The sequence below is a fragment of the Anabas testudineus genome, chromosome 8 (assembly GCF_900324465.2).
Source record: "Anabas testudineus chromosome 8, fAnaTes1.2, whole genome shotgun sequence".
NCBI lineage: Eukaryota > Metazoa > Chordata > Actinopteri > Anabantiformes > Anabantidae > Anabas > Anabas testudineus.
The window spans coordinates 8444929-8588647 of record NC_046617.1 but is presented as its reverse complement, the minus strand read 5'-3'; the positions used below and the strand labels follow the sequence as shown (position 1 = coordinate 8588647).

Below are 143719 nucleotides of genomic sequence, written 5' to 3'. Positions count from 1 at the left end.
ACCGAGTGCCTGCTGGCAACTGGGTCCTCATCGAAGGTTGTGACCAACCAATCGTCAAGACCGCCACAATCACAGAGCCCAGGGGCAACGAAGAGGTAAGACAACAAAGAGGAATACCTTGAAAATCTTAATAAGGTATAAGTAGTGTTTACATTTTGTTTATTTTTCCCTTCCAGGCTCAGATTTTCAGGCCATTGAAGTTCAACACAGCATCAGTCATTAAGATTGCAGTGGAGCCCGTCAACCCGTCAGAGCTGCCTAAAATGTTGGATGGACTGAGAAAGGTCAACAAGAGCTATCCCTCTCTAACCACAAAGGTATGTTGTGAACACTGTGGTGCAGTTTTTGTTTTTCAAAATGGTTCCAAGTCCTAGTTGTCAATTTAATAATATAATTATATTGTAGATAACATCCATAGTAAATTGCAATTGACCATATTTGTCTGGGTTTTGATGTTTTTGTATTTCAGGTGGAAGAGTCTGGAGAACATGTGATCTTAGGCACAGGGGAGCTCTATCTGGACTGTGTCATGCATGACCTGCGCAAGATGTACTCAGAGATTGACATTAAAGTAATTTTTTCAAACCTTTAGTTACATTATGTTACTCAGCGCTGTGTATTTGTAATTTTTTTTGGGGGGGGACTGTTACAGTAACATGTGTTTTAATGCTGCTTCTCTTTACTGGCAGGTTGCTGACCCAGTTGTGACCTTCTGTGAAACAGTTGTGGAGACATCATCTCTTAAGTGCTTTGCTGAAACGCCAAACAAAAAGTGTGTATTAAGCTGAATGTTTTTTATTCACGCACACAACATGAGTGCAGTCTAGAGAAAGTTGACTTTGTTAGATTATTACCATGATGTTAGATGGAACATACATTTACATACTGTTTGTGTCAGAATCAGTCTTTCCTTCAAAATGTGTCTCCCCCACCCAGAGTGAGTGATTGACAGCTGTGTGATGTGATTGACAGGAATAAGATTACCATGATCGCTGAGCCCTTGGAGAAGGGACTGGCTGAGGACATAGAAAACGAGGTGGTGCAGATCACATGGAACAGGTATGATGTAGAAGATTACACCATCACATCCACCAACATCTTGAAGTTTAGGTGACATCTTTTTTTACTCAAGTGATGTAGTGTTTCTTTCTGACCGATTAGCCGCTCTCATCTGTTCCAGTTCAGTTAGCAGGGATAAATGAATTGACGTGTAAGAATGATAATTGGTTCTTAAATTAAATGTTGAAGAATATTGAAATGCCATTTAAAACGTTATTAGGCTGGTGGATAATAATCCCTTTAAACCAAAGTGTGCTACCCAGTTTTCTACAACGTGTATAGACTGAGGTACGCACTCTGATGTTCCTACCATCACTTTTCAAATCAAATTTTCTGTGAACTTGAAAATGAAGGTGGCAGCCATGTGCTTCATTTTCATTTAGTGTTTTAAATTACTCTGCAAGTTCTTTTCTTTTTTATTACGTGTTCATTCCATTTACTTTACAAACTGTTAGAACTACAGAACAACCAATAAGTTGTAAAGTCAGGTTGGATAACCCACATTGACCTACTGAGACAGACACAAAACAAATACAACACATTGAAGCTGTATCTATCACTGATGTGTATGAGGGGAAATTGTGACAAATACAGAATAGTTCTGTATTTGAATATACTAGCAAAATAAGGGACAACCTTCAATGCATCACTAATGTATGTGCTCATTAGAAACCCTCTTTGGTTTATTGATCAGTTCACTCACAGTAATTGAATCATGCACTAAAAGCAGACATGAATCTTCTGATCACCGTGACATGAAGAGCACCTGTGTGTGTGCTTTCGTGTGTGTGTGTGTGTGTGTGCTTTCGTGTGTGTGTGTGTGTGCTTTCGTGTGTGTGTGTGTGTGCTTTCGTGTGTGTGTGTGTGTGTGTGTGTGTGTGTGTGTGTGTGTGTGTGTGTGTGTGTGTGTGTGTGTGTGTGTGTGTGTGTGTGTGTGTGCTTTCGTGTGTGCGTGTTCTGCTTGAGAGTAACTTCCTGTCAGTACTTTGCTCATCGGCAAAGCCATCTGGACCCAGCGGTGCCAGTATGTACTAGCAATGCCAGACGAGTGACATACTTCACACACCATTAAACTAAACCTTCGCTCTACTCCTCCTGTTCCATTAACCCCTCTGCCCCACATCAACCAATCTCCTTAATGTTCCAGCTGACACAATGTGCAGACCTCCTTTCAACCAGGGGCTGTTTTGTTTCCTTGTGGCAGGAAGAAGCTGGGAGAGTTTTTTCAGACAAAATATGACTGGGATCTGCTGGCTGCCAGGTCTATCTGGGCCTTCGGACCAGACACAACAGGACCAAACATTCTTGTAGATGATACCCTGCCTTCTGAGGTGAGTTTGTACTGCTAAATAATCTGTCAATTCTATTTTTTTTTATATTTATTTGGTTAAGGAGATTAGCTAATTTGACACCTACACCTGCAGCTGTATTAAAATTATTGTCAACACCCAAAAGTGACATGGGTTAGGCCAACCCTCCAAAATGCATCCCATAAGATAATGTTTTATTTTTTTGTAGAGAGCTCCAGTTTGTTATAGCTAATTCACAGTGTGTTTGTTTTTCCTCCGTAGGTGGACAAGGCGCTGCTCGGCTCAGTCAAAGACAGCATTGTTCAGGGCTTCCAGTGGGGCACCAGGGAAGGACCTCTGTGTGACGAACGTAAGTTTTACAAACAATTCACATTTGACATTGTGCACAAGGAGCATGTGTTTTTCCTCATCAGTGTTAAGTTGCCATTAACTCACTCTTTCTGCTGCCTCCAGCCATCAGGAATGTCAAGTTTAAAATCCTGGACGCCGTCATCGCTCAGGAGCCTCTCCACAGAGGAGGAGGCCAGGTCATTCCTACAGCCAGGAGAGTGGTGTACTCTGCTTTCCTCATGGTGAGAATCATAATAATTTCTCCTACACCTCTTATGTTTTCTCATCTTCCTTTAGGTCCATCAGACTTCCCTTTCATTGTAATTCCATTACAGTAATTAGAGTTTGAGATTTTGCTGACGTTGCATGTTAATAGCAGCGTGATAACATTCTTTCTTAATGATTTTTGCTCCTTTCATCATTTCGTTGGGCTTTTTCCACTGCTGTTATTATAAATCCATGGGTCAGCTTTACATAGGATGAACATACTGTCTCTACAGACTAGCTTTAATGTATGGTTTGCCTGTGTTCCAGGCCACGCCAAGGTTGATGGAGCCTTACTACTTTGTGGAGGTTCAAGCTCCAGCTGATTGTGTGTCTGCTGTCTACACTGTGCTGGCTCGAAGGAGGTTTGTCCACTTTCTTTATGTTGGTGATGAAGTGTCATCTCAAGAAGAAACATTAATACTGGAAAATATTTTGATTATTGGCCAATTGGTTTAAGTAATTTTAGCAAAAATGCCCAAATTTACTTGTTTGCCCTACATAAAACAGACAGCACTTAGTTATTTAAAAAATATTAAAATAGCGCACATAGCAATACTTGTTTTCTTTTTGTTTTGTTTAATTTAGTTTTTTTGTTTGTTTGTTTACTTGTTTGGTTTTTTATTTGGTCCTCTGTTATCTACCAGGGGTCACGTCACCCAGGATGCACCTATTCCAGGGTCACCACTCTACACCATTAAGGCTTTCATCCCAGCCATTGACTCCTTCGGCTTTGAGACAGACCTTCGCACACATACACAGGGACAGGCCTTTGCCCTCTCTGTGTTCCACCACTGGCAGGTAACATTGCTATATGCAAATCAACCTGCTCTGCATCTTATGTTGGTGTCAATAAATTCAGATTAAAGTCAAGTTTTAAATGCACTGGAGACACAAATGTCCTGAGTGGCTTGGTAGTTGTCCAGAGGTTTACGTCATTGTCATTCGTCCTGAATATTATTTGTAAAAATGAAGAAAATAAAGGAGATAAATGTATTCAGAAACTCAATAACTTAACTTAAAAGTTATTTTTAAAGTTAAATCTAACATATCTGTCAGGAAATATGAAACAAACCCCTGTTTCTGATTCGTGTGTCAGATTCCTGGCTGATTTATTGAAACAGAATTTATCAGTTTGTTGCCAATATTCACTTTTAGCATCACCGACAAGCAGTTTGACAAATGTATTATAATACTTACACAAATCCAGATTGATTAGCCATGTGGTCATTTGTTTACAAAACCAGGCCTGTTCAGATGGCACATGATTTTTAGGATTTGAAATCTTCCTGTCGCCCATACACACTCTCAAATGCACACACACTGTCACATACAAAACTGTGGCAGCTTGTGCAGCAGCGTGACCAGCTTTGTACACATATCTGACACTACTGCTAAACTGCTGTGTGATGTGGATGTGTTGAGTCATTAGGTTTTAAATATAATGCAGCCATCTCTGCCTGTCGTGTCTGACATGTTTGTGTGCACACTCTGCAGAGCTGTGTTGGTGAAAAGTAACTCCATTTAGGTGGTAATTTGTGTAGTCATTTTAGCAATAAGCAGTATATTTAAATGTATGATTAATTAATATTAATGCAAAGCAGTTACTAAGCCAGATTTCACTTGGGATTATATCTCCTGTTTTTTTTTCTTACGTCTTTATCACCTGAACCTTGCTGATCAGTTGTGACTTGTCATTATGTGGCCCTCTCCTGGAGTCCAGTACCAATAAGGGATGTCACAAGAACTGAAAACCGTTGGTGCTGGAATGAATAGAGAGAGTTCATGTTGAAATACTATTAGTACCAGCTGACAACTTGACATCGCTAGTGCCTGTCACATTCATCTCACCTCACATTGCTTTCTAAAGGTTGTCTACAGACTCTATACCTCATCTAGCCCACACTCTGATTCTACTCTACTCTGTTCTTAGGCAGAAGTAATTCCTGTTAGCACATATAGATTCAACTGCCATAGATGATAAGAAAAACACAGGAACCAGAACGATGTTGTTTGCCCCATTATACTCTGTAAGCTGTACTGTGCCTCGCTCATTAGTTTGATTATGTGCTTCCAGTATTGGAATACAGACAGACAGTGTTGAGTTACTGTGGTTTGAAACTCTCATCCATCTGTTGATTGGGCTTCAGCCACTCTATTGATTATTTTTTCCCTTTTTAATCTTTCCAAGGCTTTTTTAAGTCCACTTCATCCTAGTTGTTTCATATTCAGCATTCCTATTAAGGTTTCCCTCTTTTCTAGCACATCTTTTAAGGCAGTGATTCATATATCCAAAACAATGAGATGACTTTGTGAAGGTCATACTGTGATCTCCTTAACATAATGAATTTAGTGAGTCATTTTACAAGCCTGCAAACACTTACTGTCTTCTAACTCAACCTGCCAGCATTGCACTGATGCTGGTCATAAACTGAAGTAGTGACAGTAGTCATGTTTCTTTTCCTTTCATGTTGATGGACGCTCTCCTGACTCAGTAACAGTGGAACAAACGTGCAGCTAAATCAAAAATGTAGTGAAAGGTTGGAGCCAATTTTAGAAGTGTCCACTCAGCTCGTTAAAGCTCAAAATATGACGTGTGTTATGTGTTGTCAGATTCTTTCTCCGATTGGTGGATACAGAGGGAGTGATTTCCACAGCTGCCATAGTTTGACTGTCTTTTATATTTTTTTCTTCAGATTGTTCCTGGTGACCCCTTGGATAAGAGTATCGTGATCAGGCCTCTTGAGCCTCAGCCTGCCCCCCATCTGGCCAGAGAGTTTATGATCAAGACGCGAAGGCGAAAGGTGAGACTCATTTCTACACGTTTGTGACTATTTCTGTTAATTGATTTTGTTTGTTTTTAATGTTTAATGTGATTCGGTGTTTTGCAGGGTCTAAGCGAAGATGTGAGTATCAGCAAGTTCTTCGACGATCCTATGTTGTTGGAGCTGGCCAAACAGGACGTGGTTCTCAACTACCCCATGTGAGACTGAAACATCTCAAACAACAGAAGCAACCAACAACAAAACCTTCACTAGTCAGTTAACAGCAAATCCTGCTTGGGGAACAACCAACATACAGTGGATGCATTCATGCATTCAGGTTATGCAGTGGTAAATCAAAGAGTAATTGCAGTTGTATTAGCTTGTCTTTGCTTTCCTAAAGGAAATAACATAACTGTGACAAGGAGAGATCACTGGGATTAGTCATTGGGTTGATACACATGCACACAATTTAGGGGTCAGGGGTTTTGTTTTTGCTTTTATAGAGAATCTGTAATTTGTCTAAAATGGCAGATGTTTGTTGCAACTCACCATGGTCTTGTATTTTTATTTTTTATATGTACAAATTATCATTGTTTTTGTAGAAAAAGCCAATTTGGAAGCTCTAAAAAATAAACCTGTCATTTATTTGAAGTGTATCTGAATAAAAGAGGAGTAATTCTTAAGACAAATGTTGTATTCTGTTATTTTACACTAACCTGACAAAGGATATACCTGTTGAAATCTTAGTGTGTGGTTGAGGTATAGACATAATATACCTGTGTAAATGTTGGCTGGGCTGCTTGACTGTACTGGACTTCGCAGGTGGGAGTCTTGTTGATGGTTTGAGTGACTGGTGTGACCATGTGTGGACAGTGACTGACAGGTTGAGGGATAATTGTAGGCAGAGAGGAGAGGAAGCAAAGGTTGGAGTCGCATTGCTGAGTAAAAGAAAGAAGAAGGCATGATGCAGCATATCAAAGAAGACAGATGTCACTCAAGCAAAAAGTACTGATGTCGACACATTGAGTTTGTTTGAGATTAAATGTTTGCTTTCTCTTCATCTGTTGAATAGAAGTCTTTTGGATAGTTTGAATAGCAATGAGAGATCTGTTTAAAGTGCTTATGCAGTTGCTACAGGGGAGAAAGATTTGGATCAGCTTAGCTAAAACTGTAATCACATTCATTTAAAAGGAAAATAATCACACGTTAATAGGTCAAACCCTCACATTTGCTGTATTTGAACTAGTTGCTGTGTTAAAAATGGTTAAAAGCAAGAAAATGTTGCTTCAAATGTAACATGTGAAATGTGAAAATGCCTTATTTGACTAAGCTTTCTGACAAATACAGACTCTTAATATAATAATAATGGTATTATCCTCGTTAGGACACCGTATGTCCTGCATGTTTCTGTCCTTTTTGTATTATTGAAATCCTCAGACTGTAAGTGAATAACATGTAGATGTCACAAATTTTGATGCTTTTATTTTCAGTTCAGTTCAGTTTATAGGATTGTTTAGAGATTGTGTTTAGTGATAATGTTAAAGCATGATCTGCTACCAACAGTGCTTTTTAGAAACATTCTCAATGTTCCAGGAGAATATTAAGGAGAACAGAAGGTCAAATTCATTTTTCATGTTGAACTTTATTGTCTTAAAAAACTGTCCTTTTTGCAACAATTACTTCCTGACAAATCTGTGGCATTCAGCTTTTAAGTATACCTCCCTGCACTAGCTTGATGGATCCAAACACTTCAACCTTAGTAGGGTTAGTTCTTCATATGAGTCCAGCTGGTCTGAGTCTCCTATGCACAATGTCTGTGCAGACTGATTTATCACTTGTTTTATTCAACAATGCAGCCAATACAGAAGCAGTGAGGTATCTGTTTCTTAAGGAGGACATTCACAAGTACTTGTCCTCTTGGACAGATGTACACTGGCCTTTAACTGCATCTTTTGTCCTGATTGCCTCCTGCTGCAGAATGTGTCTGGAGACTATAATGTACACATGGAAATCTTTAATTTGTTGACTATATCTTCTAGAGAATAACCTTCATTTCTCTTAGTCCAAACTCCCAACCCTGAATCTTCTACCTCAGAAAAGACCATAAATTAAGTGGATTCTCACTTTAAAGAGCAGCGTTTAACTGAACTTCATCATAGATTCATGTGTAACTCTTGTCACACCTTCAGAAGACACTCTTGTCTGAACAGCTCAGTCCTTCATCACTCACCACTGACAGTCCCCCCAACAGTCCTGGAGGTGGTGGAGATGGGGAAGGTAAGACTACAGACAGGAAAAGTCAAAAATGGCTTGAACAGCTTTGACATTTGGACTTAATGTCAATCCTGTCCACCCAGACAAGCTTTTTTTTTTTCCTTTAAGCAGACATGGGTAGATGGATATGGGGGGGATACTGTGCCCTTTTCAAATGTTTGGGGGCTGTAAGAAATTAAGAGATTCAGCAAATTATGTCAGCATGTACACACAAGAAGAAAGGGCTAATTGGAGTAAAGACACTCCTCATATGAAGGTATCGACATGAGTTTGTATCCTCTCACCTCTGATTTGATGGCATCTGCTCCAACAGAATGTGTTCAACTCTGCACATGTGTTGAGAAACATGCACTCAGATGACATGGTCCCATCACTCCTCCCTTGTGCTGGCGCGAGCTGGGATCGTGCCTGGCCCCGGGTGCTGAGACGGATGGCAGCAGTTCTTGCCGGTCTGAACAAGGCCCTGGAGCACTTGTTACAATCTGTGGTCCCTGTGCTAAATATAGACAGGAGCGAAATACTGCGTTGGTTTAGGGCCAGCTAGGGGCACCCTCCTGCAAGTCAGAACATTTCCTATTTCCTCGCCTCTCACCTCCATCTGCTCTTAACCACCTCATCAGTCATCTTTTATTGCATTGAATCTGTCCTCTGCTCTTACCTTTCTTTCATCTTGTCCTGTCTCATTGCACCTATACACCTCTCTGGCTCCGTCATGTGTCTGTGACTCAATCACACTTGTCTGTTCCTGCTAACATCACGAGCAGATCTTTTCCTCCAGAACATCCAGGCCAAAGGAGCCAGCTACAGGCATGGAGATTCAGGCAATCTTATATTAGCAGTCTGATTATAGCAAAGTATTGACCAGTTATACAAACCATTAATAGAGATATGAGCTAAATGAAAGTGTCAAGTTTGAACATTGTCATGACTACAACAGGAACAGAGATACACAAACCATTACCAACACAACTAGACGTGCAAAATGAAATGCAGAAGAAATGCAATCACTGACACAAATGGCCAAAAGGAGACATAAAATAGTCACCAAATGATGCTAAATGATCACTAAAAGTAGGGAATGTACCACAAAGAATACTTAATTGCCAAAAGCACAACAAGATGCAAAACAGACAGAAAGAATACCTGTGTTGTTTGTAGTCATTTAGTCATGTTATTATTACAAATACCATGTACTAAGCAGCAGTTTTAATAAAAACATAATGTAGCAAAAAAAAAAAGAAAAATGTACATTCTGTTATTATCAATATGTTGTAAATATATGCTCACTTTTACCAATTATTTCATACTTCAATATGAATGTTCATTCTTTACCTTCACAGAATATTTGATGAAAGTAGTCAAAGTACAAAGGTATACATTAAAACTTGAGACTGTATCTCACAGTCCTTCATTCATGTATTGATATTTGACGTGGAATGCCATGTGATTTCACATGATCACTTGACAACATTTGGGAAAACCAAACAAAATGGGAGGTAAGTCATGAACCCCATGTATGCTGAGGGTAGGTAACTAGTTCAGCAAGGCTCTATCCTGGGCCCTTATTTTAATTCCCTTTGTTTTTACCACTGCTGTGCTCATGACATACAGGTTTTCTTGTAATTCCTCTATCTGATGCACAGCACACATTTTTTGGCTGACACATCAGAGTGGATGTCAGGGAACCATCGAAAGAGTTCCCTGGACCAGATTGAGCTTCTGTTCTTATAGGGTAAAGGGTCCTCTCACAGAGACTTGTCCATTTCTACAACACTTTTGTGGTCATCATTAGTGCTCATCCAGGTGCTTGCCAATTCTAACAAACACCCTGCTAGTTCATCTGGAGGCCAAGACTGGCCCCAGGAAGAAGACAGAAGTGGCAAATGACATTAAGTGGTGCATTTGTGGCGCCATCACTGCCCAGCAGGTCAATGACAATTTCAGATCCGGCAAGGTCAGAGATGTGAGCAGAGACAGAAAAAGCTCATGACCACATGACTGTGTGACTCCTGCACCCTAGGGCACCTGAAGGACCCACAGTTCTGAATCATCCTCAAATCACAGAGAGGATCAGAGGATCCAGAGGTCACTCCATCCCAGAGTTTAGCTTACAGACTGATGGAGACTGCACATGCACGGGTGCCTGAGAGCACTACAGGGGAAGGGGATTGGAGGAATTTGTTGGCAAACAGTCACGCTGCAAATTCAACAACAGCTAGCTGTTTCAATGTGCCAAATTAGCGTTATGTGTTCCTTTGCTTGAGGGTTTCTGCAAAAGCAGATTAAGACCAGGCGTGAGCCCTCACACAGTGGGTTTATTGAACTGGAAGAATTGGGATCATATCCACTGATTTCTCAGAGGAAGGACTCACAAATATCATCTAGGTTGCTGTGTTTTTTAGTCATTTCCTTGTACTGTGGTTTTTGCCCTGTTGGTAGTAATTAATATGATCAATTAGGGGTAAAGCCTATGATGCAGTGAATGCACCATTTACCAAGCACCGTTACTAAAGATGTATGATCATGCTAAACTGAAACACAGACACAACAGGCTCCATTATGGATGCACATGAATACAACGCATGTTTGTGAACGTCCACGATGCAAAGGTTTGGATTAAAATGGGCTTTATTGGGTCTTTTCTTTTACACAGATGTTTATGGACTCGAGATGTGTGACCTGTCGGGGGCGCGCACTGTCAGAGAGGCGTACGCGCAACATCCAGCTCGCTTGCTCTCCTGCTAAGACGGGTCGCCAAGCTTTCCGAGAATCCAGCTGTCACTCAGCGAGGCTCCCATTCAAGCCAGTGTCCGACTGTCCGTGGTGCACAGCCGAAGACCCACTCCTGATGAAGACACATGAACGGGTGGACCTCCGGCGATCAACAATTCTACTCCTGCAAAGAAGAGCAAGACGAGGGACCCGGCAGACAATAACGGAGCCAAGTGGCACATGTGAGCGACTGATGCTGTAGAAATTACCACATTGTCGATCCGGTCACAGAGACATGAACAAACGAGCTCTCAAGATTTGATTCTCATCAGTCGACGCAACTGTCTTGTTTTGGCAGCGGAGTGGGTTCAGTCCGTGCCAAAATGACCAGACCATTGTCTAGCATCGCTGTAACGGATCGGGCCCGCAGGAATTTTGGCACCGGTTTTACGCAGCAGACCACATAGTTTCATCGACGCGCCCCGACCGAAGACAGTATATTGTGGCTGACATGGACAAAGAAAGCTTGCAAATCTCGCAGCGATCATACTATGAGGTGAAATAAAAACGCGTCCGTGAAACACGCTCCTGGTTTCCTCCCGAGAAGCGGAGCAAGAATAATCAACGGCGGGATTCAAGTTTGGACCTCACCAAGTCCAAAACGACCTCTCTCTCTCTCTCCCACAAAGGATCCTCTTATATCTTTAAGCATCTTCACAGACTCGCATAGCGGTAAGCACTGATCCAGTGATTGCCAATATGAAATCTTTAATCTTTAATCCTAGTGTAGTTCATGTGTAACTGAGGGGGAGCCTTGACACTGGATGTCGGGGGTCACTCACTCACCATTTAAGCATTACAGCGCACAAAAGAGCAGCATCTATTTGCTTCATTTGTGTTTTAAATTGCACTGGATTTCTATTTTTTCTTTTTTTTTGTGTGTGTGTATGTGACCAAGGCCAAGCTGTGAGCAACAAGAGATGAACTTCTCAGTGAAAACGTGCTTTTAGGAAGCAGCTCCAACCTGCGCGGTTCATTGACATGAGCTGCTAATTTGGTGTGCACATGTCTTTCCACCAGTGTCAAATCACATGCAGCTGTGGTCTTTAAATGCAAATGCAAGTTTCGATACTGAACCTCGGTGTCTCACAATCTTTTGTTCTCAAATCATTTCTGCAGGAACACGGTGTAAGTGGGCGGTGCATGGGATTCTCCTCAGGGTTTGGCTAAATCCTGCAGGAGACGTTAACATAACTGCATGCACTAACTTTATAATAACTATCTTGGTGAACTCTGGGCATTCATTAATAATTCATATATTTCACGACTCCTGTAAAGCTTTGCAGTCAATGCAGTGTGAGTTAGTGTGAGTAAACAGTAACACAGCAGTCAGGCTCACAAGGGCATAAGAGCAGAGTGATTTGAATTAGATGAACATTAAAAAAAAAAAAAAAATCTTAACAAAAGAACTGCCATATTGTTAAGATAATATTTCATGCAAGTCTGCATTTAAAATCTGTATGTGTGAAACAGCCTCAGGTTCATTTAGCTATAAAAATGCTGGTGGCTTTATTCATGGTGCTCTAGCTGTAAAAGTCCTTCACCTCTCTTACAAAAAATGTGCTAACTACACTATTTGACACTTTTATACACGTCCCCTTATTCAATCTTTATCTCCAAATGTCTGAAGTCATCATCTAATACAATACATCAAAAGAAAACCCACCACTCAGAGCAGTTAACCCGGGGAGCAGCTATATTATTCAGCATGATGAGAAGCCGTTTCTTTGTGCTGGGTGGCTTTGAAATATAGGATCATTTGTCAACACCACACCCGCTCAAATAAGATCCACCGTTTACTTCCATGTGCTTCAGAAAATCCTAGCTATAGGTAAAGTCACTGTGATGGATTTGGGATGTTGCCAGTTGAAAGAGCTTAAGCTTGCTTCCTGCCTAACGTATGGATGCTGTGCATTTCTTCTGAATTTATTCTTTGGTAAGCTGCCAGTAGAAGCATATCTACCGACATTTGCCCTTCATTCTTTCTTCTCGGTTTCTATCAACAATCCAGTAAGTGGGGTTTTGGCATTTCACACCATTGCATACTGAGGATTTAATGAACATTTTCTGTGAAGCTGTTTCTGTGAGGTAGTCCATCTCTGCTGATCAATACCCCTCCCACCTTGCTATCCCTGTATCTCTCCAAAACCATTATTTAATTCATTCTGCACTGGTGAAGGAATTTGCACCAAGATGGGAGGAGGGGAACTCAACACCTGTGCACCCCAGCATGAAAAGAGAGCGATGAGGAGCTGATTCTGTGTGGCACTATGGATATGCCCCATCATTTCAGCCATCCAGTGTGCTCCTGTCCGCTTTTCATTTAAAACCCATTGCATTTTCTGTGTTATTACACTGTTGGAAAGGAAAAACTCATGACTTGGCAGAAGTGAGTGATAAATTGTGCATGGATGTTTATTAAATCATCAGAAGACGCCCCAGAAAAGTGTGAGGAATGGCCTCTGCTGGCTGCTAAATTGATTTCTAACATATCCAATATTGTATAGCCGGTTCTTTAGGGATCTGAAAAGAGTCCATCTAAGAAAAGGCGAGCAGAGAACTGCAATACTGACAAAGCTCACTGTTAGACAGGCTGCAAATTAACGTGTTGTATTGTGGGTATTATAACTTGCATGTGTGCATTATCGTATTATTATTATTAATGTTCTGCCAACACATATGTACCAGTTTTTATTTGCACCTGGTGGGTTGTAGCTTCAATACTTTTATCAAGTTTTATGAATTCATGATGTGTGTTGGAGGCTGTGTAAAATCTAAGTAGATGTAGAAAAAAGTATAGTAGTTCCTCCGAATTGTATTGGTGTAGAAGTATGAAACTGAATCAAATGAAAGTCTTCAGCACATTACTATCAAACACTAATTTTCATTTATTATTTTCTAGACATATTTATACAGTAATCAGTGCGGCTTGTTGCCCCAGCTCACTACAGCACTTCAAGAGTCTTTTTCTTAAATGCTTTACTATTGAATAGTTAATGACTCATGATAAATGGAAAAATCAGTATTGCTCTCTATTGTGGAATCTTTATTTCTTTTCAGCTAGAATGAAAGTCTTGAGGGAAGTAATCAGTGATAGCATATTAAACCAAAGACACGGTAGATTTTCTTGCAACCATTTAGTAGCTTTTTATCAGTGTCGTGGTTTAACCTTCAGTTTAACAAGATGGAAAAGGAAATAAAAATGCCATTAGTTTTCATTGCCACAGTGACATAAAAATGCACAAATCTTCTCATAGTTAATGTTTCAACTAGGCTATAATGTTTGTTCCCAGAAAGATAACATCAACACGAAAGCCTCGCCACGCTCAGCCAGACGTACACTACATAAAACAATGAGTGCATCAGATAATGGTTTTGAATCCCTAAAAACCCTCATTGAGTATAAAAACTCCTTGAATAACCAAACATCAGTAGATTATTGTGCATACCAAATTCTCTATCTTTATGATGTTATGCTTTTTTATGTTAATCACTTGCAATTAATTCAGGCATTTACAATTATCATAATTGTGAACTGAAATGTCTGCGGGATGTGTTTAAGTCGATTACATGCTTTATAGGCAGCTATTTTGAATAATTGGAGTAATTTATTTCCTGTTTATCCCAATTTTTCCCTGTTGAATGTGTGATGTGGAGCCAGTACAGGAAGAGGTAAATTTGATGATTTTAGCTACTACATCAAAAATCCCTTGTAGGAGAAGCAGGTGCACAAACAGTCGACATGCTATGATGCTAACACGTTAAAGTGTTTATGAGTGATTTGTGTTTTGGGTGAGTTGGAGATAATAGGAGCTCCTTCACTGCTGCACCCTGGCTTTTTGCAACATGAAGTATCAAGGTGTTGTGTCTATATCTCATTTAGCAGACGTGAGCAAACAGCCGGAGTTAATCCTCAGAGTGTGGTTCACTGAGGGAAAACTGTGTCTTTATGCCTGCCAACTAGTCTGGATTCCCTCTGCTTGACACTGTGTACTCTCCTCTGCATTTTCTCGTTGCCAGTTCCTGTAAAATACATAAGCAAGAAGCAGAGTGAAGGTGCTTTGCTCCTTTTGCAACTACTGGGTGATTAGACACATTAGAGGTCATCGACTGTAAACGGTAAATACAACAGAGGGTGTTTTATCACTGTACAGTAGCTGTTATTTAAAGTAGGAGCCTTTGGCCGGCCTGATGAGGCCGTTTGAAGGTACAGTCTGAATGTAATTCATGGATGTGGATGATGTGGTGGAACTATTTCTGGAACGAGCAAATGGTAATTTTCTGGGAGAACAGTTTCATCTAGAAGATTGAATGAATCTAGTGAAATTTGTTCCGTAACATTGGTATGAAAATAATTGGTGAGTCTCCTGAGATTTGCCCGTATGTCTAGAGATAATTGTAAAGATTAAAACGATCATTAAATTAAGAAATCATAAGTGTCATAGCTTGAGATTTTGACCTTCATGTATTTTCCTGATCTTAGTGATTTTCTGTTGATTATACGCCAGATGACTGTGTATCTGTAGAGTACAGCTGAGCCTGCGTTGTGTCCAAAATGTCTGATATTTTAGGGAAGAATCCAAATATTAGACAACAATGAGCTGAGCAGGGTAGTGCGCTCTCTCCTGTGACTCCTCAGGAAAATGAGCAGCAGTCGGCCATGACCCCCACTCCTCTCCTGAGCAAACAAGCAGCATGTTTCAAGTCGTGTGGGTGCACGTGTCACTGTGACGGGACAGCAGATCTCTGAGTCTTTAATTGCAAAAAAATGGACAATGACTGTTTGTGTCTGACGAAGGAAATCCTGACCACCAGGCTTCATGTCATTCGAGTACCGTGACATGATAGTTGTGCAACAAATGTATTCACAGTGCAGATGCAATGCACTTATAGTTAAACATCAGTTTTGATTATTGAATGAGCATTTTAGAATATTTGTTGATGATGTTGATATAAGTAAAACAGTGGGAAAGTATACTAAAAATAAAAAACACTGTTAGTTCCCAGTTTAATTAGGGATCAAAATTAGTGCTATTAAGGAATGTAACAGACAGCCCAAAGAGATGTGTGGAAATTTCCTGTTTTGTCTGAGTAAGAGTAAAAAAGTGAGAGTATGAATGATTAGAACAGAGCAGAGAAAAACTGTAAAAACCCATTTTGAGAAGCACAGGGACATATACAGTAAGGAAACAAAGACACAGACAGACAGACAGACAGACAGAGAGAACCCCACTGAGTGTGGATGAAATAAAATGTCACTTCCACCTAGCCTGCGCCCATGAAGAGATATGGGCTCCTTCCCACCGGGAATGTCACTACAACATACTGGGATCAGCTCAGACATACATACTGTGTGTCTGGAAAAACACACACAGACGTACTGAGCCCTGCACGTACAGAGATGTTTACGTGCCAGTCAGTGATGAACATGCATATTCAAACTGATATGTCCGACTCACGAATCTGCGCATGCTGACACATTTACATATGAGCTGGGCTGTCGTGGCCCAGGCTGTGATTCGGGGTGACAGGTTATGCCACTTCCCTCGGGTCACTGCAGGGGGCGGGGCCACAACGTGACAGAGATGTCTTTCATTCACTGTCACTCTCCAATGACACAACCTTTGTTCGTGTCTGTTCAGTTTTAGTTGCGTTCCTGTGTTCAGCAGTGATGAGGTAACGTTTGAGCCTCTGCAGAGCTGATGTGCCCGTGTGCCTCATACCTGTTGTCTCTCCTTTATGTGTGGCTGCTCTGCTGCTTGCTCTGTTGTGGACCTACCTAACTTGGGTTAAAAGAAAATATTAGTCGGGCAATGCTGATCTTTTATCATAAATGAATCATGATGAAAAATATGATATGTCTTTTTATTGTCATTGTAGGTAGAACATTAAACTTAGCTTGGTAACGAACAAATATTAGAACTTTTTAAAATACACTGAAGCCTACAATGCTTTAAAATTACAACTGTACTGTACTGTACTGATTTCTAATTTGTCATTTTGTTTATAAAATGTTGGAAAATACTGCACTCGTAATTTCATAGAGGCTAAAATGGTGTCCTCAGATAGCTCATATTTCCGATCAAAAGTCTAGATCCAATTAACTGTGAAATATCATATGTGAAGAAAAGAATTCAATCCCTTTATTTTCACTGGAAAATTACTCAAAGTAATTCTAGGTTGTCAAAATATGTGCATATTGATTCATATTTCTGTTTGATTTACATAATTTGACTAATCTCTAAAGATAAATATTTTAATAGATCAGTGAGAAGGTTTGGGCTTTCATTTCTGTTTACAAGCTTCTTCTACTCCTTTATTAGCTGCAGTAGTCAAGTTGGTAGTGGTTGACACTAGCTCCTCACGTCGACAAGGTTCTGGATATGAGTGTACTGCAGTTTAAGTTGTTGAAATTTTCCACAGATCCACAGTTCTCAGCCATGTGTCCCTGCGTGTTCTTTTCATTAAACTCACAGAATCACCTTTATTATCAGAACCAACACGCACACGAGTGACCAGCAGAGCACCGCTGATACTGAGAACATATTAGGATCCATAAGGAGATCTGTGCCACAGCGCTGCACACGGTGGAAGGCATGCGCTGATCCATCCACAGGCGCTCACGCCTGATTGGCCCAGCTGGGGCAGCCACGGCCGGGCAGTGTCCCCCTCGCTTTCTGTCACTGGCGGAGCTAAACAGAGCAGCCAGGTTCACAGACCGCGGCCGACACCCTGTCACTGCCTTGCCTGGCACAATCAGCCACACACTCACACACACACACACACACACACACACACACTGATGCACAAAATCAGGCAGAAATGTGGGGAAAGCTGGACCACAGGAAAATAGAGAACAAAATATTTGAAGACACAGGCAGGATTGTGTCAAGTCCACATTGTAATTCTGGAAAGGAGACATTTCTGTTCCCCATGTAGTAATGATTCATCGTAACAATGACCAAACACACATATTACTCCCATCTCGTCAGTGCTGTCTCAGCTGTTACAGACCCGGGACCATCTACACCATCTTCCCCCTTTCTGCCATACTCCAAAAGGTCACAACCTCCATTACTGCTTTGCAGAGCTAATTATTTAACTCGTGATGAATGCACATGAGAGTGGACATTTATTTTCTTTAAAGAACATTCATCATATCCTGCACGATTTACTCTCAGCGCTGGAGCATTTTTCTTTTACGTCCACCTTCGCAAATGCCAACTGTGATTCATCGTAACATGTACAGGAAACCCCGGAAGCTTAATCTCCTTCTTGAATATGCAGTGTTTTGAAGCTTTATGCTTATTCTCATTTGAACCAGCGGGGTGACTCTTTAGGAGAGAGAATCGTTTTACCGAATTGAGCATCTACAAGGGGGGTTACATTGATAAAAGGCTAGACAGGGACACACTAGTGCAGAGTTATTTTTAGCTGCTGTTCCGTATACAACATGTTCCTTCAGACACTGAGATACTTCAGGGTCATGATCAGTCTACACAGACTCCCATGGGAAACCTCATACTTTAAACTGCATTTAACTGGAACTTTACAGTATAGTTAGTTACGATTACAGTTGCAGTATGTTTTTAAGATGTTAACTTGCCTTTTGTGAAATAATAATGAGCATTGTTCATTTTTGATGTTAGACAAAATAGGCTAGATTAATAATAGGATTGATTTAAAGCCTAATTATTTGTTGAGGGTTCTTTGCAGTCCTGATCAATACCTCCAAAATATATTTATTTAGATCAGTGTTCATCGTTTTTCTCCGTGATAATGTTTAACAACATATATAGAAAATCTACATGCTTTCTTCAGTTTTTATGTTTTTATAGATATGAAGATTTGTTGGTTTAATTAAATCATTAGCAGTAGGCTGAGGAATGTCCTGTACATAAAAATTGTCAGCTTTGTCTCAGACTTTTTTTTTTTTTGACACCAAAACACCAAAGCAACAAGACCTTTTGCTTTTTTTTTCCTGTTACATCACCAACACGTGACGTGTCTCCCAGGACAGTCCTATCCTGTCCTTTCCTCTCTGTCTCTTCTCCTGGAGTCATGTTTAAACAAAGTAACATTCATACATGAGTGGGTTTCCATGGCCACGAGGCCCCAGGATTATCGGAGCCATAGCCCACCATGGTGTGATGGGTAGGAAAAAGCCCAAAGGCGCCCACAGATGCTCTCGTGCTACTAGTGTAGCCTTGAGGATAGCCTTACAGGCTAACACTTTGTGACTCTACGTCTAAAACAAAAGGAAAAAAAAAAAGAAGATTCTCTCGACAGAAGTGCTTAAGGCCTGACTTTAAATAGTCCTGCGCTGTGTCTGTTTTTTCTTACTCTCTGTTTATTATTGGTTCGGGCCTCTGCTGCATGGGACATCATGCAGTTGGGAGTCGAGGGAGTTGAGGGAGCTCTCTCCTAAAGGCCTCTCCAGCCTTAAGACAGGCCGTTTACATAAAGATTAACTCCAACGAGGAGCGTGTTTGCTCTGAGAATGATAACGACTTTGCGATTGTGTGCACAGGCCGGGGGGAGAGAGAGCAGCAGCCTCCTCAGCCAGCGTAGCGCGCTTGTTTCTGGATTTCGTCACTGCCTCTGTCTCCAGCTTGCTGTGGGAGCACAGGAGAAGTCACAGCCCCTCAGCGCCAGCTCTGGTGGATTTTGGTGACACCTGCGGCTATTGTGGTAACTGAACGCAAAGTTTGGTACCAGCAGCAAATATTCCCTGAGCAGCTACCTGTAATAAATACAGTAGAAGGACAGTTTCAGCGTGTGTTTACAGTGCAGCCACAGCAGCAGCAGCAGCAGCAGCAGCAGCGCTCTGCTCATTGTGGAGCCTGGAGCTCCTTGTTGGTCTTTACTGCTCCATCACAGAAATGCTGAAGCATTAGCAGCAACTTAACTCTTCAGAATAGCCCTCATGGATTTCCAGCGGTTATTTAAGATGCGTTCATCTATTTTTTTTTTTTCTTTTTCTGGCTTTGCTTGTTCGCTCCTTGTTGCCTGGACAGCATCCAAACAATGTGAGCCTGGCTTCTTTCATTTCTGGAGTTTAGATCCAATATGAGTTTGAGCAAAATCCATTTTTTTGCACAACCAGAACCTGTCAGCATGATTGGAAGACTTAAGTTGCATTGGAACAAGTGTAACCGTGGGCAAGAACACATCTCTGCGAAAGGGACTTTTTGTTCTCCAGTCATTCAGTGTGTTTCCTTCTTGGCTCCTCGAGGCCCCTCACAGATTTTTAATCTTTTCTTTCTTTCCCTCTTCTGCATGCTTCAAGTGTTTTGTAGGAAATGCGATCGCTCAGTTCCGTTTACATTCACTCACCATCTGCTGAATTTGGCTGCAACTGTGAATCAATTCTTAATGTTGGCAGCTTGGCATTGATTTCGCCTTCTTTGTTTCTTTGCGCCTCAATTTTATCTTTTCATGGTCTGCGGCGTGTTTTAAACGCTAAACGCAAAACAAAGCACCAACCCAATGCTTGACCCAAAATAAAAGGCATCAGACTAAAACAATTGGACATCCTTCTGAATGAAAACATGGAGTACCAGCAGCAACGAGAAAGATCTATTAATCTATCAAACAGCAGGCGTTTGATAGATTAAAGGAAAGAACAGGTGTAACAATGTGTGACACCGTGACGATAACAATGCAAAGATCCACACTAAATTTAGCTTGATTGAACTTTTTTGATTCCTAACTGAGATATTAGAACAACTATGATTTAAAGAAAGCACAAACAATTCAATATCCACAGCTTATTCACATCTGGACTGAAGCTTTTATTATGAGATTAAAATGTTTGAACATCTTAGTTCATAAGTAATGACAGCTGGGTTTGGGGCCTTTTCCCATTTAGAATCAAAGGTTAGACTATCAGTAACCAACTATACTAACTATTAGTCTTTACCATGTTTAAATCAACTCATAAGAGCACTTCACATGTTGTCTTGAGGGACTGAGACTCAAAGCAGTTTGCAGACAACTGCTTTGCCAACTAAGCTACAACCCAACTAGTTTAGGGGTTTCTCTTTGGATCGTTTTAATGAATTCAGTCTGAACTCTGTATAAACTCTCAGCATTGCCATGTGATAAACCTTGGCCCTTCCTGCAGCTGGGATCTTCACTCAGACTGTTTTGGTCCTTAAGGCTAGTATAGTGGCAGTGGAGTGATAATGTCCACACAGCTGATTCAGATGAAAGTGGATGATGACTGATGAATACTTTGCTCTGACACTGATTTATTACCAAGATATCAAGGAAAAATTGTTTGGAAGATCCTTGCCCCATGTCATTCATGGCACAGCTACGGCCACTTATAAATATGAATGATGTTTGGTGGATTTGTCTGAAGAAACGGGGTCAGGGTCCGAGTCTGCCACATTACTGTGTTTTTATCATATGGTGTACCACAAGAGGAAGGACATGGTGAGGGAGCCTTGAGCAAGATGCTTAACCCCAACCACTTCCTAGCAGCGTGTGAATCATCCCTTCAAGGCAAAGAAACAGGAGCTCTTATAAAATGTGAAAATGTTGTACAGAGATCTCAGGGCAGCAAGAGCACAGTCAAATCTGCCCAGGCTTTATATTTATATTTTGACATCCGTATATTGACACAATCTGGATTTGACTATTGCATTTTATAATTTAAACTAATCTATTTGAATTCTATTAACTTTAAAATTCCTGTTTTTCTCAGCCAAAAACATTTGTACTTCTTTCCTTCCTATACTCTCTACATGCTGTATGGAAGTGTAAATACTTTGCTGGAAAATAAATACATTTACTTCAATACTGTATCTGAGTACCCTTTTGCAATATTTCTACTTTAGTTGAGTATTTTCATTTGCTGCTTTTTATACATCAGCAAATGTACATTTACTCCATTACATTTGACAACTGTAGTTACTCTTCTTCTTAGGCCACCACTGACACAGTATGGCCCTATGGACCTGATCAAGAGTAGTAGTTCTGAAATGTTGACTGACAGAATTTAGTTTTCTTGCAAGAATTAAAACAAAAGGGATTAAAAGTCCACAAATTGCAATGCACTTCAAAGAAGGAGGGAGTCAAGAGTGGGAAGGTGTAATTTGCAGACACCACATGTGGACGTAAAGATTGGTGTTCATGTAAAAGGGAAACGCAGTTGCACATTGTCAGTAGTTCGTGTGAACAGCTTAACCCAAATGAAACCTTAATTAGAATATGGAGTTTGGTGTGTGCATCATAACGGTGCATGTGTGTGTGTGTGGGTGTTTGCACAAGTTTGCATGGGTGTTAATGCACATGCGTTTATGCCAAGATGAGCACACAGACATCCCTCCTCTTTCCTCCGCGAAAGCTCAGCCAAAATCATCTTCTCAGCATTCAGTCACTGTGATGGCAAGGATGTCTCTACTTATCTGGAGTAAACAAATTCAACTGCGGCTGGCAGTGGCATTTGGCCTCCGTGTGCTCTCCTTCCTGCCAGCATGCGTGTAGCTGCTGCCTTTGGATACAGCGGCGCAGATCTCAGATCCTGAAGTCCACGCTTTCTCCTCTAAGATGGCTGGGTTAAGCAGCCTGCCGCCTCGGGGCGAAAGCCACATTTCATTACACAATGCTTAATTAATTTCTGCAGGAACTCGTGCATGTTTCTAAGTGATTGACTCATTGTCACGCCCTAAATAGATGTCCAGGACTAACAATGCTCTATGTGCCGATGTCACGTTTGCTACAGGGATGGAAGTTAAGCTATTAACTTGTTTAAAGTGAAATGTCAGGTGTTAAGAAAGAGGCAGGTTTAATGGCACAGCTGTTAATCAGTTCTCATTAGCGTTTGCATTGTTTGACGTCCCCAGAGACGTGTCTTTGATTCACATTCGATTGATACCTGACTTAATGTGTGCTTGTCTACTTTGTGGTGAGCGTTGATAGAGTCGACCCTGACAAAACAGAGGGGGGATGAGCGCAGTTGGCAGGATTCAGGTCTGCTTTTGCCCAAGACAATGAACTGGACAGTGATGCTGGGCTTCTACACAACAGCAGCCCTAATACTCTTATGTCCCCCTTCATCTCATTCCCACTCTCCCGCTTTACCTCTCTTAGCCCATTTGTCTTTTTGCCATGCATCCCCAGTGTCTCTCCTCTCAGGTCCGTCTAGCTGAGCTCATACAGCCAGTATTCATGGTCAGTCATAAATCTCCACTCTAATCAGCTCCTGTACTCATCAGCTGGCAGGGAGGTACCCCCGAGCGCAAGAAGTCAATCTCATCAATAAGTGAGGAACAATTTTGTGTGAGAGAGTGTAGTAATTGACCCTTGTGCTGAAGTCTCTAAACTCCTTTGTTCTCTGGAGGATTTTTCTTGCCTTCCGCTGCTTTTTAGCAGCTTGTTTCACATCGCTGCTGTGATTTCCCCTCAAAGCACATAAAATCTTGTCTGGATAAGAGCAAGATGGTGTGTGTGCAGTAGTCCACATCGACACAAATACAAAGTGTGTGAATTTTAACTCATTTATATGTGGGGGGAAAAGTTAACTAATTAACCATTATTTCTTTTTGTTTTTTTTATGCTGAGCTAAGCTTTGTTAAACATTTCCTTTAACTTGTGGGAGAGTATTAAGGAAAGAAGAGGCCACTTGACTTATACACATCAGAAAAAGAATAGAAAACACTTGGAACCACCATCTAGCTTTGTTTTATTTATACATGACAATAACTTTGAGCTGTACGTTATTCACGTGTCTTCTTCTATCTCTTCTCTGTTTGCTTCCCAATGGCTGCCATGGACACTGAAAACAGAGCGATGTTCATAAACATCCCTCCCTTTGTAAAGCTCCTCATCCTGGACTGTGATGCACAAGATAAAAATGTCAGTGGACACTTTCAGGGGACAGTGAGTTGAACTTGATCTGCTGTTCAATGCTTCAGTTTACAGCACAGAACTAAACACATGTTAGTGTAACTACAGCTTTATAGGTGGCACCCTGACAACGACTCGACAGAATATTATTTGTTAATCTTTCCTTTTTAATGCTTAAAATATTTACCTGAATATCAAAGAAAGTCTGAAATTCTAATAAAAGAGACAACACATCACCGAGGCCCTTTAAATAGTAAATATAATCACTGATTTTATTGCATCTCTGATACTTTTACAGTTACAGTTAAATATCCCAACATTAATAATGACAGAAAAAAGAGAAGTGAAAATGAACCGCTCATCTCTAAGTAACATTTGCAGTGTAAATTAGTTACACTTAGAAAGAGGGTTGATCCTTCAGCTAACTGATGAATTAAATAGCTTTTACAGACCTAAACAAACTGCATTTCAAGCCCACAAATGGTTACAAAATCACATTTAAGCCTTACTTCAAACTGCCACCCCGAATAACAAAACAAGCAATTTGAAGATAGGATGATGCACTTTATTTCAACTGGGGCATGCATTTCTCCATATTTTGTTGACCAAACTATTAATTTAAATACTGAAAAAATCTATAATCAAATTAAACATAAGCTGTAGCGCTGATCAAAGTCAAATCAATATCTATATAAGACACCCAGAGTTGTGGTTGGGCTGTAAAAGCAGAGACCGGCCTGGAGGCATCGTACTGTATATACTGTACATGACCTCTACAGGGAATGAACCACATTCTTCATCTCCGCTGTCAGCCTGTATATGTGATGTGTAAAAGCAAGTGCCGCTGCTCTTTGATGGATAATGTCGATGAAGAGGAAGTTGACGTTCAGGAAAAGGGGAATGGGGACGGAGAAGCTGGGAGGTTAGCAGCAGGGTGAGGGTGGGCTGGATTTGTGGGGGCGGGTAGCGAGGACCCATGGGGAGGAAGTTGGGGGATGGTGCAGAACAGGGGGATACTAGTGAGCTGAGCCCCCCCGCCTCCTTTCAGATATTATAATACCACTATACTGTGAGCTGCTTCATTATCTGCCCTCAGTGCCAGACTATGAATGGAGATGATGCATGAGAGCTCTGTCTCTGCACAGCGCTCGGTGCCATGGGCTGAAACAGGGCCGTCCATTCATGCACTCTCTCCCATTTTCTCTCATTAGATAGTGTGCATCATGGATGTTTAAATTTTTTTTGTGTGTTTATGTGGTATACATGCTTATCTGCATGTTTCTATAGAGGATGAGAACTGATTGCTTTGCAGGATGCATCAGGAGTTGGCCAGCATCTGTACCCATGGTGTTTTCTCTTTGTGTGCTAGACTAGACGTCATATGTGGGCTACTCTCTCCAGATTCAGCCACAAATTTCCCTTTTGCCCTCAGGCCACTTGTGAAATCGACACTTGCTTTGTTGACTGTGTTACACTTGAGTCGGCCTTGTTTAAAAAAAAAAAAAAAAAGACGGCCCTTATTTTGTGGATGTGAATTTTGTTTTCACCACATACGAATGTTGAATTTCACCATGCTATGTTTGAATGACACCATCAGCGCTATCCTCCGAGACATCTTTATCACCATTCTGCTCTTTGTATCTATTAGTCTTTCAGACAGCAGAATGGCCCCTACAGTGTAGACTGAGGCTGAAAGCTGCAGCTGCTGCACACACTAAGCAGAGGCAAGGGACAGCACTCTCCCTGCTCCTCTGCGCACACACATGCACATATACAGGGAGAGAGAGAGAGAGATGGCGAGAGGCTGCTCCTCCCTGTTTGTCTGATGTTTTGCTTTGCTTTAATAGCAAGACTGATGCCATTTAAATCTTTCGCTTCAATTCACTCAATGCAAATCCAGCTGCATAAGTGGGTTACCGAAGTCCTTTACTGACACATAGGCGAATGCAGTAGATTTTCAACTACATACATTAACAAAAATGAAAGATCTGCCAGAAATGCATCTATGTGAAGACTGCTATATTTTCCAGTTTTTTGTACACAGCTAAAGTGATTTAAACTCCAAATTTTGAGTCATTGTGATACTTGCAATTATACTTCATATTATTTTAAATAGACAGGGTTGTGTGTAACCTATCAGATATTTCTTTTATTGTGTTATTATACATTTTAATGAGTAGCTTAATACTTAAATACAATTTAGATGCTTCCTTTCTATTCTTTCAATGAATGATTAGGTAAAAAGATGCTTTGTGAATTACAGTTAAAACTAATACTGTGGCTAGAATATGAAAAAGATTCCTAAATAAGCAAATAATATAATATTCTGTTTTTAATAACGCTCTCATATTGACCATTCCCTATTATGAGTATGAGTAATTCAGTATTTTTATGTTGTCTTTAAATCCATTTAATAAAACTAAGCTAATTATCAGTGTTATCATTTTTACCCACCATAAATATGTATGTTAATATGTATATGATAGTATTTAAAATACTTATTTATCAACAGGTTTCGTGTTATCAGTCTATAAAAATACACACAAACTTGTACACACACACTCACACACACACACACACACACACACACACACTGACTCATTGGCAAAAGCGTTCCAAATCAAACTTGTACTGTTTAACCTCCGATCCCCATTTTATTGCATAAACAGCTAATTCATGATCATTTTGGACCCAGCTGTGGTATTTATTCATATCTGGAATGTTATTTAGAGAAACATTCCTCTCCCTCACTCGTCTCGCCGCTGCCCAGCTTTTCAGCCTCTATGGTATTAAGGACATGCTGCCATAAATGCAGTCCTTCCTAATTCCATACGTGCTTTACGGTCCACCTGATGACGACTCATCAAGGTTAAAGCGCTGTATGATTTGCTGGATATTATTAGCATGGTAATAGGGTTTTGGAAGACACGAAATGAGAGGGAGCGGCACACGCTGTGCATCCAGGTGCGTGATATTTAGCAGCAGCAGTCGCCTCAGGAACAGATCTGTCAGACAAGTGAACACACACTGTAATAAAAGACCGTCCACTTCCCTGGAGAATGTGAATAATATGAATAAGAATAACACACATGTACAGTAGTTCATCAGCACACGCACACACACACACACACGTTCAGAGGTTTACACAAACATGCAAACACACACATTCCCTTTGCCCTCCAAACCTGTCACCAAAGGCAAAAGTGCTCTGCACATGCTCATGTAGCCGTGCACACAGACAGACACACACACACACACACGTTGGATTTACTCCATCCCTGCCTGAAGACACAACAAGAAACATCTAATTCTGAGTCACTCTCAGCCTGACTCACACACATGAACATGAACATGCACATGCACACACACTCAAACACACAAATATATACACAGTCACGACCGCAGAGCAGTTTTCTTTTCCCTGGAGCACTTCACCAAAAGCCTTTAACTTGGTTACTGGGACACATCTTATCTCCAATTCACCATATATTGTATACTCCTACTAAGTGAATACACAGCTACTTGATTTGTGTGTGTCTTCTATTTATGATAACGTACACATGCTCACGGAGATGCCTGTGTCCATTCACCTCCGGTTAATCCGTCTCCTCCGTGTTAATTACAGATGAGAATCTAAAGGCCAGTGAGTTGAAGTGTGACTCAGTCCTGCTCCAGTGCATGTGATTATGAGACTTGAGTTTTTCAATAATGTATTACAAACTATTTTTGTTGTTTCATTTAATTTATGCACAAACTACTTGCAAATTATATTTTCTCATTATCAGAACATTATTTTCATTAGGGCACCACACGCTTCTCGATGTGTTATAAAATGATCTGCCACTGAGGTGTGCCTTATTAGTGAAACTTGACACCAAATGTTATGTTTGATTCAACCATTTCATTATGATGCTACCTAATATTAAGCTATTTGGTTTGCAAGATGCTTTTTATTATATTGCCTGATGGCTTAACTTTTGGTTTTGTGCAGTCATAAAACAGCCTACAATCACTCACTCATCAAAATGTTTACCAGAAAGTAAATATTTTATCCAAAATGTTTTATCAAAAAAGTCACACCTATGATTTCACATCATGTGTATAATCAACAGAGGGACTAGAGTTAAAAAAACATAAACCTTATCTGCAGCGAGCCACTGAGCTTTAAGGGGGAGCAGTCGTTTGCAGATTACCGCACATGGTGTAAGACACGGGGCTTCTGTAATCTTCTTGTGCAAAGTCTCGAAAACAAATTCAAACTACTGTTAAATACATAGTTATACTATTTAAGTGTTGCTAAGGCTGAATGAAACAAGATCAGAAGAATCAGGGAAGAGTTTAACAATAAAAGATTAAAGGTGTGAGCTGATTTGTTTAATGCATTTTGCTGTCTAGAGATCCTGGTCTAATTCTCATCATGTAAAATCAAAACACGTTGCACTACTCTTCTCCATCCATTCATTATCCAAACTGCTTTTACTGTTAAGGGTCGTGAGGGAGCTGGAGCCAATTTCTGTCATTGGGCAAGAGGTCGCGAGTTTATTACAGTGATAATACATAAAGACAGACAACCATTCGCACCTATGGGCAATTTAGAGTCACCAATTAACCCTAACTGCATGGCTTTGGACTGTGGGAGGCAGCCAGAGTACCCGGGGGAACCCCAGCCAGGCACAAAGAGAACATGCAAACTCCAAACAGAAATACACCAGAGCTGACCAGTGGATTCAAATGCAGGTCATTATAGATGTGAGGTGACAGTGCTAATCAGTACACTAGCATGGCACCTGCTATTCTTCTTTACGATTAAAAGAGCTATTTAGAAATCCATCATTAATGTAAAGTTTAAATGTAGATTTCATTTAAAAAATACTGTATTCCCACATTTGCTTGGTAGACATTATAATCATGCACGGATCTGTATATTGTGTTCACATATAATTTGTATAGATTATCTTGTATTTTGTATTTATGTTGATTGAAAATTATAATGTGTTTGTAACAAAATTTAAAAAAAAAAGTGATTTGAGTACATGGTAGCTAAGCAGGGAACAATCCCCCTGATGAAGGCTGACAACATGTGGTGAATAAAGTTTGGTAAGGTGGAGCAGAGTAGTGCAACATGTTTACTGTTGTACATTTCCAGAACAAAGAGGAATTTAAAGACACTCGTAATCGTTTCATTAATGGTTTGACAGTAGGAGGATTTACATAAACTGCATGCATTGGTTAATTTGTTTGTTCATTGCTGTGCAACCCTGCGTGCAGTTTGCATTATTAAAGCTCTGCTATCTTTATACTCTTTCTATCAATGCTTAAATCTTATGCCAGCTCTACACATGAATGTATTCATATACTGTGAAATCAGAATGGTGACACACTCACACAATACACACAATACAAAGCGGGAAACAGAGGTCGTAACACTTGACCTGACGTGATTGAGAAACACTGGCATACAACACAGGAGATTATGTAACATGTCAACCACAGGTGTCAAACTAGTGAGCTCTGAAAGTTTGCAGGTTTCCGTTCCAGCCAGACAACACACACCACTGCGAGTAATTGTTCCTCCTCTTCAGCTGCAGCACTGACGACTGGCTGTGGTTACATGAATCATTTCCCATAAGCTTTTAGAATAAAACATGAGCATTAATGAAATGACTTGAACGTATTGTTTAACCTGTGATGAGCACTTTGTAACATTATTGATCCACTGAAGTGGTTTCATGTTAAGGCACGACTATCATCATCCTCCTTTACAGCTAGGGGGCACTCAGAGTTGAACTAGGAACCACTTGATCTGCAGTCAAATGCTCTATGTTTGTATGTGGGTGCTGTCGACTGTATATTTCTTATTTAATTCCCCACTTTTTTTTTTTTAGTTAAGCTTGAAATTTCTAATTCACTAAAATTATGAATATTCTAAAATGTTGAACTCTCAAACTCGTCATTGATATGATCACAGATCTGAAGGCTGTGAATTCTTACAGCACTGTCTCTGAGCTAGGAATAATTGAAGTGGTATGTTTAAAAATGACATAAAGTGCCTTTAGGATCACATGGCTTAAAGTGTAAAACGCTTAGAGGAGCGTTTGTGCTTCAGATCACATTATCACAAATATAGTAGCATTTTTCTAGGAGCAGAAAAACACATCCTTTATTTGTGTTACATGTTTGCCAGGGGGACTTCCAGATTTGAACTGGGGACCTCCTGATTTCCTGTTAAATGCTCTAACACTGCGCTATAGCCACAATACTGTAAGTCTTACTGTACGGTGAATGAAACACGTGTAAATCTGGTCCTAGGTTATCAAATGATAACCACAGTTGCACAGCTGGTGGAGATAAAGGAATGTTACAAGCTCTCAGCTTTAACCCTCTAACTATAAACACAGACCGTTATATATTGGTCAGTATATGAACCTGTTGACCTGTGATGCTTTCCCACTAAGTCTGCTGTCTCGGTGTATTCAGCTCATGCTTTACAATATAAGCTTCTCAGCCAGCTTGAAAAGGAAAGTTTCTGGTTCTCTAATCTATTTCTCCATCTATAGGACATATGTGAAATTTTGACTTTATACCTAAAACAAACATAATGACATCAATTATCAATTCCTAGTGACTTTTAATTCATTTTTGACATGCAGTAATAATTTGAATTTGTTAGTTTTTGTTTTCTCTTCATGTTCTGAGTTTATCAGTAACAGCCTCTATAGAAATCACAAAGCCACCCAGTGTAGCATTACAATTTCATGGCTGTTCCCTCTTTAAATATTTGTACCACACACATAGTTTACAGCAACAGCTTCCCCTTTAGGTCTCTGTGTATAAAATATGCAGACGGAGTAAAGAGGTTTTAAATACTGATAGGAGCTTAAATGCCTCATTAGATGGTGTTTTTTCTGTCATGATGTTGAAACAGGATTTTGAGCAGGCACATCACACTAATAGCCACCCATCAGTCTACAACTCTGAAACAGGGCAGATTTCTGTAATGGCCTGAGTGAAACCATATTGTAAAAAAATACTGACAAGAATGCAACTGACAAGTCTGTCACTCAAGCCTCCTTTGATGTTTCCACGGAGGATACACTGACATGAGCCAAATTAGCTTGGCTTACGCAGACAGGCTGAAGGATTATGGAAGTTAAGAAACCCCAATCTCCTCTCTTCATCTATGAACAGTCTGTTTTATGACATATTTGATATTTATACATTTTGAAGGATCCTTCAAAGTACTCACAAAATGAAGTTGTTGTAGGCGTAAGATACACAAGACTCCTGTATTGACAAGTTGGTTAAAAGCAGTTGAAACAGTGAAACTCTTATACTGTGAGCCGTATGGGAAATAAGGAAGCGCTGAGTGAGCAGTGTGATGCTATGAATTTGAACAATTATTAAGGTAGCACCCAGATTTCTCTACACTTTGCGCTGGTTAACTTTGTGTAACTTCATCAACTGTTGCAGCATAAGTGATGGAGCTATTATGATCATTGTTAACATCAGCACCGGCACCATCTTCACGTGTAGTGCAGTTGTCTATAAATATTGGTATAGCATGAAGATGACATATTATTCAAAGTTATAACCAGGCAGGTCTTATCAATTTTTCACTTGAATGGCAAAAACTACGACAGCTGTAAATTAAAGCGGGAAAAGAAGATGCTGCAGATTTTGAGAGACGTGATGTGAATTTAAAGAGGATTTACACTCTGTGATTTCACCGCACATGATCTGTGAAATTTGTTGATAGCGAGGCGTCCGCTCCGAAGAGGGAGATAAGTAAAGACGCTGAAAAAAAAAACGTGCGGCAATAATTTGAGCTGCTGCCGCTGCTGGTGTGGATTTCGACAATATCAAATGAACATCTTTTATTGCTCATGACATTGCATGATTATGAGTGTGTGAGAGGGCATGTGGGAGGAAAGTGGGCAATGGAGTGGGGGGGGGGGGGCATGCCGATGGTGAAAGTGATAAAAGTGATGAAAGTGATGGAGAGGATTATGACAAAGTGGCCATATTTCTGCAAACAGCAGCTACAGCATGAGAGGTTTCTGTAAAACATTCAGCGCCCTGGGTCTGCTGATCATTTTTGGAATAGTTTCACAGTGTCCTCTCACGACTTTTTAACCTATTTTCACATAAACTTGTGTTGTTGTTGTTGTTGTTTTTTGTGGCAGCTCATTGGCTTCTCTTAGAGCCCCAAATCCACTGGCATTCTTAACATGCAGCATGTTGAGCATCAATTATTTGTTATATTGTTGACATAGTAGACTCGTTTCCAGTGCCAGAAGTGAGATTTGAATTTTAAAAAGTTTGGTGATAATTTCTTTCACACAATCACAAAGATGTTCGAGACAGACCTTTCAAACTTTTAGCTTTACACACAGCTGATGAGGACTGAACGCCTGTTGTGCAGGTGATTCTTCTAATAAAACCAAATGCTGCGATTTCTTCTTATTGATTGGTCAATCTATCCATTTTATACCAATATGTCTACAATAAGCTAATATTTGTTGGTTTATCTGGCACAGTGATTACTTCTGAGTTAAAACACAGGTCATAAACTCTGTTGCAGCCAATGATAGTCTGATGTATTGGAAAAAATCTCATTTGCTTTTTTTTTACTTAAGTTTTGCTGGATGTTTAAAATCCCTAAAATCTTTCTCATTGTACAAAAAATCTGAGCTCGGTTACTTTAATTTAACATGAATCTTTGTTCGTTCTTTTCCTTTTATGAGATATTTATTTAATTGGGATGCCCCTATCTCAATAGAAACAAATGCATCCATCTAAAATCCACTATACCGAGGTTATAAAAAAACAAAGAGGAACATTTTTGCTACTCCTATGTTTTTCTGAACGTCCTGTCCTGTAACGCTTGTCACTGATGGCCAGAGGTCTTAGAAAGTCAGTGGCTTGAATATCATTTACCTTCAAAATCCCTGCACTTCCCCACCCCCTGGATCAGTGTCTGTCTGTCCCAGACCTCCCCTCCCCTCATCTCTTCAAGGGATATTAAAATCCCACCACCTCCTCTTCATCCTCATCACCACCACACACACAAAAAAAAAAACACACACACACCCATCCCCACCCACAACCATGACCCAGATTGAAAGGGGATGAGGGGGTAAGTGAGGACCATTGTGAGTACCACGGGGAGAGAGTCAAGATGCTCAGCCTCCCTCATCCCTCTCCCTTTCAGGATGGAAGCGCTCACACTTGGTTAAGCACACACACTGAGGCTCTTCATGAGAGGTCGGCAGCGGAGATGTGTCTTTTGTTTTGAGTTTTTTTTTGTTTTTGTTTTTGGGATGCCGTTGTTGATTTTAGGTCAGGGCTGTTTGATGTCAGCTCAGGGTAAGGGATATGTAAAGAAGGGAAGTGCGACGAGGAGACAGAGATGAGGGGCCGCAGGTTGAGAGACAAAGGACACAGTACCTGGCATCTTGGAAGGAAGGAATAGAGTGAGTATGCTGCTTCATCACTTTCCTTTGCTGCTTGTGCGTTGTCTGTATTATCTGAGTAAGGAAATAACTGATCAGATCCATCAGGGAGTCAAACTGAGACCTCTTGACCAAAGGACTAAATATATTTACCATATCTGGTCCTGAACTTGCTTGTATGTTCTCCTGGAGCTGCTAATGCAATATTAGATATTTTGCAGCAGTTTTTTTCTCCATACGAAGCCAAACAAAAGGCACAGATGCACACAGAGGGCCCTGCTCCTGCCTCAGAGATTCTTCCTGTAACATATGGAACCGGTTTACCATTGTGTTTCTTCCCTTCGGACACCGTTAATGAGGGTTTTTTTTCTTTAGTTTGCCTCACACACACAGACAGCAGTACTCCTTCAGAGCGCACCTTCCTCCTGCACAATGGAGAAGAATAATTCTTTTGTCCATCTCAGCAAAGTCTCTCAGAGGCCGGAGTTCAAGATGGCCAAGCAAAAAATGATAGTGGTTTATATTTTTATCTTTGTCTTATCTCTTCTTTCTGCGTTTAATTCCATTATGTCTTTCGCTACACCCTTTGGAATTTATAATTTATTTAGGCTTTGTGGGTGTATGCATTGATCAATCTACAAGTAATTTTTATGCCTGTGTTTGAGTCTGGATAAATACGCGCACTATACCGTCTATGAAATGCATGTGATGAACAGCTCTGATAAGCTTCTGTGTGTGACTCAACTTAATACAAAGTTACTCTTGGCATGTATGTATTTAATCACTTCAGGGACTCTTTAGAACAGCTCAGAAAAAAAAGGCACACAACTAGAAATTTATGATAAGAAATTCATTCTTAGCTATCCTGGGGTTTTGGTGATTTAAATATCTCTGAGTGCCTAGCAAAAGACCTTATCAGAGTAGGAGAAGGAAACCGCAATATAAAAAAAAAATCCTCTGTTCGGTTTAAGCTGAGCATTTGCCAGCGGTCGACTCTCTGCAGCCCTTTTAAAGTGGCTATCTCTACTCATATCGTGATTTGAAGCAAGAGCTGGTATCTATCTTTATGACATAAATTTGCTGGTGTCGTATAGGGTCTCTCATCATCCAAACAACCACGATTTAACCCATATTTGACAGTCCAGGGGGTTATCATGGACAGATGTCTGGCCAGCTACTGTGTCAGCAGATTAGTGATCTGTGCAGCCAGTGTGGGACAAGGTGGAGGCTCAGAGGGGCAGCAGTGAAGTCTGAGGATGCTGGTGGTAGATCAGAAATGAGTGGTGTGGCAGTGCCCCTCAAACAAGGACAGAAAACGAAGGTCTCACTGCTGACTAGCTTCTATTATGGCTTTTATGTGGTGTTATACATTTAGGTTATCCACATATATTGTGATTTTTCATGGCAAGAATTAAGAGAAAGACTCAGGGGTTTTGACACATAAGACAATTATTGTTCCAGAATTTCCATCACATCATAGTTAATTATTAGCTGCATTGTACAGTGTGGAACAAAGGTGTTTGATTTTTTATGTGATTTGAAGATTATGAGCTTTACATAGTAAGAAAATTACACCTCCACATATGCGGCAGCACTTTGTTGGCTTTTTTCTTTCATCAGAATCTTTTCCAGTTCAATCTTGTGGAACTATTGAAGCCAATTTCTCTATATGAACGCAGAGGATTTGAATTAACAGGTGAGATGTTTGTTTTTGGTGATGCTGACAACACTGAAGAAAAGTAGTAAATATGGCCATGATGAGACTAGTAACAAGAGACAACATATGATATCTTTCTATTTTTTATCAACCAGACACTATCATATATTAAAAATATGTAGGTAGGGAAATGTTGTATTGCTAAGCAACATATATTGCACATTGCTGTAAACCTAGATGTATCAGCCACATTTAGTAGTTTCATAACAACTCATGATTTTATGTGAAATTTAACAAGAACATATATAATAAGAAGACTCTGTTTATTGCGCAGTGTTTCTATCTTATGGGACGTTGAGGGCTTAATATACCACTGAGCATTTGTGTGAGTAGATGACTGGTGCTATTATAAAGCTGGAAACAATATTTTTCAATTGAGATACAGCGAGGAAAGCAGAAATACTACCAGCCATTAAAAGTTGCAAACCACAGGAATTAATTGCAACCACATAAAAGCTTAAAGTCGAAATGAGGAGTGTCTTGAAGGCAGCAGTCCAAGTGCAGAGCAGCAGGATCAAGAGCTGAATCAATTTTGGCTGAAGAAAGTGCTGATGGGTTCTTGGATGTACCCTAAGATCTTTTACAATCAGTTTACAAACAGTAAGAGAGATCTAACTGATAATTAGCATGATGATGAAGCAGACTGTTCCCCTAAAGCCTGTACTGACGGTCAAACTCTGAAGGGGAAAACCTACATCTCTGCTGGGAGCTGAGTGATGGATTGAGGCTGCTGCATCTGGACTGGTGTTTGTCTACGAATGTGTCCTGCGTAAGATTAACAGAGAAGCAGAGACAAAGGAAGCACTAAGTAGGAAATTAACCAGTAAGTTAATACTATCTGCATTTGCTGTGCTGCACAATTGGTATTTTGATAAGATGGGCAATTATTTTCACATAGTAGATCAATAGTTCTCATTTGACAATAGATCTATAAGTTAGTAAGCTTGGTCTAGAACACTGATTCCTTTGCATTACCCTGCACATTTGCATTTAAGCATGTGCAAAACTGTGGATTATAAGAAAGATAATAAATGCCACAAGCCTAAAGTTTATCCTGTTACGCAGAATATTTCCAGATAATTCACCAACTTAAATTTTATGTACAATACAATATTTACCTACTGGACTGGTAGTGGAGTTAGTATGTGTGTGTGTGAGTCAAGTGGAAGCATTAAAAACAGAAAACCCTGACCTGTTGCTGTGTGAAATACCCCTGATGATGCATACAGTCACAGCACCTCTCCCTGTTACACAATTACTGGGTCCACCTGCAGTTCTCCCGTGCACATGTCGTGCTTTGTCCTGTGGTAGTCTGATTCCCCCTGGCGTCCCTCTGAAGGCCAGACCCCTCCAGCTGGAGTACTGTGTCCACATGATGAGTCAGTGTGGTGAATAAGGAGCCGCTCACCTAACCCCCGTTCCTCATAGTCATGCTGTTGCATCCAGGGACACTGTGGCTCTACATTGCATGTTTTTGAAGCCGGTTGGTTGCATGTGTATTTTTCTGCCCATCTGTGAGTCTGTCTGCGCGCTATATCTGGAAGTGAATCTCTGTGGATCCTAATGAATAAAAGCCGAGAGAGGAGGAGGAAATCCTTCCAGTGTGAGGTTATAATGTGAACCCCCTTACCCCTTAAGAACTGATTTTGGTGACCTTTGACTTTGTACTGTTATGGTAGGGCTTTGTCATGAACTCAGAGAGAATATCAGAGAGATTGATGACCTGTAATGACTTTTAGCTGATTGCTAAGCTTCGTCAAGGGTGTATTTTCCTTTCGAAGCTCATAGAAAAAAAGGTTACACTTGAGCAGCTTCTGCCTTTGATTGTTCCCCCTTGTATTTTTATCTATGTTTTTAGATGTGACACAATTTCCACCAATTTGCTGTTCACTCTTTGTATCAGAGTATCAGACAGCAAGGCTGCCGACTGTGTCTGTGTGGTGCAGTTTGGGAGGCTGACTCACCTCGGTAACTTAATGCACAGAGTCAGCTTCTTACCCGTAACTGCCCCACTAGCTCCCAAAGACATAAATTGGATGAGAAAGCAAAATGCCAGGTTATATGTGGCTGTGGTAGCAGGAGTATTAAGCTCAGGCAGCTGTGTGCCTGGGCTGGAGCGTCTCTCCTGGTCAGGAGGGAATGTGACAGTTCCTGGTGCACAAAATGCTCAGGAAGTCAAAGAAGGAGGCACCTCTTTTAAAGATGCTATGAAGCTTTTCCACTTCTTCAAGTCTCAAGCTAAACAAGTGCATGAAATAGACCTAGACTCATTGAATAGCAGTGCAGGTGGTGTTTTTGAGTGAGACTCACCTTTCTAACCAATCATATTGTAGCGTTTCACTTGAGTGAAATTGTACAAGACTCTGCATAAGACATCTACAACATTTCCCTGTGAAGCCTTAAAAACAAAAAGCGTTGGAATTAAAAATTTGTTTAAAAAAAAAAAGAAAAACGTTGAGAAAAAACAAAAATAAAGAAAAGTAGAGACCTTGTACAAATGCTGGATCCAACAACTGGGACTGTTAAAGAACAGGCATGTAAACATATAAACATATTTGTTAAAATATTTGATAAATAATTTCCATAAATTATCAAAAGGTTGCAACTTTAAAAGACAAATACAGCAAACTGGAGGAGCAGCTACACAGAAGATGCTGTAAAAATAATTTATATGTTGCCCAAAACCATTTAACAGCAGAGTAGCCGCTGCATTATATTTCATCAAGCTGTTTAATTTTGCGAGCGAGTGAATCTGGATATTATTAGCTAAAGGACAACTCCACAGCGCAGTTAGAGTTATGTAAAAAAATAATATTAATGATGTAATGCAGGAAAAGTCTGACAGAGCTCGCCCATGGAAGGACACTGCTGTGACTGTGTGCGTGCTTGTGGCAGCCTCTCTGCTCTGGCCATGTGCTGCTTACTCATACATGTTTGTCATAGACGCTCACAGTTAGAATCCTCTCACAAGGATTTTTCTTATTTGTCTGACTGCAGGATCGTACACAGTTCGGACCGTTGTACGCACGCGCAGTGGCCCGAGTGTGTACACACTGAGCATTCCTGACATCCACCTCCTGTATCCCAGTCATGTCCTTACATGGTCAGAGTGATCGATACTCCACACATTTCATTGCAAGCCTTCTTCCAAACATTCCCAGCCTCTCTGCTCTCCGCTCTCACTGGAGACACAAAGCAGAGACCCGGGAGCTCCCGTTCATCTCCTCCAGCTGTATTCTCCCTCTCACTGCAGCTCCAGCTTGCTCATACTAAGCTTTCAACCTGCTTGGTAAGGATATCGTCCCTGGAAGCCCTTTAAACCCAAATCTAAGCCAGTATTCATGGTCGGATTTTCCCCTCTCTAGCTGACAATAAGCCATGCGCTATTGCGGCTTCATGAGGGGGAAAGTTCTGTGGAGGTGTCATACTCATCCCCCAAAGCCGCCCTGAGGGACAGCAGTGCTTGGGTTCAGCTCCACTGCTTGGTCTGCTGTCTGACTCCCCGCTCCAACGGTTTGTGCCCAGCCACCTGCTGATTCTGCTGGTTTGGATGGACTGCCTGGAGCCCAGACCTAACCTACATAGGCAACATGCCCTTCTTCCTAAACTGTGCTCAAATGCACACACACACATTCACAAGTATAGCACTGCACAATACCATTTACCTCCCAACCAGAACAAACCAGTCGAGTTAATACAATCCTGAAAACTGCACCTCGCACAGAAGAAGACTCACTAAGAGGATTTATTTCTTCAAAAAGAGATAGGCTGTTAAATAAAGTGTGTGTGTGTATTTGGTGATAGCAAATTCCCTATTTGGATTATTTCGTCTCCAACTCAGTGCCGCTTGATGGTATTTTTTTAATACTGATATCCTCTTTCCACCCATGTTTGGTCTTCTAATTCCCTAAAAAGCCCAAACTTGACAGCAACCTCACTGAGCTCTGAGCTCTGAATTCAGTGTGTATGTGTTTTAGCTGCAGGAAGCAACAGATCAAATGAAGGATTTATTGATTGCCTGAGCTCAAAGGGGAACACTTTTTTTAAATAATGCCAGTTATTTTGTCACCTTGTTTCACATCTCTCCACTAAAGATGCATATTATCAAATCAAGTCTTACTTAGCATATATTAAGAACTCATGCTGTCTTCCTTTCTTTCCCTTGTAATTTCCCTTTTCTCTCTTTTGACTTTCGCCAGAGTCTGTGAGCAGGTGAGAGAGGGACACTGTCTGCCCTACCGTCCAGCGACACAATGAGCTGGAGCTTCCTCACGCGGCTGCTGGAGGAGATCCACAACCACTCCACCTTCGTGGGGAAGCTGTGGCTCACCGTGCTCATCGTCTTCCGCATTGTTCTCACTGCCGTTGGGGGAGAGTCCATCTACTATGATGAACAGAGCAAGTTTGTCTGCAACTCGGGACAGCCAGGTTGTGAGAATGTCTGCTACGACGCTTTTGCCCCTTTATCTCATGTACGCTTCTGGGTCTTCCAGATCATCTTGGTGGCAATGCCTTCTTTAATGTACATGGGTTATGCTGTAAACAAGATTGCACGGTTAGATGAAACCAAAGGAGGAGGTGGATCTGCTGCTGTCAGAACAGGAGGAGGAGGTTACACACACAGGAAGCCCAGAAAAATCTGCTTTGGAGCACGACAGCACCGGGGCATTGAGGAGACCGAAGAGGACCAGGAGGATGATCCCATGATCTACGAGGTGCCAGAGATCGAACCCCCGAAAAGGCCACGAGATCCCCTGCAACCGACACCCAGACCCAAAGTTCGGCACGATGGGCGCAAACGCATTCGTGATGAAGGGCTGATGCGGGTCTATGTTCTGCAGCTGGTGACTCGCACAGTGCTAGAAGCAGGATTCCTTGCAGGCCAGTACTTGCTGTACGGGTTCCGTGTCACTCCAGTGTTTGTGTGCTCGGGGAAACCTTGTCCCCACAGTGTTGACTGTTTTGTGTCACGCCCTACTGAAAAGACGATCTTCCTGCGCATCATGTATGGTGTCACTGTCCTCTGCCTCACGCTCAATGTTTGGGAGATGCTCCATTTGGGGATTGGTTCCATCTGTGACATTCTTCGCCGTCGGCGTTGCCCTCCGCAGGAGGATGAGTACCAGTTGGGCTTGTTGGGCACCAATGGGGGTGTGGAGGGCTCAGTGGGGGGGGCAGGGCCAGAGCCAGGGTCGGAGGGAGGAGTGGGTGGAGATGAGGCTGCTGATTATGTGGGTTACCCTTTCTCATGGAACACCCCATCAGCTCCACCTGGCTACAACATTGTAGTCAAACCTGAGCAGATGCCCTACACGGACCTTAGCAATGCTAAGATGGCGTGCAAGCAGAATCGAGCAAACATCGCCCAAGAGGAGCAGCAGCAGTTTGGCAGCAATGAGGATAACTTTCCCACTGGAGGAGAGGCCCGTGTGGCTCTGAACAAAGACATGATCCAGCAAGCTCACGAGCAACTGGAGGCAGCCATCCAGGCCTACAGTCAACAGCACCGGGCAGAGGAGCAGCTTGGGGACAACCAGGACGACAAGCCCCAGAGTAACATCATCCAGGCCCAACCTCAACCACAGCCGCAGCCTCAGAAAGAGCGCAAACATAGATTCAAGCATGGTAAAGCTGGCAGCAGTGGAGGAGGCAGCAGTAGCAACAGTAGCAGCAGCAAATCAGGAGAGGGAAAACCATCTGTATGGATTTAACTCCACCTATTAAAAGCATGTATATATCACACAAAGGATGAGAAAACGGTTGCAAATGTTATTGGATATTTATACGCCGTTGTGCCTTAAAGAATCCTGCAAGCTGGAGAAGATGTGTGTTTCTGTAATAAGGTGTGTGAAAAACAAAACTAAACAAAAACAAACAAACGTGATGTTGCAGCTGACAATTGGTGTTGTCTGGGCTACCACTGGCTAACTTGAATTGTCACACCAACACAAACTGTATCAGAATACAGTCTGTCGTTTACATGTCTCTTTCTCCTCAAGTCCTAGAGCAGATTTTTGACCTCTGTTGTCTTCCCGTTCATCCTTTCTTAATGGATTTGAGCTTTGGAAAATTACTGAATGATAATGAGTTCTGTTGCAAATCAGATTGATCCCAGATTTGGCTTAGCTCATTTTCTGTCCGCTCGTCTGCAAAAACACCGACTCCAATAATACGTCACCATCCTAATTGTTGGGACATTAAAATACAAACACTTCACAATATAAAGGCGAAGGGATGCCATGTCATCAATATGCCCTGGCAAGCAAAAGAAATGACTTTATATATTTATTGTTACGATGTAAGGAAGGCCATTGCAATGTAAATGCGATAAGACTGAGACAGTGGCAGAGCCCAAAGTAGGGACTCTATAATTTCACTGAGAACATCACCTTCCTGAAGGCTGTGTCCTGTCTGTCATGTTCTGTGTTGGCGTCCTCTCCAGCGTCAATCACAGTGTTATGTAGCTGTGACTTTGCATTGGACCGTGTGTTTGTACGTTCCCTGTGTTTTGAAAACAGTCCTACACCAGCTGCTACTCAGGAACAAATGAGTAGGGCAGGTGACTTTTTATCTGGTCTACATCAGAGGTGTAGAAGAGAAATGTTCTTTTTCAAAAAGGTGCATTAGCAATCCAGTTTTTATACCTTACTGTTCAATTGTTCAGTTTCTCTCTGGCTGTTCACTGCTATCAAGGCTGCTCAGTACTCTACTGTTCCATCTGCCTTGTAGTTGACTGCCCCCTGGTGGTTCCTTCTAAAGGGGGCATCCTTTATTCTGGAGTAGATACTAGTTGCCAGTGCTAACTGCATCCAGCTGTAGTGTTCCTTTTCTATTGACCAGCCTTGTGTTAGTTACAGGTCTTCCCAGCACTACAAGTTTGGTGTTAGATGCACAAGGCTGCAACATCACCATCTTGTAATGGAAAACGTTTAAAGCCATTACTATAACATAGTGAGACCAAACACTGTTTGTGTGATGCAAGTGTCAGTGCCAAGATTTTACTGCTGGGCTGCTACAGAGCCTGGTTGGTTGTAGCTTTGGAATACTGTGGCCATGCTACTCCAATTGTGGAAATATGCCTACATGAGACCAACTCTTTTATAAAAGCTACTTGCTTTTTGTATTGAACACGTTTATTGCTTTTTGGAATGGGATTTAAAACTCTAAAACTGAGTCATCATTTTTTATGTTCAAGCTGGTGTTTTATAATGAAATTGTGACATTTTTTTTGTAAAATAAAGAAAAAGAAAACACATTTTTTAAACATGAACTAGTTGTATGCATATTTATGGTTGTCGTGTTTCAAATTGCCTTCCAGTTGTAAAAAATGTTAAATATGACATAGTATATTTTTATAATATGTCAGCTACAGTGACTTAATGACGTATAGAAAAAAAGCCAGACTTTTCCTTGTATGTTACAGTGTCAGTATTTAAAGTATGTGGAAACCCTTCAGGCTGTATTTTATTAAACAGTGTTACTCCTTTTCCAACATTGTTCTGTGAACTATACTGAACAGTTGTGTGTGGAGACAAACTGGCTGATGGAATAAGCTGGGTAACGGACAAAGTATTAAAGTATTTAAACCACAGAACAGTGAAGCAGCTAAACAAACCATCGACTATATGAAGTTGTGAGGCTATGCATTATGATATTGCTTCCATAACAGAAACACAGTCAAAGACTCCCTCTGACTCATTTGTTCAGCAACAGACAATAAGTTAATGATAATGATTTACTGAGCTTTGCTCAAACAGAACCAGGAAAATCAGCTCTCTTGGATAGAATTAAATTCTATTTTATTACATTAATTTTTTTTATAGAATTAAATTCTACCACAGTAAGCTAAGATTCACAACTAAACAAAGGAGAAAGAAAACAAACTGCACAAAAGAATGGATGATAGACAGAAGGTAATGCTGTTCAGAGCCAGCTGGAGCCACTAGAGGGCGACGTCTTGTCAAAGGAGTTTTTAGAGAGGGATCAAGGGGCCTTTTAAAGAGGTGCTGGTGAATATTCAAAAGCCTCATCGGCCTTGCATCTCCAAAAGTACTCAAAAGTAAAGAAATTGTGAAGCTATCCAGATCAAAAGAATGACCCTGTGCTACTGTTATGTGTTGGTTTCAACTTGTTCTCTTTTGATTGAAACAGAAAGAGACTAAGGAAGAATATGTATGTGCTCACTGGGCAGAAATTACTTTTATTACTACTAGGAGGTTTGTTCTCTTCTGCATATCGCTGCCCTTTGGGAAAAAAAAAAGTAATGAAAAAGTTTTCAGGAAACAGAGACACTGTTTCACTGATAAACACAGAACTGAAAGTCTGGGATTTCAACTTCTCCTTTTGCAATGTAGAAAACCTATAAAATAAAAAATATGTCATAAATATAGATAAATGCATTTGTGCGCCTACACATTTAAGGATGGAGAGACAATGAGACAATGTTTGTTTTCAGAAGAAAGACTGTAGCCAGCCTGTGTTGTTTCCTTACATGTTTCTTATAACCACCCATGTGGGATGTGACAATAAAACTAGTGGTATTACCAGTACAAAATCAGATTCATACATGCATTTGTGTGTTTTTAATACGCCTTTTGTAAAATGTATCTCTCTGAGTGCCATTCTGGTATCCCCTGGCCAACATTTTTATTTCATATTCTTCAATGACTATGTTTGATTTGCATGTGAAAAGACCTATTTTCCTACAAAAAATAAATCATAAATGCATATTAAACGAAGTGTCTGCATCTTTTGTTTTGGCTTGACAGCAGAACAAATAAAAAATCAGGAAGTAAAGGGCTTCCCACTCTTGAAACATTGAGTATTGTCCTGTTCTTAATGTCAGTATGATATGTGGGTTAGATTTTGATTGATGGAGAACGGGGGGCAGCTGTAGTCCTATCAGGAGAATTACAGTCACACAAGCTGATGCGGTGTCACTGGCAGGAACAAAAGAGGAAAACCAATGTGAAGTCACTTTAGCTTATGTCATTTTGGTAGTTCATTTGGTGACAGTTGAACTTCAGCTTGTGATGAGAGAGCATCTGAGACTTTGCATTACATTAATGTATTACAATTAATGTTTATTCAAAACAACACTACAGGGAGTGCAGAATTATTAGGCAAAGGAGTATTTTGACCACATCATCGTCTTTATGCATGTTGTCTTACTCCAAGCTGTATATGCTCGAAAGCCTACTACCAATTAAGCATATTAGGTGATGTGCATCTCTGTAATGAGAAGGGGTTGGTCTAATGACATCGACACCCTATATCAGGTGTGCATAATTATTAGGCAACTTCCTTTCCTTTGGCAAAATGGGTCAAAAGAAGGACTTGACAGGCTCCGAAAAGTCAAAAATAGTGAGATACCTTGCAGAGGGATGCAGCACTCTTAAGACTGCCAAGCTTCTGAAGCGTGATCATCGAACAATCAAGTGTTTCATTCAAAATAGTCAACAGGGTCGCAAGAAGTGTGTGGAAAAACCAAGGTGCAAAATAACTGCCCATGAACTGAGAAAAGTCAAGCGTGCAGCTGCCAAGATGCCACTTGCCACCAGTTTTGCCATATTTCAGAGCTGCAACATCACTGGAGTGCCCAAAAGCACAAGGTGTGCAATACTCAGAGACATGGCCAAGGTAAGAAAAGCTGAAAAACGACCACCACTGAACAAGACACACAAGCTGAAGGTTTTTTAAGGTTTTATGGACTGATGAAATGAGAGTGAGTCTTGATGGGCCAGATGGATGGGCCCGTGGCTGGATCGGTAAAGGGCAGAGAGCTTCCAGTCCGACGCAGACGCCAGCAAGGTGGAGGTGGAGTACTGGTTTGGGCTGGTATCATCAAAGATGAGCTTGTGGGGCCTTTTCGGGTTGAGGATGGAGTCAAGCTCAACTCCCAGTCCTACTGCCAGTTTCTGGAAGACACCTTCTTCAAGCAGTGGTACAGGAAGAAGTCTGCATCCTTCAAGAAAAACATGATTTTCATGCAGGACAATGCTCCATCACACGCGTCCAAGTACTCCACAGCATGGTTGGCTAAAAAAGGCTCTAAAAGAAGAAAAACTAATGACATAGCCTCCTTGTTCACCTAATCTGAACCCCATAGAGAACCTGTGGTCCATCATCAAATGTGAGATTTACAAAGAGGGAAAACAGTACACCTCTCTGAACAGTGTCTGGGAGGCTGTGGTTGCTGCTGCACGCAATGTTGATGGTGAACAGATCAAAACACTGACAGAATCCATGGATGGCAGGCTTTTGAGTGTCCTTGCAAAGAAAGGTGGCTATATTGGTCACTGATTTGTTTTTGTTTTGTTTTTGAATGTCAGAAATGTATATTTGTGAATGTTGAGATGTTATATTGGTTTCACTGGTGAAAATAAATAATTTAAAATGGGTATATATTTGTTTTTTGTTAAGTTGCCTAATAATTATGCACAATAATAGTCACCTGCGCACACAGATATCGTCCTAAAATAGCTCAAACTAAAAACTACTTCCAAAAATATTCAGCTTTGATATTAATTAGTTTTTTGGGTTCATTGAGAACATGGTTGTTGTTCAATAATAAAATTAATCCTCATAAATACAACTTGCCTAATAATTCTGCACTCCCTGTACATTTCAAACTTAAATTTCCATTTACAATAAATAAATAAATAACATCTACAAATTAGGCTGACTGATGCAAAAGATTTGTCAAGTAATTCAGTGTGTCTTGGGAATTGAAAATATGAAGATGAAAACACAGTCCAAAAGTAACAAAAGGGGATTTAATATTTATATATTTATTTAATTTTTATCTTAGCCCAGAGACCCATTGGTCTTAATTTTTGTAAAGAACATTTAACACTGGGGTTTGAGTTTTCCTAAAAACACCCTCAATGTTGCATGGATGTGTAACCAAACATATAAACACAACTCAAGGGCTAAAATCACAAGATGAATATGAGACAAAAGTTCAGAATTTCAGCATTTATTTATATATTACGCAAGACAGAACACAGCATCATCAGACCAACTAAACTTTAATTGAGCAATAGTATTGTAGCACGTGACCGACAGGCATAAAATAATAATACTTATAATAATACTTATTGCTGGATTTTGTCAACATAGCAACTAAAGCTGAGTCATTTTTTTCTGATGATACTTTCAAGTGGGAGTAAATTGAAAATCAATAGGATGAGGCCAGAGAATGTACCTTGAGGAACTCCTTGATAGACAATGTCAGTGAAGAAAATGATATTGATAATATTGTTCAAACAACAAATGGATCTAAATAAGTACACTTGGTTTTAGATTTGTTTTTGTGTCCGTAAAGACTGCATTTTTATTTTAAATTAAAAAATCAACATCAATATTAGAGAGCTAGCTATGGGAGAAAAGTAAACCACAGAAAAGAAGAACTTTATTTTAAAACTGTCTATTCCAATAATTCTGCTCACTTACTTTGCAAATTTTAGTTTGGGTGATGTGATGCTATGTTCAGTCTTTGAAAGTTAAAATTCTGAAGTTCTATTTAATTTTCATATTTCCATCTTAAACCTAAATGTCTTTGTTGAGCAGCAAAAACTAACTTATTGATCTTTCCATGCTTTAAAATACTTTCACCTAGTTTTCCATTTGTCATCATTAGTGCCTTTTCAACAAAACTGCCTGCAGAATAGAAAACAAAAATTTAAATGGAAAGCATGTTTGTGTGAATATGTGAGAAAAAAAAGAACTCCCTGGAGAGACTAGCCATTGGGAACAAGCAGAGTACTGCAGCCGGATGTAAAACAAGGTCACTCAAGTAGAATGCCACAAGCAATGTCTACGATGGAAACTTGAGGCAGTCAGATATTTTCCCTAAAAAGAAAAAGACTTTTCAGTCCATTAATAGACTAATTGACCGGATGCCCTAATAATATAAATTTGGGAATGGGAAAAGAATATTAGTACAACAAAGACCTGAGATTTTCTTGGTCAATTTATGCCCCAAGCCAGTGAAAGCATCATCTGCCTGGTCCACATGGGAACTATGGGATGCCCTGTAGCTGAACATGTAGGAGAAATGAAGTGGAAGTTGCAGTAACATGTAGACAACTGATGTCTCAGCTGTATTAAATATGGAACAAATATGGAAAAAATAGGTACAAACTGTGCCATAAACTGGTCTCACGTGCTGTTTGTAGGTACATGTTGGAGTCTAATGACAAACCATGGTCGGTTTGGACACTCCATGGCTCAAAGAGGTTAAACATTGCAAACTATCACATCTGGTTTGCCTTCTTCAACAATGAATCCTGCAACAGATACAGACACAAACAACATTTTCTATTTTTCAGTGACTTGTTTGTTCTTTTATTTTTCCTGCTCATCTCATGTCTTTCACAGACAAAAAACAAACAAACATAAACAACAACAACAACGTCACAAACATTCACACGATTCTCAAATTGGCTCAAAGAGAGTTCTCAAGTTTAATCTTCTCTAACTCGTGCATTATTTTACCACATGACAAAAACGCCAATGAGCGATTGTCATTGTGTAAAGATTGGCTAAGATCTACCAAAATCTTGAATCACAGAAGGATTAGCAAAAAGTTGTCACTGATAGTTTGCACCCAAAGAGCACAATTCACAATCTTTTTATCACTTTATGTTAGGGTCACTTAAATCTGCATTGATTTTACAATTCTATTAAGTTCACAATCTAGTTTTACTTCGTATTATTTTATGACAGTACCAATTCCTATGTATTCACTGTGGTGATAAAGAGAAACACGGGCACGTCATAGAAACCTTTGTGAACAGAAACGAAATGAGTGTGTTCACTGGTTGTTCTTATTCTTTCTGCGGTGTCTCTTTTTTAGTCCTTGGCTTCCCTGAAAAGCACAGCCCACAGAAGGTGTTAGTATCACACGCAGCAGTGTCAGTTTTAGAGAATAAATACAGAACACATCGTCCTCACCAGCACCAGCCTTTTCCAGTATATCATCTGTGTGATAGAAAAGTGTGACTACCGAACTCTCGAGAGTTCACATTTTCCAAACTGACACAATCTGTAACGAGCCTTTTAACGGCAGTGTCAAAAGGCTCCACTTTTAGTATGCTGTGTTTTCATTCAATGTTTTTCGTGCCAGACAATCTTCATGGAGGTATTTGATTTTCCTAAAAATACATTCATTTTCTGATCTAAAAGTTCCCATAACAAGTTATTAATAACTGTCTAGTATAAGGCACTAAAAGTAGACTGTAAATAAGGCCTCACAAAGGCTTCCCATTTAAATTTAAATAATTCCCTCCAAACTACTGCTAGAACATTTATGGTAATAAATAGTAGTTGTTGCAGACACACTATAAGACTGTTTTAGAGAATGTTGTGATTGATGCTTTTTGAGTTTAGTGCAAATGTCTTGGCTGCTGATAGTCCAAGCATCCAGCTCACACTAATTACGTGTCATCAGCCAAAATATCACTGTTTAGTCGTTTTAAAATACGTGACTTCATCCTGAGGCTACAGAGAAGGCACTTTGCTCCCATGTTGCCTGCTGTCCCTGGGTCTCAGAGTTACTTTTCACCTGGATGACACTCCCCCAGGTGAAGCCTGAGCACCCCCTGACTGTGCAGCCGCAACAAGAGTTCAAACTCAGCTGGCATGGCGTGGAATTTTGTTTTCGTTTTTCTGTCATCATAATAGTGGTTGGTCAAGACATGGAGGTCATGTGGATGATTACTGAATGGCCAGAATCCATACAGGTGCACATCGGTACAGAGTTCAAGTGCTAAGCTAGCCATGATTAGGCCACTGCTGAGCCTCACTGCTCTCAGGCCTTGGGAGCGCCAGAAGAGGGCCAGGCTCTGGAGGTACTCAGGATTGAAGAACACAGGCCGAGTTGGGCTTTTAAAGTCCTCAATGGTGTAGAAAGCCCGCAAAGACACAGGAGTGTTATGGCCGTAGGAGAAGGCGGGAAGGAGCAGCAGGGAGTTTCCGTATCTGCGCAGGCTCTCCACAAATGGACGCCGTCGCGCCATTAGAGCGCCATACCTGAAAATAAACCGCAGATGTAAAACAAGAAGACACGAGGAACATTTTAGGGTGACAGAGGAATTCAGCTACTTTCTGTTCTTACTTCTCTATGAGGATGCTTGGGTTTGCTGTCACAAGGTCAGTTTTGATGCCCACGTGTTTCTCATAGCCATTATCTAAAGGAGGTAGGTTGCATCTGAACAAGTGACAAAGAAGATACAGACATGTTTAGTGCAGTCATTTTTAATTCTATTGGTTAATACTGCTATCTGTTTGTAGTCCACTACACATGACGCCTTTCTTACCTGATAACGAACTGAGCTGAATCTATCATATTTCCACAGCTGCTGTTGGTCAGGATCCCTCCGTTCCCAATAACAGCACATGTGTCCAGTGTTTTATTTGAGAAAGGATCCTCCTGAAATCAGCAGCAATGGAAAATTCATGACATTATGTCTATGTCATAGTCCTTGGTATAACATACTGTGTGTGACAAAGAGCAATATTGTATGTTGTTAATTCTCGTCAACTCTAAAACTGCTGGAGTGAGTTACATCTGGCACGATCATATGGACAGACATTCATGTAAACTACAATTTTACTGGTTGGCCAACCACAAGGCAGTACTTCGTGAAAATGAATCATCATATACTGAATATCTGTGATGCCTGAGGGTGTGGAGTGGCGTGAGAATCATTTCCTTAAACTGTATGATCTTACTTCCACATAACTGTGGAGAAGTACCACATTTTTGGTGCAGTACACCTAACATGCACACTGAGCCAATAGAAAAAAGAGGTCAGCCTGACCTCAGACCTGAACAACAACAGGCCAGCAGCATGTCACACATTTGTAATTGACAGATCACATGCTGTTGCAGGAATTTGACTGTGTCTCCCTCTGATAACGATAAGGAGAGATAAGAGTTTCCCAAAAGGTGAAACCAATTCAATCTTTTATTTCTTCCGTGTCAAAATGCACTCAAATACAACATATATACTCTTGTGGTTCTCTGTGCATGCTGTGACCTTTGAAATTCTATTTCTTTCCGTTTTTAGCCATAGCAGATGGTTGTGGGTATGGTGCATTTGGCTCATTTTGGTTCACTGACATCAGTAATCAAAGTTCACTTCAATCAAATATCTCGGTAACCATTTGATTGATCTTTTTAAAATTCTCCTCAGACATTCGTGGTCCCCCAAAAATGATTGATAGTCATTTAGTGATCCTCTGACCCTTGTTCTAGCTCCATCATGAGGTGATTTGTGATACGGAGAGAGCTATGTTGACAGCTAGATCGTGCTGAATGACTTTTGGTGATTCTCTGACGTTTGTCCTTTTTATCAACCGTTTGATTTTTGCTGTCCAGACTGAATTATCAGGACTACAAGGGGATGGAGAGCTACAACATTTGTTTTTCCCTAGGATCAATCCTACTTACTTTGGTGATGAGTTACTTTTCACCTAGTGCCATCATCAGGTCAAACATCTAGTTTGTCCAGTATTTTTGTTAAAGATATACCCTGTTCTGAAGTCGTGTGTATCAAAGAGACCACATATGAGTGGAGACAACTGATGGCAGAACATGCAGGAGCAAAGATGTGAAAACATTAGAAGAAAACAACATAACACATACCTTTGCAAAGGTGCTGAAAATCTCCGGGCTAACTTGGAGGCTTTTCCTCTTGTCTCCGTCGTATAAAAGCCTCGACCCCAGAGGAGTGTTGGCCTGGGTAATGATGGCCTTGTCATAACCATGGCACCTGCTGTTCAGCTGAGATCTGTGGAACCAGAGGGACTTTTTAAATGACACATAAAATGACTTTTGGTCAGTTTTGATGTTGATATCTGAATTGTCATTTTGTTAATTTAATACATTTTATTAATACATGTAAAGTCCATAAATGGACCAACAGACCAGTGAAAGTTTCAGGTGAAGTCCCTCTGTTTTACGCAGCAACTCACGTGATCTGAAGTGTGTGTGAAGTGTGTGGTTTTTTTTTTTTTAGACACTATGACCAACATTTCGTGTAAGTTCCTGTGCTTTAATCATTTCCATTTCTACTTCTCCTTTAAAGCTTTTAGCGGTTCTTGTTTCTGTGGATGGTGAGAAGTGAACTAATCCTCTGGAAGAGTTGGATTCTTAAACCTTTGACGCCATGTGCAGTGCATTTATTTGACTGACAGGCTTCCGATGTTTGTGATAAATGTAAAACTGTAAATCAGGTGCGACTCGTCTTCTGACCTGAGCTGAGGAGAATTATTTTACCTTTGGGGAATCTGCACATGCTGTTGTATTGTTGTTATGATAGCTCCTCCCTTTAAGAGGTGGCCAGTGGCAAGGTAGGTGTGTTTATTTGGAGTTTTGTTTTTACCTGAATTCACGATAATTGTCCTCCTGCCTTTTCCAGGTGTGAGAGTATTGTTCTATGACTTTGTTGATGGTCTCCCTGTGATACACATAGCAAAACAGACAGTTAGGTCCATAATCCCTGCAGCCCATATTGACTTGAATTGATGTAAGCAACAACAAAGTTTCTTTAATAAGCTGTGACGGTGTTGTCTCTTACCTGCAGCCTTTACAAGTGTCAGAGGGCTGTGGGACAATTTTCTTTTCAAGAGGTGGTCTCTGAGGTCCCACATTACTACGGAGTAAACATGAGAAATAGAACTTAATATTAAAAAGCAGAAGCCAGGGATAAAAAAAACATCTCAATGTGGCTCTGCTACAGCTGTTGTTGGGCTGCGTTGTTTACACAGGGCAGAGGATGATGTCTGAAAATCGGCTGTTATGCGGTATTGTTTGCTTTCACGCAGGTTTATGTTACATAAACCAATCCTCAATATACAGAGTAAAGTTAGTTGGGTGTGGTGATGCCCAGGATTAATGCCATGAGGTTTCCACCCATCTACACCACCTATCACAATACATCTGACACACATAATGTCGTTCACTAAACAAAAATGTGTGTATTTCATTTGAATCCTTCTCTCACACAGCAATGAGCTGATGCTTTTGATTCACATTACATTATATCTGCTGTGTGTTGTTTCTAAGTAGGCTGAACTACCATGGCTTGCCCCACTGGCTCACACAGTAGTCCTGACCCCAGTTTGTGCACCAGTTTATATCATAAATGTGTTTGCATCACTCTTAAATACACCCCATGCTCAAAGCAAAGCGCATACACGCAGCTGTTTAACCAGTCATTATAAGTCAACTAATACGTGGTTATCCATAAATGCTATGTAAACTTCTATCACTCTTTGGTAACACCTATAAACCCAGCATCACTACACTCTGCATTCAGGGATCTAAAGTAGCACTTGAAGATTTACAAACACTTTTCTGCATAAAAATGGTCTGAAACATGCATTCACACAAATCCTCATTGTTCTGTGGCTGCAGTCTTGTGTTTACATGCACTTAACCTGGTTACAATTGTTTTTTCTCAAGTAAGCTGATTTCCTTATTGTCATGTAAACAACAAAGCTGTTTCCTTAATTGGGGAAAATAATAAGAGAAAACTGATTTCCCCTGGTAGAGTTCTCCTGGGAAACTGCAATTTCTCGGTCATGAATACAAGCAACTGGGTTGCTAATTAGCTTGAAGAATGGTATTGATCATTACCCGCCTCACAGTAGAGTGATGGAGTTCAAAGTTCAAAAATAATTTTGCAACCCTTTCTGGCATGGTGAGCATCAACAATTCCTGTAAGGGCTGCAGAGCCGTAACACACTTCTCCAAACCTGTGCTGTCAAAATCTGACTCAAACCTTCATTCACCCCCGTTGAAATGTCACGCTGTCTGCGTGTGGTAATGTCTGCGCTGTGTGTTTGTGGAACAGTTATGTATGTTCTTCTCTTCCTGTTTTTTTCAAGTGTCCAAAACCTCGAAAGAAATCTTTGACACAGTTCACGGCAACGTGTGTGTGAAACCGTCTACGTGCTCAAACCCTGATGTGGCGGATTAAATGTCAGTGTATATGCAAATACAAGCTGTTTTTTTACTGTGACTACTCTTGTTGAGTGTATACAGCAACTCAAATTTCACTTCCAATCACTCTTTTAATGTCTTCAGTTTTACTGACTTCAGAGGGTATCTGCAATAAGCTTGTATGTTTTACTCTTATGCTAATTACGACCCTGAACCACAGATGCCAGTGGTTGTTCGTGAGATTGTATTTGCATGTGGCCAAAGAAAAGCTATGTCAGCCAGTTGTTTCACACTAATTAGATCAAAAGCAGCCATGTCCCTTTTTTTGTTAAGATGACATAAGTGGAAGAGAGGTGAGAAACGGCTGATAAAATGTGCAGAAAAGAGTGAGGAAGAAGTCCAACATGTTCCTGTTCTCCCCAACATCGTCACTGCTGAAGAAACCTTTTCTACCACCCTGTCCTATCAAATCATCGTTTGCCTCCACTAACGTGTTTCCACCGGATATAATACAAAAGCTTCCCCAGATGAACCAAAGAGACTGTACATGTGTGTGTGTGTGTTGTATAAGCAGCTGAGAAAGGTAGTTAAACACTTACCTGTTGTCGATTATGTACCAGATGAGGGTGCTCAGCAGGGTCAGCAAGCAGAGGATAGTGAACATCACAGAGAGGGCTGACCTCAAGAGCTGTCCCCTCATCCCTCCCCCCTTCCTTCTAGCGTCACCCACTGGCCCCCTCACCTTTCCGTCTGTCCCTCTCAGTCCTGCTTCTCCTCACTCCACACTAACTTGGCTCTTTATCTGCTTTCTGTCAAACTCCCTCTCTTGTCATATTTCCTATTCCCTCTCCGCTCTCCCCCCCCTGGCTGCACCTCGCACGCTCACTCTTTCAAGAGTGTTAATCTTTTGCCTGTCTGCTTTTTCTTCTGTTTGCGTTTACCTCATTTCCCTCCTCCTCCTCCTCCTCCTCCTCCTCCTCCTCCTCCTTGCCTCCTCACCCTCTTCCTGTGTGTCTCTCTGATTTTGAATGTTTCTCTCTCCCCCTTTTGGATGAGTGAAAGCACACCTCCTCACTACCAGTCTTCCCTTTCTGCTTCTAGTCCAGACAAGTCTTGTGTCTTCTCTCCACCTCCACTTTGTCTTTGCTCTCTTCCTGTTTGTGTCCAGGTCAACTGAGACGAAGCCGATTTTTTGTTGCTCCACATCCTACTTCAACCTCGGTTATGTCTCTCTGGTCCAACCATTCTCTTTGCTCGGTCTCTCGCACTTTTCCCATCCGCTCACACAGAAAAACTCACGATTCTACTTTTCACTGTAGCCCCAACGCTAGAGCTCTTTCTGTTCTCCGCCCCCATCTGAGAGCCCCAGCCTTCCCTCTCTGCTTTCCCTCCCTGCCCTAGCCATCCCCCGCCCACACCCCTTAAGCCCCTCTCCCCTTTGCACAAAAAGGAGGCAGTAACATGAGTGTCCAGTTCTAAATTAGCCCACAGTTTGCCTCTTGACTAGTGTGTGTGTGTGTGTGTGTGAGAGAGAGAGGAAACACGCTGAAAACCAATGAGGGGCAGAGCTGACTAGGGGCAGAGGCTTCCTTTCCAATCACAGTCACTCTTAATACCCCCAAAACTTCTACCTACACGTACACAAGCATTTCTTATTTCTAAGTCAAACTTTTCCAGCTGTTTCGACTCATATCCTCTGACAATAAAAGTCTTTTTTTTCTCAGGTCAAGAGTCGGGAGGCATTGAAGGGTCGAGAAAAGAGAAGTCTCATCTCAGCTCAGATGTGAATCATTGTCTAACACAGAAGCACTGCTGGCTAGATCAACTAACTTAAAGCAGACCGGAGTAAAGCAGAAAGTCTGAGGGAGTCAGACAGTGAGACAAAAAGCAGGAAGAGGTGGGGAGTAGATGTGCAGAGGAGCCATAACTCATCTGTTGTTTGGCTTTCATTTCAAAAGCTCTGTGTCATAGAAGGAGAATGAGACAGTGGAGGTAAGGCCATGAGGGGAGATCATGGGAAATATTTTGAGCATATGGGATACAATTTAACAATAACCACCCACACATAGATGGCCACACCCTGTTCCCTTGCATTTTTCCCTCTTGTTTTAGCTTTCAGTGGAAAGCACCAAGCTGAGCTCCTTGTAATACAGCAATGATGCCAAGTGCCAGCATGCTGAGTAAGCTGAGCTGTTCCACAGCAACACCATGCACACTAAAAATCCACAACAAAGACAGCAACAAAGAGACGTTGGAAAGTTTTTTTTTTATTTTGGCAGATGTCAGTGTTTGCAGCAAACCTGTTGGGATTGTTTGAGACTGCTTTGCTGTGACCAGACAGAGGCCAGCAAATGATCAATAAAGACGGCTGCGCAACTAATAAAATCTGCCTAACAGTGCTAATAGACACAGAGGGTTGTTAAGTAAAGCAAACACTACACTTAACCTGCATTTTACCTCAAACGCATTTCCCTTTAATGTTTGCATGAATGATGAGATGGTGAATCCAGAGAGCTGGGCCTCTCATAGAGAAGGTGTGATGTACATTTGCCATAGTAACGGGTTCACAGCCCACAAACTCAGCTGCAAACACATTTATAAATACAAAAAGTATTTTAAAAAATCCCCCGGATCTTTCACAAGCTGCAGCTCTCTGAATCTTCTACATTTGACTAGAATAGGTTCAGTTACACCACAAAGGAAATCTGTGAAAGCAGATGACTGCAATGTGCCAAATGACTGCACCGTTTTGCATCCTTTCCAAACTCAAGATTTAATGTTTGATAGACGAAGTCAGTCTCATACCAGAAAGTATCTCCTCCCTCATCACACCAGTATGTAGCCTGACCTGAAAAGAGATAACATGGTCACTTCCCCGCAGTGAGGCCTCAGGGAGAAAATGCTCACATGTGGGATTTGATGCATCATAAGACACTGGCAGGAATGTGAAAAAGAAAAGAAAAGAAATGTGGGAAAGGTGGCTTTCTCCAGGGTGGAACCTGTGATAATAACAAGGCTTTGGCCCAGACTAGTTGAAGAGGTACAGAAACCACAGATACAGATACCTTTCTCTCTGAGAGCCTCTTAAATCAAATATCCAGACTTTTCATTCTGCTGCCTCCCACGCACAGTCAGTCATTAGCTTATTAGAGACAATGCCATTTCCATCTAAAGACTGCATGAGCTAGTTAACCACATTAAAGCCAAACAAGTGATTTTTCAACATGACATTCATAATCTCGTAGCACAGGAGAGTTCACTGCAATCGTGCGGCTCTTGTGTGCCTGTAGGAAGCCCTCGGTCTCTTCCACTCAGCATAAATGAATCACACTGGAATTATTATCTCAGTGATGAATGATCGTTGTAATTAGAAGCAAACTTTTTCTGATTCACCAGGAGGAGGAGTCAGGGCTAATTCGACAAAACGATGCATATTCTGCCTAATATCGCATTTCAAATTTCAACATGTGTAAAAATCGGCAGAGGACGTCTTTAAATAAAGGTGAAGAGGCCAAATGTCCATCATGGCATAGCGGTGTGTGCATTGTCTCAGCTCCACTTGGTGCTTTAAAGTGCAAACAAGCCACGGTTCATCGTAAAGGAGGAGTGGGTGAGTAGCTACAGGGGGGAGCTACTTCCTCTCATGTGACGTGTAATCACAAGTCAGACAGAAGAACAAAGGTCCCATTGTCTCTCAAACAGCACCTTATAAATCCTCCCATCCCCCACCTTGTTCACGTGGACCCTCTATCCGGTGTTGATGATGAAGATCTTCCATACAGATTACACAACTATCTGTGAGAGACACGTTTTGCCTCCATCTCTGTTCAACAGCACTAAACCATGGGTGGTTCACTAGAAAACACAGTGAGCTTCCTGTCAGGTTTCATGCAAGTTTTTTTTTTTAAATACCAGAACAGTACAGAAGTCATATGCTGGAAATAACAACAGGCAAAACAGATTTGTCAACTATGTCTGTTACTGCTTTAGCAAAGCCCTCGGAGCAGAATAATTATTTGTTTCCACATCCAGTCTGACTTGAACTTGTTTTCTTTAGGTGATAACAGGTCTCTCACTTGTGTGACTACAGAGACCACGCTGAACTCAAGTGACACAGATCTGTTATGTGGCTGTCTGCTGATGAGTCAGCATCGCTATCATTTTGCTTGGGAAACATTTGTTCGCTCTGTTTTAGTATGAACTTGCCTGTAAATAAGTAGTAAAGGGTTTTAGTCAAAAAACGGATTTGCTGAAAATAACCAAACTTTCAAGAAACACAGAAGTGAGGAGCCAACCAAAATACATATAAGTGACTTTTCTTTTAGGGTGAACTATACAATGAGGAACTATGAGGACATAAAAAGTCACTGATGTCAGCGTCCACAGCACATGAGCTGTGTTTGACTTGCAGTCACACTTATTCATCAGCTGTTTAACTCCATTTCGTCCATCGGATGAGGGCTGACTGTCGATGACCAAGGAACATTTGGGCAGAAGGGTTTGTTTTGTGGGCTTTCTCCAACTGTGGATCCTGAAATATATCATCATCACCACCTTCCACCTCACTTGTGAAGGCTGTTACTGGTTCCATTGGGGAGGTGTGATGGAAGATGTGGGCCTGGGGAGGGCAGCGAGGGGGTCATATGTCAACAGCTGATCCCAGTGCATTCCACGGCTGCTTAGCATGAGGCTCTTTGCCCTGGTGCGTTTCTGTTTGAACTATAAACACCCTGTAAGTCTCATACGCCCTAATGCAAAACTGACTAATGAAAAACACAAACACACCTTGTGCACAAACCAGTGAACCTCTGGGTAGATGGTACACATGCAAACACTTAAGAGGGGAACATGCATAATTTACACTTCCTGCCATGACTGTAATGGACATGAGAGACCCTCCAATCCAAACTATTACAAATCCTTCTAGTATATAGTCCTTAATAGCTTTAATGGAGCAGGTCACTGTAGCTTGCAAGTGATATAAAGAAAAGAATGATCAGTGTATGGTATTGAGATGTGTCTGATCTGCCTCATGCTAACACATCTAAAAATGCCTTTAGGCACAGAGACAACAAAAAGTCATATCCTGCAGCACTATTTTTTTCTCAGAACTCATGGCTGCAAATGACACCAAGTAGCGCTGCATTATTGCACATGCAAATTTAGCAGATAGATGAACAGAGACTACTCTCACTGGCAGAGGCTGCTGTTCAGCTACTTCAGAGTTGTACAATGGAAACAACAGCAGACAACACTGCCCTTAGAAAAGGAAAACCAGCAACTAAAGCTACAACACATTGTGTCTTTTGAGACTGATCACTTAGAAACTAGGTTATAACATGACCAAGAGTGAATTAACACAATCTCAGGCGGACACAGTGATATCTCTGGAAAAGCTTTCACAAATCATATCTGTCCACACTCATGAAAAAAATTAAACATAAGTGGTACAGTAGAAGTACAGAAACTCATGCTCAAGTAAAAGTACAAGAACATGCCTAAAAAATACACACTTTCAAATTCACTTAAAGTACAAAAGTGCAAGTACATATATTTTAAACAGCACTGAATTTACTGCTGTTGATAAGTGTGCAAGTCCAGTCCAAATATGTTCCACAACTTACAAAGTTCAAAAAACTCCCGTTATTATTTTAACCACTGTACTGTAACCATTTGAATAATCTCAATGTGCAAATAGAAACTAGTAAGTAAAGCTCAACATTTCCCTCTGGTGGATTAAAAGTAACATAAAATGAAATACTGCAATACTGCAGTATAGTGTGTCACAATTGTACTGAGTAAATGTATTCACGTACATAAGTAACTTAACACGTCTGATAGTAACATATTTGCTTAATATTTAAATCAATTGTTGGATTTCCTGTAACAGCTGCAACCACTAGATGGCAACAGATCTTGAGAATAGTAGAATAATGCAAATGCACATACACACACACACACATATATATATACACACATATTATATATATATACACACACACACACATATATATATATACACACACACATATATATATATATATATATATACACACACACACATATATATATGTGTATATATATACTGTATATATATATATATATACAGTATATATATATATATATATATATATATATATATATATATATATATATATATATATATATATATATATATATATAATGTAAATCAGGTCCTCCTTACTTTCAGACATTCCTAAAAATTAAGTGAGACATTTTATTTATACTCTTAAGGACACTATATTTCTGGTTTCAGGAAGAGCTTGATAAAACAAACAGTACAATCAAAATTAAATGCATATTTACACAGCTACTTAAATTCATTTAGCTCCGTTTATAGTCCAGTCAAAAGGACTTCACTTAGGTTTTTAATAATATAAACAAATGTTTTGTAGTTCTCCAGCTCTTTGTCACTCAAATTCTTTCAACTCCAAGGTGACAGCACTGCTACACAGCACACGGCTCTTATTTATGGTACTTGTACAAGATAGTGACTGAAAAGCAGTTCACCTCAACCTCAACATTTAACACACAAACTAAATATTAGCTTAAAACCAGTTTCATAGGCTGGTTGGTGCTGTGAGAGAGAGCATTACGATGCGCTACACATAAACATACATACTTTGAACTTCACCTTTGATTTAAGAACTTAAAATATCTAAAAGTTCCTGCTCAAAAAAGGAAAAAAGTACAGGAGACCATCAGTGTCTTTATGTACACTTTTATTTTCAGCACTTGGCAGGTGGCAGAGTCAGGAAGAAAGCAAAGAGCCAGATTACTTCTTGGTCTCCTCCTCCTTGGACAAGTTCTTGATGATTTCCTCCTTCTTGGCCTGAAGACGTTCCTCTCTGCGCTTGCGGGCCTCCTTTGTCTTGGAGCGACGAGCCTCAGCCTGATCACTGCAGGACAATCAGAGAGAAGAGAGAAACAAGTGTTCATAACAATGATATTCATCACTGTAATCCAGCTACCGCAACTTTAAATACAAGTCATTTAATTTACATATCGGCACTGACAGAACTCTTCTCTCACCCAACTCACAATAAAGCTCAACTACCATTCACAGTACAACACTAGAGATATTAAATATAAATTTTCTTAAGTAACTAAACTTAAGATACATTCCCAGAGCGGTTTAGTACAAATTTCTATTTTAATTGAGAGCAAAAGCTCAAGTAATCTTGCAGTAGTCAAATCCATGGGGATACTCCTCATTCAGTCTTCTAAGATGTGCACAAACAACAGTATAAGCTGTGATGACCCTGATGGAGACTTTTAATTTAAATAAGTTCTAAAAATGAAAACAGCTCAAAATCTGTTTCTTTGGTTCAGAGCATAACAGGAAATTAAGTTTGGGTGTTGACTTACGCCAGGAGCTTCTTGCGAGCCTTGTCTGCCTTCAGCTTGTGAATATGCTCCATAAGAATGCGCTTATTCTTGAACACGTTACCCTTGGCCCTCAGGTAGAGGCTGTGGTACCTGATGGAGAACAGAGAGAATAAAGGTTATACGCATTTATTAAAACAACAAAAATTTAAAAGGGACTGGTTACTTCAAGTAGCTGCCAACATTTCATTGTCACTAAGCTTAGATTTAAAAAACATGTTTTGCCACAATTTACTAACCCAAAAAAATTGTTTAAAAGCAAAAAGTAACATTATTAATACAAACAACAACAAGAAATAGGTCAGTCATAAACCTACATGTGCCTGTCAATCTTCTTGGCCTCCCTATAGCGACGCAGCAAACGACGCAGGATTCTCATGCGGCGCATCCAGGACAGCTTCTCTGGCATACGGGCGTTGGCTGTACCCTTTCTCTTACCTGGGAAATTAGATTAGGAAAATATGTCAAACTTTATTGTTCTCTATATCTCCAGTAAGCAGGTAATGACTCAGAGAGACATGTGCAGAGGTTACTAAATAATTTGTTTCACATAGACTGTTCAATTTTTCAACTTGCCTGCTTCAAACCCAATAAATCTAACACCCTGTCAAGTCAAAATTGGCTTTAGCAACATGCAATAACTTCAACTTACCAACACCCATGTGTCTGCCCTTGCGGCGCGCCAGTGTGTTCTTGCGGCAGCGGGCCCTGGAGTGGACCGTAACAGGTTTGCGAATGATAAGACCATCCTTCACCAGTTTACGGATCTGCTGGCCTGGAGACAGAAGGCAAATAGTAAGCTACATGAGTACACTTTCTTCAGCACAAACTCTATGATGGCCTAACGGATTTTTACCCAGAAACTCATTAAGACGCACACAATACTGTAAACATGAGTTCACACAAGTACAGTTTGATTCACTACAACAGTCAAGCAAGAAAAGATTCTGTGACTCCACTGTAATGCAATTACAACCAGTGGCCCAGTGTAACAATGTACTGTTAAAGTTATGATCTGCTGACCGTTTTGTTAAATCTGTGGTTTATCACTTAAATGTGCACAGTAGAAATTCATTCATTTAAGTTTTTAATTAATTAATTAGTGAAATAGTCCACTATTACTCAACCTGAAACACAGTCTGCGGCTCTTATGGAAATGTAACTAAAGCATAATCTAAAAAATCGTATTGTTAGTACTCTCAAACGTAAAAGACTTGGTTATCAGGCATTTCTGGGGGCTAGTCCATTCACTGTATTACACAAAGGCCTGAACACCTCATCCTCGGGCACTTTGCTTTTGAGTACCATCCAGACTGTCAACATTAGCACTTAAAATAAACAGTAGGCCGTTTTGATTTTGAGGTTTAATTTGAACAACAAGCTCGTTCCCTGACAACTCTATTAAATGTGCAGTCCATTCAACATAGGCGCTGGATTTGTGTCTCAACATTAGTGGTTGTCCAAAGCTGGGGCACATTTAAATGATTGTGGTGAAGTCATCTAACACATTGAGGACACAACTTGTTGATCTACTTACGGGAGTTGGCGTTGGCGATCTCATTGGTCTCATTTGGATCCAGCCAGACCTTCTTCTTGCCGCAGCGCAGGACGCTGGAGGCCAGCCTCTTCTGGAGCCTGAGCATGCTGCAGGACACACAGACAACGCATCAACTATTTAATCAACTATATCTGTATCCAAAGCTCTATCAGTCTCCATGTCACACAACTAGTACACTTTACAGTGGACTCAACATTTTGTAAAAACTGTATCAGTAGCTAAGAAGCTCTTAGCAACTCGGCTAACATTTAGCTAACTCCCGTCCAGGTTGACAACATGGCCTCTCCGTCAGCTACATCGTGCCACAGAGAGCCGCGTAAAAATATAGGATTTTGGTTTTGGAAACTTGTGTACATTTTATGTATAGATAAAATATGATCTCAAGTGTCTTAATAGCGTGACCCGAGGGTAACACAGGTAATTTTGTATGGTTAAATGACAACTTTTATTGTGCCGTCGGCTGTAGTCCTACCTCATGGCTGCTACTTCAGTAGGAAAAGGAAGGCTTGCGAGACGGACTGGAACCTACCATCATGGCGGAGAGACCATCTTTGAACACGAAAAAGCTCAATGTTACTCCATTTGACATTTTAAGAAACTTACACATTCCTCTCTGATGATATCTGTGCTTTTACCCATCATGATGATCTGATACAGGCGACGTCAATCTGGAGTTTATTTAAACTTTTTTTAAATATCTGAACTCCCCCTCACATTAGAATGGTACTGACCGGTACTTTTGCAATGCATTGTGGGTGAAGTAGTAATGAGTTGAAGTCTGACATTGAAACACATGAGGGCGATGTTGAGACCAGAAACATTATTCTAACAAACCTTTACACACACGATCGTGTAGTTTTGGGATTTGTTGACCAGAGTTTGAAATGGATTAATGGAAATATAATAAAAATAAAATAAAAAATGATGCATAGTAATGAAGTTTCTAAATACTGACCAGTTTTGTTCATAGAATTAAAACATTAATTAAAAAACTATAGTGCAGTTAGATGTTATAACATCTATTAAATAATATAGAGTTCCAGACTATAGAGTACTTTTATAGTTTAATATTATTTATAATTAGTATATTATATGTTTTCTGCTTAAATCAATAGCCTGGTCTAGTATACAGTATAGATTTTGTCCATTATTACACAAGAGATATTCTTGTGTAACCTAAGTTCAGCATTAGGCAAAAGCTATGATTTACTTAATTGTATCTCCTGTAATACATTAAGTATTTTTGGTTTAGGAGTGGGCTGACATTTAATCTATCTATATCTAAGCTATAGTAATTGCCTTTAACACGTAATTAAACTGGGTACTGTCATTATAACTCTGCTGCAGTCTCTAGAAACAAAGCAAGAGCAAGATAAAAGTTCATGTTCCCAAAATGTTGCACGAAGCGAAAGAATCTTGATACTGTAAGTGATGGACTGTGGAATTCAAACTATTAACAGCGCAAAATCGCTCATAATGATGAATTAATAATATAAAATTAACAATAACAAGTCTAGTGATGTTTTGGGGGACTGCAATGCAAGATTCAGGGTTGTAAAAACAATGTATGACCATAAAGACCATGTAAGAGGGAGATTCAACTGTGGGCTTTTGAATGGTTTCTATTAAAAACAATACATGTCAGCGGTGAGTGGTTTAGTGAGTGGCTACATTTGTAAAAATAGCTGGTAACTGGTACATTACCATCTGACTGGATACTTATTAAGGTTGCATCCTCGACTCTCTAGCAGCAGCCCGTCACCGTGGCAACGCTACACACTCACAGTGTGGGTGCATGAGGAGCACTTGTGTGACTTTTCTACCTTTGGTAACCCAGAATACAAACTGAAATCATCATCTCCAGGCAAAGTACAATCCAAAGTGCTGGATCACCTCCTACCACAGCGTCAACAGACACCGCTCTCCTCTCTGCAGAGGAATGTGCTGAACAGAGAACATCGACAATAAAACCCTTCACATCCATCCATTCATCCATCCATCCATCATCCTAACCGCTTTTCCTTTCAAGGGGCACAGGGGTGTTAGAGCCAAGCCAAGCTGTCACTGGGCAAGAGGCAGGGTACATCCTGGACAGGTCACCAGTCTTTTCATATATAATAATAATAGATGTGCTGGAGTGCTCAGCTAGTGACTTCTGCACCAAGCGCAAACGGTCAGATCACCTAGATCAGGTCATCTCATGAGACACATGAACTACTCCAAAGACCTGATCATAATTAAGCTACTGTGCATGTTTAAACCCCTTGCAAATAGTGCATGTTCACACACAAACAGGCACAAACACCATCCCCATTTGACTGAAGTTTTTCTTGTGCACTAAAGAAAAAGTGTCTTGCCTCAACAGATTCGAACAGAATTGCTAATTTGCAAATCAAAAGCTAATTAGCCTTACCAGAACATAGTGACCCAAAGGAATCATATAATTCAGCGATTAAACCTTAAAAATAATTTAGTAAATTCATGTGCAGAGGGGCGTAATGTTGTGGATACATATAACCCTAATATAATACAGTACTTCAATTAATGCTGATTGCGTATAGTGAATAATTCTGTCTTTGCAGAATATCTGCTAGATTCCAGTTTAAAGTTGACTGTGGTACACTTTGACATATTTTCATGTATCATGCTAATATGTCTGAATCCAGTTTCTTAGTGAATTATATTTGTAATTAAAGTACATCTCTGTCCTTCAGTTAACGGACTCACGCCGTCGCACAAGAGGTCAAATTAATAGACAGATTTATTGTAATATTTAATTGGGCAAAAGCATTGTTGCCCTTTGGGTTCATATTGAAGTCACGGAAAGTGGCAAAGAAGACCATCAACTAAATGCCATGAATGGGAAGTGAAGAAAGCCACCACTTACCTTGGACGGCTGCACAGACGATAAAAACAAAACTCTGTGTTCTGCTGCTGAACATTATGTTTTCATTGAGGAAGATGCTGACCAGCTGCTACAGGGTCTCAGCTATCCTCTTTTCAAAAGCACACAATGCTTCTGTTCCCCTGCTCGTCATTTTTATTAAATGTTTTAGAATAACCATCAAGGCCTCCTCCTACCCAGCTCACCGGAAGCACGAAACAGAGGACGACCTCGTGGGTGCCCGTTTAACGGCAACGGCTCTGATCACAATGTCACGCAGGTTTCCCTTCAGAGGGAGTTCGTCACCAACTCTCAGGGTGATTTCTATGAGAGGTGGAGGTGGATGAATCATCCCCTTGTTTATACAGGTCCACTTAATTCAGTCAGTTTCAATGTCATTTATTCTCTGTGACCTCAGTATGTAACTGTTTTAACAGACGTGTTTCAAAAGCTGCCTTCATCTAAGAGTCACACTCAAACTGGTTTATGAGAGTCCTGGGCGTCACACACCAAGGTTATTATGATTGATTTAATTTTGTATGTCTCTCAGCTGATCAGGACTCAATGTTTAAAATACCACAAATATCACCAATCAATTTGTTTGTTATGTCTTTAATCACTGGCATTAGAGCTTCGTCCACACTTTGTCCTGACTTTCGTCCACTTTTAACTTTTCAACCTTTGTTTTTAAGGTCTTTATCCACAAAGGGAAAGGTCCCTGACAGCATGTACTTCTGCCATTCAAACTCTGCTTCTTCTGACCCAGGTAATCAACCCTATTCCCATCTGTCACTGGGTCAGCACTACATCAATCATAGACCGGGGTCCCTGGAGCTGGTAGAGTTAGGTGTTTTTTCCTGGAGGCCACATGGGCAGGAGCCCCCTCTTCATCAAATCATGGAAACCTCAGATACTGAGCCTTCTGGCTGCAACAAACTAATTGTGAAATTGAATCATTCTCGCCCTCTTTACAGCCCTGGAGTTCTGGTCTCTGGATCCCAGAGCGGGGACCAGTGGCTCTGTGTGACCGTGTGTCGGTCTCCCTCATCTGTGGTTCTCCCATCAGTCGATAAGTGAAGGTGGGGTCTGTTCACTGGGGCGTGGACCACTGCTCCCAGCTGGAGCCTGCTGAGCGCGCACAGGGCGTCAAGTTAGCGACAGAAACATGAGCCACTGCCGGCTGGAGGATACTGCCTTCAAAATAAAAGCATGTCGTAGGGGAAAGTTTTGCCTTTGATCTTCATGGTGTGAGGATGAACGTATCTTGTATTTTGAATGCATCTATTGTAAAATTCTAAGATATTTACTCCAAATATTCACTTGTAAGTCGCTTTGGATAAAAGCGTCTGCTAAATGACTAAATGTGATATAAATTTTGAATCGTTACGACCATTAGCCCAGTAGCAGCACTGTAAAATAACTGCAAATAATTATATTATATTACATAAATCAAGTGGAATAATATCTAGCCCAGTAAAGCCAGCGTTGACTGTGCTTTTTCTTTTATTTTATAGCAGGGACCGGACGTGCAGTGGCGTCATCCCGCTCACTTGACTCTCGTGTAAAAGCCTGGTGCGCCAGTGTGTAACGCTATAGGCTGGAGGGAGGCAGCTGTTGCCATTATAATAGCAGCCAGCTACAGATACATCAGCGTCTCTACCCTCCCTGAACAGAAAAGAAAAAGATGAGTCTGTCGACACCATCGTAAACACACGAAACTGAAAATAGATTTTTAAAAAGTTAAATCAATGGTACAGAAAAGTAGTATGTCCAGGACGCCTTCGACCTCAACCCAGGAGATCCAAATGGACATGTTCGACCATCATCCACATACACAGGTAAGAGCAAGGAGCACAAACGAGGGAGAGGCAGAAAGATTGTGACAGAAAAACCTAAATACTCTGCGTGTACTTTGGTTTATCTGTACGAAATAGGCTTTTTGATAACAGTGAAGCTGTTTCACTTGTGAAGATTAACAGGTTGTTCGGCAATTAACTCGCCTATTTTGCCTTCGGGAGTCTCAAATGCTGTTTTCTCTGATTTAAAGCCACTCTTGATTGAATTAAGGGATTTAAGAGGAAACAAAAATGAATTACAGGGAGCATGTTCTTTGGATTTATCGTTTCATCCTTGGCCTGTGTCCAGCAGCTGATTTTGTTGCTCTCAGTAAGTCGCCTGTGTGTAACCATACATGGGGATATGATGTAACGTTGTTATGCCGCCTGCTGATTGGATCCTTATGAAAGCCACGCCCCTGTTTAATTAATCAGTAATTAACCAAGGAGATGGGCACACAGATTATTGACGTGCTTCATGTGAAGATGATGGGGTTTTTTTTTTAAGTAATATGAATCGAGTTTTCAGATCTGAAACCATCTCTAATTGTAAAGTAGCTCATCACCTTTCTGGTGGCTGGTGTTTAAAATAAATTTCAAAAGTTGCCTAACACACCCCTCTTTCACTCTCAAAAATTCAACTTTCCTTCTTTTCCAGTTTTAGCCCTCAACTTTTATTGGTGTCACACTTTTGATAACCACAAATAGACCGTGTCTTTTAGGATGTGACATGATGTTGTGGGCATGTTTAGTCATAACAGCTTAAATGGATGAGTGAGTGAGTGAGAGAGAGAGAGAGAAAGACAAGAATATCTAGAACAAACACACCCACGCTGAGCTCAGTCATTGTCTCTCTGGAGAAGAAGGGAAAAAAAAAAAAAAAACATCTCGCCACAGACAACCAGTGCTTTAAACCAGGACAGGTCTCCTCTTTACTCCCACTCCTCCCAGCTCCTTCTCTTCTTTTCTCTTCTTCCCCCTCATGATTCCTTCTCCGTCCACTCTGAATGCCCCACAATCTTCATCCTGCTCTCACCTTGTTCCGTCTGTTTTTAGAAATCAGATCTTTATCTGCTGCGAGGCTGTGGTGAGAAACAGATGGACCCCTCATGCAGGGCCAGGCAGGAGGAATTGGGAGTGTGAGTGTATTTATGCGATTGCATGAGTGTGTGTGTGTGTGTGTTTGTGTGGCACATCTGATCAATTAGATATAAAGTTCACGCAGAGCTGCAGCAGGTCATGCTGGTATGTGTATTTATAACTCTTCCAAGCAGGGAACCGCACTTGTAATTTCCTGAGTTTTGAACCCAGTCAGTACCACAGAAGAAGAAATGAAGTGATCCGAATTCAGTGCCTGGAGGTCTCTTACAGGAGTTTGTTGTCTGTTGATGGTCATCCGATTGCAGATCAGCGTGGATCTCCCTGTAATATAGTTTCCATTTCAGTCGTGATATTGTGCATGCCACCATCCGCCCTCCAAGCTCCACGCTCCCCGCCTTCCAGTTTGAAGCGCCCGGCTCTAACACAACACCCTCTTTAATTATACACTTAATCTTAGTGGATGTTTACCAACAGGAAGCCTCCCCTCCCTACTTCCTTTGGCATTTCCCTGGCCTTTGTTGACAGGAACTTGCCCCGTCGCGACTGTGATCGTAGAGACCCCTCTAAACACACACACACACTACTCTGCTATCTCCTGCGGCACATCCTTAATGAAATCATGTGGTAGTAGTGCAGTCATGATCTCTGTCCAGCAGGGCAAGCGTCGTGACCAGGCAGATTATCTAACAGGTTGTAAACAGATCCATGGTGTCATCGGTTTATCTAAATCGTTTGTTTGCAAATGACAACAGAAGTGAATGTTATGGTTGTCCAATGTTACTATTGATGGTTTGCAGTGCTGCTTCACTTTACACTACTGTTGACTATCTGAATATCTTTGTGATTGAGGTGGGTTTGTCTTCATTTTCACTTACAAATAATTGGGTTTAAACTATATAACTGAACTGGGGATTTGTTAACAGCTTTTTTGATTGCTTAATAGTGTTGCACAGTGAGATCTTAGCAATTAACAAGGTGAGTGAGTCATTACAGTATTATCTGGATATTCAAAACCTGTATAATGAGATCATCTCCTTTAAATATACGAAGAGATGGACACAATCCACACTCTCCGATGTGTGCAAAAATAAATTCAAATGTTTATCTGAAGCATACAGTGGTAAGAAAAATCATGTAAACCTTTTGTAATTTCATGGTTTTCCATCCATCCACTGAGATTAAAAGTATGTGAACCCTTTCAATAATGATCTTAAAAAAGCTAATTGGATCAAGGTGTTAGCATTGATTTACATAAAGCTGGAAAGGGTTACAAAGTTAAAGAGTCAAAGACTTTAGAAATTCACCACTCCATATAGTCAAACAATCTACAAATGGAGACATGTCGGGACTGTGGACGGCCAGTCAAAATGACCCCAAGAGCACAACAAACAAAAGGCATCATTGGAACTGTCTAACATTTTTGTTAATGATTCTACAGTAGGTAAAACATTGAATAAGCTGAGTGTCTATGGCAGGACACCATGAAGGAAGTAGCTGCTTATTAAAAAGAACATTGCTGAACGCCTGAAGTTTGTGAAAAAGGCCCTGAATAGATGGTGGAGGAAACATCATGATTTGGGCCTGCTTTGCTGCATCAGGGCCTCGCCAGCTTGCAGTGATTGGGGGGAAGATGAATTCCCAAGTGTATCAAAAAATTCTTCAGGATAATTTGAGAATGTGAGATTCAGCTGAGGCTCTTTAGAAATTGGGTGATGCAACAGGACAATGACCCAACAGAATGGAAACTATATCTTTTTCTTGCCACTGTATTCAAGGCTTCAGCCTCCTGAGTTGCACAAATGAAGTGTGGATCTTCCAAAATTATGCTAATTGTAGTATTAAACTGAGCATAACTTTAGGGAAAACTCCCTCTTCTGTGTTTTCCCCTAGGCTGTTGAGCTGCAGGAATAGTAGCAAAAGTCTATAACCTCAAGGTTTGTGTGACACCTCATATAACCTTCACACTTGAAAACATCTGAACCTAAAAAGGCCTCCAGTAAAGTAATAATAAATTCACTCCTTTCCAGCTATATCAAGGAATCCTTGAAACAAAAGCATAGGCTTTGCTTTTCAAGACCTGGCCTGTAAAAAGTCAAGCTGACATGGGGGGTTTTTAGTGCCCAGTTTAATAGCAAAAGACACTGGATAGGATATTATCATATACAGTGTTGAGCCAAAAATACTGTCATAAGCCCTACACATGTGGACAAACTACTATTAAAATGGTTTAATATAGAGAGAGACACTAACTTGAATACATTTGACAGTCAGTGTAGGTGGACAGATTTGCCAACAATATTGACACCCTTTAATTTTCAGTGATACACCTTTTCTCCCGTATCATCACATTCACAAGTAGAAACATTTAAAAAACAGTAATCATTCTTCTGTCATTCAACTGTTAACTCGCTGGGTGTATCGCCGTTAGTTCGCTGTGTACTCATCTTATGCATCAGCAACAGCAAATCAAGCACAAAAAGGCTAGGTGCAGTATTTGTTGCTCTACAGTAGGCTTGAAATAAATTCTAATAGATTCCTGAGCTCCATTATTGGAAAGGAGTGTGTAACAGATGTGTTTCGCTTTTAACTGTTAACATCGGGAGCCTCTCGGCCACACTGTGCTTCTATATTCGAACCAGTTGGCGCTGGTGTAACAGGTCGTGTTTGTTTAAAGGCTGGCAGGACAGCGGTCTAAACTGTCGTACATGATGTGACAGTGATAACAAAATACTGAGGAGACTCTTGGCCGGTTGTTCACATGTCTCTGGATCTCTGCTGCTGATTCAAGAACAGATAACATCAGATATTCAGACATACAGTATGACAGGTTTGAGGCAGCAGATCGGTAATGTTGAAGCAGTGTATGGTGTGTATGTGTGTGTGCATTGGTCTGCTAGAAGATAGTGTATGTGAGGAATTGTGAATAAAGCGAATCTATGTGAAAACCTAAACATAATATTTACCAAAATGTCCCTGTGAAGAGAATAAATTACAGTCAAGGATAATATCTGTGTCTCTCTGTGTCAGTATGGGAGCAGAGTATCATTTGAAAATGACTAATAATAACACTTGAGTGTGGTTACGGATAACAATTCTTTCCAGTGGTAGTTTGATGTTTGTCCAAAACACCAAATGCATCAGTCTATAATATTGTTTAATGCAGTCATCAATATAAAAACTTTATACTTATACATTTAGCACTTTAAAACACATCTTGAGGGGGTTTGATGTCCATGATTATAAAAACCAGTACATGTTACTGTAGAGCAACCATAAAACACAAGAAGTGAGATATTGTTAAAACAGTAGATATTTTTAATTAAACGGTTGCAGTGTGATAATTGACTCTCAAATTCCTGATATTTAAGCTTCCAATAATCACCCACAACACACCAGCTGCCTTTTCAAATCAATCCAGACTTTTAACTGTATTAACACACAATTATAACATAGTTTGTCAGAAATTAGGTTTCGCTGTTTCAGGGTATGAGCATATTATATTGAGCCGGTGAGTCAGTTGAAAGAAAAGTGTCATTTTTTTAATCTAATAAATAGTTTAAGTCACTAAACTTAAAGAAAACTGAAGAATAAAATGTGACACCACTGAATTTCATACGCTTGTGCCATGTCGCTTTCTCTACTGAAAGATGAGATGTGATAGTAAATTAGGGGGCATCCAGGTTTGAATTTGAGACCTCTTAGTCTGCAGTCAAATGCTCTACCACCAATATTTGTATGTGCTCTCTGAGTATGGAAACATGAACATATTGATGTTTATTTCTACACCTTGTCTTAAGCAGCACTTCTCTTTTTTCATGCTGGAAGAACAACACAGGCCGCCTCCCGATTGCAGACAAATGCAATTAGTCAGCGTTGTGTAACCATGGCGACGTGGCTAGGGTGGGCTTATAATGTAATGTGTGGCCTCTGCCCAACCCGGATGGGCCACTTGCCAGGGGTCTACCAATCAGATTATAAGGTCCCAGTTTGCATCAGCACATGAAAAATGACAAGTAATGAAGGCTGCTCATGGACGCGCTGGACACATTTACTCCAGTCGACTTCCTCTCTTTATCTGCGGCTCTATCTCACTGTCTGATCATATTCAGAAGCTTTTACAAATTCTATGGCAAATGTTAGTAGCTGTCAGCCTCCTTTAAAAACAAGGTTTTCTAAGAAATATGTCAAGACAAGTTAATGTGAAGCTACACAATTAAACTTCTTTCTCCTCTTCTTGTCTTTTTCCTCCTCCACCCTGCCTGCCAACCTCTCTGGTTTCAGGGAAAGTACGCCAAGAGGAAGAGCCGATTCAAGCGCTCAGATGGAAGCACCTCGTCGGACACCACCTCAAACAGCTTCGTCCGACAGGTAAAGTTTCACACCTAATCTCTCCTCCAGACTGCTATCTCACGTACTAGACTTTCCTCTCAATTTACGTAATGAACAGTTCATACAAGTTTAATGAAGACAAAGTGAGGAGTGACTACTGAGAGTTCAGTGGCTCATTATCATATTTTATGATTAATTATTGATTTGTTTTTGTTAAATTTAACTTCTGCATACAGTAGGAAGAGAAACATATAGGCTGGGCTGTCATTTTTAGCAGGTAATCTATTGGTGTTAAGTACATTTTTGGCTAAAAGAAACAAGGAAATTTATGTGACCTCACCTCTGTTCTTAGAGAAAATGACAATTATCAAATGAATATGAGGTTAATGCGTTCGCACAGGAGGATGTAAGAACCAACATAATCATAAAATACGCTTTCTGGCTGCTCTGATAAGAGGAACATTTATCATACTGCAGAGTTAATTTGCCTTGCTCTTAGACATAGCGTTCTCTCTGTTATTACCAAGTCAGGATTTACCTCGGTTTATCTGCTTCGATGCAGCACTGTGACAGCTAAAAACTGAAACCCTTTATTTTCTTGTCTTTGAATATGGAGTATCGTTCTTTTTTCACCTGTGTGTTTCACAGCAGCTAACACACTGCACACACTGAAATGACTCTGACAACATTGCTGGTAAAAAGCAGTAAAGCTCCTGTGACTGCAGCATTGCCACAGAGATGGAGCTTAGAGACATTAGCAGAGACTCCTCCAGGGCCCACATGGTGATTTTCAGTCCCCAGGTGTTAGACTCACCCCCGCTCTACTCCCCTCTGGCCGTAACCCCACCCCGGTTTGCAGATGTAGATACATTGATTAGCTCAGTTACAAAGTGCTTGTGAAACAGTCGCCTCACACCAGAGATTCATTTTGTTGTTGAGGATGAGTAAGAAGCCTCTCATCTCAGACAGGAACGTCTCTCCTCGGGGAGTTTAGGGTTTATGGCGTCACATGCTTGCGAATCGCGGAGCAGTCCTTGTCTGGACATGACATTTCTCAAAGCCACAGTGTGCCATAGCTAAATGAGTCCCCCTTTTTCCACATGACCTCTTCATTTGTAAGAGGAAATGATTTACCCTGTGCTGAATGACATTTACCTGTTCAGTGACAGTGTTGCTATAGAAAAAAATGAAAACCACAGTGGTAGTGAACACAGGAAGCCCAGCTCGCCTGTGGTTCCTAAAGGTTAGCTGCATCCTCGCCTGCACACTTCAACCTTCCCACTGCCTTGTCCTTCATTAACTTTGCAACTCGTGATGGTGTCGGACCACATGCACTAGGACTGCCGGTTAGGCAGGATTCATAATTGCTCACACTGTATGTGGAATTCATTACTTATATGATTTAGCGCTTCCTCAGATAAATATCCTCCCATGCCTTGTGCCGTTGCACAGCATTATACTCATCAAGCCTGGCAGTGGAAGGAACGGGGATTTTAAACAGTTGAGAAGCTGCACGTAATCCAAAAATTGATTTAGCATCTCAGCCGTTGAGTGTACAAAGTATCTATGAGTGTCTTTACACCGGCACACAATTTGTGAAACAACACAAGCATTTACATACAGAAAAAGCCCCCTATAGGTACATATAGCCTATTTTAGCCTCCCCCTGAACAACTCAAAGCTGAGCCATGTATAGGCTTTACAGTCTCACACACACCTACGCAAGTGCAAACTCATACACACACACACACATACACACAAAATACATGAGAGCCACAATCAGCCGATGGTAGAGCTGGCTGATACACTCGGCCCGGTTTCCATGGCAACCAAGCAACTGAATCTCCCTCTGTGTGCATGCACAGTGGGATGGAGAGACGAAGGAGAGGATGTTTAGATGGGTTTGTGTTTGTGTGTGTGTGGGTGCGGCCTACGTGTTTGTACACTCTCCGTTTCTGTGTTGACTTCAACAAAAGCGCTGCTTCTTCAGGTGCGCATTGTGAGGCACAGACTGTCTGTAGAACAGACATCATGTCTGCTGTTGTGTGGTGATGTCAGTGAACAGAAATCATGTATACTTTATAATTCACATGTGCTTTATTGGAGCAATTGTGGAATTAACAGCCAGAAAACAAATGCTCACATACAACATAATGTTATATTAGGAACGTTCTCAAGATGAATATGTCCCAATTTAACTGATGGATCCTGTGGGATGTGGCCCACAGAGAGGGTCCTACAGAGGACCAGAGCCCAAGGCTGAACCTGCTCTTCTACAAATTAAATAGTTTAGAGTCATTGAAATGAAAACAAAACACACAGATTTCCTAAAATAATCAACAATGCCTCTTGAAACCCAAATTTATATTCAGCACATTTATACTCAGTCTAGCAAACTCACTGTTAAAGATACAGTATGTAAGTTTTTCAAGAAGCTCTGAAAAGTATCTAAATGTGATTTGAAATGTTGTTTTGACACGTTCTTATTTTATTGAATGGCAGTGCCTACTTGAAGCACTGGACAGGTCATGGTGGAGTGTAGAAGAGCAGGGAGAGGAAGGACTGAGCAGAGCAAAAAGGACTGACTATGAGCCTCATTTTAGTGCTAGCACAGGTTCCATATTGTAGCTTTAAACACACACCATTACTAATATACATTTATTAGATTAATGTAGCTTCCATCTCTCTGTAATGCACTGTAGTCTAATCAACAATATTTTCCTGTTGCTAACTAGGACAAACTGCAGAGGTACTGCTTGGAAAACCTCAATTAGACAATGCAGCAACCTTTTCAATGCTCCACTTAATGTACTGTATTCATCAGTGACTGATAACAAAATGTCTCATTGTAACACAGTGTTTTCCAGCTTCAAGACCACTGCCCTGTCAAAATGATATATGAACCCTTCATTTGAAAAGTCTCTAAAATGGGTCAGTCCAAGTTGGTCCCATTTTGATAAATCTAAACCGTGAAGCGTTTATATTGGGATAAAACAACTTCTAGCTACAACTGCTGATTAATTTAAACCTGTGAATAGACAACAGTGGTTTAAATTGATTTTGTAGCGAGGTCTTGGTGGTCTTAGGGTTAAGACCACCACGCCCCATTTGCAACATGCCACCTGCAGTCTGCTTTAATATTCACATTTTGGCAACTCCAAACAAACTTACTTGCAACCTATGCATGAGAAACAAGAGCCATTGCTAATTTTACTGAAACTTGTAAGTAGCTTTTGTGTGTGAAACAGGATGCTGCCACCATTTGCATGAATCTCTGGTGTAAGCAGTGGCCACATGTTGCATCTATGGTGTGGACCACGAATCATTTTGCATTTTAGAAGTGAAACATTTTGTTTACTGCTTGGGTAGCATCCCAAACACTGACTGATTTCAGTCACCAGAATACCAGAGCTCCATCAGTTTTTTTTTTTTTTCTGTTATTATGTCTTGGTTTTGGTTGCCATCTGTGAAAGGTTTCAAGAGTAAAATCACAATGAGAGACGAGCAGCCATCCCATCAGTGCTGGTATACGGATGCCAGCAGAGCCCCAGTTGCTGCTGTGTCTGGCTGCATGTGGAGCCAACTGGTGGGTATGTTAACAGCTCTCCATTTTTCCCACCTTGCACAGCTGACTGTGTTGTCATCAGCTAACACAAGAGAGGAAGCAGTGGTCCCCCACCCCCAATGTGTTAGAGGTTTCCCTCTAGTGGACACATTCAACCACTGCCACCACCCCTCCTACCACACCTAGGTGCCTGTAGACCTCCCCCTTTAGGCTTTTAACAGTGTCCTAATTCTATAGTACAAACTATTTTGCGGTGCATACATTTTTGCAGTTAACACACAGTTATACAGTGTAATGTATAAAATCTAGTATTGTGGATGATATTAAAAAAAACTAATTGGAAACAAAGTGTTTTGAGCAGTAACTATTCAGCAGACTTCAAAGGCATAAGTAGTGAGTCGCCATTTGCTTCAAAGTGTTACAGCCCTGATTATTACGCTTCATGTCCTCTCTTCACTGCTATTGAACTGAAGCAATGCCTCCCCCCCCTTTTTTTTTTACCTGTCCTCGTATCCATATTAATCACTCGTCTGATACCTTTCTTTTCTGGGAGATAGACTGACAAAGGGACAGATCGAGTGGTGGGGAGAGAATGAGATCAGGACAGTGGCTGAGAATAATGAAGCATTGAGGTTTAGAGAAGTGTGGGGGTTTCCCTGGGCACTGCCTCAGCCTTTCCCCCACGTCAGCCAGGGCATTGAATGGCTGACGGCTGCATACCAAACCTCCTTCTGGGTCTCAGTGCGTTCACGTCTCTGTTTCTGCCCCACCAGGGCTAAATATATTTCCCCACTTTGCAAATGTAGCACAAGTCCTGCAACCCGACCCCGAGGCAGCTCCAGCTCCCTTCCTCTATACAAGGTTCACGTTCCTTTGGGTTGTGGGGTGGGGTGGGGTGGGATGCGTGTGTGTGTGTGTGTGTGTGTGTGTGGGTGTGTGTGTGTGAAGGGGTTGGAGGTTAAGAGAGCGCTCTCCTGGTTTCACACATGCGGCACTCTTTTCTGGCTGTCGTACACACCACATACACATGCACTCACAAACGCACACTTACCCTTATGCACTTGTCGGGCTAACTGGCAGGGGCTCGCACTAGTTGCCAGTATCACATACATACACACGTAACTCTCTCTGCGGACTCTGGCGTTGCCCTCCTGGTTTGCCGTGGTGAGGCGAGTGTGGCAAACGAGGTATGGAGAGGACTGAGAGGATTCACAGGCCTGTCGTGGTAAGGGGAATCTAGATCAATCTACAAGCTGTTCACTTTTTGCTGTGTGTGCCTGAACTAGAAGCAGTTTCCGTGCCTGTATACGTACTGTGTGTATGGAGTTCTCAGACACTTTTTGTCTGACATATGAAAGTAAAACATCACTTGCTGCCCGTTTGCTGATAGCTCTATATCTCCTGGTCTGCTGCTTTCTTTGCTCCCCCTCTCCTGACCGCACCGTGCGATTCCATTTTGGGCCGGGCCACAGCTGCTGGAAAGGCGCTGTGTTTTTAATTAGACTTGCAGTCCCCCTGGTCGTTTCTGCTGCTGGGTGCGATGCCTGCTTGGTCGTTCCAGCATTGTGGCCATTTCATGGGGCTTCTTTCACTGTTGTCCTCCTGTCTCAGACGGGCCTTGACTGGATCATGTACTTTAGGAAATACCAGTACAGAGCAACATACAAGACTTCTTCATGGTTTTATTTGTCCTCTGTTGATTGGGTTCTGATTATTTTTGATCATTTGTTGCAGTTAATGCTCAGTGGCAGTTTTATAAATTGACCTTTAGTGGAATTATATTGTGATGATAATGGCAGCAACTAAAAATTTTTTTATTATCAAGTAATTACTGAATCTAAATACTATATAAAAAAGTATAAAAAATAGTTGAGCTATCTTCTTCAAACTTTTTTGAAGATAGATTCTAACCCTAACCCAAAATGCAGTTGTTATTTTTGCTTGATAAATGACCTAAACAGTCAATCATTTAACATTTTCTTGATTGACTATTGATTAAAGAACAAATTATTGTAAATAAAAATATGATATAGTTATTTTGTGTTATCATTTTAAATTCTGCTGTCCATATCGTTGCTTGTTTAAGGGTTTTTGATTTACATTTAAAGAGTTATGAAGAGTTTGATCCATTTATGTAAGGTTTAGGTAACTAACTATTGTTTTCATTATTGATTGTTCTGCAGGTAATAATCTTGATTACTTGTTAAGGCCTTAAAATTTCCAAAACATGTCCTTCTCAGTTTCTCAGTGCTCAAGTTTCATACAGTTTATGATAACAAAAGGACAGTAAGCTGGATCATTGGCAGTTTTGCTTAACAGCTGCTCAAAAAATAAATACATTCTCCTAATTTAGCTGTTTAACTGTATCGTGATTGATGATTATTTCATATCCACTTTACCTGTAGTGCCCTTGTCCAGCCTCACACCGTAATCACAGAGTTTAGTTTAGTTTAGGTTTAGTTTGTTATGTGGCTGAATGGAAAATGTGTAAAAAAAAACTGCAAAACTACTACTTTATTAATCAAATAATGTATTGATATTGTGTAAAAAACTTCCAGTAAATTCAGGTTTTGTACTGGCGGTAATGATGAAAAATTTTAAATCATACCTTTAAAATCCAACTATTGATATAAAACATTAATCCCTTAAAGAGACCGTGAAAGGGACTTTAACATTATTGCTCAGCCCTAAACATAAACATTAAATGCAAAGTATTTTGAACTCACTGGGATTTTATTCCCTTGAAAATCTTTTTAAAATGCATAATTAGCACCTGTTGATTATGTTGTAAATGGGGGTTTCTGGTGAGTTCGGTCCATGACTCATCTTTCTAGTCATCTCCACACTGTCCAGACTGTTGCCATGACGCTACTATGAGAGAGAGGAGGGATGTAGCCATTTCCAGCCACCGGTCATGAGCTTCAGACAGGAAATCTGTCCTTTGTGAAGCCTCCTCTTCTGCGACACTTACACTACTTCCATTTTTTGTCCACCTTTTATTGCTGTTTTCTTTTACCTGTGTCTGTCCTAACTCAGCTTACCTCACTCTGAATGTGCTCTGAATACATCAGTGGAGCCGGGTCTCGGCTGTCGGTACATTTTGGTTGGCTCTGAGGCTGTTTCTGTTGTTCTTTTATGTGATATTTGATGACTGAGGCCGGAGCAAAACAAGACAAGGACATTTTGATGTTCTCTCTCTCTTGGTTTTTTCATTTTCACATCATGTGAGCTGATGTTAGAAGTATAAAGGTATTTAATCAGTTTAATTATCAGGGCAGGGGTTCACAGTGTTAGCTCCCAGATGGCAATCACTTCTTAGTCATACACTGTTTGGCAACACAAGATGTTAAGAACAACAAATGAACATGAAACTAGTATAAATGCTGAATCAATGAGTTTATAGACTTTTATAAGCTTTATCCACTTTACTGCCTCCAACAATTCCTTGTTTTTTCCATTTTGATCCTTTTCTTTAAACTATCTACAAAGGCGCCGTTGCATCTGAAGAAACAATGTTAACTCATTTCCCTGCTGCGGGGTGACTCTTTTCAACCCTCATTATTCAAAGCACTTGTCTTTTGCCATCCCGCCCTCAATCCTTATTCCAATACCTCCCTCGTCTCTGTTCCCCCGCCCCCCCCCCCCCCCCTTCCATTTATTCAATAGCACTGCTAAGGTGGTGTAAATTCATCACTGTGGCAGCCACCGTGCAAAAAATGGAGGAGAAACATGGTTCACTTTCAGGATAATTACTGAACCTTTTGTTCCCCTCTGTGATCTGTGATCTGTGACAGTGCAGTAGTATTTGGACTAGATGTATAGCTCTCTATAGTTCTCTATAGTTCTCACTGTGTGAGAAAATACTTCACAGACCACCCTTCATTTGGTATTTCATTCCCTATTAATTCTAATAACTTCTTTCTGTCTCCTTCCTGATGCAGCTCTCACCGGCTGCCTGTAATAATAAGTTGCAGAGACGGTTACTATGACACTGCTGGGGTCTCTAGTCTGACACTGCCAATAGGAAAGCAACCCTGCCATCAGGTGGCCTGTAGCTATTTTGAACGGGAGCTGTATGTGAAGTGAAGCAAGCAGCTAAATTAGACACACAACCTAATGACTTGAGAGGAAAAGGAGAAGAAGACGAAAAGAGTGTTCACAAGAGTGTTCGTTCACTTTCTCAGTCTGTCGACACATTCTGAAAGGTTTCTGGGGACAAAGGGTGCAGAGAGGTTATTGATCAGTTACTATTTTTCTTCTCCTCCACCTTCACCTTTTTATTTATCGCACATGGAGAGTAAGTATTGACTTCTGTGTCTGTGCTCATGCGTTCGTCTATCCTTCTCAGACTCTTCTTACTCCTGGTTGTGGGTGACATCAATCAAATCTGCGAGTGACTCAGAGACACAGGCATTTGTCATATATAACAAACACACACGTATACGCATGCAGAGACACACACACACACAGAGTCACAGCCTATCCTTCCCACTCTCTCTCACTCGTTCAGCTGCATCACCAACCTGTTGTAGCGAGCGGGTTGGGCCCAGGCGGCTTCAGATGTCATTCTGACTTTTTTTTTTTACTAAAAACATTCTCGTGGGATCCCCATCAAGGTTTGTTAACCTTCACTTAGTGGGCGCTCCATGTTGGGATGCACCTGCGTGATTTAAAAGATGACTCAGAGGCGGTAAGTTGGGGGCGACTGTTACTGTCCTCATTAGCTGCTGCACGGCACTTACAGGATGATTCCTTCTACTTGAGTGGGATGCAGGCACACCGCTGCGAGTGTTTGAGTATGAGTAAATGAAACAGGAAGCGGGCATGGTTTGCCCGAGGATGAGTTGAGCAGCAAGCCATCGCCTTGGCAACAGGGAGTGTCTACATTTGGTGCGCTGTTGCCAAGTCACAGAGCCCCTCGATACGACAGGTGGCTGAGCTAGAATCAACAATTGTGTTTGTCGTGTCATTTCAAATCATACAGAGACGCATGGATGGTAATCAAAGGCCTAGAGGAGCATTAATCACACAGAAATGCACACGCAAACATTGACACATCACACAGATGCTTTACTCTTATACACGTTTTCCTGGTTATAACTAGAAACATGTCTCTTTAAATCTTTTGTCTTGAGGTTTGTGTCTATATAAAATTTTACATGCATGATATAATATGACATACTTCTACTAGGATAAATACAATGATTGCAAATAAACACTAACAAAACAATTAATTGACATCAAGTTGAGAGCAAAGACTACAGAAGGGCTGGGTATCAAACTCATTATGTCCTTAATTAATAACTTGAAGACACAGTATGAAGCTTTATTACCAGAAATATGCTTCAAAGTTTATCTCAATGTGGAGAGGGGCAGTCAAAGCCTCCAGTGATCCAGACTCTTTGAACAGCCTGGCAGCGGGACAGAGATATTCGCTTCTAAAACATTTTTGAGTAAGGCTCATCGTTCTCACCAATCACAGATTTAAAATTAATTCTGCTTGATCAGTCAGATTTGGAGTATTCCCATGTTTTGCCAACAACCCAAAGCTCCGGGCAGACCGTAGCAGAGGGAGGAGGGCAAGGTGGATTGATTTGGAGTTTCATGCTAGCACTGGCTTGGGGTGCTTATTGTAGCTTTAAATGATTTCTCATTTTCAAACTTGTAGTCTTCAGCCCTGACCAACCGTTGGTTTTGCGAAGCTGCTTATGGAGCCACAATGACATCGATCGATATATGAAGTTTTTTTTATTGTCACAGTACTTCCCAAGTCCCGTAAAGACAAAGATTAAAATGACTCTTTATAAAATTATAATACATGTTTCTATCCCCCACGCTGAGGTGCTGAGAATTTCCTTGTTTTCCTATCTGTACCAAAACTGAGGTATGGTATTGGCACAGAATTACTGAGGCATCCGGAGATATTTGTTGTGCTCACAGAGTGTGTTGTCTGACTAGACATGTGCTTACTTTGTAGCAGGGAATTTTTCATCATCATTACATATGGCGTATGTCATCTTTGCGCATTCTCACCTCTATTTTAAAAGCCCACACCTAGTGACTCACTTCTTCTGCCTGGCACATTCAGCTGTCCGCATTCTTGTCAGCACCTCCTACAAAGCGCCAGGCAGCCTGTCAGCTAAAGGCAAAAAAAAAAAAAAAAAAAAAAGGCAAGAACAAGTGGGATTGTTATATAAACTGAACACTCAAACACTTCAGAAGTTCAGGCTGCCTCCCTCACTGCACCGCTCTGCTGCACAGTACAGTGGGCCGGTGCCTGGAGCCCGCAGGAGGCTCAGGTTTTTCTTGTGGTATGGGAGTCTGTATGAGGGTCAGTGGGAGAGAGTCAAGTTACGGTGCATGAGTGGTGAATGTGTTTGAAACTGTAGCCACTTCATAAGAAATTTATATCCCTGCTAATAGTATAAACAGTCCTCAGGCCATTTTTTCCAATCCCCATTTCATTCTCTCCCTACTTGACACACCCACACATTGAATCTGTTGTACCTGTGCAGAACGATTTAACACCTCAGCCTCGCTTGAAACTGCAGCAGAAATGTTGACTTGTTGTTATGCAGCCTCGCCACCTCAAACGGCACAGTCAGCTTTTATGCAATATGAAGGCCAGAGCCCTTTTTGTGTTTTATATAGGTTACACTGCTCAAGGCAGTCTTGACATTTTGACCACAAATAAATTACAGTCTTCTCAATCTGCAGTTAACACTTCTCTGTGGCCGCCACCGAAAAGTGAATTTGAGACTGGACGTAAAATACCATTAGAATAATGGAAAATTGAACAAAGAGGTGCATAGTTCATACATTTAAATGTAGAGCAAGATGCCACTGAGTTCATCCTGCAATTTCCAGTGGTGTACTTCTCTTTTTCATTCCTCCAGCGACTGACTTTCTGGATGTGTTGGTGCACTTTTGAACTTTATATGTGAACTCACTGTGCATTTCAGGGCTCTGCAGACTCCTACACCAGCCGGCCGTCAGATTCAGATGTGTCCCTGGAGGAGGATCCCGAGGCTCTGAGAAAGGAAGCTGACAGACAGGCTCTTGCCACACTTGAGAAAGCAAAGGTCAGAGATCAACTGTTGTTACTGTACGTATAACATGGTTGTTTGGATCAGTGTCTATTGTTTTGCCTGTGGTGGACATGGTGTGAGGTCTGATATTTTTTGACAAGTAGCTGTCTGCGTAACGATAGCTGACTTCTCCATCTCTACTACCAGACCAAACCGGTGGCATTTGCTGTGCGGACAAATGTTGGTTACAACCCCGGCCCCAGTGATGACGTTCCAGTGCAGGGCATGGCCATATCCTTTGAAGCCAAAGACTTCTTGCACATTAAAGAGGTTTGAACTTCCAGAAACTCTATTAATCTCTTGTTTGCACACACTCAGAGATACCTTCACATCTTTGAGCTGGAATTGTACATTGTTGTTTCCAACTTTTCTAATTTCTAAAGGTAAGTTATTATTGTGATAATATAGTAATAATAATCACTAAACGTAAATTAATGTCTGAGGTATGTAGAGAAAAAACACCTAATACTGCTGGTGGGTGGGAAGTTAGTTCAGGTTTTGTTGCAACTCACGGCACTATTTCGTTTTGTTTAAACTTCACCCAGACCATGAGGGGGAGTTAGTAGAAACAAGCACTGCAGGTCATATCCAATATTGGGTGATCGATATTTGGAAGAAAAAGACAGGAAAACAGACATGCCCGATCCTCTGTACTGCTTTTGGTTACTGCTGGATCATAATTATGTCAGTTTTGATAATAAAGTAAGACATAGAAAGTGTGCCATAGTGTAACTTGTGCCCAGTTGACAATGTTATGTTTGAAATTATCTTTTAAAGCTTTGATGAGATTAAGACAAAAAGCCCTAAATGATTGATGATAAAAAGCCACAGTTATTCTGTTTTTGATGTGAAATGCTTTATGCCACTCGTAGATCGGTTGTCTGGTTGTCTGAGATCCTGTAAATGTACTGTACATGTACTGTAGGTGTGTTATTGGTTGTTGATGCCTGGCTGTCTGCTCTGTATGCAGAAGTACAACAATGACTGGTGGATCGGGCGTCTGGTGAAAGAGGGCTGCGAGGTGGGCTTCATCCCCAGCCCAGTCAAACTGGAGAACACCCGTCTGCTGCAGGAGCAGAGGATGAGACAGAACCGACTCAGCTCCAGGTAGCCCTACGAAAAACCTTACGCATCTACAATGGCACAAACAACCCCACTTTTGAAAATAGGTCAAAGCTGAGTAATACTTCGCCCACCAGCCAATGTAAAATGACCTAAAATAGACAGAAATACTGCAGTGAGTCACTGGACTCTTCTATGCAACTGTAGTGTGTAAAGTAAAAGTATGTGAACCTTTTGGAATTTTATGGTTTTCTGCATTATTTGTCTTAAAATGTGTAAATACATTTACTGTGTGTATTAAAAATCAGTCCAGTTAAAGAACTGCCATGTATTTAGCATTGAGAGGCTACGGTATCATCTTCCTTTCACCAAGCAGTGATTTGTGCCTGTGTTTTTCCACTACAGTAAATCTGGAGGAAGCTCCAGTTTGGACGTTGCCACAGGAACCCGCAGGCCCACCCCACCTGGCACAGGTGAGGTCACAGGGTCTGGCCGACTCTGCGTGCATGTTTGTGTGGGCTCTCATGTAATCTTGACAGAGAGAGTGAGCAACAGCAAGATGAGATGGGTACTTGATATTTAGATAAGGATTTTAATTGGCTAGTTAGTCAAGCATGATGATGAATCACGGCATGTCTCAGTGAGTTGCTCTGTGAAATGAGAGAGGTCTTGGGAGGTCTGTCATTAGCACACAGGACGGGCTTGAAATAGAGCCGGGAATGGACCACACTCATTAAACTTGATGAGTATGTCTGACCTGTGTGTGCATCACCGGGATGACACAGAACGGCTGCTCAGTATCCAGAGACTGCAGGGGAGAAGCAAGTGCAAATGTGGAAAAACAAACAACTGACTTGAAGGGTTTTTTTCAATCAAATACAGCCAGTGTGTTAGCAGCATGGCTAATACAGCCATCAATCTTCAAATCCAACCGTTAACAACAAGGCCAGTGTGTCTGTTGCCTATATAGTGAACTATTCCTTCAAAATAAGACACCTGCAGCCCCTGTCCACCCTTTCCACACCAACCACACCTTCCCATCGCCAACAATAATCCCGACATAAAATGTACTCCCAGCCCGAGCTTCCCTCTCAGCTTAATTCCTCCCCGATATCTTCAAATTTCCTCTGCAGCCACTCCTTTACCCTGTTCTTTCTATATCTGCACTTCAACCTTTGTTCCTTTCCTGTCACCCTGAATTCACTCTCTCCTGAGCTGCTTATGTGATTGTTTGCCCATCTGCGCTTTGCTTTATGATAATCTGATGTTTTCCTTTTGAATCTCTTGTCAGTGTTATTTCCAGTTTGAATCATACCGTGTCACTTCTTTCAGTGTGTGCCATCTCTTACAGTTTCCTCCATGCCTCTCTTTGGATGCGTCTCACATTCTTCTCTCTATTTGCTCTTCCCTTTTTGCTCCTCCTCTTTTACATTTTCTCATCCTCTTACCTCACCTTGCCTTGCTCTCTCCCCTATCTCCTTTCTCTTTCTGTTCTCCTCTTCTTCCTCTCTCTGCACCACTCGCCCTCCCCCCTCCCCCATCAGCTCATGTGGACACGTCCACAGTGGCCTTTGATGTTGACCCCATCGACCTGGATGTCGAGGAGCCCCCTGAGTTCCAGGGTGAGCCTCGCTCCTCCAAGGGCATATCAGGCAGCGTAACATCCCCTCAGGCCAACATACACCGACTGCCCTTTTTTAAGAAGGTAACATTAGGGGCCCAGGACACCTTACTTACCTCGCCAGCCTCCCTCCTGCATTTGTCCCCCTACTCTTTCAAGCTGAGGCCAGGTCTAATCTCTCACTGCTCTGTCCGTCTCTCACTAACTCACAACTGAACCGCCTCTGCTGCTACTGTAGATCCTGAATCTAACACTGTTTGGCCCCTCAGGCTCTGCTCATGATGATAGTACTGAGATTTGTTTGGATGTTCGTTTTTGTGCTTGTGAGCGGGGAGAGCTGTAACTGATAGAGTCTGAAATGGCTGCTGCTGCATATCAGTCACAGAGGATGCAGTCTGTATAAACTCTGTTTTAATACAGTGACCAGATCGTTTCCCAATTTCCCGCCAATCCTAACTTGTCAATGACTAAATGTGCTCTTGTGTTTTGTGCTTTTTTTGTCTCTTCTGATTTCTATGTCTAATGATAATGTAGGTGGCCCAGCTAAACAGAAACAGAAGTCGGTGAGTGTGGTTTGTTCTCAAAACTAACTCCTAACATTTCAACTTCTGTCTCCTCATCCTCTTCCTCTTGCATTTTCCTTCTTGTGGTATCTTGTGGTGCAAAGTCTGTAGACTATTCTATACTTTATTTCCTTACTACCTAGGACACGCTCAAGCAAAAAATATTCCTAGATTCATTTGGAAATTACTTTGACACCCCTGTCATTTCCTCAGAGCCCATGTCACAGCTGTCAATGTACAGATGCAGGTGCATATCCATCCCACAGCATGTTAGTCAGAGTGTAACAGTAATAGGTCTTGGCATGCTTTCATTTCCATTTATAATGGCTGATTTAGGCAACAGTAGCCCATAATCAGCTGTTTTTATGCTTTTCAGTACAATTTAAATCACAGGTTAGGACTTAAGATTGCAGAGCAAAGACCCATTATGTAGAAAAAAAATGTGGAGAAAAAGATCCTCATCCCAGTTAGACAAATTAGAAATATTTACCTGGTAAACTGTATAATAGAATCATCCAGTACTATGTTATGATCATCATCCCCTCTATTACTCACCACTCCAAATTGTACACTATGATCTTGTTATTCAAAACCAATGAGCACTATAGTTATGTTCAGTGCACCAGCTCTGTCCCTTAGAGACAAGAGCCATTTGGAAACTTTTAAAATATGTATTTTTAGCTTCTGCGAATACAAATGAGGCGAAATGAGATTCGGTAGTTCTGTTTTATGTAATGTAATAAAGGAGAGCGGGGCACTTTAGCATTATCTCCTGCCGAAAGGGCCGCACTGTGCACACAGATAAGGGGGGGCGTACATGTACATGGAATACAGAGCTTAAATTTGACTGTTGTCAAAGTATATAGGACCTGTGAGTGTATTCATCCCATTTTCACTGGAAAACAGATGGTTTCTAAAGAGGACAGATGCTTATGGAGTCCTTATAGATGAATCATTGCTTTCATGATTCATAATGTATGAATAAACCTAAAGTTCATGTGCTGCAGTATGGGTTGTTAGTGTAAGTGGGTGTTCTGTACAAATCTTTGTATTATTGTGTTATTGTTTCAATGGCTCCAGGGAAGCCACTGCAATGCTGTATGTCTGGGCTCTTTAAATGTATATTTAATATTTTAAATATCCTGAAATGTAAATTTTTAAAACAAAATGTAGGGGAAAATCTGTATATGTGCATAAATGACTGTATTTACATTTAATAATTTTTAAATGACGTTGATGCAAAGATGTAAAAAGTGCATTTCCTGAACTGCAGCTATTTAGTTAGTGGCAGTGATAACTTGAGCTGATTATCTGTGACAAAAAAAGGAAAATGTATGAAGGGTGACGTATGTGGTAGAGCAGCAGCACAGCCATGAGAGCTCTCCTGACACCCTGGTGTCTGGTTTAATTATGGACACTTTAATTATGTGCGACGGCAGTCTGAGATATAGACGGGAGTGATTTCAGTGAGAAATTGATCCCTTCCTACGAACATTTATAGGCAGTCAATAAAACGAACAGACTTCACCATCTGAATCTCACCATCCATCAATGTGACTGTTCGCAGAGAAGAAGGAGGACAGGGGGGAGTGGGGCTTTTGTGTTGAGTTAATATTGATTTATGTGATCTGCGTGAGCTTTTTGGGCTTGTGTGACTGCACATTCAAATACTGCTATAACTAAGTGCAATGTGGGTGCTGCCCTTTTCATGGCTCAGATGGAGCATGTCCCTCCGTACGATGTGGTTCCCTCCATGAGACCTATCATCCTAGTTGGACCGTCACTCAAAGGATATGAGGTAAGGGAAAAAAAGAGCAACACGTTGTTGTTGAACAGTTGCTTCCATTGTACACGCTGTCTTATGCTTGATGTTTTGCCTCAGGTGACAGACATGATGCAGAAAGCACTGTTTGACTTTCTGAAACACAAGTTTGAGGGCAGGTGAGAATGAGGTTCCATAGTCACTCTGGTTTAAAAGGTTTCTGTTTGCCAACCCACTAACAACTGATGTGTTGGATCACTAATACAGGATATCCATCACACGGGTGACAGCGGACATCTCCCTGGCCAAACGTTCGGTCCTCAACAACCCCAGCAAACACACCATCATTGAACGATCAAGTACCCGCTCCAGCCTGGGTAAGAGAACAGACCAGGAGCGACAGCGCCATGCAGAGAAACTCTTAAGATAACTCACAAAATTAGGATCCAAATTTGGGAAATCAGACGGCAAGAAAAATCAGACAATTAGCAAACATTCAAATGTTCATCATGTCACGTTGATGTTCAACATCCATTGAACTATCTTTCACTATCTGTGTTTCATATCTGTATCACTTTGAGTTTATGTTTTATTGCAGTAGCTTCAATAGCTCTAGATGCAGGAGTTGCTTTTTCATGCCTCATGATGAATTTATTATACTCTATGTGTGGTATATTGTTACTTAGAATGTCTCAGCAACTACAATCACTGATGGGTGCGTGTGTGTGGCCAGAAGTGTGCTTTACACTTCTAACCATAACCAATAGTGATCTCACAGGGTTGATCTGAACATAACTGCAGTAAGGTGAGTAGTTAAATCCCTGCTGCTCAGCAAAAACGCACTCCTCTGGAGCGTGTTGCGTTACTTATTAAGTCCTTGTGATAGCTTTTGATTTAGCCTTATACTTTGTAGGTGATGAATTTTGGGAAACTTAAATACAGACACATTAGTTGGTACCCTTACAGCTTAAAAAAGGAACCCCACAATTTACAAGTCTGGTCCACTTCAGCTCTGACAGGGCCTCAGTTCTCTTTCTGTTCACTCCATAGTTTATTTATATTGTAGCAGCTGCAGCCCCACCTGTTGGCCGGTGTCAAAAAAATGCATTACACTTGTTGCTTTTTCATTCATTTCTAATGAAAACATTATTTTTATTTTGTGGATGCATTATTTTTCTGGGCTTAAATTTGATGGATAAACATTGGGTATGGTACTGATTAGTATCCTGCCTGTATTTGCATTAGATCAAGGTTTTGAGTAACAACAATAAAATGCTGATATACTTTAAATATCAAAGCACCAACTATAGAGAAGTCTGTATAGAAGAATTAACCTACAACCACAGATTCTCTTTTCAAAATGTCACATCTCCACACGTCTGATTACAAAACACGTAGACGTGTGCGTAGATGAGCGTAGGTTATGTTGTGACAGACACTGTCTGGGTTAAATTTTACTTTATACGTGCTCAGAAAACATATTGTCTGTCACAATATAAAGAACAAATTAGATTAAGATCAGAGCCCTGATCTAAATAATAGAGATGAAGCATGCAGTCTGGGGACAGCTGGAACAGTTTGCAGAAGAATGAGCTACACTACCTGTCGGCTGGTGCAGAGGCCTTAGTCAGGGTTGCTCCTTTTAAGTGGAAGAGTACCAACATTTGTTCATGTCATTTGTACAGGTTGACATACTGCAGATACAACTTAGGCAAAAAAAGATGAACCATAGGGATCATTGAACCTCATCCAAAGACCTGAAAGTGTCACCTTTTTCCCTTTTATACCTGCTCTGATTGCCTGAGTCTGATCTGGCTTCTTCTCTCTCTCTTCATCCTGTCTTTTCTGCCCTGCACCCATCCTCCCCCTTGCTCTCCCACCACCCATCGTCTTCCTCCACTCTCTTTTGATTCAGACGTACTGGGTACGTATGCTCTCCTTGCAACGAAACAATGAAGCCTCTCTCCTTTTCCCCCTCCCCTTTTCTTCTCACTTTATTCATAATCTGCTCATACATCATTTGTCTGCCTGTCTGCTTGCCTGTCAGTTTCTCTGTTCCTCATACTTTTGTGTGACAGCCTGTAGTCACTAACAAAAAGAAAAGAATTACAAAACCAAACCGGGAACAGATCCGTGGGAAGGCAGCAGGGCGACGGGTAGCTGCTTTCAAGCGAGCAGTGAGGGAAGCTGATACTTTCCATACTGCTCTCACCTTTATGTTGTGACCTACTGTCCCTATACAGTGTGTGTGCAGTCATACCCATGGATAGCGTCCATAGAAGATGTAGAAGTTCAGTTTCATCAGTGGTGCAGTCAAACTCAAATTAGCAATAGTGCAAGTCTGCTGCTGAGGTTAATGGAAACCTGCCTGCTATTTCTTTGTATGAGTTAAAGTTCACGTTTCTTATCACTCTGTGAAGGCCCTGTTTTAGCCTCCAGCTTTAATTCCTTATCCTACAGACCTCTGGAGACTATAAAATGTGTGCAGGCCCTGTCTCTCTGCAGATTGCCTTGCCCCTGTTATCTCTGCTGCTGGGCTGGCAGCCGCACACCTCGAAGGTGACGAGGTTTGACCAGACAGGCGAGGAACGTTCTGGTTTTTTTGGTGTTAATCTCTCTCCTTACACAGTTTGATTTAAAAAAAAAAAAAAAAAAAGGCGAGGGACTGTGCTTGAAATTATTTATAACAAGCCCTCATAGGCTGTACTTGAGGAACAATGAAAACAAAAAGCCCAAGCCGTTCACAGACTTGAGTGGTTCACCTGACAAAATAATTGCTGCTGTGCCTGTTAATGCTAACAGAATGTTCCACGTCATTTGTTTGATGAGGGTGTTTTTTTTTGTTTTGTTTTGTTTTGTTTTGTTTTGTTTTTTTATTTACATGGTGAACAATTGTGCTCTTATTATTAGTTATTTTAAGTGTACAGACATCTCATTCTTAAGTGCCTCCTTCCTTCATGACTTCAAAACAAAAATAGATCCGAAGTGCATAAGGAAATTCTAAATGTCAGGAGGTGGCAACAGAATGAGGATGCTGCACCGCTCCATTTAGCTGTGCATAAATGGAACTTCAGCTGTGAACCAATATAATTCATATGCTTGGAGTTGTTTTTCTAAAGCGTTGACATGCATGTTTAAGTACTAACATGTTGGTTATGTACTTGTGCACAAAGTAAAGGAAGGATGGGAGATATCTTCTCTGAGAGAGAAGTAGTTTTACAGAATCATGTCGTATTCATTGTCTCATCCGTTTCCTGGGTCTGTAGCGGAGGTGCAGAGTGAGATTGAACGTATCTTTGAGCTGGCCCGCACCCTCCAGTTGGTCGCTCTGGACGCAGACACCATCAACCACCCATCCCAGTTGGCTAAAACCTCTCTGGCTCCCATCATTGTGTATATCAAAATAGCATCACCTAAGGTATGGCAACAGATGGGCTTGGAAGAGCACTATGAATTTTCCTGTAGTTTCATAAAAGTTACGTTTACACTGACTGAATATGTTCTATCCAACTGTGTCATCTATAATTGTGGTCAAAAACTTTAGAGGAGACACATTTAAATCTCCATCTGCATACATCTGTGCACAAGTGAGTTTGTATCATAAAGGCAAGTTGAGTAACACATGTAAACATGCTCTCCACAGGTTCTCCAGAGACTCATTAAATCCAGAGGGAAGTCCCAGGCTAAGCATCTAAATGTGCAGATGGTGGCAGCAGACAAGTTGGCTCAGTGCCCACCAGTGAGTTTTGTTTTTGATTTTGTGATGAAAGTAAAGACTAAAGGGAATACATGTTTGTTCTTTGAAAATCAGTGAACGTTGTTTCATTTTCACACAGGAATTATTTGACATCATCCTGGATGAGAACCAGCTGGAGGATGCCTGCGAGCACCTCGCTGATTACCTGGAGGCCTACTGGAAAGCGACGCACCCCCCGAGCAGCAACCCTCCCAATCCTCTGCTCAACCGTACTATGGCCACGGCCGCCCTCGCCGCCTCCCCTGAGCCCGTCTCCAACCTGCAGGTACAGGTGCTCACCTCCCTGCGCAGAAATATGGATCTGTGGCCTGGCATGGACGGTGCTGTAGCCGAGGGGAAAATGGAAGAACATGCTATGTAAAGTCGAGCAGAGAGAGAGGGGTGGGGACTCCGGCAACTCAACCTTAAGCCAAACTTAGCAGCCTGCTCTCTTTACCCTGAGGAGGGAGTGCAATAAAACCCCGTTTATGCTGTATATAGAAACACATAAATACACATTCACACAAACATACCTGCAGGAACTGACACACAAATGAGCTAAAACAGAGACAATCCCCACTCATGAGCAGCTAATTTAAGGAGATTTAAGTAAAAGTCTGTATTTTAGCAGGTCAGCATGTCCCTCCCTGTACTGTGAAAAACATGAGAGCAGTTCAACTCAAACCACACTGGACTCAAAGAGTAATCCATAAGGCACCTCTGCCTCTGAGGCCCCATCCATTTCACTGTAATCAAGAGTAAACTGATATCTGCTGCCCCCTCCCTGCCCTCTTTAGCTCTCTGGCCTCCTTTCTCCAGCACTTTTTCTTTTCTGGGAGGTTGAAGCCAGTTTGCTGTCCTCCTCCGTGTTGCCATGGTACCATCCCTGAAAAAAAAAAAAGCAAGTCATGTCCGCCTCTTCAAACAGAAACGCTTCGTTTGGTAGAGGCTGTTTCTAACACTGTGTCCCGTTTAATCTATTCTTGTTGTATAACAGTTTTAACAGCAAAGTACCAATCAGTTGTGTCTCTACTCCCAAGTTATCACTGGCTGCTCTTCAAGTTTGAGGAATTTATGTGTTTAACACCATGGCACCAAAGAAAAAACATCTCCCTCTGTTTTTAAGGTCATGATTGTAGCAGGCAACAAAATGATGCACTTCTAATGAAGGTGCATAACTTTAATTAAATGTAGTCATCTCTACAGGACTGTGTCAAATTCACACAGTGCAGAGTTGAATCAATGACATAATCATAAAGCTATTTCTGCTGTTTGACTTCCAAGTGGTCAATCAGCCAGCAGGTGGCACTGTTGTATCTGTAGACACTCAATCTGCTATTTGTAATGTAGTGAGACTAATCTGTTTCACTAATTGAGTGTATGTGTTTGTTCTCTGGATCTCTGGAGTTTTTGAATGTAAACGTGTGCATGTGTGTCTGTGTGCACTGTGCAAACTTTAAAAGTGTGTGTATTATGAATAGATTGACCGTATGTGTTCACATGTTTTGTCTGCACTGCCTGTTAACCCTGCTGACTAACTACTCACAGTGTGTTTTTGCTCTGCTGTTTTTGTTTCTGCATGGTTTTCGTTTGGCATGGCGGTGACTTGCTGCAGGGGCCGTACCTGGTGCACGGTGAGCAGAAACGAGAAGGGTCTCTGACAGAGTGTGGTGGGAGCGGTGCTCTGCATGACTACCACACAGATCTAGGAGGAAAGCCTCAGCAACCTCAGCAGCAGCAGACGTACCTGCGCTCCTCTCGTGGCCAGCTACGAGCAGGGAGCGGGCGAGGCCTCTCACGGCAAGACACCTTTGACTCGGAGACCCAGGGCAGCCGGGACTCTGCCTACACCGAGGCTGGCGACTCCTGCATGGACATTGAAACTGACCCTTACGAAGAGCCTGAGCCATACCGCAGTGGTGGAGGCAGCCGCCTCCACCTGGCACAGCATCATGGCAGACAGGCCTCCTGGGAAGATGAAGGCGCCGAGCCAGACCAGGAAAACCTGAACCATCCACCGATGCCGAGCCAGATGCAGTCGCACGGACGCGCCAAGCTGCGGGAGCGTTACTGCCAGGACCCTGTGGACACGGGGGCCAACATGAGCCGCAACAAGAACCAAGATGACTGGGGGAGGGACGTCTACATTCACTGAACACGCATCAAAACCACAGAGGCAAAGAAGCTAGGGGAAAGACTGAGGATGGAGGGAGATGAGGGGAGGGTGGGTTCAGAAGGTACTGAAGCGAGGGTTTGATGCTAGTCAGGCTAACAAATTAATCTGTTTACATCCCAGTATAGTGTAAAGAAATACATGAACTGCCAGATGCCATCATCATCAACTTCTTTCAATTCAATTTATTTATGTTTCAAGAACTAATATTGATCTGTTTTCTGTTTCCTATGTTAAAACTGCATGAATATCATGGATTTCTATACTGACAGCACGAGGACAGTAGTTGTTACGGTTGTGAATATATGATTGTAATCTGTATGACTCAATCTCTCCTTCAGTTGTAGAGTGTGAAGGCTGGTAGAGCTGTGGTCTGTTGTGTCTGTCCTCCGCAGTCTTAAACAGGGTTTAGAGTCAACGTCCCCATGTATGTTAAGTGTCAGGGTTCTCTTTACCATAAGCTCACTCAGTGCTGTGGATTTCAGAGTTTACTCCCATAACGAGATCCTGTCGTTATGAGTCGACCACCTCCACTTTCTTATCACCCAGACCTTAAAGAGCTGGTGGAGAAGTTGCCATATTCTAACATGAGAATTTATTAATGTCGCTACACTCATGTCAGCTTGATAGAAACTACAAAGAATACACTCCAAAGACACTCACTTCTTCCCTGACCTGGTTGAGCCACTGCTACTGACTATACGCGTATGACGCGGCCCTCTCGTTTCAGTTCTCCTCTTCTTCGTGGGTGCTGAGGGCACCTGCGGTATTCACTGGTTTTCTAATGTGGTGCAGATTTAAAGCAGCACTGCAGTCGTAGTTTTGTGAAGGAAGTGTGCTGCCTTAATCACTCCCACCCTGAAACACCTTCAGTTCAAGAAATCTCCAATCACAAGTGCCGGAATGTCTCGCCAAGCCATGTCCACCGCTACCACGGTGGGATGTCTTAACTCTTGTTACACTCGTTTTCATACCATATCTGTGTCTCTTCGTGTCTTGTGGCTACTCTGCACTGTAGCCCATGCTGACGCTCCAGCACGTTGCTCACCTCGTTTTCTTTGCACCAGCTTTGTCGTCTGTTTTTCAGGGCTAATGATTGCTATATGAAAAGTACTTGTGTGTGGTTAATCACTCCAAACTTCCACCCGAACAGCTAGCTTGTCTGATATTAAATACCACTCAATTCTTACTCTTGATTTCTGACTGAATTAGTGTTTTGTTTTTTTTTCTGTGAACATTTTTTAAATCTTCAGTTTCGGTATTGAGAGGAGCATTAAATGGGGTGGGGAGGGCTAGGATCAGTTTTGGTCTTTACTCAGTTATATATAATGGAGAATTTATGAATGTCTATGGTGGGCCGCTTTGGCCCGCCCCTGTCTTCAGTTGAATAAATAAATATTAAATAATGATCAGTAAATAATGTTATTGTTGCGTTATCGCAATTGTTAAAAAAAAAAGAGAAAACATGTATCATTGGTGCCTGATTGTAGCTACATTTTGCTTTTTCTGCCTTTCATTTTTAATCTGTGGATAAATTCGTATTTTAATTAAAAATTTAATCAGAAAATGCCATGGTGTCACTGAATTGATCTGCTTAAATGTCATTAACAGTTTTTAAAGATACACTGAGGTGCTGGTTTGTCTATTAGAACATACATAGACACATTTGTGCACAGGAACTATTCAGTGGCATAAACTTGATCATTATTTCGTCATTATTTCATACACTTCTGGTTGCAACTATTGCAACATCATTTTGTTCCTAACATAACACCAGCACCACCCTGCCTGTAAAACCTGCCCAGTCAAGGTGCTTGGGTGTAATCTTGCAAAACCGAAACACAGACCAGCTGGTTCCAAGGAAAATTCTCAGAAGAACATGTACTAGGACTTTTGTCCCTTCACTGTTTTCTCACATGCACTGACACAAACTCCTCTCAAGTTACAGCACATACAAAATGTAACCTACCAGGGAGTTCACTCAAGTTGTCAACACAATAAGTACAAGATGTGAAGTTTGAGTGCAGCTCAATCCAGGATGTGGGTTATATTTCTCGCATTTAATGTTCTTTGTTTCATCATCTGCAGATCACGGGCGCTCAGAGGAAATGTCACAAATACGGACGTGGGTTCAATCTGAAACTCAAACGTGAGCCTTACAGCAGATTGTTATTTAACGAGGTTGAAAGCTGTGGTGGCAAAATCCTGGTCTGCAGACATATTCGTCAGAGTACATTCTTTGATTATTACTACTGATGTGTTAAAATGGAAGCAATGATGTCAGGAGAAGCTCTATATATGTTTGTGTATATATATATATATATAGATATAGATATTCACATGTATTGTTTGGAGAAGGAGTTAGACTAGTGGTTAATGGCCCTTAAAGAAGTTATAATAATACTGATGGTGATGATTATAATGATAGATTTTAGTTCCTTGTGTCTTCTTGAGAACTGTTTATTAGAAATTCTAGGGGATTCCCCGTGTACAACGTTTTGGTTTCTGTTGTTGATAACATTGTTTAATTCGTGAAACACACAGAGGCAGGAAATAGTTTCGCTTCCCTTTCCATACATGGACTGGACATGTGCGCGTCATCAGATACGTCACTGCTCCGCTCGTGTCGTCGGTGTGACAGAAGAAACGGCCGAAGCCTATGTCGCCTTCAAGTGCTCCCGTCTAGGCTCGGATATCTGTGCGTATTCTTGAGGAGGAGTTTCTTTAGTCTTTAATTTTTGTTTTATTGCGGACCTGCGAAAGGATGATAATGGCCCATGCAATAAAAAAGGTAGAGATGCAAGTTTAGGGATAGTGTTTTGTGAAAACTTTGGCGACAAATCTTCAACATACAAGTAAAGGAAATAGTTCAACATTTTCAAGTCCGTAAAAATAGTAACTACATAAAAACAAGGAGGTTTTGTAGAAACGAAGAAACGCTTGATTAGTGTGACTGTGTTTATTGAAGCCCCATAATAACTTGAGAAATAGAAGTGTTAACAGTTAACAGGAGGAATCACAACATAGCGGGCGTAATTTCCCACAGTCGGTGAACGCACCATCCCTGTGCCCTTTCACCGTGACTCATTCGACTGAAAACTACCGAGAGCTCCTTAAAGCGCCGCCCCCCCCCCCCCCCTACGCTGGAGTAGAAACTGATATTAGATGTAGGTAAAGAGTTCGTCTGACAGTGAACTGATCACAGATACTGACGCGAGTCTCCTCCTGGAGCCTTTACTGGATTTGGATTTTTATTTTTTTTTTCATCTCTCACCTTCACACACTTGTTGAACATGGGATTTCTGCTGACTAAGATGATGGCTGTGTTCTGTGATAAAGGTAAGACCAACTTATCTTCACACTTCTCAGTTCCCATGTCAGTTTTATCATTTATTTGTCAGAGTCTGTTGAGGTCTATCAGAGGATAAATGTCCTAAATGAGACAACACGTTGGGAATAAGACCTATAATTAGAGAAAGACTGTTTTCTTAAAGCCACCCTGTCTTACATATTTGTGTGTATTTATTGTAAAGCTTTCTCACATTCCTGGAAGATATTTCCTTGTCCTCTCACGGACAATTAAAGCAAACATGTTTTGGAAACCTGACTTGAACCTACAGTGGTATTACTGCTGTTTTCCTACCAGAACATCTCAGTCCTGCGCTCGGCTTTATCTTATCTGAGTGTACGTTTGGTTTGTGATGCTGAACCTGAAAATAAATTGTGAAATACTAGGGCAGCGTGCGCTCAAGAGAAAATGACAACAAATAAATGTACATTTTAACTTTTTTTTCCCAACAGAACACAAAGTCATCATTGTGGGGTTGGACAATGCGGGAAAGACAACCATCCTCTACCAGTTGTAAGTGATTTGGCTGCTTTCAGTCCAGTCTGATGCCTCATATCTGTCACATCCCATTCTTTTATTTATTTGTTTATTTATTTTTAAAATCTTCCTCCCACCCAAACACGTCCAGTCTAACAAAGGAAGCTGTGCACACATCACCAACCATTGGCAGCAACGTTGAGGAGATCAAAGTACGTAACAGTAACTTCTTGGTTTGGGACATCGGAGGACAGGACAGTCTTCGAGCCAGCTGGCACTCATACTACTGCAACACAGAGGTATCGAGCACTTTCTGTGTTCAGCTTCTCTAACTGCATGCACAGCATAGTCAAATCAGATGAACTGTACATTTCTAAATATAGGTTAAAACATGAAGTAAAAGTACAAGTAGAAGTGATGGCTGAACAGAAAACAGAACAGAAAGCATATTGTTGAAGTTCATAGGCAAGTGCTGACTGAGCTGGTGGACATTAACCTACTGTCCTTTAGCTTCATATGGTCATCCCCTGCTCCTTGTAATGATAAAGCTCTGTTACATAATCGTTTATAATCTAACATATGTCTGTAACATCTCGTGCTCACTCCTGTCATGGCCACTGATAACATGGGCTTTGATAATATCTGTTAATGTCACGTATCTGTTCTGTGCCAATAACTGTTTCCTTTGTGCTTTTCCAGTTTGTCATTCTGGTTGTGGACAGCACTGACCGCGAAAGACTGACTCTCACCAAAGAAGAACTGCACCGAATGCTTGCACATGAGGTACAAATCCCCAAATATGAGATGGCTAGTGTGTGTGTGTGTGTGTTGAGAGATGTGTATTAGCACAAAAACACATTACTGTGTGGTTAAGAACAGTGAGGAGGAGACGAAAGAAGCTCTTAATGGATAAATGTGAACAGTTGGAAATATATGTTTTTATATGTAAAATTATTTTACTTCTATACCATAATAATTACAGTACATACTTTCTGTTTTTGTGATGGTGTGATCGATTTCATATGAACTGAACCAGTTTGGTTTGAATTCAGTCTTGACTCCATTAAACTGTTATTGGTATTTATGTTTGGATGTCTGAGATAGACTCCACTCACACTTTCAGAGTGAATAATTGCGACATAGCGAACTAAAACTAACCCATGACACAACGTAACGAGGAAGTTTCAACTGTGTAAATCAGCACGTTGACGCGTTCCGCTGAGGTTGCTGTTCCTAAAAGTGAAAAAGGAACATTTTGTGGGGTTTCCACTGGAAATATTTCTCATCTATAAATATAAATTAGCGGCCCTGGCAACCAATCTTCTCTTATTTTTACACAGGAACTGCAAAAAGCAGCCCTTCTCATTATGGCCAACAAACAAGACATGAAGGGCTCGATGACGGCGGCAGAGATCTCCCAGTGCCTCACACTTGACTCTATCACAACACACACCTGGCATGTCCAAGCTTGCTGCGCCCTGACAGGAGAAGGGTGAGTCTGACACACCTCACACTCTCTCTTTTTGTCCTCTGAGTCAATTCTTACAATGACTAAAACAGCCAACAGCAAAATATGTCTAACTTTAACGTCACCTTCTGCTAGAATCACCACCTCCGTGTGCATGTTCTCTAAAAATGCTTCTCTCCGCCTACAGTCTGCCTGCCAGTCTGGACTGGATGAGGTCACAGGTTGTTGTAAACTAAGACTGTCCAGTGGACTAAACTTCAAACCGAGGCGACCTCATAAGCACTGCACTTTCTGCAGTGTTGGATTATTCACAGTATTTTGGGCAAAGTACTTTGAGTCCATGATAACCTGCCTCGCCACACCTGAAGTACAGTATGCCTCTGCACAGAGGTACCCCCATCCAGGTACTTGAGTTACAGATGAACCTGGAGGACCTCAGACTTGGAGATGTACACCAACCTATACAAGTGAAGACATCAGACTTGATGCACTAAGAACAACGTGTTGTTTCCATAATATTTTATTCTCTCTCTCTTCCCTTTTTCTCAGTTATGGTTATGAAGGCTTTCCAACCATATCTGGAACATTAAGGTGTTGCACTCATGAGGCTCGTGTATCACAGATGATAACACTAAAGCTTATATTTTGTACAGAGTTGTTTTTTAACATTTGAAACTTTTAGTGTGGGACAGTTATGGTCTCATTTTGACTTTGGATCGGTGCTTCTTGTCGCTCACGTCTTTATTTCTTACTGTGCCTGAACTACTTGCCAGTTGCAAAACTGCTTTTTCAGTTTCAAGTTGGAGTTAGTAGCTGACTAGATTGAAACCTCTGTGGAAAACAACGCTGTAACTGAAGAAGAAGAAATTATAAGCACACACTGTAGCTGCTGTGGCCTTTGCTCCTTGCCAACGATGTGATGTTGGCATGCAAATCCGCACTGCATGCATGAAATTATATTTTAGGGCTTTTTTTTTTTGCTAGACCAAAATATGATTCGTGATTTATTTTTGAGCTGTTGAACAACTTATTGTATGTAGTGGTAGTTTTATGAACAGGAAAGAAGGAAAAAGAGTATTACATATGATATTTAAAATGTAAGATATTGTCATTTTTTATAATAAATAATATTATTGCTAAATATGTGGTGGTTGTGTTGCCTGTCCTACACCTCTAACATTATTTGTTCTACAACAGCATAAGTAAGCAGCAACATAATCATGTTTTTTTACAATGCAGTTTGCTGCTAATACTGTTGTATATGTAAAATTCCTTAAATGTTTTATAGCGCTTAAATGTGGACCACATTTTCAGAAAAGCAAAAAAGAAACCATTTTCAGGGGGCATCCGGATTTGAACCGGAGACCTCTTGATCTGCAGTCAAATGCTCTACCACTGAGCTATACCCCCATACGTCATAGAGGAGCGAAAACTATTTCATATCATGGAAACGTGTGCTATTTACGTGTGCTATTTTATTCTGTTGTGTAGTGACATGTATTTTGTTGTTACCTGAATAGAGCTTTGTTTCAATGACAGTCGCGATATTTAACGGCGTTTCCAAAAGTCCAATAGCAATTCGTGATTATGACCACGAGGGGGAGTAATGAGCCCGTTAGAAGTGTGACAGGTGGGTCTGCTCGGTCGCCTGTTTATTATGTACACCTGGCGAAAACTAACAAACCTGCAAAGACATCTTTAGCAATCTCATAATGTGTTTTTTTTTGCTGGTTTAGATGGGTTTTGACTGAGCTGTGTTTTTCTTTTAGATTATTTAGTTTATTGAACTGTGACCAAGTGGAACAAAAAGCTACAGTAATGTAAATATTACCTCAATAATAAAGTCCGATTAGATCCTGCTACTAGAGATTAAAGGATGCACACTTGCTAAAATAATAATAAATTAGTAATTTTTTATCTAAATAATGCGTCTACAGTAAGGTGCCCCCGCTCCTGAACCCAGCTCTGATTCCTTTGTGGAGCAGCTTGTTTTGTCTTTAAAGGATGTGTTTACATTTTTCACATCCTGTCTTATTACAAAACTCACATGAAGACTGAAGGAGTCTAAAAATTAAGTGCCTTTCAAGGTTTTAGCCACTTGAGCCCTTGAGCAAAGAGGGACAAAAAGCAAACTAGACATTCAAGACTTTCATTTAAGGACATCCCATTGATATTTCTCTGGAGTGGCTTTATACACAAAAATCATATCTCAAAGAGATTAATTACTAACTAATCTGCTTCCCTACCAGTTTTGCTTGCTTTGAACACTTCCCTGTATAATCATGCCCTTAATTCATCCCTGAACTTCCAGTGATAACTTTGGGAGGCTATGAGAGAATTTTAGTCATGCAACTTTCTGTTTATTATTTGTTTGTTTAAAGTCAGCATGAGCGCTGTGTGTGAAAACTCACACCTGCTGTTTGACACTGTATGATGAGTCCATAGTCTGAGTTATGGGACATGGTGCTGATTGTCTTTCCAGCTGTTAATTTTATAAACTGAGCTCAGCTGCCGTTTTTTTTTTTTTTTTTTTTTTCGGGCAAGGATTCCATGTTTGCGCTCAAAGCAGAAAAAAAAAAAATAAAGTGGTGACTACAGGAGGCGGTGGCGTCAGCCGCATTGCCTGTGAAGCTCAATCTCTGCCAGTTTCACATGCAATAGAAACACAGCATTTTAAAATATAACTGCTGCAAAGGAAGACAAACAAAGAGACTTCTCTGTTGCATGTGGGCCACAGGGTTGTTGTTATTAGAAAAAAGTCAGAATGATTTAAGGAGCTACAAACAGACTTGACATGAAACGTGTAATATCATGACTAGTACTGACTTTAGACCTGGCACTGTTAGCATCATGGTCTCCGTGTCTAATCTCACTTGTCAGATTTCTCACTGTCCTCACAGCTGGTTTAGACAGAGGGAGGCGCAGTGCTGCCTCTGTCCAGTGGAGATCACTCAGAATGATGCTGTGACACCACTCCTCTTTTTGTGTCTTTGTGAATATCCATGGCAACGGATGATCGGCACTGAGGAGGAGTGAATGGGTGTAGTTAGAAACAGGCTGGTGTGTGGAGAGAGCGCGATTCAAAGGGAGGAAGAGAGTGACGGGTGAAAGTCGAATTTGAAGAGCACTGTTGTTGCAAAGATCAGGAGAAGAAGTCGAGAGAAGCTCAGACAAAGCTGTGGGTTGTTTTTTTTTTTTATATCCCCTGTCTTATGCTGCTCAACATGTGCATCAGTTTGGCGATGCTCTTTCTCTGTCTCTCCCAAGCTGGGCTGGCTAAAGTTTGGGTTCATCAGCAAGCAGGTGAGCTGTGTGTATTTCTCCCTCCATCATTTCTTTAATGTCTCCAGTGTTGCTTCTAACTGCTGTCTGGGCTTTATAATGACAAAGATGCTTAATCCTGCAGGTGTAGTCAGCCTGTTTTAGGGCGTCTCCAGGTTTTCTATTTTGATCTATAGCAAATATTTTTTAAGCCTGTGCAATTAAACTTTGCATGCAACTAGTGTCATAGCTGTCACAGCAGTCTTGTTGCGGTTAGAGGGACAGTTAGTCTTATTTTTATATTAACCCGGCGTGTGCTACTGTTGCCTTTATAGCTGCAAACCACAGCACCTCCGTAGGAATCTTTATGGAGCAGCAAATGTGCATGCCATGCCCTTTTCATTTTACACACAAGACTGAATGACCTAGTTTACAATAAAGTGTACAATAAAAATACCCTATTCCACAAGCATGCGACTGAGTCCAAACAACAACCCGCAAACAGCCTGTCTCAGATTTAAAATTAGATCTGGACTGTGTTTTTCTTCCTGCCTCCCTGCTAGACCCTGGCAGAAACCTTTAGGAGGCTGTTGGAGACAGGACATGATATTAAGTTTCTTAATATGAACACAAATATGGAGGTGGAGGAGCACAGAGTGAAATGCAGGAGATGTGTTTCTAACACATTCATCCCATCGGTAAATTTTCACCTGTAGCTGTCGGTGACTAGTTTGATGCAGTTGAAAAGTCATTGATTGTTTGCTCCCATTTTATATTAGCTGTTATTATTAGCCAACATCAAATGTTAAATCATTAAATAACAGGATATATGATAAAACGCTTCAGGACAGATCTTCTACGGGGGGGAAATGTGTTGCAGATTGCTGTGCAGCAGAAATGTACTTTCAAAATACTGTAATAAATGGTGTCTAGCCTTTCTTTCTTTTCTTTCGATGCCTAATTCCTTCTTATCTGTCTTGTCACTCAACATTAAACATTCTTCTGTTTTTAAAAAGACTTTGGTCCCAAGGGACTCATCTACAGCATCTGAACCGGACCCCGGCAATGACTTCAGCGTTTGGCCTCTTGTCTGTTGCTCTGTTGAGTTAGATTAACAAATAGACTGAAACTGAGCCAGAACGTTGGAGCTAGGAATAAACTGGAACAATCAGACACAAAAAAGTATTGTTTTTGTAAGTTTTATTCATAGATAGGATGTTTCTGTATGTGGGTCCCAGAGTGACTCCTATTTTTATGACGTCATTTGACTTGTGATAGCAAAACATGCTTGTGTTTTAGGGAAAACTAGCACAACAGGGACAAACAGTCATCTGCCAACAGCTGATCGACGTATTTATTGAATTATAGTGTGATTTGGACCAGAACATGTATGGGAATTGGTTTAGGCTTTAACTTCATCCATTTCTGTTATCAGACAATGAAAAGCAGAAATAACATGTGTGCCTCTTCCACACAGATTTGGTTTCAGTGGAACAAACGAAGAGTAACGCAATCAGTGCACTCATGTTCGCTTAACAAGACTATCAAAATTAGAAGGTCTTGTGTGTATAGTTTTATTGCAAAATGTAAGTTTTCTGCACACTCGTCTGTGTGGAGGCTCCTTTCAAAGCATAAAAAATCCCATGGTTATTGTGAAGGGAGGTGAGCGAGTTCAGTAATTAAATTCTTTTCTCAAATTTAAAGAAGTCGTATATATAAAGACGACAAAATATCCTTAATTATCTGCAGCAATCTTGGAAGTCAGCTGAGAAATTGCTCATCTGCAGTTCATCCAGAATCCTTGAATTGAACTATGCACGTCTATGGTGGAGGATATTGAGGAGCCCACGCCAACTCTCCTCAGGCAGGGTGTGTCCCCTCAGGCCACTCTGAGCTGACCGCCCACGAAAAAAATGAAGCTAAAAATCTTGGTTGGGTAGCTCCTAAAAGAGTGGGTAGAGGTCAGTTTTCTGTCCAAAACATCTGCCCTTTAATTGCCTGTAAAAATTGTTCCTGTTTTACCTTACTGTGACCTTTTTTCCCCATTTGTCATCCTTGATGCAGTGCTGTTCTCCCTTTTTAAAGCCTCAACATTTTGTCTTAAATGCATATTAAATTTGGCAAAAGCCTCATTAATCTGATTGTTTTTAGAGATATTTACAGTATAAAGGGTAATCACTAAGGTATTTTATTGCAGTACTTTTATTTAATCATATCAACACAGATTTCATATATGGAGTTAGGTGCAAGTATTATTAAATCAGTTTGCATTGCATGGATCATGCACAAGTTGTGCAGCTGCTTTTTGTATTTTTGAAAGAAAACCTGGGATCTGTCAGATCCCATTTCAGCCTGAAGTAATCTTACTTATACTGAAAATACAAACAATTGTATTCATTTGTCATTTAACTGTAGTCTCAGTTGCAGTGTTAGGCTGTATGTGTGTTCAGCTCTTACAATGGTATCACATTCATTCGTTGGTGAAATTAACTGAAAGTTCAGATGTTGCCAAGGACAAAAATGTTTTCATTCCTTTGTCAATAGTCAAATGACATGGTTAGTTTGGAAAATGGTATCATTTTTTCGTTGCTCTTAATTCACCATTTAATACTATTTAAATTGTCACGAGATACCGATAGGAGAAGAGGTCAGAGTATGTACAATCCACTGAATATATTCACATGGTAATAACTTGAAAGTGAGTTTTTGTCCTAGACGACTGAGACAATATCTTCCATTTCATTGTTTTGATCATCTGCAGGTGATTTTAATACCGGCTGGGGGAGCGATGGCTCGAGTAGACATCATAAGCCCCAGCTTCATATTCAGCATCTGCACTCCTCCCAGTTTCTATAAACCTGCATATGTTTGTCTGCTGCGCTGCCAACTTCAACAACTCTGCACACTCCTCTTACCTCATAGATGCCCCGACAGGGCGGACCCGGCGCTCAACAATCGCACATCTAGGTTTAATATGCGAGCTGCCACAAACACGTTGACGCACCACTTAATTGAATTAAAGGGTGGAGAGTAACACTCATGAACAAATGCATTAAGCTCCCTATGAGGTCAAGACATTGGAGTTGTCACTCGAGAAACTTGTAAAACATTGCACACTGAAGTCCTGACTGTGGCTGTGGAAGACATCAGTACTTTAACTGTGTGAATGCAGAGTAATGTTTAAAGCAGGCGTCACCAGCCAGTGTCCCACACAGTCTGAACCCTGGGGGTTTGGCACAAGACAAAGCTGAGGGACTGACAGTCCTGTGTTTCCCTCCCACGCTCAGGACAGAAACGCAGGCATCAAACCAACTTTGAGGTTCATGGAGAAGTGGCCAAATCTAATATGTCAAATTTAATATTATCCAGTTTGTGTTTTTGTTGATCGTGCAGTTTTAACTACAATCTGTTGAACAATGGACGTCTGCAAAACCGGAGAGGGGAAGGCTGAAGCTCTACTCTTAAATTTTCTAACATGCTCCAGGCAAAGAAACTTCTCTGTTCACTTTAAATCGAAACAACACCCTTCAGCCATGTCACCTTAAATTTAACTTATATTACCAAGAGGCAGCTAAAGAAGAGTTTGTTTTTTTAGGCCCATGACCCTTCGGGTTGTGAGGATGTGATCAGTTTCTTTATATCAGGTGTGGAAACTCTTGAACTCAAAATGTCATCTGATACAAGCATGTTGCTTTTGCGCAGGTCTCACATTAAATTAAACATATTAATTCAAAAGGATTACTATTATGATGAGTGATTCTTCATCGTGTATCTACTACTATGATTTAAATGCCAGTATTGTAGGAAGTATCTGAAAATACCCACTTTGTCTGGTGGTTCGTTTGAGGGCAGGTTATATACGTTATACAGCTAGCTGAGGTGCTATATAAGCTAGCCTTAGCATGGACTGCGCGTAAAACACATCAAATAAAACATAAACAACTTTAAACTGAGGTTTGGATGGATTGTTTGAGCTCGGGCCTCCGTCCCGGACCACTGCTAGGTTCGGTTCAGGAGCCCTGCTCAGTTTAATCTGCTCAGTTTCTGTGGATCCCGACACGAACACACCGGAGCAGCAGAGACCAACTCTTCGCGGCAGCCAGGCTGACCGCGGCGCTAATTCACGATGTTTCTGACGGGAAACTGAACACGACGGAGTGATTCTCTGCGCTTTTTTTGGTTCCTAGACGCCATGAACGCTACTTGAAAATACCTCCTGTAGTTTGCTGAAAGCCAGAGACGGAAAAACAACAAACGATGAGTACAGGAGGACACCCTCACTTAGGGTTAGAAAGAACACCCCGACAAACCGCGCCGAGCTCCCGGGGTTTATATAGTGTGCGCTGACGTCACTAGCTCTTCCCGTAATAAATAAAAAAAAAGGGCACGAACTTCAATAATGACCGTATTGTTCTTAAAAGATGAGCCGATGGATAGATAGATGAAAAAATGGATATTAAACAGTAATTTGGAAGTTGGGAGTTCAGTGTTGGTTTTATCTCTCAAAACTGTTTGTTCATGCCAAAAAAGAATTGCTCTAAAAGAGAATCAAAACTGGTTGGGGGATTTTCTTTTGTGACATAACAGTCTTTCTGAATAATCTGTTAGTTAGCCTGCACCTTTGAGAGTTCTATTTTGCACAAACAACACTGCAAGTTTGCTTAATAAAACAAAGTGATGGTTATCTCAAACACAGCCCACATTACCACATTTAGTTTCTCCTAAAAGGAAGGACATTTTTTTTTTATTATTACATTTGATTCCCTATTTATTCATGTTGAATTCAACTGACTTAGCAACCATTTCTGCTGTTTCCCAGACAAGCAAGTCCTCGACAAGCTTTCTATTGCCTCTATTTGTATTATATCATCAATGGAAATTGCTGTTGGAAGCAAAGTCAAGATATCTTTTCTTCTGTGGTTTTGAATCAGTGACTGAGATTAAAAAACAAGACAGCTGAAGGTCTACATCATGATATAAATGTACCAGAGGACATGCATTTTCCACACTTTATATAAAATCACCGTTTTCACAACACCCAAACATCTCTAGAAAGAGCCTCCCAGAGTGGCCTTGAATCATAGAGCTTTTGTATTATTTGAATGTGTAGTTAGAAAGTCATCAATGAAAACATTCAGAACTTTAAAACAATGCCTACCTACCTCGGTTTGCTTACCAAACATGGTTTAAATTGTTTGTATGACTTGACAGGTCCTCATCAGCATCAGTAAATTGTTTTTGTTTTCGTTCAACAATAGCATCAACTGACAAGGCCGAGTCTGACAAATTCAAAAGCAAATCCTAATTTCTTGTTTGCCTAACTGAGCGCTGAGCCACAACTGTAAACATCATTTTGAATAAAACTAGCATCTAAAACGTTTTCCAACAGCATAAACATAATGCTGCCAAGGTATAAGAAAAAAAAAAACTTTGGTGTGTGTTTTGTATAGGAAAACGTGGATTCAGAATGGGATGTGTTAGTGTTTATGCTAATCTGACATGTCTACATGTTTCACAGATGATCAGTACAGTGTACAGCACCTTAAAGAGAGTGGAGGTGACAGTCATCTTCAGAGAGTCAAGAGGTCATCTTCAGGTCACACTGTCCTGGGTGGGGAACTAACCATCGACATCCTGCCAGACAACATGACACGCATAGTGGTGAGTGCTGCACCACAGTGTTTCTTCTGAAGGTAATGTTTTGTGGCATGTATTATGTTATTGGCTTTTGACTTGTTCTATTTATTTTAGCTGGAATTAAACACTGCCCTCTTTTGGAATATAGCTTTCACTCTTTTCCACATATTTGGATAGACATATGACAATGATGATTGAACTGTGTTCACAGCTAGGTTTTGATAATTATCACACTCTCTCGTCCTCTGTGTTTTCCTGCCTGGAAGGAGGATTCTGGCAAGTATTATACATGGCGTAGCTTTGGCCCTGAGGACCAGCGCACACAGGAACTATGGGTAGACATGAGTGATATCCGACATGGCCAAGTTAGAGTCCATGGCATTCTGTCAAATTCATACAAACAAGCTGTGGTGAGTCTCACACAATAACACACATATGATGATTTACTCATGTTGTAATTTGTCAACAGTCCAGTTAGTGGTGGGGGTTTAGCTCAGTGGCAGAGATTAAGTGGTCCTCAGTTCAAATTTGCATTTCCTCCTCTTGATTATGCACAACCTACCTGTACTTTGCTGTGACTGAGTTTAAAATCTTCAGAGTGGCTTAGCTGAAGGTGGTGTGCTCTGAAGAGTCAATTGAGACAAAATTGATGTTTCTAAGTTGAAATATCGTCTCTGTTGAAATGGACTGCTTCAGTACAACAATGCAGCAGCTCCAATCACACAAACAGCTGCAAAATTGGCCCAAATACGTTTGTGTATGTGTGTGACAGAGTGTAAACTTGGATAGAATTCAATCTGAAACATGTGATAACTCTGCTAAGGGAACTAAAGGCCTGAAGAAATGTTGGTACATGCCAAATGCAACAGGCCTTCCAGAGGCTGTCAGCACATGCCCAGTTATGACCACTACTGTCCAGTAGTGCCTGGCACCTGTGCAATACATACTACTCACTTTAATACAGAAAGATGTGGGGGATTAGACCAAGGAACAGAAAACTCTTGCACCCCATAAGTGCTGTAAAGTATGAACACTAATGGACTAAACCCCTGATTCTCCAAGTGGAAATACAATACTTTGTAGAACTTTCCACATTACACGACTAGAAAAGCAGCAACGGGTCTTACACTGGATTATACATGGACAAAACCAAGAAGAAGAATGAAGCAGTTTGGGAAGTCAAAGCAGAGATATATTTTGTATACTGCATTCAAAGCAATGATCCTTTTCAGAGGTCAGTTGTCCCATTTGCCCTAACAGTGAATAACAGTGCTGTTGATCTCAGTTATTTCTCAGAATATCTGTTTTGGAAAGTTCACACCCACTAAACTCAGTGATCCTCTCTTACGCAGCCAAGTTGTGTCTATGCTTATTGCAAAATACTTACATCAGAGTGGGAAAAATGGTTATCTCTAACAGCTTTCTCGAAAAGCCATGGCAGGGCCGACTAGTCTATGTCAATGCATGAGCCAACTCTTTGTTATGATAAACCCAGCAAGTTAAGACAGGGGCCAGGGGGTATAGCTCAGTGGTAGAGCATTTGACTGCAGATCAAGAGGTCCCCAGTTCAAATCTGGGTGCCCCCTTCTTTGAAAATTGTATTATTGGATAATTAAACATCCAATGGGCTGCTTTCCTTTGGATTGACAAACAGAGTACTTTCACAAATTTTAAAAGTAGGCTACTAATAAATAATGCTATTCGGGGATTTGATGAGAACATGTAAGTACATTAAATGGCTCTTCATCATTTTGTTTGAATTAGAATTTTAAATTCACAGGTAGAGTAGGTAAGCAGGAGGAGAGCTCTGAAACAAGTATAAAAGGACCTTACAGCGAGAGAAATTAAATTAAACACAGCTTTTCTTGTTAACTAAGCATTTAGTGCCTTTGATATTCTCTCTCAGTCCTGTGAAACTCCCAGGTCATTCTCCTCCTCCTACTCCTTTTCCTCCTTTAAGAGCTAATTAAGCACTGCAGGATAACCACTCGAAACAACCTCAAAAACATTGTTTGAATTATGGATTCAGTTACTTAAACATCACATTTAGCACCCACCTCCACCCTATTATACCTGTGTCTCTTTACTTACTCTTTTTGCAGAAGGTTGCCCTGTCGTTTGACTTTCCTTTTTATGGACATTACCTGAGGCAGATTACCATAGCAACAGGAGGTACTTTTTGATTTTTTTTTATCAGATGTTCAAGTGACCTTTCCGGCACGTGTTCAGAGTGGTGAAGTGTTTTTTGTAATGTAAAAGGTGGTGCTCAAGCCTTACATATTTTTCCATCTGGCCATGTTCAGGGTTTATCTTCACAGGGGACAGTACTCACCGTATGCTGACAGCAACACAGTACATCGCTCCTCTAATGGCAAATTTTGACCCAAGCTTCTCCAAAGAATCCACTGTGCAATACCTGGATAATGGTATTATACCACCGGAGATTTAAAAATATATTGTTGTTTGTCAGATTGTTATATGTGTCTGAATCCAGTTTGACCTATATGTTGTGTTCAGGTGAAGTGTTTGTGGTCCAGTGGGAGCGGGTCAGACTCTCTGGCAAAGAGTCACTAGGAGCCTTCACCTTTCAGGCTGCACTTTACAAAACCGGAACAATCACGTTCAGCTACAGAGACGTGAGATGCTCACCTTTGCTTTGTGCTCTCAGTATCATTTCTAAACATTATTTAATTATCTTTCTTATTGCTGAATGCAGTAATGGGTACTATTTTGTTTGCCTGTGTGCTTGTTTCTTGTTTACCAGATACCACTTTCATTAGATGTGATCAGTTCAGCTGAGCATCCAGTGAAGGCGGGTTTGTCTGATGCCTTCATGGTCACATCACCCTCTACTCAATCACCAGGTCAGCAATAATGCCCATACCATTTATACGTGTGTGTGTGTTCATTTACTACCATAAAGGTACCTTATCAGTCTTAAGAGGCTTTCTTAGTATGATTACCATCCCATCAACCTGAGATATCTCTGATACAGATGCTCGACGACGAACGATTTACGAGTATCATCGAGCAGTGATAGACACGACAAAAATCAACAACTATTCTGCTGTTGAGTTCACTGCACTGCCTAGTAAGTCATTTATGCTCATATTAAATTAGTGTCAAGCTGTCAAAAAAATAGTATCAGTGATGGTGGATACAGTATTTGCATTCATCAACATTCAGTTGAACTTTTCTTGCTTGTCTCTTTCTCTGTGTTTAGCCTGCCTGAAACATGACAGCTGCGAACTGTGCCTCTCATCCAACCAAACCTCTGGTTGTACTTGGTGTAATGTACTCCAGAGGTGAGTGAGGCAATCTACTGACTCCAATAATAGAGTGCAGTTTGAACCCACAATGATATACATCTTGTGTGTTTTAGGTGTTCAGATGGAATGGATAGACACAGACAGGAGTGGCTGGACTACAGTTGTTCAGAGGAGGTATGGTTGGCTGATTGATTCGCTGAACAATTTCCCAAATATTAAGACTAATGCATTAATTGTGTTATATATGGGCAGAGCAAAGATGCAACCTGTGAAGATTTCTCAAGGGATGACAGCTCCATCGGTTCATATATCCCACCACAGATAGAGCATGTGACCTCTCTGACTCCCCAACAAAAAGGGTGCAAAAGTGATGGTAAGGCCCTTTTATTTGAGTGTGTGTGTGTGTGTGTGTCAGAACAATGTACTGTATAATCTATGCAGTATTTCGCTCTAATGACACAGTCTGAGGCTCACAAACATATTTAGAGTAATTGTAAAGAACTGCAATGACTCGTGTGTCTTCTTCCTGGTGACACCAAACATAATATATTGAATATGGGCAATGAGGGGTTAATACTATATGACTCAGCTATATGCTGGGATTTTAATCATGCATCTTCATCCTCAATCCAGATGTGAAGACAGACTCTTCGAGCAGGAATGAAGGGTTGGCCAACATAGGAGTGATAGCTGGTATAGCAGCTGCTCTTCTGCTACTCTTGGCTCTGATATTTGTAGCTCTTTACATCAACTACCATCCTACTGCTTCATCACCACTTTACCTCATCCAAGTGAGCACTGAATACACCTACTTGAGATGACCTATCTTTGGCATACTGTTCTGTATATCCACACCGAGCATATTTTTCCTTACTTGACTTTTGGTTTTTTTTTCAGCGACGCAAAAACCACTGGCCTTCCTTTAAGTTTCAGAAGCAACAGCCTGGTTACACAGAAGTTGAAGGAGATGGACATGAGAAAGACAGCATTGTTGAAGCTGGGCCATATTGAAACCGTGAATGGTGAACTGATTTCTGCATTTATTTAAATGCATACATTGGTCCAAACATTTACACTACAAACCCAGTTCAACTTTTACATTCAGTTTATGATTATTTTTAAGCAATTTGTGTCTTATTTGTGACATAGCTAAATGTTATAGATCTGTGTTTTTTAAATGCATATCTCTGCAGGAATACATTGTGGTTGCACTACACCCTTTTTAAAAAACTGTATCTACTTTGACTACATTTTGCTATGAAATGCATCCCATAAGCTTGATAATATTAGAAAAATACATAATCTATGCTGTTTGACATCAAACAATAAAAGCGTTGGCGTGCTTCAGTTTCAATTCCTGCTGCTTTTGATAGTGAAGTTTTAAGTTCCACCTTTTGTTTTGCAAAAACAAACTACACAGTTCCTGATCAGTATTCTTTGCATGATTTGGCGTTTGATGTTGTATATAAAAGGAGTGCAAATTCACAAAATGTTGCATCCCCAAAAGAGAAAATCTTGAAAATTAATTAATAGAGATACAGTACAAGTCTTTTGTCAGTAGGTGTCACCCTTACTAAATATATCACACTCACACATCAAACAGTACGTGCAGTGAACGTGGCAGATGTGTAAAAATGTGATTTGAGATCACTGGATTGGTAAAGCCCCAGAAACCTGCAACAGAAAAGATGATCGCATGAGTTTGCTATGCAAGCACAGATAGGACGAGCCTAGATATGGTGCACATGCCCAAAGGTCGACATGGGTTTCTTCACAGTTAGACACAGCGTGTTGCTTCATTTTCATAAAAAAAAAAAAAAAAAAAAACACAAACACGGTTACGAATAATACGTAGATTGTAAAGATCGTGCACTTCCTCCTCTGAATTCATAATCTAATCGTTCTTCCAACTAAAACGCGAACCTCCCACACCGCTTCTTCCCTTTCTGCTCGGGTGCGCGCAGCGGAGGGAGGGAGGGAGAGCGGGGGAAGCGGAAGCGCGCTCTCCGTGTCTGGTTAGTGGACTGACAGCCAGCTGTGTGGCTACAACGACAACAACAGCCTCCTGGATTTGCTACATACAACTAGATTAGTGTTGGTCTGCAAGTGATCATAATCGCTCACCATAGCTAGTTTTTGACGGGCGTTACTCGACAGCACTTAGCTCCAACCAGTATCATCGGCGGTTTCTGTGCTAACTAGCTAGAAGAGCGTTTCCTCCAACATGAATCCGCTGTGTAGCAGATGTAATCTAGTCGTTTACCCCACGGAAAAAGTGAATTGTCTGGACAAGGTAAGAGCGTGAGAAAACCGGCTTACATCCTATTCTTCTTTTTAAAAATACCCTTAATGGTGTCTCTTCACTTTCTACCATAGTTGTGCTTACATGTTCTTTCTTAAAATGACACCTTTCATGGTTTTTTGTGAATGAATTGAACACCCCAACAGGACAGGTATATCGCTAGCTAGGGAAGCTAACGTTAACGGCTAACTAGCTTACGTCTGGGAGGCGAAAGTAAGACAATGCTTACCAGAAATGAAAAGTACATTTAATAATGTCTATAACGAACAACTTTAAAAATGAAGATGAATCGTTTTTTTTCTCATTTTCGACAGGACAATGGCTTAAGGGTGTGATACTGATATAGCCTAAACCAGCGCTTTACAGTGCTTCCGACTGTGGAGCCTGGTCTGGGCCTGGCTGGCACCACTGCTTTGAGGAACACGAATTGATAACGTTAGGCAAAGTACCTATTATAGTTATTGAGGTATTTACCTTACAGATATTAACCGATGCACGACTTCCGAGTTCCTTTATAGAATAAAATAGTCTTACAACTAAGCGGTTCATCTACACCACTGTACACGACATCGTGGAGTGATTTTTGGGCATGTCTGTGTCCAATTCACTGGCTAATCCAAGACAGGGATGATTACTTTTCAATCAAATGCAACAGCCTAATCTCAGCCAAGGTGGTAATCTCATCAGTTTCACCCACAGTGATTGTGTCGATGTCACTAATTCACATTAGAGCACAATTTGAGTTAACATTGATATTGGACATCTTGCATTTATTTATTGCTGCTGTAATAGACAGTAACTTTGGGTTTGGGTGGAAAGGATGGATGTAATGCACTTAACTTTCTGCTTTGATCAGCCTATGCACAGCAGTGTTTGTGTTTTTTATTTTTAGGCAAGTAGATAATGCATGTTTGAATGGCAATTTAAAGATCAATTCCTGTCCAGACATGCTTAACTTGTGGGGTTAACAGAAGAGGAAGGTGGAGACAAGAGTTCACAAAGCACATTATCTAAAGTAACATCAGCTCTTGATTGGATGCATTACTTCTCTGGTGCGTGGCTGTATTCCTGAATACACCATGACTAATGTTCTCCTGAAGTGCCCCAGACTGCAATTGATTTACCTCAGAAATCCCTCTTCATCCACAGGCGATACAAGCCACCCTAATCTTACAAGATATATTAGCATATTAGAGGACTGGTATTGGTGGGAAGTGTAGCTTAAATGTGTACTGGAATCTGGCCTGAAGCAGAGTGCATTCCAGCAGACTGACACTCCCATAAAACGTGCTCTGTCAGAGGCCTGCTGTGTCGCTTCCCTACTCTGAATCGAGCACAGGAGAGTAGCTTGCCGTCTGTCTTTGCTGCCATTCCGCATCAGCGCTCACCCTTTCTCACACACCAAAACAACCTCCCTTTTCCTTCTTAGTTGCACACACGCTGGCGTTCTTGTTTGCTTAAAGCAGCAGAGGCATGAGGCATGACTGACTGAGTTTTTTTTTTCTGTGTGCTAGGCTAGCTCTAGTGAAAAGCAGGAGAAAATCAAGGGTACTGCTACTTCTGCATTGGTATTCTCAGCCACTGTTGTATACCTTTACCTGATAGTCTTCTTCTGTAGTACCCCTCTGTAGTGAGGCTGAGCCCCAGTGGTTTGTTTGTCAGCTGTGTTCCAGTATAGCAGGGCTGGGCCCAGCAGACGGAGCAGGCAATCGAGCACATGCAAAGACAGGAAGTGAATTTTGGTTGGTGGCGGTTTTGCCTTCTTACCGTCTTCTCTGTGTTACCTTCTGCACTTAAAAGACTTGTAATAATAAATCTATTAGTTTAGAGTTTAGAGTTGTATATTTGGGTCACGTATCAGGCTTATATATGTCGGAGTAGGTTTTTGTTGCTTGCGTTGAGGGTAGTTTGAACTAAAGCCAATAAAGCTTGTAACAAGGAAGTAATGCAGTATTTTTGTCCACTAGAGCCTAATATGTAAACCTTACCAGTAAAACAGGTAAAGCCTTGGTTAATGTAAAATGTCTTTTGTGGTGAAATGATTTGTCTGTGTGTAACGTCAGATTAATGTCATTTTCAGTGCTCAGGAAGTGTGCATTTTCAAGATAAATTGAGAGATCTGTGTAGAGCGGTTTGGCTTAAAGCTCATCTTTTCCTGAAAGACTTGTGTCTGCCATATATGTGTACATTGCTGTCTCTACACTCAGTTTGTTTCTACCTTGAACATAAGAGATACAGCCCTCCTACTTTGACTTCATGTGATTTATTTTTAATAGTACGTATGTAGAATTTTTTATGTACGGTAGCAAACCAGCTACTTTTTCATTGTTTCTATGATGTCAAAAATGTCTTAAAATAAACTAGACTTCCTAGTTCATGTGATCTCAGATGTTCTGGCACAGCTGGTATTAACAAAAATGCGCAAATCAATCACGTTTCACACACCACACCCTGATAAGTCTGACAGATGGCTTTTACAGTTACAGCTGATGTGTTTCCATTTTATTATTTTGTCAGCAAATTGGTTACTGTGTGAGTTGTCTTCAGTTTGGGATTTCAGAGTGACTTCTAAACCCCAATTTTGCTGCTGCTCTCAATCACAGAAAATTGCTGGAAAAATAGGTTAGAAGTCAAAAGAGTACAGTATTTAAGTTGTGCAGTTCTGTGCAGTGTATGTAAAGAGTTACAGTTATGCACCTGATGCATATGTCGACATTTGTTTGTAAAGCATTGTGCTACATGGGATCACTAAATTCCTTATATTTCAGTCAAATGCTAATATAGTATGTCCGAAAGTGCTAAATAGTTTTGTGCAGAGTTCTAATTTAAATGTGAAATATTCTCTAGCATTTACCATGTGATTTTACCCTAGATTTAGAAGAATTTGTCAACTGCTCTCACTATATTTAGCCAGATTATTCTGTGTGCTGATTCATGTTGTCCAAATGCCACAAGAGGTGAGGAATCTTTCCAGCCACCATCAGTCACCTCTCTTTCATGACTCACAGTTACCAACACACGTTATATTTAAAACCACCTGAGGTGTTGACACCACAGCAAGCAGCCAGGTACTTCTCCTTTGTGCATTTTTATTAGAATAAGGAAGAAGTGCAAATGTTCTGTTTGCTTTCCAAATCTCTTTCAGATTGTCTTCCTCCACAAAAAAATCAGGAATCCTATTGTTGAGACAGCGATGAGACAGTTTGACTCAATCTAATGATGACATAATAATTTGTAAAATGGGTTTATAAGGTGGTTGATGATAAGATGTGTTTTGACAGTTCACCTTTACTGTGCCTCATCTTTTCTGCCTGGATTTTACCGTGCTGTTTTGAATGTCTCACTGCTGGGACGGTAGTCTGTGTATGTTACTGAATGCACATCAGTCTCGAGTGCTTTGGAAAGTGTGTTAAGTGCATACTCTACTCTAGCATAGCATGTCTGTTCAAATCACTGTCTCTGTGCTTGCCAGCAACAAAGCCCTGAGCTTGGGTTAAAATTAGTGACATCAGGTAGGCTCATAATTAAACAGTGTGCTTTAATCAGTTGGTTTCCTCTGTTAGCACTGACCAGATGTGGGCATTTTGTCTTTAGGCACATACCATCTTATACAAGAATAATCTTTCACATACACACAAACAGCTAGTGCAATGTCCCACTGTGTGTGTGTGTGTGTGTGTGTGTGTGTGTGTGTGTGTCTCTGGTGGTGTTTTTGCTTTATTTAGCCACTAGTGGTTTAAAATAAATATCTGAGTCAAAGAGCTATCACAGTATGAGTCTTATCAGCTTCTAAAAGCATAAAACACAGTGATTTAGCCTAAAGTTAATTGCTACTGATTTAACCAAGAGTCATGTGGCATTTCATCAGGGTCTCCAGAGATGTTGGTCAGTGCTATATAGGATTTTAAAATCCTTTGATGCTTAATATGTTGATTATCAGGGGGACTGGACCATGCATATTAGTTTAACATTGGTTATCCAGAAATTGCATTATACTGTCAGAAATCTTCAGAATAAAAAATAGGTAACCTGCCTGGTCTGCTCCACAAACTATTTAAGTCACTTAAGTACCCAAGCCATGTTTCCCATAGTGTTTCATTGGTGTTCTAAATGTAAACGTGTTGCTGCGGTTAGTAGGCCAGAACAAGTGAGTAATCTGCCCTGTTTAGATGATAGACTGTTGCAGGCATAGGAAGTGGTTGACACAAAAGACTCACTGCATGTTAATGCCTTAAGCCTTAAGCACTAAACTATCTCCTATCAGTCTGTAGTTAGTATGTGAGAGCATGCTTCTGGTCAAACTCTCACTAACTCTCTCTGTGTGAAGTTGGCCTCCCCTATGGCTGCAGGGCTTTGTCGCGGCTAACTTGTATTTGGTTCGCAGCGAGAAGGAGCTGTGACACTGACTGAGCATTTTTGCTTTTTTCATCGAGCCTTGGATACCTGCTAACACACATGCATTTACAGAGACATATAACCTACATACAGTACTACACACATGTACAAACACATAGTTAATAAACACACACATAGACACATGCACATTTGCCCTTGAGCTGCGCTGATGCAGGGAGACAGTGCTGTTTTTTATGGCCGTTTTATTTCTAGGGCTTCATCTCTGCAGTGTCCTCATTTTACAGCTGATTGCCAGATCCTGCTTCGGCACCCAAGAGCCAGGTTTTCCTGGAGCTGGGTAAGGCCAAGTGCTGGATGGCCTTGCTAGCACATGTTCGGGATGCCCCCCACCCACATCTGTTTGTCCTTTTATTTCTCTTTAGCATGGATTTGTCTTAACCCTAGCCCTAATACATTTCTACCAGGTACTGTATATTCAGATTTAGTCTGGTTGGCACTTGTCAGGCTTTAGAGTAGTGTCTTCTAGTAACTAAATGTGATTCTACTTCCCCTCCCTTTGCAAATTTGATTTTATCTGTGGGATACTGAACTGTTGCTAAACTGAAACTAAATAGTTTTAGTCCTACAGCTAAAGAAGATGTCTGCCGGGGCTAAATGCATACTGAATGAAGGTTCACCAGGTGGTTTTTGTAGTTTGTTGTGTGTTCATCTAAAATGCAGTTTGGAGTAAATAACAGTTTCACCTGAGAGGGTCGTGCAATCCATGTGAAGGTGGCAGGGTGACTAGTTGTCCTCAGGGAATGTGGGTTAACAGGTTGGGTGAGGCTTAGAAATGTTTTACAGTTCAGTCCAGCAGGCTTGTTCTCTGGAATAGGTCCAAGGTCAATATTTATTCTGTGAAACAACAGGCGTATCAAAGTCCGTGCTCAGCTGATACAATCACCTTCCTCCCAAAACCATTTGCATTTGCACTTTTCTATGAGGATTGTACTGTAGCAGTTTACCCTGGGTTTGCAAATGTTACAGATCTGTGTTAATAAGGAGATAGTGTAGTGGTGGTGAAGAACAGCCTACTAGGCTGCTGCACTATAAGCAGATGAACTAGACAGCATGCATGCAAAGATGGCAGCCTCCATAGCTGTTAATCAGCTGAAACTAGGGGAAATCGAATCTGTCCGCAGTATGCCATTGTTTGTAAAGGGTTTTTCTATTGCAGTACTAGACAGAACAAGAGGCAGAGGAAGAGCAGTGGAAAGAGTAACATGATGTGTCCATCTGCAACTGCCTTAGGCCTTGATCAGGCTTTAGTGGGAAGGAGTTTTTGTTCAAAGCCTTGGCCCAGTTTGTTTGGCTGTAGATCACAGCTCCAATGAACAGAGATCATGCTCAATTTCCACTGTGAGCCTCCTCTTTTGTATACCTCAATACAATATTTCTTGCTTACAGCTGCCAACACCCATGTCAAAAGCGCATGTACTGTATATTTGTGTGTCATCAGTGCGTACCACCCTGGGTGGTCTGTTACAACCAGACAGAATGGACAAGGTTGCTTTTAAACCCATCTTAAAGCCTGTTTTAGATTGTTTGATAGAAGGACGTTGGAGGTGAAACGCCCTTTGTGTTATGAGTTTAGTCATGTTTCCATACATAGCACTGTCATCTGCAGCGGCCATAGACAGAAAACCTCAACATCCTGGTGAATTATAACCAGCTATGTGTCGGTGCTGTAACACATGCTACATTATCGAACTGTGTCACTGCTCACATGGAAATAATGGATTTTCCTGTGACTAACGCCTTCTTCTTATCCTGAGAAGACGACACGTGTGTAGAATTAAACTTGAATTGGGCATGAGTTTGTGGAGAGACAGGGAGAAACTGATGTTCTACTTTGATGTGTTTCTATAGTTCTAGACTCTGTTTTGAATCATTTTTTTCTGCACAGTTTATTTGAAAGATAAGTGTTTTGTGTGTGGGCTATTGGTGTAGAAAACGATAAAGAGTGGGTGAAAGAATGAGAGGGATGGCAGAGTGCCCTGAGGCCATGTTAATAAGGACTCCCTCTTTCTTCCCCTCCCATTCTTTCTTTCTCTCTCCGTGTCTTTGCTCTCCTCCCTTCCTTCCCTTGACGATAGTAGGAGCAGCCAGATCATTGCTTCATTCTCTGGCATTTTCTCTCACTTGCCCACCCCTCCCCTGCTCGCTCCATTCCTCTAGCTCTCTTGCTCCTTCCTTTCATGTTTCCTCCCTCCTTACAGTTTTGTCCAATCCTCTTTCCCTCTATCCTTTTTTGAACCCTCAGGCCACAGATCAGCCCAATGCCAGGAGAGAAAAGGAAAGGAGGCGAGAGGATGGGCGGGTGGGAGTTAGGAAGAAAGGGTGGTTAGGGAGAAGATGGATAGAGGCGGTATAAAAACATGCAGGCCTGTTGAAATGATCAGACAAGGTGAAAGGAGGTTAAAAGGTGTCTCTCAGACAAGACAGGGCAGTCTGTACAGCAGCAACTGAAACAACTTGTTCTGTTTATGTAGAAACTAAAACATCAAATTTGTATGTATAGCAGCTAAATATAACCTAATAATAAAGGTGTGAAAAGTGATATCATCAGATTAGAGAGTGACAACACATTACTTGTCAATCAAAAACTTAACAGTGCCAGTATAAGTAGCCAAATCTACATATAAATAGTAACCATATGATTTGCTAACAAAACAAGGAAGTTGGTTTCTTTGCAACATTCAAGTGCCAGCATACTCAAACTATTGTGTTTTTACATTGCTTTCACTTTGTCTCCACAAACTCCTAAACAACAGTATTGTTTCTCTCTGTATCCAACTCGTGGCTGTGTGAAACCTCAGGGGAACAGAAAGTAGTTCTGGCCTTACTCATTCAGTTAGCTTTGCTGTGCTTATTCATGTTCAGGTGTTTGTGTGTTTGGTCTCTACTTAAGGGCAAATAGATGAGGAGAAGTAGATATTTCAAATCTCTCCTTTCTTAACATTTTATTTCCTGTTTCTCTGTCTCTGTGTTTTCGACAGTACTGGCATAAAGGATGCTTCAGCTGCGAGGTCTGCAAAATGACTCTAAACATGAAGAATTACAAAGGCTTCGAGAAGAGACCATACTGCAATGCGTAAGTTGTCCCTAAGTGATAATTTTGTTTATATGTCAGCAATCGTCTCTCATGTATTAAACTAAACTGGTACAGCCCTCATCTCAAAACACTGACAGCAGTGTTTAATCTGCCCACAGACTGAAAAAGGACTCTAAATGTGTATGTGTGTGCATGTTGCAACCCAACTATGGCTCCTCTCTCCCATTTCTGCTGTTTATCTGTAACTATTTCAGCTCCTCCCTCAGAGAAAAGCCCTATATGTGGTGTGGGAAAGTGGCTACCTCCCTCCTTGGTGGGGAAGGGGGGGGGGGTATCAACAAAGGAAATTCCTAGAGTTCCTCTACAGTGACACAGACGGACACTCACAAAACTAGCATGTGTACTCGCACTTCATCACATACTCGCATAATAAAGACTCATCAGGAATCTGTGGAATCCCAGTCTCCCAATACTTAGAATGATTTTCTTCTCTTCTGTGTTAGTTTGTGAGAGTAAGTGCATGTTTTGAGAGGAAGAACATGTTCGTTCATGTTCTGGCGAGCTTTTTTGCATTTCTTTTCTTAGCTGTCATTTTATTGCCAGGGAAATAAATCAAGAGATATTGAAATTTTCAACCTTGTTCGAAACTAGTAGTAGTAGTTCTGAAACAATGACACAAACGTGAGATTTATTTACGTCATTAAAAAAAACCTGTCATTCACCTTTGTGCGCAGGTTGTATGTTAAGAAAGTAACGTTGCATCTATATGTAAGCATCCTGTGAGTCACTGAGCATCTCTCAGCTGCAGGTCTTGGGCACTGCGTTCAGGGACAGTAAAGAGTGTTGGTCATCTGTGTTTTAAAGTCCCCAACAAAAAAACTCAAGGTCTGAACCAGATCATGATTTTGGAGGATCATTACACATCTGTTTTTCATATACATTCAGATTGAACACAAAAAATGTCTGCATTTGTTGTTTTTCTACTGAAATGTTTTTCTTGTCAGTGTTTATTAGCCAGAAATATAAAAATATATATAATATAAATAAAAATACTCTTCATCAGACAGTACATACGTTTTAACTATCGCAATCTAGAACTTCAACAGTTTTCCTAATTTTCCACCAGTCATTCACCTTTTTTCTGTCATTTATTCATCAGTTATTATAGATTTTTGATATATTGATAATTGCATATTTCTCTGTCAAATTGCAACATTTCAAGCCTCAAGAAAATCCAGAAATAAACAAAAAATAAAAATTTATATTTATATATATATTATATTATCTGATAGGAAAATGGTGTACTTTCATGTAAATAATTTACAGGCTATTCAAATGTGTGGATCTGTTTCTGTTGCCGGTGCATCTGTCTTCACATGCAAGATTTACAAATTGTGTAATGAGTCCTTTTCACAGTACGTTTTTCTACATTCACTAATAAAAGTCATGACAGTGTGACATTTAGCCAGAATGCACAGTACCAGAAACCTAAAGCAAAGATGATTCAATTAGTTTTTTATTTTTTCTTCCTACCATGTCACGTCAAAATATTAGACATTATTCTCCCTCGAAGAAAAGCTAATCGATGCTTTTATTTTGGGGTAGCTTAATAGAAACTGATCTGCAGAGAAGCCTATGCAGGGATTGAAACTGAGATTTATGAGGTTTGATGTTAATATTTAATTCTCGGTGTAGCTCTCATCCTCTTAAAAAAGAGAGTTTTTTTTTTTTTTTACACATTTAATCTTTGACCCTGTTTGTCTTGCCAAGCTTTTTCATCTACATAAAAGTATTAGTCACCAGGTGTTAGCAGGTGTCATCCTGCTAACACACTTTAGGCTATCACTGATCACTTTTGACTAAAGTAGCCTCTTATTTTCCCTTGTCCACTCCCTATGTTCCCTCCTCTCTCAGAACCAGCAGGAGCAAAGCCCTCTAGAGCCTGTTTATTATGCCTTTTTCTGTTTGTTTAAAGCAAGCCTTGCTCGAGTAAACATCTGTAGAAGATCCTCACGCTTCAGGAAAGGAATGCATCCTATGTTCTGTTATTATTCTGTGGGATAACTACTTTAACATTAAAATTCTCTATATTTGTCCTTGATAATTGATATAGGCGTTGTTTGTTTGCACTGTACTCCCACCCACTTCTTCCCTGAGAATCCCATTCCTGATTAGATGCTCGAGTCACAGGAGACAATTGTGGGAGATGTGGGAGATGTAGGAGCGCAGATAAGTAGACAGAAGAATTCTTCATTTCCCCCGGAGACTGTGGGGCCATTGGTAGGACACTGACTTAGTGTCTCGGGTAATAATTTCGACATCAATGTGGTGTTATTATTCATCACAAATATCTTTATTTACTGTTATAATTTATAGCTTCTGACAGTTCACTTCCATCTAACATCAACTTGAATTATGGTCATCTCCTAATATGGATTTAATAAATAACCAACAAAGATTAACACTCGCTTCACAATGTGGCATCACACTTTGTGGTTTGTGCTTGTTTCTCAATTAATCTGGAAATGGAGGTTATTAGAAGCTGACCTGCAGAGAGTCCTAGACGATAAAATACAGATGTACTCTGATATATGGATGAGCTCCATTGTTGAAGGGATTCTGCCAGTTATGTGCAATAGATATTTTCTGCATGTCCTTTTTGACAACTTTGCAATACAGTTAGATAAGAGCATATGAAGCTTCACTGCAATAGAGGAACAAACACGATTTTTGAAATGGTGTTCAGATGTAGGAAGCATGATTGGACAGCACAATGGTCAGGCTAGAGGGATCATGATGTACAGACTGATTACAGATCATTAGTTTTGATGGTGAAAATGTTAAACTTCCAGGTGACCTACTGGTGACGAGACCTTAAAATGTGGACAGTTTACCGTGTTGCTTTTGACAATAATATACGTAAAGGTTGTCCCACCTGAATGATGCCTTACAACCTTTCCAGGTCGCACAGGCTGAAGCCAGCAACAGCATCTCAATTCAAGCACCACAATTCAAAAGGACCTGTCCTCCTGCACAGTAGGAAGTTTGTGTGTGTGTATATGTGAGATTACACGTGTGCCCGCTCACTCCTCCACCTCAGCTGTACCTCCCTCCCATTTCAGTCACGCCTTCTTTAGCGTTCACACAGCTAACTAGGTTTGTGCATGTGTCACCGACTCCCGGCTGCGACTTATTACCTTGTTATACAACCAGACAGATAGATGAGTGTTCTTGTGAGTCACTCACGCCCTCAAACAGATATGGTTGCACAGACAGACACACATTACAAGATTTCATTGAGCCACTAAGCTTATATCTACAACACGGTTTAATGTTTGTATAGCAATTTGCTGACCCTTATGTGCAAGCACAGTTTCTAAAGACTCATTGAAGATGACAGAAACATTGTTAACACAAATGCTCATTGTGGGGTTGTGAGCTCAAGCCAACACAGCCTTTGTGTCGGACAAGCGGGGTTTTTCAGGCGTAGTGAAGTTCACAGAAAGGAAGTGTGTTTCACCACAAACCAGACACGCCCAACTCCAGAGAAAAATAGAAATATATTGTTGGACTCATTGATTTGATCAAGGGACATTTCACTGAACGGTGATAAGCTGTTGTACAACAGATGATTGGAATGCTCAAAATTAAGATTAAATTAAGAAAGTTAAAATTAAAACATTTCAACCCAGTTTTGTAAATTTGTATATTTTTGTATTTTATATATGTTGAGATTTTGGCCAATTGATGCTTATTAATTAATGACCAGTGAGAATTAATTTAATAATGTCCTGTCTAAACTCCAACACACACAAACACGAATCATGTGAGATGATGCCAACTTTTAGCTATGTACTCTTGTTTGTGCCTAACTCTTCATATTAATTTCAGATGTTATACCGTATTTTCCGCACTATAAGGCGCACCTTAAAAGCCTTCAATGGGAATAGAGCAGCAGCGAGAGAATTTAACATTACATTACTACATTTTATCCTATCTTTTCTTTATGTAACTGAAAGAAACAGAAAGAAGAAACTAAATTAACACATAATACACATCGTTACATATTTCGTATGTTACACTGCACACACTAGCTTGACTTGAATGAAGCTAATTACAATAACACGCACACGTAATTTATCACATGTAACAGGTAACAACTAACATACTTCTAATGACAATAAACATGTTAATACTTACAAAGACAAATGCTTTCCAAGGCACAAACGTATAAAGCACACTCAGCATAGACATGAACCAGTTCGTTTTGGATACTAGCTTAATTTACCGACGGAGAAAATACGTCAAAGCTGTACTATTGAACAGAGAGTGGAAAGAGCGCTCACTCTGCAACTAATTATCTTAACAAAGATCAACTAAAATACGCAACTCTCACTCTGACAAGTTTTAAGAACAATACTATAATACTTTTTAGCTGCCTTTGTCACAACTTATTGTCATTTATCACTTGAACTGAAAGGCATGACACGGCCAGAGCACATTGTCAACATCATTTTGGGAGTGAACGGAGTTGTCAGAACGCTGGTTTGTAATCTATTAATAAAGTTTGACCGACCTATCTGACTGATTTGTTGACATTCCCTTTAGCGCAGCTCCATCTAATGTTGCATAACGTAACCCCAGCCTCTACTGTAGCGTCTATTCTATGCGCCTTATAGTGCGGAAAATACGGTACATAGATATAGCTGTTTGCATCAGCAGTGACATATTTATGACAAATAAATGAAAATACAGTGGCATGGCTGCATAAGGAAACGTCTTTTTGCATCTATTTATATTATTATACATCTTACAATAATAAAAAGAGTGGTAATATTTGCATTGTTGGTTGATCTTCATCTGTCCACCTAACATAGTAAACCACTACATCTGAATGTTGCTGATAGCTGCCGTTTCAGGAAAATGAGTACCAGCAGTTGGTAAAAGCCAGTAAGAGCATGCATAGATGTGTAAAGATGCATGGAGGATGGCATAAAGTTCTTGGGTTTCTTGTATATCACAGAACTTGAAATGTCATTGGGGTTTCTTTAAAGTCAGTCAATCAACAAATCAGTCAATAACTTTGTTCCCAGGGGGCAATTATTTTTTAAGCAGCACAGCACATCACACAGAGGAAACAGACACAGTCAACATAAAGTACATCGTGGCTGGGAACACTTTCTTCACCCGAGTTCACCATACTGTTAGCTGAGGGTAGAAATAGTGTTTCCATGTGGTTAATGTGGCTCATATATCATTTTAAGTAAAATCAGTCCAGCACAATCTTTTAATTTTATTTTGTTTTCAACCAGTAATCACATGATGCAAATGCTAATTTAGGTTGTTTACCATGTTGTCAGGGAAACGTTAAATATATTGCCTATATGGCTTACCCAGAGGCAAGGATAGTGGTTGAAGATTTTTGAGGTCACCCAGTGCCCTGAAGCAGCATGGGAACTATAGTCCATATGAACTATTAAATAAGCTGTGAGGGCTCTTCCTGTGCTGCTGAATATGAGCCATGTGTTTTCATTGCCCTAATGACCACACTGAACTGGCAGGCACGATTATTTGCTGACCTGAAGGCTGCATGTCGGGTGAAGCCTCCAGTGTATAAAAACACTGACTTATGCATTGCACGCACAACCATTGACAGTGGTTTAGGCAATTAATAAATACACTTGTGGTGAATGGCTTTTGGAATGATGCCCAGTGTGCTGCACGCATGAATATCGGTGTGAATGTTGTGTTTATGCATACTTATTTACTATATATTTATATTTGTTATATTTGTTGCAGGCATCAGGCATCATTTTCTCCTGAGCAGTAGGAGGTCGGCCTGCTCTTGTCAAGAATATTCCCAGAATCCATTGAGAAAAGATACTCGCCTTCATGCTCTGCTGAAGGGGACTGTCCATGACATCATTCATACTTGCCCACTGTTTCATTTACCCTGTTGCTGTGTATGTTGCATGCTGTTTCTCTACCTGTTATAGGGCTGTTGCCATGTGTGTGAGTGTGGCTGTTTTCCTGTTTGTGCCTGTTTTTACACCTGCTACGGCTCGTCTCCAAAACTCTGCAACCTTGAAGTCCTCATCCCCCTACTGAGCCCCTGCCTGCACTTCCTCTTTTTCAGACTACCTTGGCTCCCACTGACAGAGCATTGTGTGTTATACTGACATGCCTTTTGTCTACAGGGGCTCCTAACTCAACCTCAGGACCACCTTGAATAACAAATGCCCCTACTGTGGGGCCACAGACTGCACACTGCTTGAGTTATGCTGTTTTTCTCCTAGAGTCTAGGCTTGAAAGCCACAAGTGTGAGTAAAAGCTGGCATCTACCTCTGTGTTTATTGTGTACTGACATTCTTTGCTGTTCTGTGCATTGATTTTACAGACACTACCCCAAGACAAACTTCACCTGTGTGGCTGACACTCCAGAGAACCTCCGCCTCAAACAGCAGAGCAAGATGCAAAGCCAGGTAAATCTTCATTCACGAGTATCTCCATGTTGGGCTGATGCCTAAACCAAACTCCAGCTGTTCACACCTTGGCATAGTTAACACATAGGAACCTATAAAGATGTGCTTAATTTGAAAAGACTGGCTTGGCTTTATCCAAAACAATTGAGCTGGGAGTAAGTACTTTCACAAAGCAAAATTTTAGATAACATAATCAGTCTAATTCAGACCAAGTTTGAACATTCAAGATAACTGCATGCTCACAGCTTTAAGACAGACCGGGGAAGTCAAGCATGAAATTGATTTGCAATGGTCAAGTAAGAGACTTGAATAGGGGGCTAGAGGGAAAATATTCATTGAATAGTGTCATTGTCTGTTATAATAAACTGTTACAAACGAACTATTGCCAAAAACAAAATCAAATATTGATAGCCATAGGTTAGTGTTATGCAGCCTAAGAGATTAGCGTTTCTAGTTTACCAGAACTGCATAGAGGTATGGGTGTGTAAAAAAGTGTACTGGTACTCTTGGCTAAGCCTATAGAAATGTACTAAAATACTAGTTCCCCTTCAATTATATTAGAAAGCAAATAAGGTTTGGCACTATCAAATAGGGTCTTGCTTAAATGTGTTTCATAACACTTTCCATTTCCTTTTATCGGCAGTTGAAAAACAATACCGTTTACACTTGAAAGCTTAGCAACATTAATGTCAATGACAATGAAAATGTCTGTTTCCTTTTTTTTTGTTTTTTGATTAAATAAACTTGAAAACTACCTGAATCTGAATTACAGCTAAGACTGAAAATACCATGAAAGTAGCCAAGTTAGTCTACAAAAATAATAGTTCTATGGTAACAAACCAAATTGATTTGTATGTAGGTATTTGTTCAGATATGTATGTGTGTCCACAGAGTGGGTTGTGTTGACAAAAGAAGCTATTCCAGCAGTGGCGGATTAAGTTTTGGCAGATTTTGTTTGTCGACTTACTGTACACTATACTCCAGAATGCTAGAACCCAAATATACTGTATAGTGTAACAATCTATTTCTGACGGTACACTTATTCCTCTTTCGCACCAGTGTTAATGTATATATGTATGTTTATTCTTTAATGATGGTTGCACAATAGATTATACCCCTATATCTTGTGCTTTTTACGCCATAGCCTGTTAGCTTAGTATTGCATTGCTGCTGCAACCACTACGGATGCACTACTTTTTGATCCTCCCATATAATCTCTCTACACTTCTCAAAATAGTTCCTTGTCTTAGTCTGATGTGTAACTACAACAGCCTTGCCTGCAGAATCTGATGGATGGATGGATGGATGGATGGATGGATGGATGGATGGATGGATGGATGGATGGATGGATGGATAATCTAAGAATAGAGACCAAAATATTTATCTGAACTAGTTCATTTGTTATTTCCACTTTATTAGGTGTTTTGGCCTCACTATTTACATACAGTATAAAGCAGTGCATTACAACTTCACCACCCACTATGACCTCAGTAATAAATATATAAAATATTATTACATTATGTTTGGTGCTAAACTAGTAGACAGTCATCAACCTTAAAAATGTTTCATGAGGTTTCACTTCTCTTATTGATGCCATGCCGTGTGGTCCATGTCTTAGTTTTTTAGGAACTTGTCAATGGTAATAATCAAAGCCAAAATACACATAGAATGCAATATCTGCACCATTTTGTAGAAAGCTTTGTCATTTTGAGCCTCAGCAAGGTGATAGGTGAATCTATACTTCTTATAAAGAAAATAAGGAAAAGCTGAAGAGAGAGAGTTTTCTAGATTGTAGCAGTCCTTATTAAAGAAGACACATCAGTCATCTTACACCAGTGTCAGATGAATTTGAGGTGAAGGGTGTGGGGGGGTTTATGGAGTATTGAGATGGGGTAGTGATTATAGAGGGAAGGGCTGAAGGGATTGAGGGACAGATGGTGTTTTTCTACATGGATTGTGCATCGCAGTAGCCCCCCACAAATACTCAACCATATACTAAGAGACAGTTATTATACTAATGGTGTATCATAGATACTAGCCTGAGCCATGTTTGTGTGAGATGAAGGATTGATGTGATCACGAGTCAAGAGAGGCCATTTTTCCTGTATTGTTTCCTGTTTTTTTTTTCTCCCTTTGGAACAGTGTGAGGACAGTGGTCACAGTGGACATCTATGATTTCAAGCAATTGATGGAAGAACAAAATGACAGCAGGTTAAAATAAATAGGGCCCTATTCTGTAGTTGATGTTTAGATAATATGAAAGAAGCCACATACACTGTGAGCCCTTACTGTATTATTGAACTCTACATAGTGATACAAGTGTTTTTGTGTTGGTGTAAGGAAGTTGAATGTGCTTGTGAAGAACTGTGGACATCTAACCCCTCGCCACCGCTGCTGCGTTGCTACGGGAACCCTATTGCTATGGTAGCTGGGTAGAGGTTTGTCACACCTCATTACAAGACTTTGCAGTGGGAAACAGAAAGAAACAAAACAGACAGAGGAAGAAATAAAGAAACTGGAGGGTGTGAATTGGGGAGGAGGAGAGGAGAGCAATGAGGCGCACATGAATGAGAGAAAAAGGAAGAGACAGGAAGGCACCGACATAGAAAGAGGGAGGAGTGCAGCGTGAAAGAGGAAGAGATAAAAGTGAAATCCCCAGAGGAAGGAAATATAGAGGAATGCAAATAGAGGCAGAGAGATTATAATGAGGAAGAGCTCAAGCTCTATGGGACAACTCTGTTGCTGTTGAGGCAGTAAAATATGAATGAATGAAAAAGCAGGACAGAGAAAGGGGGGGGGGGGGGGGGGGGGGGGAAAGAAAGGAAAGGCATGATTGGAGGAGAAGAAGCTGTTGCATAGAGCCAAAAAGACAAAGGTAGATAGACTGAGGAATAAAAACAGGGGGAGGATCATATGTTGACCGATGGGAGTGGAGCCAGAATGAAGGACAAAGATGGGTCGAGGCAACATTAATCTTCTTCATGACTTATGTTTATGCACAGTCTAAAGTTGTGTATAATTTCCAATGCAATTAGGGGCAGCTATAGTTTTTACTAAATTTCATAGTGAATGTGGCAGAAGATATCACGCTGAATCACACACATAGAGACACACTATGAATCACAACTGCGTCATGTCATTACAAGATGTCAGGAGATGAGAGGAGGATTGGTCACCACTCTGTAGCAGATATTATACGGACTCTCTGGGAGAGGATGGAGGGTTAGGGCTTTGTTTCCTGGTAATCGACTGTAAAAACGAGCTCCATTCTTCGAGGAGTGCGGGTAATCGGTGCAGTCACCATGGAAGCAATAATAAGGGTTTGGCATTGGAGGTGGATTTAAGTAATTTTTGATTACTGACGTGTCATATTATGTGTGAAGAGATCAAATGAGAAGTCGGAACATTTGACTCTTCCTTTAGCTTAAAAATGACGCATATATTTACATCCTGTTTCAGGTCTGTAAAGTGGTGTATGTGGTTGCGGGTTTGAGACTTAAAATATCAGGCACAGGGCACCAGAAAGCGAGCGCTCCTTGCATTGTAGTTTCTGATATGCATCTGACATTGCATGGGCTGGACATTTCCTCCTCTGCCCTCAGGGTCAGGACAGGGTGGGAAGGCTGAAAAAACACTCACACAAATATAGACTCTTTTTGTTTTCCACTACAGCACCTCTCATTCTGACCATATATGGTTGCTGCCACGTCCTGTATGCAAGGCCTTTAGTCCTCAGCAAACAGGAAGTTAATGTCGCCACAAAACACTAAGCAATATACTGTATGTTGGACCAACCTTACTTTGCGCGCGCACAGACACATATTTATACTGCTTACTTCAAAGTTAATGTGCAAGAAAAAAATATTGTATTTTAACTCAAGAATTCCAAACTTTTAGTTGGCTGATTAGGTATGCCATGCCATGCTTTGCAAAAAATGGGAAAGTACATTGTTAAGGATTGTAGTGTTTCTGGGACATGTCCACCTAATCCACATACTGTATCTGCAACCAGAACTACACTGATCAGACAATATGTAAAAATACACCAGGAAAAAAATGCAGAATGAGGCTTCAAGTAATTTAGAAATCGTTTAATTAACCATGAAAATTGTTGTTTAATGCGTTTCTGTTGAACAATATTACTTTCACGTGATGTGTATCATTTTCAGATTATTTAGATTGGAACTAGTTATACATTTTTATAGCCAGGTTTATTATATTATCATCTAGTTCATATGTGTCAAACTCACGAGCAAGATCATTTCTATATTATTGTTATTAATGGCCCGGCGATATGAAGCGCTGGTAACACAATAAACAAACATTCCACGTTAATCAAATCTAGTTTATGATGCTGCAAGTTATTGCAAAGCTATATCGTAACAACGGTGTTCCCAAATACGCACTTTGCTGATAAACTGAGTTCTCACGGCGCTTTGGTGACTTTGACGAACAAGAAAATAATTTTAAGTTGATTCGCAACCCATTTACCGTCGATGTGGAAACTTCACCTGTGCAGATTCAGATGGAGCTGATTGAGAATTGAATGAATTGAATTGAATGAAACACTCAAGGCAAAGTACGACACTGCAGGACCTGCACAGTTTATTCACTCCATTCCCGCAGAAATGTCCCAGCTCCGTCCACATGCGGCTTGAACCTTGTTTATGTTTGGTAGCACAAATCTTAGTGAGAAGTTCATCTCAGTGATGAAGACTAACAAAACAGCACACAGGAGTCGTCTCACTGGTGAGAACCTACAGTCCATCCTGAGAATCTCCACAACACAGAACCTCACAACAAATATAAATGAACTTGTTGACAAAAAAAGATGCAGCTCTGATAAAATGACTGAAGAACAAAGACTGAATGATTTGATTTGTTATTGCTGAAAAGCACAAATTTTATTTATATTTCCAGGTTTTGTTATGCAGCATGTTCATATTTTGAATTTGTATAATTTTGACAGGATATATTTTTATGGAGAGCAAAATCTTTTGGGATATTTAAAATTTAAGTTTATTTTTTATATAAAATGACATAAGATTAAAGAAATTTGAATGTTTGTTCTTTTAATGTTTACTTTATTTCTAACTTGTATAATTTAGACAGGATATATTTTTATAGAGAGGAAAATAAGTTATTTAAGCTTTATGTTAAAACAAGTTAAAGGTTTTAGTGTGTTCAATAAATGTTTATCCTGTTCGGCCCGCAACCTAAAGTGTGTTTTGGATTTTGGCCCCCTGTGCAATTGAGTTTGACACCCCTGATGTAGTTTGTCATCTGTAGTAATACATTTTATATTTAATAATGATTACAGTAGAAGAGGTTTAATTTTATTAAAATATAGGATACAGTTTGATGGCAATCCTCATTCAAGACAAATTCAGCATTTCAGAATGTTAGTTCATTAAATCAGTTTCTTTCTACTATAAAAGTGGTTTATTGGGCCAATATATAACTCATTAAAACTAATAACGCTATTGGTGAAAAAATGTAATGTTGAAACACGTCTGTTTTCTTTTGTATGCTTATGTTGTGTTTTTGTTGTTTTGTTTGTTTGTTTGTTTTCTTCATGTGTTTGAGCCTTCTGTTTGTTTCTGACCTGATTGTGTCTGTTCTACAGGTTCTCTACAGGGAGGATTTTGAGAAGAATAAAGGGAAAGGTTTCAGCGTGGTTGCAGACACACCAGAGCTGCAAAGAATTAAGAAAACGCAGGACCAAATCAGCAATGTAAGTGTCTGCAACACAGTCACTAAAAATGATCAGCCCTCATTCCATCTGTCTGTTGTTAAAACTGCAAATGTTCAATATTTTCAGTTAAACTTTCCGAGCTTCCCCCATGGCTGTAATCTCTTTGCAATATTGAACTGAGGATAATAATTGCTCTACATGAAGTCCACTGCACCGAGTCCTTTTCTTCCTGGTTTGGTTTTGTTTTGTTTGTAGCATTTCCTTTATTTCACTTCCTTAGATTAGCTCCACCTCTTCTATTACAGGCCTCAGAGTTTCACTAAATTAGTTTTTTATAGTTTTATACTTACATGTTATTGTGTGTTTTTTTTAGAGCTCTTTCATCCTCCCATGTAGTCATTGACATTAGTAAATGCCGGGCTTCTTCTCCTCAAATCACTGTCCGCACATTAATTCTCCTCTACCCTCCCCTCCCCTCCTCCCTCAAATAGCTCCTGCTATTGATTTGCCATTTCTCTGTAAATACACAGCAGTGATGTGAAAATGAATGCAGCGTTCACCTTGTGTCCCTTGTCTGCTTAAGACAACAGTAAAGGCCTTTATTACCACGTGAAACATACTCGCACACAAATCATACGTCATTACACATAGGCGGCCCTGCTAATGGCATAATTAGTGTGGATGGTGATGGGTAATTACTGCTTTCATGTGATGAAAGATCTTGCATGTCTGAGATCAAGGGAGACACAGAAAGATACACATAAACTGCATGTATTTATGGCTGCGCACACACAAGCCACATGAAGATAACAAGTGCAATATGGCATGATGGATTCAAACGCATCGTGAAGTGTTTTTAGTCGGACAGATAAACAAGACATCTGCTTGCAATCAGTGTGTCATTCACAGCTAATCATAAGGAAACTACTCTAGATGAATGCTACAAATTCTCTCTTTTGTTCTAGTCAATGGACACTGAGAAACAAACCAGTTTACTCTGCGCTCTCATCAGAATGTCAGCAATGTGAAGCTTTTCATTCATTGCTAGTCTAGACGTGCCCTGTAAAAGCAGCAAAGATTGAGAAGAATCAGACGGGTTTAGTTCAACAGAAGCTTGGTCACTTCCTGTTTAAAAAAAAAAAAAAAAAAAAATGCCATCTGTTCAACCTGCACCCTCTAAACACACCGAAATAATCTCCCTCACACACTCTCATTTAGCATATTGCACTCGTGAACAGCCACTGTGTTATTTCAGTCACTCGTTTCACTGTCTTTCCACAAACACTCCGTCATCCCATCCAGTCTGTGAATACACTCCTCGCCAATGCTGCCGGCACAGTGGGCTCTTTGAAGACGGGTGTAAGCTGGGACAGAATCGGGATTGTAAATCTTGACAGAGGCACTATGAGTCAGTCTGTTATCAGGCTTGTTATAAGGCGTGCGGGTTATTTAGAGCAGTCATAGAGCAGTCACTCAATTTCAGTTTCATCAGTGCAGCCCTGTTTTACGTTGTAACACTGAATGCTGCCTTTGTCACAGCGGATGAGGAGCACATAGGTTGATTTAGGATACTTTCAGCTACTTCTCAGTTTATGATTTACAGATTTACCCAAATGTTCATACAAATTTCATTACAAATTTCATATTATAGAATAATGTTGGTGTGCATGGTCATATGACCCCTCCCGCGTTCTCTGCGTTTTCTTCTGAATCTAGCTGGCTCATTCTCACCCCAGGCATTCAAGCTTCTAGTTACTTCCCTTTTTCACTTCACCTGCTCTTCCTGATGTGTCAGCAATAGTCTGAACACCCACACTACTTCCGGCTGCCGAGATGTCATTTCCTCTCAGCATCAAGCTCATTCCCGAGGCTTTGCTGCACATAGTGCGCCCCACCTATCGCCACAAAGACAGGTCTGCTGACAAGCAAATGGGAGACCTCTGGTGTACAAAAGATGAACTACAGCTTCCTAAAAAGAAATTATCTTTTAAATTTGATTAAAAAATTCTCGGCCTAACATGATACCTTCTGATTTTCATTTATTTTCATTTATATCTTTCATATTTTGCTCAGTATCACTATGAAAAGGGTATAAAATTGCATTTTTTTTCTTTCCCAGATTAAGTACCACGAGGAGTTTGAGAAGAGGAAGGTGGGAGTAGATGCCCCACAAAAGCCAAGCAGCCCCAGTCCAGGTAAATAAAAAAACAAACTCTTATTAGCTTGTTAGTCTTTGTTAGCAAACAGAAGTAGCAGCAGTAAAAAGTGAAAACTTGAATGGATCAGTTCATTTTAAAACAAACATAATAAATACATAACAAACAAAACCCAAATAATCTGTATGCCTGAACAGCACTAAAATAAGCATCTTTAGTGATTTAAGATTACCTAAATCATTCATTGTCTGTATTAGGCATTTTTTGGTTTGCTGAGAAAGGTACAATAAATATTGTATGTACATTTTTCTTTAAGCTACTTGCCTTGTCTGTACTTGGTTCCCCTCCCTGCCTAAGGCTATATGAGCTCACTAGACTGGGAGTTTCAAATTCACACTGGCCTGGGTTGTTCACAATTTCCCTCGCTCACTGCCATCGACCCGTTTAACTATAAATAGTTAAATGTTTCTGGAAATTTGTCAGAAATTTCAGTATTTCACAATTAGTTCTAGCACGTCCTGGGGACTGTAATGTTTTATACTATGCTGAGTCTAGCTGACCAGCTGTATGCTTACAACTAACTCTGACTTGTCTTTGTTGTCTATCGCCCCCTCCTCTCTCCCTGCATTTCCTGCCTGACTCTTCACTGCTCAGTATGACTTAAAGTGCTATAAAAAGGAATTGCACAATCTCATGTTAAATGGTTAGATGTATTGGGGAAACAAGTTATTACTCCAGTCTAGATGATTGTTGTTCTTAGCTCAAGCTAAGACCCAGCTACTTTAAAGTAATAAATAAAAACATGTCAAAACATACTTTGGTGTGTTAGGAAGCAAATTCAGTATTTGGCTGTAAGTATTTAAATGCCCCATGTTCCCACTGTTTATTTACATGCCTGGTTTACATTTGTTCACAAAAAGGCATTGTTCGGTAGGTTGTGTAACAGGGAAATCAGCTATTGGTTGCATGTCTTAGCTTGCTGTGCTTTTGAATTCCTCAAAAAAGAGGTCATGCAGAGATACAGACAGGAGTAAATGCACCTGGTATTAAAACAAAATCTACTCAAAAATACAGAATGCAAATTGCAAGGTTAAAGCTTGCTACTGAGACGCATTAGAAAATGTGTTTGCAGCTCATTCATTTGTCCGCCACACTTCTCTCTTTTTTATCAGCAGCATACCAGCCCTCTGCAGGCTCTCAGAACTACAACTTTGAGTCTGCTCCTGAACCAGCACGCCAGGCAGCCGCCGGTCCACCTCCCAGTGCTGGGGTATGTCCTCTATTAGTCCCAATTGTCACAATATAATTTTGTTAATATTTTTGAAAAATTGTATAGCTGATGAATCTGCAACTTTTTCAATATTGTTTTTTATGATTGGGCATTGGACTGTTGGTTGGACAAAATAAGACGTTTTATTTTATTTTACTATCTCCTCCATCCCAGCAGACAGTAACTGCGGCAGCTGTTTCAGCAACTGAATGTGCTTATTCTTGTTATTCACAGAAGCGATACAGGGCAGTGTATGACTACGCTGCCGCTGATGAGGATGAGGTGTCCTTCATGGACGGAGATGTGATCGTAGATGTGCAGCAGATCGACGAGGGTTGGATGTACGGCCGTGTGGAGCGCACCGGTCAGCAGGGCATGCTGCCTGCCAACTACGTGGAGGCCATGTGAATGAGTGGGAAAGAAAGAGAGAGAGAAAAAGGAGGAGGAGGTAGAGAAAGGGAAAGAAAGACATAAAGGAAAAGCCCAGTGCCATCTCATCTCACCTCTAGCCACTTTCTCTTGATTTTGCTCTTGTTCTCTAATCTGTCCTGTGAGACCCTGAACTCACCTCCTTTCTGCATTCTTGCTCTGCTCTCGCTGTCTGTCCTTCTCTTTCTGTCCGTCTACCTGCCTGTCTGTCCGTCTGTCTGTCTGTGCTGATGTCCGTCTGTTTGGATGTTCATCACCTGCTTTATCTTTTTCCCCCGATCCTGGCTACACTGTTGTCCTGCCAAAAGTGGAAATTGAAAGTCTTAAAAGATAAACTCACAGTTCATCGCAGTACGTCAGGGGTCATATCATGCCACACGGCTCCATCCTAGCTATAGCACTTAACAATCTTGACACAACATGTTGCAAATACAAAGAAGAAAAAAAATGTTTAAAAAAAAAAAAGCCCACATGTCAGTAAACATAGCTGCATACACCATTTTGTGGCGAAAATAAGTTTGAAATGTGGGTGGTGGAATGTTTATAGGCCTATTTTTGTTGGTTCTACTTTAATTTTGCAGCATGTTCTTGGCCAGACTGGATACACAGTGCAGAATCTCAGTCAGAACTAAGCTAGAATATTCTTGACTTGTGTACATTCCTTTAATCTCCAACTCTGTTGCTCCAATCAGCCACTTAACAGTCTTAACAGAGAGGTTTTTAATATATTTATAAACAGACACACATCTCAAACATCGTGTGCTCAAGTAGGCGCCCTCGTGTTCTGCACTGCATTCAAAGTATCGTGTAACTGGATTCGTAGCCTAACTGAAGAGCACCTCCTGTCATCGCCTTTCTCTGTTGTGTCCTATTCAGGAGGGATCAGGGACTAGTTAGGGGACATTATCAGTGCATCTTTTGCGGCCTCAATGAGTACATCAGCTCATTTGGTGTGGATAAACAGTTTACGCATCCTTATTCCTGTTTTTTGCAGCCTGAATGCCTTTAGAAACACAAAGTTATAATGATAAAGTCGTGGAGAAGGGAGATGGGGGGAGAAGGTTAAGTCCTTCCCTCTTTTTTCTATGAAATCACTATAAAAGAAAACACATTTCTAAAAGAAGAGGCCAAGCACAACTCTGTATCGTGAATGTGTTTTTTTTTAATATTCCACAGTTTTTGTGAGTAAACATTCCAGTTATTTTTTTCCATTTATTAATTGAGAAATTGTTGATTCCGTAATGTTGTCATTTTTCTCACGCTGTTTTTTATTTTCTTGTTATCGTAACATACTTATTTAGAAGAAAACAAAAATAGTGTATTAAATAAATAGACCTACACGTCAATTTATAAACTGAGGAGGAGGAATTTATCAAGCCTTGTGCAGTGGCAGTATTGGATAAGTTGTGAGAATAGATTGCCCAACCTGCAGTTTCAGGTCAGAACAGTGCCGGCAGCTTGTTTGAGAAATCAGCCAAATGCGCACACGCCCAAACATTTCTGACCCGTGGATCTGTTATCTGTTATTATTCTACAGCTTCGAAACAAGAGTAATGTTATAGAACAGCATTTAAAATGCACAGGAAATAAAATGTTATCGTATGCTTTGGCTATTAAAACATCCACAAAGGCCTTTTTGTTGCAAAAAATGTGAAAGTCAGTCCATAAATACAAAATGCTGTGTCCTGCTGTATTTCTGTGAGAACCTTATCAGGCTCATCAAAAGGTGATATCTGACCATCTCCTATGTAAATAAATAATCCCTTTGGCCCCTGACTTTACACACCTCTTCCCCTTTTTCTTGCCGTTTCATTCTACTGTGTGATTCACTGTGACTGTCATAGACATAAGCGATCAGGGCAGTGCATTTTTAGGTGGGTTGTGGGGCTGACAAATTTTCAGCTTTATTAAAAAAAAAGAAAAAAAAGAAAAGAAAAGAAAACAAGGCTCTCACTATGTAGCTAGATGCCATTGTACAATTGTATATGTATCATAAAGGTAAGTTAGGGAAAATGTTTTTACAGGTCATGGTGCTCTGGGAAGTAGCTTGCCTGCAGATAAGTGAATCATATTTTTGGAAATGTGATAGAGGGCAAAGAAAACATGATTTTAAAGTTTGACGTGGAAAAATCCAGTTTGGTGCAAGTTGCCAGTTGATAAAAATCTAGCATCTTTCCAGTGTGACAAATTGTGCTGACAGTGCTGATGAAAATGATCACAGAAGCAGAAAAAAAAACTGGGTTATGTGTTGCCAAACAACATAAATGAACACACTGTACAATGTGTATGCCTGTATTTTACATTAACCTCTATTTGACAACAGGACAAGTATATTTGCAAAGCAGATGCAGCATCAGAAAGCTCTTTTAGAGCTCAATGTTGTGTATCTCTTGGGTAAATAACGTGTTTGTGGTTTGGCTTGAAGTGAAATGATGACTGCCAATTCCTGGCTTGTGTTTGCTCTGTTTTAATTTAAAAGCAAAGCTACTCACACTGGTGGCCTCTGTTACTCTCAGATTACATCCTATTCAAAACTCTCTCCTGTCTTGAGGTCGTAATGTTGTCAGTAGGACTGGATGAAATTATGAGAAACTGGATAAAGTCAGTCGGTGTTGTGCAAGTGTGGCTCAGGATGGAGTCAAATTTGAGCAGTTGATGATACAAGTGTGCGGAGCTGAGGGTGACAGAAGGCAGCGATCTGATGCTCTTGATCATCTAGGCTGTGAGGCAGGGCAAGTTGTTTGTCTGACCTGGATATTAGTCAGGAGTTGACCTCTGCGCCAAATACCGCTATTCTGCTCTGGCATCGCTCATCTACCCAACTGTATTCATATCATAACTCTGTGTCCCTTCAGTTTCTGTCTAGTAACCTGTCCACCCGTCTGCTGAGATTCCTCTTTCCTTCAGCCTTCATCGTAGGCTACTGCGCTTCTGATGAATCATCTCCTGCTTCTATGATACTGGTTATATACTGTAGACTTTGCAGAGTGAAATCATGTAATCCACAATCGCAGGTTTAGCATTCAGACCAGTTTTGTGCATTCCATCTTAAATTGTTTTGTTTTTGATATAATTTTTTTTTTTTTTTGATAAAAATAAATAAATAAAGATACCATATGCATATTGACATACACGTGTATTCAGAACTCACTCTGAATACATATTCATAATTAAGGACCTGATATCATCTCCTGTTGCCCTGTTACAGCACATCAAATTGTACTTCTGATTCTGCAGATTCAATAAAATGTCATTTTTCTCAGACTGCTGTGTGCCAAGTCTTGTGTTTTACAGCCGAGCTGTGGTGCAAATGTGAAAGTCCTTCAGACCATTGTTGGATATTATTAAACTAACAAATACGCGTTGTATTTAACTGTATAATATGTTCATTATAGAAACTGAAACAAGACCCACAATGATATTCTGAATTTGCTATACTATACGCCCATGTCTATTAGTACTGTGCTTTAGTGGTCTGGCCAATGTTTTAAATGAAGTCGCTATAATAAGGTTTAATAATTTGACACAAAACAAAATGTAAAATTAATGCATTTTATCTACATCTTTGGGGTCAAAGTTGACTGTGTGTGGCCCAGGTTACTGTACATAACATGTAGGCTGCCCTGTTATTTGTTATTAATTGATACAGGTGGCAGTGTGGGGAGACTTTCCTCTGGTTGATGGCTCTTTTTTTTTTTTTGTTGTTGTTGTTGTTCAGCCTGTCAGGTCACACTAGTTTCAGTAAGAACACGAACCTACGGTATGAGGACCAAACACGGGACGACACACGTCATCACGTAACGTCTTCCTGTTTTGGAGGAGGGAGGAGGTCGAGCCGATCGTTAACCCGTCGACTTCCGAGACGTTCCGATCTTTGCCGAACTCCTGCACCGCCGGCAGTGCCTGTGCTGCCTGGGCTGCGTGTCCTCCCCGCATCTGCACCGTCTCTGGCAGCGTTTCCATCATGGTGGACATTTTAGTGTTGATGTTTTTTGCCATCATGGGCCTCGTCTTCCTCTCCTACATCATCTACATGCTGTGATAATGGGGCGTCCCGCTCGCCGACGCGGGCGCTCAGAGGATGAGTGTTTTTCCTCTCCTGCATCGTTGGTTTCCATCGTAGACAATGGTAACGAAGCGTTTCAGTCCGTATGATGCATGCGAAAGTGTACCCAGCCTTCACTACTGAGCGATAATGTGACATGATGTGGTGTCAGTGTTAGATATCCCTCAGAAAGGCCTGTGACTGCAACCTGCAGACGCCTCTAGATGTTTTTATAGGCAGCCGACAGTATCAAATGACTATCGCAGCCGAATGAGCTAAGAAGAAATGGTTTTATTGTTTAGTAATAAATTGCAGATGTTGGAGACCAGCTATGATGTGTTTCAGGGAGAAGAGCCGAGCCTGGGCCGTCACGGTTTCCTGTTGGTGCTCGATCCAGTGGAGAGGAAACACTCATGGAGAAGATGTGGCAGCCTCCCACCTGCTCTCTCATCATTTCCAGCTCTTCTCTTGTGAGTCAGTCCAATCTGGCCGGGATCCTCTGACTACATTTCACTCCAAGAGCCCCCACTTATCTGAAATATGTATTTATTTATTTTATTAAGACTTTGCATGTCCATGTTGTTCTGCAAAGAAGGAGACTCATCTGCACCAAGCAGTTAATCTCTAGATACGGATGCACAGCGGTTTTGCAGGTTTGAGTGTAACACAGATGTCAATTTGCCTTTTTATTACTTTGTGAGTTAGTTGTTGGTTTCACGTTTGTTGTGTATTCGGTTTTTACAGTATTATCATTATGATGCCAAATGTGGTTGACCTCTTCGGACCTAAGATAACAACCTTGAGCTTCATCAAACAATCAGAGTTTTAACCTTTTCCTGTGTCTGCTGTCAGACATGCGTGGGTTAGCTCAGCCTCGATGTCAGTGTTAATATTACATTTATTCACGTGCTGCCAATTTGTTCTCATCACTTCAATCAAGACTTTATGTTTTACGTGTTTTAATTTTGGCTGGTAATGGCATGCAATGATGTCGTTTCAGAAACACATCAAATGTTCTTTTCAGTTTCTATTCAAACCTCATAAATTATCAGTTTTATATACTATATATAAATAATGTTAAGTTTATCAATGCACTGACTTACTGCACTGACATTGACTGTATTTCACACGATATGTCAAATAAACATGATTTTGTTAAACACAGTTCTGATCCGCGACTACAAGCGACTACATTTGTCTTTTGTTTACAGCAAACACCAAGGGAGTGGATTATAACAAAGATCTATAGCTGGAGTCTAACCAGCAATGCTGATGCCCCATTTTTAACCACCAGGCTACCACAAATATTTGTTTTGATCCAAGCATTTATTTTAGGTGCAACCACAAGCACTGAGACTGTAATGATTTTAAAATAGGTAATAGGTATATTTGTGAAGAGAGGAGGCGCTGCAGCCGGAAAGTTATTTCTGTGGAATGCAATTTATAGTCATAGAGCTGGAGGGTGTACAGATGGTCTGAGATGAAATAAGAACTGTGTTTGTCACATTAACACCCCCCCCCCCCCCTCCACTTAGCAGAGTGTAGTAGTTGTCACTATAATCACAACAATTATGCCTCCATGGCAAATAATCTCATCAAACCCTTTCTGGTTTAATGCCTGCTTATGAGGGAGTTGTGATGCCACGGATCAGTTTGGAGGTTCAGCAATATTTAGTTGAGTTGTATGAATACCTTTTATGTAGCTGACCTTGACTTTTGACCTCTCTCTGAAGGTGGAAGGTGTTAGGAGTAGCAATAACATTATTCAGAACCACATGACTTGTTGTCAGGTGTCTTTTTTTTTTATCAAAAAAAAATCTGAATGTTAAGTTGACTCCAAATTACATCATCTTTTGTAGATGGAAGCAAAAATTCCTGTCACACAGTGAAATGCTGGCCTGGTGGAAGCAGCCATTGTTTGCACTGTGGATGCTAGTTGAGGTCCTGCAGATGGTGCTGTTTACTCACAGTCTGTTTGTAGTGAATCAGGAGATAGCAGCCAACCCATGAAGTCAACTTGGCAACATCCAGATGTTTGGAAGAACAGGCTGCATGCAACAGGATGACAACAGTGTGATTTCAGTCACAGCTGATGTAAAACAGCAGGTTTGTCTTTGTTAGAAAAGCTCGAATGCACAAATAGATTACACACGTTTTCTTTAAGAGACCAGGACGTGGCTCTGAAGTTTTTGTTTTTATTTTCACGGCAATAATTAATTAATCGTGGAAAATGTTCAAATGACATAAAGGTAATTATATCGGCCTTAAAATAAATCCCAGATCAATTAATTCCCTTTTTTTTTCCTGTTGTTCTTGCAGTAATACTCATTTACACTGGCACTGAACTCAGTTCTTCTTATGTATGAAAATGGGAATTTTCATTTTGTTCAGCAGAGAAAGGACTCATACCCCCTTCATCTTGTTCCCACCAGGTCAGCTCGTCCTACTGTAGGTAGGTTTCAGTCATTTTAAGGATTTTATACTGTCCCTTTTAATAGTTTTAAGTTTTTAAAAACTCCCCCGGCCACGACCTCCAACCACTTAGCTAAAGTTTCTCCCACATGTGTGTATGCAGACCCACTCTCTGAAATAATCTGAATTCCTCTGCTGATAGTATAATCTACCACTTTCACCATTACAGTTCACCCGCTGTTCTGAGAGCACGCACACACACACACACACACACACACACACACACACACACACACACACACATCACTTCATGCTGCATCCTTGGCACGACCAGATCAAATGACACTGCAGCACTCCACAGCAGCGCGGGTTCATTTGGGTAAGAAAAGACAGCGACGCGTTGAAGCAGGACTATCGAAAGTGGGGCACGTCTTGTTTCGTTGTTTATTGCCCTGCGTGTTGTATGACCTTGTTAGACCTGCATTCCTGACCACCCCACCCACTTAACTCATAGGCCCCGTCACACTGCTTTGAGCCACCATATCAGATCATGTCACAGCTATGTTATGTGTCCATTGAATC

The 143719-nt window shown here is 40.7% G+C and overlaps 8 protein-coding genes, 1 long non-coding RNA gene and 2 other non-coding genes across 14 annotated transcripts in view; 8 read left to right on the top strand and 3 right to left on the bottom strand.

Annotated features, from left to right (window-relative positions):
• Nucleotides 1-6419, top strand: part of eftud2 (elongation factor Tu GTP binding domain containing 2) — a 12081-nt gene extending 5662 nt beyond the window's left edge. Inside the window, exons 17-28 of the mRNA XM_026359007.1 lie at nt 1-95; nt 177-317; nt 470-571; nt 690-772; nt 973-1059; nt 2264-2390; nt 2631-2718; nt 2823-2941; nt 3234-3328; nt 3611-3764; nt 5660-5767; nt 5855-6419. The exon at nt 1-95 is cut by the window's left edge and continues 17 nt beyond it. Coding sequence (XP_026214792.1) covers nt 1-95; nt 177-317; nt 470-571; nt 690-772; nt 973-1059; nt 2264-2390; nt 2631-2718; nt 2823-2941; nt 3234-3328; nt 3611-3764; nt 5660-5767; nt 5855-5950 — 1295 coding nt within the window. The 3' untranslated portion in view covers nt 5951-6419. The remainder of the gene's footprint in view (nt 96-176; nt 318-469; nt 572-689; nt 773-972; nt 1060-2263; nt 2391-2630; nt 2719-2822; nt 2942-3233; nt 3329-3610; nt 3765-5659; nt 5768-5854) is intronic.
• Nucleotides 6420-39051: 32632 nt separating this feature from the next.
• Nucleotides 39052-40824, top strand: LOC113159762 (gap junction gamma-1 protein). 2 transcript variants are annotated; one of them, XM_026356666.1, is made up of 3 exons: nt 39052-39895; nt 40001-40308; nt 40384-40824. In XM_026356666.1, exons 1-3 carry the CDS (start codon nt 39052-39054, stop codon nt 40507-40509), a joined length of 1278 nt encoding a protein of 425 aa, XP_026212451.1. In that variant the 3' UTR covers nt 40510-40824. The 2 variants fall into 2 exon arrangements, with proteins under 2 accessions (XP_026212451.1, XP_026212441.1); XM_026356656.1 differs by having other exon boundaries at nt 39052-40824.
• Nucleotides 40825-48277: 7453 nt separating this feature from the next.
• Nucleotides 48278-54111, bottom strand: st8sia6 (ST8 alpha-N-acetyl-neuraminide alpha-2,8-sialyltransferase 6). Its single transcript, XM_026356221.1, has 7 exons — nt 53351-54111; nt 51385-51459; nt 51190-51264; nt 50451-50595; nt 49120-49232; nt 48918-49010; nt 48278-48832 (listed from the first exon to the last, which is right to left on the bottom strand). Exons 1-7 carry the CDS (start codon nt 53449-53451, stop codon nt 48355-48357), a joined length of 1080 nt encoding a protein of 359 aa, XP_026212006.1. The 5' UTR covers nt 53452-54111; the 3' UTR covers nt 48278-48354.
• Nucleotides 54112-59477: 5366 nt separating this feature from the next.
• Nucleotides 59478-62263, bottom strand: rpl19 (ribosomal protein L19). The gene is made up of 6 exons (XM_026357485.1): nt 62189-62263; nt 61696-61802; nt 60811-60933; nt 60476-60596; nt 60141-60251; nt 59478-59671 (listed from the first exon to the last, which is right to left on the bottom strand). The coding sequence occupies exons 1-6, from the start codon at nt 62191-62193 to the stop codon at nt 59548-59550; spliced, it is 591 nt and encodes a 196-aa protein (XP_026213270.1). The 5' UTR covers nt 62194-62263; the 3' UTR covers nt 59478-59547.
• Nucleotides 62264-66203: 3940 nt separating this feature from the next.
• On the top strand, nt 66204-94960 carry cacnb1 (calcium channel, voltage-dependent, beta 1 subunit). Of its 2 annotated transcripts, none has more exons than XM_026355875.1 (14): nt 66204-66438; nt 71818-71904; nt 82393-82512; nt 82666-82788; nt 83489-83625; nt 83986-84053; nt 85736-85764; nt 87482-87562; nt 87647-87705; nt 87794-87903; nt 90793-90944; nt 91170-91265; nt 91363-91548; nt 92878-94960. In XM_026355875.1, exons 1-14 carry the CDS (start codon nt 66349-66351, stop codon nt 93415-93417), a joined length of 1878 nt encoding a protein of 625 aa, XP_026211660.1. In that variant the 5' UTR covers nt 66204-66348; the 3' UTR covers nt 93418-94960. The 2 variants fall into 2 exon arrangements, with proteins under 2 accessions (XP_026211660.1, XP_026211670.1); XM_026355885.1 differs by lacking the exon at nt 85736-85764 and adding an exon at nt 85125-85285.
• Nucleotides 94961-96600: 1640 nt separating this feature from the next.
• arl5c (ADP-ribosylation factor-like 5C) lies at nt 96601-99870 on the top strand. Its single transcript, XM_026362468.2, has 6 exons — nt 96601-96774; nt 97237-97297; nt 97413-97560; nt 97961-98044; nt 98602-98753; nt 98917-99870. The coding sequence occupies exons 1-6, from the start codon at nt 96729-96731 to the stop codon at nt 98963-98965; spliced, it is 540 nt and encodes a 179-aa protein (XP_026218253.1). The 5' UTR covers nt 96601-96728; the 3' UTR covers nt 98966-99870.
• Nucleotides 99871-100067: 197 nt separating this feature from the next.
• trnac-gca lies at nt 100068-100139 on the bottom strand. The gene has a single exon. It is a non-coding gene; the product is annotated as a tRNA-Cys (tRNA).
• Nucleotides 100140-107573: 7434 nt separating this feature from the next.
• LOC113157362 (plexin domain-containing protein 1-like) lies at nt 107574-111907 on the top strand. The gene is made up of 12 exons (XM_026352813.1): nt 107574-107651; nt 107894-108037; nt 109730-109799; nt 109931-110053; nt 110145-110263; nt 110392-110491; nt 110623-110718; nt 110851-110932; nt 111010-111070; nt 111149-111269; nt 111530-111687; nt 111794-111907. The coding sequence occupies exons 1-12, from the start codon at nt 107637-107639 to the stop codon at nt 111905-111907; spliced, it is 1203 nt and encodes a 400-aa protein (XP_026208598.1). The 5' UTR covers nt 107574-107636.
• Nucleotides 109142-109213, top strand: trnac-gca. Its single transcript has one exon. It is a non-coding gene; the product is annotated as a tRNA-Cys (tRNA).
• Nucleotides 111908-112877: 970 nt separating the features above from the next.
• lasp1 (LIM and SH3 protein 1) lies at nt 112878-139944 on the top strand. 2 transcript variants are annotated; one of them, XM_026345096.1, is made up of 7 exons: nt 112878-113189; nt 120593-120687; nt 127046-127130; nt 132757-132864; nt 134945-135020; nt 136157-136251; nt 136486-139944. In XM_026345096.1, exons 1-7 carry the CDS (start codon nt 113121-113123, stop codon nt 136657-136659), a joined length of 702 nt encoding a protein of 233 aa, XP_026200881.1. In that variant the 5' UTR covers nt 112878-113120; the 3' UTR covers nt 136660-139944. The 2 variants fall into 2 exon arrangements, with proteins under 2 accessions (XP_026200881.1, XP_026200871.1); XM_026345086.1 differs by having other exon boundaries at nt 112879-113189; nt 136154-136251.
• A 591-nt stretch (nt 139945-140535) lies between these two features.
• On the top strand, nt 140536-141889 carry LOC113152093. The gene is made up of 2 exons (XR_003297883.1): nt 140536-140809; nt 141071-141889. It is a non-coding gene; the product is annotated as an uncharacterized LOC113152093 (long non-coding RNA).
• The last annotated feature ends 1830 nt before the right edge of the window (nt 141890-143719 follow it).

Coding starts and splice junctions, on each gene's coding strand:
- LOC113157362 (XM_026352813.1), top strand. Junction 111,270..111,529: donor AAAAGGGTGCAAAAGTGATG/GTAAGGCCCTTT, acceptor TCCTCAATCCAG/ATGTGAAGACAGACTCTTCG. Junction 111,688..111,793: donor CACCACTTTACCTCATCCAA/GTGAGCACTGAA, acceptor TTTTTTTTTCAG/CGACGCAAAAACCACTGGCC.
- arl5c (XM_026362468.2), top strand. CDS start 96,729: ATGGGATTTCTGCTGACTAAGATGATGGCTGTGTTCTGTGATAAAG. Junction 96,775..97,236: donor GGCTGTGTTCTGTGATAAAG/GTAAGACCAACT, acceptor TTTTCCCAACAG/AACACAAAGTCATCATTGTG. Junction 97,561..97,960: donor CATACTACTGCAACACAGAG/GTATCGAGCACT, acceptor GTGCTTTTCCAG/TTTGTCATTCTGGTTGTGGA.
- LOC113159762 (XM_026356656.1), top strand. CDS start 39,052: ATGAGCTGGAGCTTCCTCACGCGGCTGCTGGAGGAGATCCACAACCAC.
- st8sia6 (XM_026356221.1), bottom strand. CDS start 53,451: ATGAGGGGACAGCTCTTGAGGTCAGCCCTCTCTGTGATGTTCACTATC. Junction 49,233..50,450: donor TTTTCAGCACCTTTGCAAAG/GTATGTGTTATG, acceptor TGCTGATTTCAG/GAGGATCCTTTCTCAAATAA. Junction 48,833..48,917: donor CCAAGCATCCTCATAGAGAA/GTAAGAACAGAA, acceptor GTTTATTTTCAG/GTATGGCGCTCTAATGGCGC.
- cacnb1 (XM_026355885.1), top strand. CDS start 66,349: ATGGTACAGAAAAGTAGTATGTCCAGGACGCCTTCGACCTCAACCCAG. Junction 82,789..83,488: donor ACTTCTTGCACATTAAAGAG/GTTTGAACTTCC, acceptor CTCTGTATGCAG/AAGTACAACAATGACTGGTG. Junction 87,904..90,792: donor AAGTACCCGCTCCAGCCTGG/GTAAGAGAACAG, acceptor CTGGGTCTGTAG/CGGAGGTGCAGAGTGAGATT.
- lasp1 (XM_026345086.1), top strand. CDS start 113,121: ATGAATCCGCTGTGTAGCAGATGTAATCTAGTCGTTTACCCCACGGAA. Junction 132,865..134,944: donor CGCAGGACCAAATCAGCAAT/GTAAGTGTCTGC, acceptor TTTCTTTCCCAG/ATTAAGTACCACGAGGAGTT. Junction 135,021..136,153: donor GCCAAGCAGCCCCAGTCCAG/GTAAATAAAAAA, acceptor CTTTTTTATCAG/CAGCATACCAGCCCTCTGCA.
- rpl19 (XM_026357485.1), bottom strand. Junction 60,934..61,695: donor GATCGCCAACGCCAACTCCC/GTAAGTAGATCA, acceptor TTCTGTCTCCAG/GCCAGCAGATCCGTAAACTG. Junction 59,672..60,140: donor GCTCGCAAGAAGCTCCTGGC/GTAAGTCAACAC, acceptor ATTGTCCTGCAG/TGATCAGGCTGAGGCTCGTC.